General features: G+C 36.7%; 10 protein-coding genes and 1 long non-coding RNA gene across 15 annotated transcripts; 8 read left to right on the top strand and 3 right to left on the bottom strand.

The window, feature by feature from the left end:
• Positions 1 to 2228: 2228 nt before the first annotated feature.
• Positions 2229 to 23713, bottom strand: LOC127804209 (RNA demethylase ALKBH9B). 2 transcript variants are annotated; one of them, XM_052341021.1, is made up of 6 exons: positions 23321 to 23713; positions 22586 to 23140; positions 3964 to 4049; positions 3490 to 3800; positions 3245 to 3316; positions 2229 to 3119 (listed from the first exon to the last, which is right to left on the bottom strand). In XM_052341021.1, the coding sequence occupies exons 1-6, from the start codon at positions 23490 to 23492 to the stop codon at positions 2825 to 2827; spliced, it is 1491 nt and encodes a 496-aa protein (XP_052196981.1). In that variant the 5' UTR covers positions 23493 to 23713; the 3' UTR covers positions 2229 to 2824. The 2 variants fall into 2 exon arrangements, with proteins under 2 accessions (XP_052196981.1, XP_052196980.1); XM_052341020.1 differs by having other exon boundaries at positions 22586 to 23143; positions 23321 to 23711.
• Positions 23714 to 25235: 1522 nt separating this feature from the next.
• LOC127804211 (uncharacterized) lies at positions 25236 to 25945 on the top strand. Its single transcript, XM_052341023.1, has one exon. The coding sequence runs from the start codon at positions 25295 to 25297 to the stop codon at positions 25793 to 25795; it is 501 nt and encodes a 166-aa protein (XP_052196983.1). The 5' UTR covers positions 25236 to 25294; the 3' UTR covers positions 25796 to 25945.
• A 146-nt stretch (positions 25946 to 26091) lies between these two features.
• LOC127804208 (endoglucanase 10-like) lies at positions 26092 to 44611 on the top strand. The gene is made up of 7 exons (XM_052341019.1): positions 26092 to 27495; positions 27830 to 28113; positions 28611 to 29048; positions 29142 to 29289; positions 29508 to 29674; positions 29781 to 30024; positions 44473 to 44611. The coding sequence occupies exons 1-7, from the start codon at positions 27282 to 27284 to the stop codon at positions 44484 to 44486; spliced, it is 1509 nt and encodes a 502-aa protein (XP_052196979.1). The 5' UTR covers positions 26092 to 27281; the 3' UTR covers positions 44487 to 44611.
• On the top strand, positions 44476 to 48008 carry LOC127804210 (uncharacterized). The gene is made up of 2 exons (XM_052341022.1): positions 44476 to 45335; positions 47545 to 48008. Exons 1-2 carry the CDS (start codon positions 44476 to 44478, stop codon positions 47717 to 47719), a joined length of 1035 nt encoding a protein of 344 aa, XP_052196982.1. The 3' UTR covers positions 47720 to 48008.
• A 2101-nt stretch (positions 48009 to 50109) lies between these two features.
• On the top strand, positions 50110 to 58124 carry LOC127804838 (transcription initiation factor TFIID subunit 14b). Its single transcript, XM_052341875.1, has 6 exons — positions 50110 to 50360; positions 54696 to 54784; positions 54876 to 55097; positions 55177 to 55361; positions 55439 to 55560; positions 57876 to 58124. Exons 1-6 carry the CDS (start codon positions 50241 to 50243, stop codon positions 57945 to 57947), a joined length of 810 nt encoding a protein of 269 aa, XP_052197835.1. The 5' UTR covers positions 50110 to 50240; the 3' UTR covers positions 57948 to 58124.
• Positions 58125 to 67395: 9271 nt separating this feature from the next.
• LOC127803284 (auxin-responsive protein SAUR50-like) lies at positions 67396 to 68323 on the top strand. Its single transcript, XM_052339397.1, has one exon. It carries the CDS (start codon positions 67684 to 67686, stop codon positions 67969 to 67971), a length of 288 nt encoding a protein of 95 aa, XP_052195357.1. The 5' UTR covers positions 67396 to 67683; the 3' UTR covers positions 67972 to 68323.
• Positions 68324 to 76903: 8580 nt separating this feature from the next.
• Positions 76904 to 84528, bottom strand: LOC127804259 (filament-like plant protein 4). Its single transcript, XM_052341085.1, is given in 5 exon segments — positions 76904 to 77476; positions 77478 to 77725; positions 77727 to 79432; positions 80805 to 81024; positions 83237 to 84528. Coding segments are annotated over 5 exon segments (2610 nt in total). The 5' UTR covers positions 83243 to 84528; the 3' UTR covers positions 76904 to 77046.
• A 5887-nt stretch (positions 84529 to 90415) lies between these two features.
• Positions 90416 to 99143, top strand: LOC127803086 (peptide methionine sulfoxide reductase A5). Of its 2 annotated transcripts, XM_052339110.1 has the most exons (5): positions 90416 to 90893; positions 97515 to 97627; positions 97697 to 97841; positions 98256 to 98311; positions 98401 to 98588. In XM_052339110.1, the coding sequence occupies exons 1-5, from the start codon at positions 90594 to 90596 to the stop codon at positions 98438 to 98440; spliced, it is 654 nt and encodes a 217-aa protein (XP_052195070.1). In that variant the 5' UTR covers positions 90416 to 90593; the 3' UTR covers positions 98441 to 98588. The 2 variants fall into 2 exon arrangements, with proteins under 2 accessions (XP_052195070.1, XP_052195069.1); XM_052339109.1 differs by lacking the exon at positions 98256 to 98311 and having other exon boundaries at positions 98401 to 99143.
• Positions 99144 to 99705: 562 nt separating this feature from the next.
• Positions 99706 to 110053, top strand: LOC127803836 (peptidyl-prolyl cis-trans isomerase Pin1). Its single transcript, XM_052340391.1, has 2 exons — positions 99706 to 100120; positions 109759 to 110053. The coding sequence occupies exons 1-2, from the start codon at positions 99889 to 99891 to the stop codon at positions 109881 to 109883; spliced, it is 357 nt and encodes a 118-aa protein (XP_052196351.1). The 5' UTR covers positions 99706 to 99888; the 3' UTR covers positions 109884 to 110053.
• LOC127803837 (uncharacterized) lies at positions 100127 to 100739 on the top strand. Its single transcript, XR_008023581.1, has 2 exons — positions 100127 to 100319; positions 100477 to 100739. It is a non-coding gene; the product is annotated as an uncharacterized LOC127803837 (long non-coding RNA).
• Positions 110054 to 116373: 6320 nt separating the features above from the next.
• LOC127803985 (proteasome subunit alpha type-4-like) lies at positions 116374 to 125002 on the bottom strand. 3 transcript variants are annotated; one of them, XM_052340669.1, is made up of 3 exons: positions 124841 to 124991; positions 117416 to 117555; positions 116374 to 117297 (listed from the first exon to the last, which is right to left on the bottom strand). In XM_052340669.1, exon 3 carries the CDS (start codon positions 117295 to 117297, stop codon positions 116548 to 116550), a length of 750 nt encoding a protein of 249 aa, XP_052196629.1. In that variant the 5' UTR covers positions 117416 to 117555; positions 124841 to 124991; the 3' UTR covers positions 116374 to 116547. The 3 variants fall into 3 exon arrangements, with proteins under 3 accessions (XP_052196629.1, XP_052196630.1, XP_052196628.1); XM_052340670.1 differs by having other exon boundaries at positions 117416 to 117569; positions 124841 to 124971; XM_052340668.1 differs by lacking the exon at positions 117416 to 117555 and having other exon boundaries at positions 124841 to 125002.
• Positions 125003 to 127068: the final 2066 nt, after the last annotated feature.

The following is a 127068-nucleotide window of genomic DNA, read 5'->3' as shown; positions in this document are numbered from 1 at the left end:
TAATTGTGCATGTTAAGCATGATTTGAGATTTTTCTTAATCATTGAGGATTGACATGAAATGGGGATATGCATATGTGATGCATGATTATACTGATTTGCGCACCTATTATTTTGCGCGACGGCTAAGTCCGTGGATGAAAAAGGATATCCTATGAGCGCTTGACGCGGGTGAGGTGGCCATCAACCCAGAAGGCGTGGCTCAAATTGTTATCATTTGTTGATGTATTTTCATGATGCATATATATTCATGAATGGATATATATATATATATAGGCCGTGAGAGCCTTGAGAATTATGCAGAAAAATTCCCTACTATTGGTGCATATGCATGAGCATGGGAACGAGTGCATAATATATGTAATAATCACGGCATGGGAAATTAATGTAAACCAAGAACTTATGAGTCGCGTTATACTAATATCTCCTCATAGAGTTGTTTATTCTATCTTGATTATCCCTGCCTTTGATTCTATATCTCCATGCTTTATAAATACACTTGCTGAGCCTTGTGGCTCACCTTGTTTACTCTCATGTCATTCCAGGTACAAGTAAAGCAGTGGTTGAGGGCGAGCCCAGTGGGGCTAAAGCCCAGGGTTAGAAGTGTACAGAGACCTTCCAAATTAGATGGTCTATGTTAGCATTTGTGATGAGGGCAAGTGTGAGGAAATTTTATGTTGTAAAATTTGTTAGTGCCCTTGTATTTCATTTTGTTTAGACTATGGTCTAAGATGTTGTAAACTTTTATGTTAGCTTCCGCTGAGTTTATCTAAGGATAGTATTATGGTGTTGTATGTTATTGTTCTATATCACACTTGTGATGACCTCCTTTCGGATATCCTATGCTAGCGGGATTATCCGGTAGTGGGCCACTACATTATTACTCTAAAACCATGTCTTAGTTAGGTGAAGTTGTAGAGAAAAAAATGGATGACTAAGAGGCAGGAAGAAGAATTTTTTTTGCAAAAAGTGAGGTTAGAGTCAAGAGAATAAGGAGACTATTGAGTTTTGAACCGTTAAGTAATGAAATGGATTAATAGTGTAAAGATTAAGGAAAATGCTATTTCTACATAAGCATTCTTATAAAATGTTTTATAGAAATGATATATCGCGATATATTTTGTTCATCCCCTTCTTCTTCTCTCTCCTCCCTTCCCTCGCCCCCTGCAATTGATCACCTACCGCCGTTCTTCACCTTAGTCACCTCGTCTTCTCTCGACGCCGCCTTGCCTCGTCTCACCTCTCCCTGTCACTTCTGTCATCTTATCTCGTCGCCTTGACCGCCTTGCTATTAGGGCCGACGGTGTGAGAGGGAGAGTGAGAGCGAGACAGAGGGAGAGAGAGAGAGAGAGAGAGAGAGAGATGGTATTGAATTATTTATTGTAAGGATAAAATGGGTATTTTTATTGTCCTGTAAGTGTTTCTGTAACATATTTTTGGTATAAATAGCATGACTCAAAGTTTAAATTGTTCAACGAGTGATGATTTCAGACAAATTTAATGCAAAGATAAATATTTATGTTGATATATGAGTTGCACACGCATCACATGTCCCAACGTCTCAACTTGTAGTATACATGTAAGTAGTGTATTTTCATATTAATTAACAGATCATGAGCTAATGAGCTCAAGGATCATGGATATTCAAGGAATGTGTGCTTTAACTAATTAACTAGTCTATATTAATTCAAAACTGGAATGAATTTTAACAAGCTCAACATAGCTCAAGAGTCATGTAATTACTTAGTTATATTTTGAATTAGTTTAAACTGGCAAAATATTGCTCTTACTTTCGGGGCTTGTCCCTATAAACAACATTAATGTTGTTGACACAATCCGTAACTCCTAATTCTGAAGGGTTTAATTGCCATGCCATTGTTTCAGAATTTTAAATAGCCCTCTGAAGAATGCTGCAGGTGGCCATAAATTACATTTTGGGTTTGAAAAGTTAAATTTTGACATTTCTGCGGAGGAGACCTTCAAGCAATCCTATCCGAGAAGAGCAAGAGGCGGAGGGCGGTGCTTGAGCTTGACAAGGTCCTGTAACGGAAGGAAGACACTGTAAGCTGGTCGAAGCAGGGAAAGTGGGAACAAATGATTCCTTTTTAATAATAATAATAATAACACAAGCGTGTGCATTTCATACTGTTTCTGCACCACAAAGGAGTTACTGTTTCCGGTACAGAGAGGGAGACAGAATTTCCAGGGGCATTCATAAAGTACACCAAAATTGCTTACCAAAAGCTTGCAACTGGAAATTATGGGCTATAAATTACGCTCGACAAGTTAAAAGCCAAACCTTAGAGAATTACATCCAGCAGACGAGTTACACAAGTCCTTGTACAATAACCTATAGATAAAAAAGAAAAACAAACCCATAAAAAAAAAAAAAAAAACACCCTCGTAGTTGAACAATCACTCTTACCAGCACCATACAACATGAAACAAACTAGTTGATTCCCACCACACATCAGCCTGCCGCATGACTTCAAAGTTTCACCATGTCTGCCTAGCTGCATATTCTATTCGCCAATGCATTAAGAGTAATGAAATACCAGCCCACATAAGTTTGAAATTTACATCTTATAATCAGTGTCCTCGTCTCCATATCCCGAACGAATCCCCTTAAATCTTTCACATACAACTCAATAGAAAACCGAAGCTTGCAGCAGACTGCTTGATCTGCTAAATTTCAAACTCAATAGGAATAACGACAAACAATGATCCTCGTTGTAGATGGCCGATATCAACAACTCAACTTCTTCAGCTAGCCCAGACTATTGGCCGGCAGGCCGGCTTTCCCTGGATATCGACTCTGACATACCATCATTCATTCAAATTCACCCTCACTCTCCGCCTGTTGTCAGGCCCTCGCTCAATCTTAATTGAGACTTGAGGCACTGTAAAATTATTGCCTTTCCGTGCCAATCTCCTTGATTTCTCTCTGTTATCCTCTCGTCTGGCTGCAGGCCTGTTACCAGGAAGATTTGATTTTGAAGGAGCTGACCTTCCTGGTCTATCAGTTCCATAAGACAATGGCTGAAGACCTTGCAAATCAGGTTCGGGGGCATATCCAAAAGGCCGTTTTGATTCATCCATTCTCCTGAAAGTAATTGATATCCTACAGGAGCATTGGATGGGAAGAAACAGAAATCAAAATCGCCAGATAAGGCAAACATGAGAAAGTGATTAGTATGCCCTAACATGACTGAAGAAGAATGGCAGTATCATACAAAATTTCTGTACCTTTCAGAAGGAACTGCTGGCACACAATGCTTAGCCACATCAGCACCATTTCCATTTAAAACAAGGACAGATCTACATGAAAATGATAAAGATGAATCCACATCTGAAGAAAAATAATTTCATAGAAATAATTATCTACCAATAGCATGTGCCAGCATGCATGACCAACCATTAGCTGAAATTGACATACGCTGCTGAATTTAAGAAGAGGGAATGCATAAAAGTTAAAGCAAACACATACTTACCCAACAGGCAAGGGAACTGCAACAGGACCACTGAACTCGCCAGGACCCACAACTGTCAAATTTGATCCAAACACTATATTGCATTCACTAAGAAATGAAACAGTACAAAAAGGTCTAACAAAGTCATGGTTGTCAATATGAGGAGGTATGCAGTCCCCTTTTTCATAAATGTTGACTATGCAACTGTCAGGAACGCATGATGGAGGCAGAACGTGCCAGCTGACTAGCCTCCTAATGATCACCTTAAAAAGATGAGGAATTGGATCTACAATTTCATTCTGAAGAATGCCGGGTGGATTACCATCTTTATCCTGCAGCCATAATATCAAAGTTGCAAGCTGTTCCTCAAGCTATTTTTTTCTTGTCTAACACAGGAGCTGCCACCAAGGTATCACTAGAGTGGCTCCACTAGAAGATAACTATGAAAATATACAAATTAATATATGTGCGGGCTAAATAGAAAGCAGGACTCACCATTGCATAATTATAACAACAACCAAATTGAATAGTAACACGTCCCTTGCCCCTCATCCACTTCTGTGGTGCAGTGTAAGTTCGCTCTGCAAAACCAATACAAACAGGTTAAAAATGGCATTCAGCATTTATGCTTCCAACCAATTCTTGTAAATTTGACACCTGGGGAATCTAGGAACTGCTTGCTATTTGCAGAAAACAAGTGAAGAAATTTCAACTCAACACATTACTCAGTTGAAAAACAGGTTAATCTAAGATCTGGAAATACCATTCATATTCAAATGAAAGGAGACCTTCATTGAATGATATGTCTAGGGAACCACTACTCACATTTTTATGTTGAAAGTAACACAATCTTATAAAACTAATCAAAAAAGAAACCGACAACTGACTACATTATTCTAGGGGGGGAAGATAATAAATATCTTGCATGCTGAAAAGAGCTGACAATTGACAGTTTGAAGTTCAGTTGCATGAATCTTACTTTGTCATCAAGTCACCTGGTTCACCTCAAGTAATTTATAATGAACACAATCAGCTCATTCACAGCTATAAATAGCATAAAGTTGTTCCAAAGAGTTGTAACTTGGAAGACATAATTTGCTGTTATCTCCTATTGAAATAACAAGAAATGTAACAATGATGGATCAAATATTTGTAGAAATAGGAAATGTAAAACCACCACAAAGAAGAAAATCAGAGGCAAACTTCATCACTTTTAAAAGGTTTTGTCAATGAATTGCACAATTACAAACAGCTAGAGCTATTCTACATAGTCCTGTAACCATACATCACTGGCAACTAGATATCTCAACAATTACTTATCATTCTGATCAGCATATGGGCATAATTTTCAACTGCAAGTCTCCCAAGTTCATTTATTTGAACTTTGAACCACCATATACCACACACACTCATACCAGCAAAAAGTTTTCAAAATTTTGCCATTTATACACTTCCTGATTACAAGCATTTTCCAACAGAAAATCCAAGGTTTTCACAAATGCTGTGTTTCATTCATCAACTAAACAAATAATCTACTGAACCACACCTAGTTGAAGAGGCTTGGATGGGGCTGGACAGGGTATTCCTAAATGCTTATGTTTCTTTTCTTGACTAAATGGATAATCTGCCCAACCACACCTATTTGAATAGACTTGGATGGGGCTTCACTGGGTAAGGGAAGGTTTGGGGAGAAGAACAAACTAAACTTATACTTGTGAAAAGATTAATCCAAGGGACAGCACACCACAAACTGCAATTAGTTCATGTAATACTCCAAACTTATGTCACCATATATTACAAACAGTGACCAATCTACCCTCATACGTGCTTATGCCAAAGCCAACCTCATATCTCATTCGACACCTTGACAATGTCACTCTCTCCCTCCCTAATTCATCAAAGTTGGAATCCTTCAAGAAAGAGCTGATTGTTCAAATTGTTGGACTTGGCCAATTATAAAAATTGATTCCACGAATGGAAGGATTTCTAAATATTCAATATTTGAACCCTGATACCAAATAGCAAGCAAAAAAAGAACTCTTTTACCACATAGCAAGCAGAAAAGAACTCTGTTACCAGATATCCCCACTAATAGAATATTGATATCATTACATCTCTTCACTGCTTATTTTTCCTTTCCGTTTACTTCAATGGATATGGTATATAGTCCATTGCTGCTACAAGTTTCCATATATAGATCCTTAAATGTCCACAAATTAATATTTTTTTTCTTTAATTTGTAATTAATCTCTCAGCTCTCCAAGTCCAGCTCTATGTTTTTCCTACATAAATGATCATCTGGACTAAAACCCAAATCCACTCATATGGACTTCTGCCATAATAATTTCCCAAATAAATCAATAATAAATCTTGTATTTTGCACGAGAGACTCAATCACAAAAAACATTAAGAAATGTTAAAAACATAAATGTTGGAGAAGATAAAGAAGAAAATTTAAGCTATGACCGAGAGGATAAGAAAAGAAGATGATACAGATAAAGATGAAGAAGATATCCAGCTGGGAGGATAAGGATATTCCTTAAAATCGTATAAGGAAACCCTAGTTTAAGATTGATCCTAATCTAAAACATGTTGTAATCTATACCTAAATATTAGGAGTGGAATCTAGTCCTAAATATCAGAAAATTTCTTAGGAACCTTTGTATATATTTGCATACTGTGGATCAATAACATTAAGGAAGTTTATTCCTCTCATTGAGAACTTCCATCAACATATTTTTCATGGTATCAAATCCACGGTTCCGTGGCAGAATCTTCTACCTATTCTCCCTTTTCTACAGCTTGTAGATTTGTTTAAGCTCACGATATGGCTGAATCTCAGACAGCAAGTGAAGCTTCAACCGATTTACCTCCTCCAACAAGGAATGCTCAAGTTCCACCATCTCCAATCACCCTCGAAAATCATTCTCTCCAGATCACTCAACACAGGTTGAATGGAACCAACTTTAGAGAATAGTTTCGGTCAATCTTGCTGGTAATCCGAGGAAAGGGCAAGGTTGGATACCTAATTGGGACAGCCTCTAAGCCAAGCACAAACTTAGCAAACTATGGTGTGTGGGAAGCTGAAAACTCTATTGTGATGGCGTGGCTGGTCAATTATATGGAACAAAATATTGGAAGGACTTATCTATTCTACAAGACAACCCAAGAGATTTGGGAAGTTGTTCAAGAGATCCACTCAGACATGAAAAATACTGTCCAAAGTTCTCAGATCCAATCTACAATTCGAACAACTAGACAAGGTAATAGTTCAGTTACTGAATCTTATAATGCTTTAACAGAATGGTGACAGGAGATGGATATATTCCATGAGATTAAATGGGCATGCGTTAAAGATGAGAAGAAATATGAAAAGATGATAGAAAAAGAGAGAGTGTTTGATTTTTTGCATGGACTTAATGCTGATCTTGATGAAGTTAGAGGGAGATTACTTGGAACCAAACCCTTTCCATCAATAAGAGAAGTTTTTGCAAAAGTCAGGAGAGAAGAGAGCAGAAAACAGGTGATGTTGAATCCTTCAAGGATGTGCAATTCTGATTCAAGTTCACAAACATCAGCTTTGGTCTCCTCAAGGATAAAACCACTTAATCCACTCAAAGGAGAACCCCAGAAAGACAGACCATGGTGTGATCACTGCAACAAACTGTATCACACCAAGGAAACTTGTTGGAAAATACATGGAAAACTAGCAAATTGGAAGCCTAAAAATCAGAGGAAAGGAAATCAAACAGCCTATGGGGGAGAAGTGGAGACTAGAAAGACAACTAACTTGATTCTATCTACAGATCAGTTGGAGATCTAACAACAACTGTTGAACCAATGTTACCAAACCGGTGACAACAGAAGTTTCTAACTCAGTTGTATCTTTTGCTAGACAAGGTACACCTAGACACTCTTTAATCTCTTTCAAATACCCTATGGATTGATGGATAATTGACACAGGTGTTTCAGATCATATGATTGGATCTCTTGAGGTTTTAACAGCCTATGAACCTTGTTCTCAAGGTTTAACCATCCCAATGGCTGATGGTACTACAATCATTGCTTAAGGGAAAGGTATAGCTAGTGTGGCAAGTTTAAAGCTGAATTCAATCCTATATGTTCCCAATTTGAAGTGCAATCTATTGTCAGTAAGTAAAATAATCAAAGAAGAGAAGTGTTTGCTAACATTTTTTCATTCCTATTGTGAATTTCAAGACCTATCTTTGGGGAAGACGATTGGCAATGCCGAGGAAAAGGGAGGCCTTTATTATATATCAAAGCTTGGACAGCCCCTTGGATCTAGGTCACAAATCCAATCCTCGCTATCTATTGTTTCAGATTCTGAACTTATGTTATGGCACTAGCATTTAGGGCACCCTAGTTTCAATTATCTTAAAGCTTTGTATTCCTATCTTTTTATTAATAAAAACAGTCATTCGTTTCATTGTGAACACTGCATTCTTGCTAAACAAACTAGAAGTTCTCATCCTTCTCATAAATATAAACCTACAAAGCCTTTCTATTTGATTCATAGCGACATTTGGGGACCAACAAGGACTTCTAATTTGATTAACACTCGATGATTCATCACATTTATAGATGACCATACAAGGGTTAGTTGGGTGTTCCTAATGAAAGACAAATTTGAGGCCTATGTTGTGTTTAAAAGGTTTCATCAAATGGTAAACAATGTCTTTCAAGCCTCAATCTATGTTTTGAGATCAGATAATGGACAGGAATATTTTTCCAATAATTTCAACCATTATCTAGCTACACATGGCACTATTCATCAAAATTCATGCCCCTACATCCCCAGCAAAATGGGGTGGCAGAAAGAAAAAACCGCCACCTCCTTAAGACAACAAGGGCACTCATGTTCACAAGCTCGGTCCCTAACACATACTGGGGGGAAGCTATTTGGTAGATCACAAGTCTGACAAGAGAGTTCTTGAGGGATTGAGAATGAGAATTGGGAGAGAATGGAAAATATTTGGTAGGGAGGGAGAGAATCAGAGGGAAACTGATTTCCAATTTCATTCAACATGTGTAGTTTGGCGCTTGATCAGTTATTTATGCTGATCCGAGCTAAGTTCGGGAGCCAAAAACGGTTGGTCCCTTGCTCATGTGCACTTACAATGGCTAACAGCATGTTGTAACATTCTACCAACATGCTAAAACGGAAATTCAAATTCTAATAGCCTAACTACACATTTATTTAGATTACTCAACTAACTACCATAATGCTATTCTTACCTATTCCTACCTTATTAATCGCCTTCCCTCAAAAGTTCTTGCCTTTAGAACACCTTTCAATGTCTTCCTTGACTTTTATCCCCATCATACTGGGGTGCTCAACTCTCTATCACCAAAAGTGTTTGGATGTACTATGTTTGTGCATAAGTATCAACCTTTTCAATCTAAACTTGAACCTAAAGCCCTTAAATGCATTTTTTTGTTGGTATTCTCCTACCCAACAAGGCTAGAAGTGCTACCACCCTTCTACAAGACGTCTCATTGCATCATGTGATGTTTCCTTCCTTGAATATCAACCATTTTTCCATGCCAATCCTCTGCAGGAACAAATGCCTAGTGCAAAGGAATAGTGGGACTCTATTCTACCTCTACCCATGATCCAAGATCCTGAATCTCCTACTGCCACTAAATCAATCCTTGAGACACCTATTCCTAATCAAACTTCAGTGTCTAATTCAGGCATAGATCAAGAATACCAGATTCAAGAAAATCCAGCCTTGGATAAACCAACTTTGGTATATTCTAGAAGGCCTTGTGACCCTCAGCTAAACCCAATGTCTGATCCAAAGATAGGTCTAGAAACAGAGGGTAGTGGCAGCATGGAAAATGCTACATCTAACATGTTTGATGATCTTGATATCCTAATAGCACTAAGGAAAGGAGTGAGATCGTGTAAAAAGCACCATATTTCAAATTATGTGGGATATTCAAAACTATCTCCACAATTCAAGGCCTTCACAATCAACATTGATGATATAGTGATTCCTAAGGATATACATCATGCATTGCAGGATGATAAGTGGAAGGTAGTAGTAAGAGATGAGATGCAAGTCCTAGAAGCTAATGGCACTTAGGACATTGTCAATCTACCAAATGGAAAGAAAGTTGTTGGCAACAAATGAGTATTTACAGTCAAATACAAGTTAAATGGAAGCATTAACAGGTACAAGGCAAGATTAGTAGCCTAAGGGTTTACCCAAACCCAAAGACTCGATTATGAGGAGACTTTTGCTCCGGTGTGTCACGGTCCTAATATGTAGAAGTAGAATATACCATGTAAAAGGTGGGCCTAGCATACACGTGCGATAGTTAGGGAATGCAATTAGCTAACTCTAGAAGAGGGTACCTAGCTGGTTGGCGGGAATGTAATTGCGGGATCCTATATAAAGGACCCGAGCACATGAAAGGAGGCATCGAGAATATTGAATTGAATCATTTTATCATCTCTCTCTCTCTCTCTCTCTCTCTTGAATTCTCTCAACTCTTCATCAGTTCTCTTCTCCTTTCTCTCTTTGTTTCTACCATTCTCCAGAATTCTTCAACGAACTCTAGAGAATTCTCGTCAGATCTCTTAAGATTTGACAATTTGGTACTAGAGCAAATCCGAGCCAAGTGAATTCAATAAACAGCAATGGCGGAGGGGACTTGAATGAAGAACTTGGAGTTGCAAGTGCACCAATTTCATTTGACGATGATTGACTTGCAAGCTTGAGTAGAATTGCTGGAGATTGGATCCAATCGCAATCACGAAGCGATCGTGACGATGGATTGAAAGATGGACGCATCATTAGGGGGTTTGGAGAGAAGATTGGATGGAATCAGGGATGAAATTGGAGCTCAGTTTAGGGACCCACTGCAGAATTTCATGGTAATGTTTACACACCAAAATCAAGTAAGTTTATCACCTGATTTTCCCCCTAGAGAAAGGACCGAATCGATTCTAACCGGTCAAGGAGTGAGGAATGGGAATGTCGAGCCCTCTAAAATTGAGGTTGCTCCGAGAGAATAAAGGGATACGAGAATAGATCTAAGGCGAAAGGGACCGGTTACAGTTAATTAACTGGGGTTCCATATGCCCAAATTAGATATTCCCCTATTTAACGGGAGTAACCCTAGGTGGTGGGTAAGAAGATGCGAGCGGATGTTTGGCTAGCACAATGTTCCAGAGGAGCGTCGGGTAGCATTGGCGATTGCTTACCTTAATGATGCAAGGGACGCCTGGTACCAAGGATGGTCACAGGCTAGAGGAGAATGTCCATGGGAGGAGTTTGCTGAGAAATTGTGTGAAAGATTTGGAGATAGAAATAGAATGGACATGGTGGAGGAATTCAATGAACTCAGACAAGAAAGAGGAGTACAATCTTAACAAGCCCGATTTGAGGAGTTAAGATCAATAATGGTCACCCTAACCCCCCACCTATCTGAAGCTTACTTTGTCTCCAGCTTCATGAGTGGGTTAAGTGAGAATATCAGATCTATAATCAAGATGTTACGACTGAAGACGGTGGAACAAGCTACTGAGGATGCTAGGCTACAGGAGGTTTTGATAGAGGCCATCACGAAAAAGCAGAGTCAGCAAAGTAAGGGAGTCGGTATAGGACCGGCAGTACCTATGGTGAAGGGGTACAGTAAGGAGATGGTAAGGGTGAATCCGAGACAGAAGAGTATTGTCACGTAACTAATATGTAATAGGGGTAGTTAGGTCCATCCATACTTTGTAACACCTAATGGGTGAGCCTCGACAAAATAGGAACCTGAGTCAGGGGCTACCTTCTAGAAGGGCTCACTAACAACCTATATATACGGATTGTACTGGAGTCGTTGGGCATGATTAACAAGAATCTTATTTGGTTTTCTCTCTCCTTTCTATTCTCTCTCTCTCTCTCTCTCTCTCTGCTTTCTTCTCTGATTAGCCAGAATTCCTTTGAATTCCGCCCCCAATCTTGTCAGACCAATCGAAGCTAACAATTGGTATTAGAGCTGACAATCCATAACTGACGAGCTGCAACCGACGAACATAGCGGAGGGTACCTGCATGAAACAAGTGGAAACTTGCCTAGACGCCATAGAAGAGGGCGTGCGACAAGGCCATGAGCTAGTGGAGGAAAGGTTGAAAACTGTAGAAGCGGGTATTAGAAACACTCACGAAGACATAAGTAGGATGCGGTCGGATGTTATGAAAATGGAGCTAAATTTGAGAGATGACTTCGCTCATCTTCGAGTGGAATTTACAGGACTGAGCCAACAGCTGAACGCCATATTAACCATTTTTTCCCAACAACCGAACACGACACTACCAATGGATTTTCCACCAAGAATGACTACTGCTTCTATCCTTCAGGGAGCAAGAGGTCGTCAGGAGAGAGATGAAAGGATGGAGCCAACAATAGAGACCACCATGAAATGAGACTTAGGTGCTACAACTAACACTCCCGTCCCAAAGATGGAGATACCAGTGTTTAAAGGGGAGAAGCCTCGTTGGTGGATAAGAAGGTGTGAACATTTCTTCTATCACTACCGGGTGGTGGAAGAAAACAAAGTTAACATGGTTGTTGCATACTTGAATGATGTAGCAGACTCATGGTTTCAAAGTTGGAGTGCTAGGTGACATGAGTGGAGGCGGCCAGAGTTTGTAAAGGAATTTTGTGCCCGGTTCGATGAAAGTAGCTTGACTGATGTGGTGGAACAGTTTAATAAGCTAAGACAAGAAGGGACAGTGGAAGAGTACCAGGCCCGATTTGAGGAGTTGAAATCCAAGCTAGGACACGCCCACCCCATGCTAGATGAGCAGTATTTTGTGTCCAGCTTCCTTAGCGGACTAAATGATGAACTAAGACCGATGGTGAAGATGTTACAGCCAGCGATCGTCAGGCAAGCGGCAGAGAAGGCTCGCTTACATGAATTATCATTAGACGCCTTCGCTAAGAAGCACAAACTCTCACAAAAAGGGTCTGGAGTGGGTTGGCAAGGCTCAAGGGGGGGGGGGGGGGGGGGGGGGAGGGGTTAGAAGGCTGGCAATTCTCAAATGTATAAGGGGAGTTACCCACCAAAGGCACAGGTGGCAGCCAATCCCCAATAGTCTCTTACATTAGATCAGAAACGACAGATAGGATTGTGTTTCAAATGTGGGGAGAAATACACGGTGGGGCACCAATGCAAAAGGGCACTAATGCAAATGGAAGGGGAAGATAACGAAGATGAAGGAATACCTGACACGGAAATAGGGAATCAAGTGAAAGAGAAGGAGGAAGGAGGGTAAATTTCACTTCATGCCCTGAAAGGCCACCCTTTGGAAAAGATGATCAAGATCAGAGGTAACGTAGGGAAGAGGAAACTCTTGATACTGATAGATAGTGGGAACTCACATAGTTTTTTGGACGAAAGCACAGCCAAGGTACTATTGTGCGTACTCCAAACCACTATTCCCCTGTATGTCACGGTTGCTAATGGCCACAAAATGATTAGCTGGTACAAGCGCCACAGTTTTATATCTAGAATGCAAGGGCATGAGTTTTCTATCGATTTGAGGATTTTACAATTAGGTGGATGTCAAGTGGTGTTGGGCGTAGACTGGATGAGAACAGTCAACCCCCTCATTTTTTACTTCAACACCTTAGAGGTGACTTTTGATAAGGGGGGAAGAAGATTAACGTTGACAGGATATGGGGAGGGAGGAGAGTGCAAGGCAATCTCAAGGAGCCACCTGAAGAAACTCTTTTGAGTAGGAAGAGGGAACCATTACTCAACTTCATTCAGTCTATGCCATTAAAGTATGGGAAGGGAGAAAGGAAGCAGACATAGAGGAAACAGAAGATAATCAATGGTTCAAGTTACAGGCCTCAGTTAATTCCCCGAGCAAGGTACAATTTAATGACTTCTTACATTCTTTGTTGGTTGAATTTGAGGAATTATTCTTGAAACCTACTTCCTTGCCTCCAGACCATTTTCTAGAATATACCATCCACCTCAAACCAAATACCGAACCCATAAATGTTCGTTCCTATCACTACTCCCCATTTCAAAAGGCTGAAATTGAACGCCTAGTGAAAGAAATGCTGTCCAAAAATGTAATCAGACCTAGTCAAAGTCCGTTTGCCTCTCCTGTTCTCTTAGTCAAGAAAAAAGATGGGAGTTGGAAGTTTTGTGTCGATTATAGACAACTAAACACCCACACCATCAAAAATAAATTTCCCATTCCTGTTATAAATGACCTCCTAGACGAATTATCGGGGGCTACAGTTTTTTCTAAACTTGATCTCAGATCTAGTTACCACCAGATCCGAATGAGAGCCTCAAACATTCCCAAAACAGCTTTTCACACCCATCAAAGACTTTATGAATTCCTAGTAATGCCATTTGGCCTAACTAATGCACCTGCTACATTCCAAGCCCTCATGAATCACATTTTCTGCCCCTACTTGAGGAAATTTATCCTTGTTTTCTTCGATGATATCTTAGTTTACAACCCGAACATGGAGCAACACCTAACCCACCTCAAAACCACATTCCAAGTCCTCAAATCTAACCAATTGTATTCAAGAAGTCTAAATGTATCTTTGCAGAGGGAAAGGTGGAATATCTGGGCCATATCATCACTGGAGAAGGTGTGATCACTTACCCCAAAAAAATAAACAGCTATGGTGGAATGGCCTACTCTCTAAGACTGTCAAGGAACTGAGGGGTTCTCTTGGGCTAACCAACTACTACCGAGAATTCATTAAGGGGTATGGGATAATCAGCAAACCGTTGACTGAGTTGCTCAAAAAGAATGGATTTGAATGGGGGGAGGGAGCTGCAACAGCTATCAATTCTCTAAAAGAGGCTATGACCCAAGCTCCAATTTTGGCTTTGCCCAATTTTTCCAAACCTTTCACTTAGAGACAAATGCATGTGATTGGGGAAAACCCTCAACTTAGGACCCGAATCCTACAAGCCTTGCATGCATCACCCATTGGGGGGCATTCCGGCTTGAATGTTACTTACAACAAGATGAGACAACTGCTCTATTGGCTGGGGATGAAGAAGGAGGTGACAAAACACAAGCAGGTTCCGAACCCCGGTTTACTTCAGCCATTGGAGATACCAGACCAAGCTTGGCAAAGAATTTCTATGGATTTTGTGGAGGGATTACCTAAGTTCGAAGGGAAAAACACTATCCCAGTAGTAGTGGATAGGTTAACTAAATTCGGGTACTTCCTTAGCCTAGCACATCCATTTATAGCTTCGGATGTGGCTAGAGTGCTATTAGATTCGATGGTGAAGGTACATGGCTTGCCTTTATCTATTACTTCCGACAGGGAAAAGATATTTACCAGCAACTTTTGGAGGGAGTTGTTCAAGCAGTTGGGAGTTGACTTGCACATTATCACTCGGAGATGGATGGACAAACCAAAAGGGTGAACCAATGCTTAGAAGCTTATTTAAGGTGTGTTTGTTTTACTAAACCTAAAAGCTAGAATCAATGGTTGCCCCTAGCTCAGTGGTGCTACAATTCAAATTTCCACAGCTCACTTAAGAGATCACCTTTTGAAGCACTATTTGGCTACAAACTGCCACTCATCCCAACAGTGATGCACTACTCCAATGTGGAACAGGACGTGGATCAATACTTAAGGTAGAGACAAGAAGCCCTTCAGTTAATTAAAAAGGAATTGACGGTGGCGCAGAACCGCATGAAGCAAATGGCAGATAGGAGGAGAACTGAAAGGAATTTTGAAGACGGGGATTCGGTTTACTTGAAGGTGAGACGGTTTCAGCAACGAATGTTTACCAGTAAGCCTCCTTCTAAGCTAGGCCCTAAGTACTTCGGCCCCTTTCAACTAACAGCAAAAGTGGGGAGCTCCGCTTACAGACTACAAGTACCAAATGGAGTAGGCATCCATCCAGTCTTCCATGTGTCACTCCTCAAGAAGTCAGTAGGGCCACATGAAGTTGTAAGTGCAACACTGCCAACCCTGGAGGAGGATTTCCCAGGAGTATCTGAACCTCTAGCCATTATTGACAGAAGGGTCACCTATCAGGGCCCCTTACCCCAGATTCAAGTGCAGGTACAATGGACTAATCAGCCTCCAGATGACACAACTTGGGAGTCCCTCCCTGAGTTGCTCAAACAATTCCCTCGGGTAGCTGGACTTTTGTGATTTCTTGAGGACAAGAAATATCTTATGGAGGGGGGAATTGTCACGTAGCTAATATGTAATAGGGGTAGTTAAGTCCATCCGTATTTTGTAACACCTAATGGGTGAGCCTCGGTAGAATAGGAACCTGAGTCAAGGGCTACCTTCTAGAAGGCCCACTAACAACCTATATATACGGATTGTATTGGAGCCGTTGGGCATGATTAACAAGAATCTTATTTGGTTTTCTCTCTCCTTTCTGTTATTCTTCCTATCTATTCTCTCTCTGCTCTCTTCTCCAATTAGCCAAGATTGCCTTGAATTCTGCCCCCAACCTTGTCAGACCAATCAGTGCTGACAAGTATGACAATTGTTGCACCTGTTCATTCCTCAACATGACAAAATGGGAGATTAATAGATCAAAGAAGGAAAGCAGGACTCTATTTCAGATGTGATGACCGGTATTTCACAGGACACCAATGCAAGAGGCAATTGCTCTTACTGGAAGGAAAGGATGAAGAAGTAGAAGAAGAAGAAGGAGAGGGTGTAGAAGAAGTGATGGAAGTAGCAGGGGATGACAATGGAGAAATATCACTACACGCCCTTAAAGGGCTAGCCAACAATAAAATTATTAAAGTGGAAGGAAGGGTTCAAGAGGGGAGCCTGATGATTCTAAATGATAGTGGAGTACCCACAGTTTCTTGGACAAGGGTACTGCGAAGAGGCTCCACTGCAGGCTAACAGGGACCCAACCTTTGTCCATGACAGTTGCCAATGACAACAGAGTGCTAAGCAAATCAACTTACACTGGATTTTGCTAGGAAATGCAAGGGGAGTTGTTCAAGACTGACCTAAGGTTGCTTAAGCTAGGGGGCTGCGATGATGTAGTACTTGGGGTGAATTGGATGAAAAAAGTGAGCCTTGTTAGCTTTGATTTCAATCGGATGGAAGTGGCGTTTGAAAAGGAGGGAAGGAAGTTGACCCTTACAGGCAATCGGGAGAATGGTGCATGCAAGATGATCACATCGAGGAAATTTCAGAGATTGCTTAAGAGTAAATGGCTCAGGTAGCCCAATTATTTTCCATCCAAACAATAGAGGAGATGGAGGATGGGAAAGAACAAGAAAGGGAGTTGAAGATGGCCACCCACACTACAAACTCGAGCAAATCAGAGGTACAATTCTTACACCAACTTAATATGCTTTTGGCTAAGTATGAGGACCTATTTGTAGAACCTAACTCCCTACCTCCCAAAAGAGCCTTTGACCACTCAATAAACCTTAAACCCAACTCCGAACCTGTTAATGTGAGATCTTACAGATACCACCCACACCAGAAAACTGAGATTAAAAGAATGGTTAAGGACATGCTTCAACAGTCCTTAATCAAGCCTAGCCAAAGCCTTTACGCTTCCCCTATCCTCCTTGTGAAGAAAAAGGATGGAACGTAGCGTTTTTGTATAGACTATCGGCAACTTAATGCCCTAACCATAAAGGATAAATTTCTCATTCCTATAATCGAAGACCTACTTGATGAACTAAAGAATGCCACCTACTTTTCCATGTTAGACCTTCACTCCAAATATCATCAGATCCGCATGAATACTGATGATATCCACAAGACCAGCCTTTAGAATCCATCACGGCCATTATGAGTTCCTGGTGATGCCATTTGGGCTCACCAATGCCCCAGCCGCTTTTCAATCACTCATGAACCAAGTTTTTTAACCCTACCTATGCCATTTTATTCTGGTTTTCTTTGATGATATTTTAATATACAACCCAGCTTTCAGCCAACACTTGAAACACCTAAGGACTACATTTGAGGTTCTCATAAACAACCAATTGTATATTAAGAAATCTAAATGTGCCTTCGGTAAAAAACAAGTAGAATATCTAGGGCATATTATCTCAGGAGTAGGGGTGAGTACAAATTCGAGAAAAGTGGTTGCTATGGTGGCTTGGCCAAGGCCTAGTAACATTAAAGCCTTTAAGGGTTTTTTGGGCTTGACAGAGTACTATAGGCAGTTTGTAAAGAATTATGGCATCATCAGCCAACCTTTGACGGAACTGTTAAAAAATGAGGGATTTCATTGGGGTCCAGAGGCTAATAAGGCATTTGAGCAGTTGAAGGGTGCTATGAGTAAGACTTTAGTGCTCGAGCTACCAGACTTCAGTAAGCCATTCATACTGGAGATTGACGAATGTGGAATGGGGGTGGGAGTTGTGTTGATGCAAGAAGAAAGACCATTGGCTTATCTTAGTCAGGCTTTATCCCCTAGACATCTGGGACTAAGTATATATGAAAATGAGCTTTTGGCAGTAATAATGGCAGTTGAAAGGTGGCGGCATTATTTGGAAAGAGGTTAGTTCATAATTAGAACTAAGCACGAAAGCCTTAAGTTCCTACTACAACAAATGATTCATACCCACCTACAAAGGAAGGGAATGTCTAAGCTTATGGGCCTAGACTACAGCATACAGTATAAGAAGGGAAGAGAAAGCATAGTTGCTGATGCTTTGTCTAGATGCCTAGAAGAAGGAGAAGCAGCAACCCTTATTGTTATCACCCCTTATTGGTATCAAGAAGTTGACGCGAGCTATGAAGGAGATGACAAAATGAAGGAATTATTGGAGTAGTTGATCCTAAATCCCAATAGGAAGCCAGGGTATACATTGCATCAAGGGGTAATGAGGTACAAGGGCAGAGTCATAATTGGTGGAAGCAAGATATTGAGGAAGAAGATACTAAGTTCCCTGCACAAGTCTCCAATGGGAGGGCACTCGAGAATTCAGAACACATATCATAAGGTGAAGCAAATCTTTTATTGGCCTCACCTCAAACAATATGTGACCGAGTATGTAATGGCTTGTGACGTGTGCAACAGATGCAAGTAAGAAACCATGGCCCAACCAGGTTTGTTGCAGCCCTTACCCATACATGCACAAGCTTGGGAGAACATGAGTATGGATTTTATTGAGGGTCTACCTAAGTCAAAAGGGAGGGACTACATCTTAGTGGTGGTGGATCGGCTCACTAAGTTTACACATTTCATTGGCCTAACCCACTCCTACTCAGCCTAAGAAGTAGCTAGAGCTTTCTTAGATCACGTGATGAAGCTACATGGGATTCCCGGGTCGATAATTTCATATAGGGACAAGATCTTCACAAGTTTGTTATGGTAGGAGTTGATGAAATCCCTAGGGGTGAAGCTTAAAATGTCTACAGCTTATCATCCTCAAACAGATGGCCAAACAAAGAGGGTTAATCAATGTGTGGAAGGCTACTTGAGGTGTTTGTGTTTCTTACATCCTAAAGGATGGCATAAGTGGATTTCCCTAGCCCAATGGTGGTATAATACTAGCCACCACACATCTATTGTTCGGAGATCAACCTCCACTACTCCCAGCTGTGGGGGAGCACACCATAGTGGCCACTGTAGAGGCATACCTAGAAAAGAGGCAAAGAGTTTTGCAACAGCTCAAGGAAGAGCTAGCATTGGCTCAAAACCGTATGAAGCAATACACTGATAAGAGGAGGAGCGAAAGGGAGTTCAACGTGAGAGAAAAAGTATACCTAAAAGTCATGCAAGACCACTTTAAGGCAATTGCTAAGGGTCAGGTGAACAAACTAAGCCCCAGGTATTATGGACCTTATTTGATTGAAGCCAAGGTGGGAAAGGGGGCATATCAACTACAGCTACCTGAAGGATCCAGAATCCACCCGGTCTTCCATGTCTTCTTGCTCAAGAAATTAGTGGGAACATAACAAGCATCTTCCAATTTACCACAATTGTCTATAGATGCAGATTTCATAGCAATACCCAGCTCTATCCTAGACCAGAGAGTATTATACAAGCATGGGGCCCCTATCATTCAAGTGTTGGTGAAATGGTCGAATTTTTCCCATGACAACAGCACTTGGGAATACTTGTCTAACCTACTAAGGCAATTTCCCCAAGCAATCAGCCTGCTTAGTATTCTTGAGAACAAGAATTATCTCAATCCCGGGGAAACTTGTCACAGTCCTAATATGTAGAAGTAGAATATACCGTGTAAAGGGTGGGCCTAGCATACACGTGCGGTAGTTAGGAAAGGCAGTTAGCTAACTCTAGAAGAGGGTACCTATGTAAATAAGTTGGTTGGTGGGAATGTAATTGTGGGATCCTATATAAAGGACCCGAGCACATGTAAGGAGGCATCGAGAATATTGAATTGAATCATTCTATCATTTCCCTCTCATTTCTCTCTCTCTCTTTCTCTCGAATTCTCTCAACTTTTCCTCTGTTCTCTTCTCCTTTCTCTCTATGTTTCTACCATTCTCCATAATTCTTCAGCGAACTCTAGAGAATTCTCGTCAGATCTCTTAAGATCTGACATGATGGCCAAGCTTAATTCTATCCAAGTGTTACTTTCAGTGGCTGTTAATCTAGATTGGAAGCTGCATCAATTGGATATCAAGAATGCATTCTTGAATGAAAAGTTAGAAGAGGAAATTTATATGAGGATGCCCCCGAGTTTTTAGACAAAAAATACAAGGGGAAAGGTATACAAATTAAATAAGTCACTATATAACCTAAAACAGTCTCCAAGGGCCTGGTTCAAGCGATTTCGTGACACCATCATTCAGTTAAGGTACAAACAAGGGTAGGCAGACCATACCCTCTTTACAAAAATTACTATTATACATATAATATATAATTACTATTATATCATTGGGGTCATGACAAAAAAGTTTCATGAGATGACAGTAAATGAATATAATTGTTATGGTCATGTTCCATCACATAGTTGAAGATAATTGATATGATATAACATGTGAGAATATAAATAATATAATACGTGATTAATAATTTTTAACTTTTTGTTTCTTTATTCCTTTTTTTATTTTATTACTTGTGCCTACAATTGCAGGGATGAGCTGCATTTGATAGGGAGGTGGCTGCAGGTACAGGCAGTACCTACCACCAATAACATTTACCTGTCTAATACCACCAGTATAAGGAAAAATGGAACTAGGAAATTTTTGTCCCAGATGGTATGATACGAGATCAATAGCTATGATAAGTAACTCTTTCATCTATATCAATTATCCCAAACAAGTAAACCAATGGTTTGCTGACAAAGGGGGAATTCTTTTACCATACATACAAAAGTATTGATATGCAATTGAATTTTTCATTACCAAAGAATATTATAAATAGGATACTTTAGGTATTGCAAGCAATTTTTTCATCATGCCAACAGTCTCCATAATAATGAAATAAGTGTTAACCATTCAAATTGTGAAACAAGTTGCAATACCTTATTTTTTACATGTAACTAACATTAAATGCTAGTAATTAACCAACAAATGGAGTTTTTAAAAATAAGTTTAGTATATTATAGTAGGATTTTATTTATTGATGTTGTTCATTATTCATAATATTATGTGTGGTAAATTCTTAATTATTTCCGTTACGGTAATTTTGTCATCATTCTTATGGTTATAATATCCATTCAGCATTGTAAAGGTAGTTTGGGTATTATAAGCAGCTCTTTTATCCTTGTCAGTCAGGGTTGTTAATGAATGGGGGAATATATTACTGCAGTTACAAAAGCAAGGATACGCAATGAAGTTTTTCATTAACAAGGGTAATTACTCATGTTTAAATTAGGAATAGTTAGTATCTTCCAATTTTAGCCCATGTCTTTTCTTAACTGTGCCATTGGAAATATTGCTGGTTGCAGAAGTTTGAAATCATATGATGATTATTGAAGGGTATCAAAGAATAGAAATCAAATGCATATGCCTTGCATGCACTATCCCTTCATATAAAGCTAGTATCAGTTCAAGTAATGCAAAAGTCAAAAAAGAAAGGAAGATGATTTCAAGACCGTTGATAGTCTAGGGGGAAAATTTTCAATTATAGAATGCACATAAAGACCAAGAAAAAGAGGTATAGGCTTTTGTGAGGCAAGTGGATGGAATGGAACAAGCTTTTAGCAAAAGAGGTAAAAGAGGAATGCCAAGGAAAACATGGCAGGCAACTCTTAGGAATAATATGATTTGTATGGACTTACAGAAGACAAAACTATAGATAAAAATGATATTGTCAAACTTAGTTTAAGAATTCTATTTAACAAAGGATTGACTGTTCATCCCCTGGATTCTGATGTTACAAGTCATATTGTGATATAACACAGCATACCCTCCTTGAGGTACAACTAGGAAAGACCATGATCCATACCAAACAGATGACCTAAATTACACATTTTTTCTTCACGCTGCCTTTTGAGACAGATAGCCTAAGAGATGAGTTAAAACATAATGGAGAATTTCAACAAAAATCAAAGTAAGGAATTACTAGGAAAAAGAGCACGAAAGAGGAACAGTGACAAATCCTGATCGAGCAACTTAATAAATACTCAGATAGGTTGCTCTTCTTCTTCAGTAATGAATAACTTTGACTGAAATGTCCTTTAGATTCTTCCCACCATTTCAAGATATATGACAGTTTAAGGAAGGAAAATAATTTCTCAAGACAAACACAAATTCCCATGGCAGTAAAAAGCCTGCTTGTCATAACTCTGGCAGGATGGAATAAGAACATAGATCAAAATTAGTAAGTGGGGGAGGAAATGAATATTGGATCAAGATGAGCACCATATTAGTTCAAAGAGAAAGCATGTTACAACATCAACATACCAAGATATATTCCCTGATATTGTGGATGATTCATCCAACATATTTAAACTAACCTTTTTCTTGGTATGATTTGATCTTCCAGTTTGATCATGATATCATCCAAACTTAAATTTTTACTAAACTTGCATTCCATATATTTGGTTTTCATCCTGCTTAACTTAGAACCTTTAGATTCATACAGTAGATTAACAAATAAAGAACAAGAAATGGGAACCCCATTAACTTTGACCTGCATTACACCAAGTTCAGGATATCAGTAGCGTGCTGAATGGACTGACCTTTGAACTCGCCCCTCTGCCCAATCTCCTTAAGGGCGTACACATAATCAACAATTCTCTTCTGCTCTGCAGCACTGAAAACTCCGGCGTGAAGCTCCAGACCACCCAGGATATTAACAATCTTTCCCCCAATTCTCTCCAAACAGATAAAGTCCTTCTTCCTCTTCACGTTACTGAACCGTATGTACTCCCTCTGCTCCCTGGACAACTCTTGCTTCTGCCGAACCTTCCCCGCAGATGTCCCCTCTCCAGATGCTGGAGTCCTATTCAATTCATTCTCCTCATCACCCTCGAGTTCATCTTCCTGTGCCATGTCGGCCCACGACAAACGGGTCCTGGGGCTCTCCAAAGTCACCGATGACGGCCCAACCGTTTCGCTCGCGCTCGCCTCCGTAGCAGGTTCTGAACAATCCTGTGCCTCATCTTTCCAACTTCCTATTGAATGTGCATCGCAGTTGTTTCCGTCTTCACTGAAATCATTTAAATCCAAATTATGCAGGCCCTGAACTGTCAAGTCCTCTTCCCCTTTCGAATCTGTGTCCCCATCGCCATCAACTTCTAGCAAATTCATCCCAACAGAAGACGCCAAGAGTACAATAAATACTCAATTAACATAATAAAAGGCAAGAACGATGCATGCATGTGCGCAAATCACGATTTAATAAAAAGGAAAAACAGAACTTGGCCATCAATTCAGGTATGTGTGTTTGTAGAAATTCAAAAGGGCGACGATACCCGGATCGAGCGACCGGACTCGATCGGAGAGAGTTTGAGAGCAGTGATGGCAGAGTCCCTTTGAGAGGAAAGGAAGCCAATTGGAGAGGAACTCGGAAGCGATTCGGAGTTCGGTGGGGTTGTAGTTGAGTAAGAACGGATCGTCCTTTCGACCTCGGCGGTCGGAACTCATTGCTGTACCTGCTCCTGAGGCCGGTCACCGACAATCACTGGTTCGATGATTTCGAATCGAAGACGACGGAGAAGAAGCTGCAAAATTTTCAGAGAAATTTGGGCTTAGGTCGGGTGATTAGATTCGTCAGATTTCGTGAATTTGACGCTTGGGGCACGGATACTTAGTTATGAAGTTTGGGTGGGGGCATCACGACTATACCGGAGGAACAGTTCAAGAGATCATTGAAAAAGGGTAAGGTACCGTAAATATAACAAATTGCAATTAATAAAGTATGAATTGTTATTAAATTATAACATATATATATATATGAATTGATTAATATTAAGTTGAAAAAAATACTTCATTTACAAATGTATTTTGACTAGTAGATGAGAAAATGTAATTTAAGTACATTAAATGTATTTTAATTTAATACACCTTTCTTTCTTTTGATATATTAATTGAGTATATTAATTATGAAAATATTAGTTAAATATTTATAATTGGCCCTCGTAATAATTTTGTATTAATATATTATATACTTACGTTAATTAACTATATAATATAATGTATCAATATAAAAAAATTATTCCCAAGTATTCAAATAATATTTTTGTATTAACTATATCTTGTTACATGCGAATAAAAAAATTAAAATTTGTTAATTTTTTTATTATGTAACAATTATAATTTCAAAATAATTACTTTTGGAGTGTGTATTAGCTAAACTCACATCTATAATTAAAAGTTTACACGTATTAAATACACTACAAACTCATTTGTTATAATTTGTTGTTACATAAACTCTTAAGAATAAATTTATAACCACCAAGATAGTAATCTGAATGATTACATGAAGTCATTATTGTTTGAATAATATTACGAGTCATGACTAACGACATGTTATTAGTTATGTAGTATTTATTTATTAAAAAAAAATTAAAAAAATCATCTGTCATTGTCTTATTTATCTACTCATATGTGAGGATGCGACACATAAATAATCATGATTCTTAACATTTTTCTTATTGTTTTGTATTAGATTTAGTATATTTTTGCTTTTCTATTTTATGTCTCTACGTAGTATCGTGATGTATGCATATTTAAGTTTAAATGACGAAGATAATGATAAATTTAACACGTAAACTTATTGTATTATTATATATTTCATAAAAAAAAATACCATAAATAAAACTATTAAACCATATTGTATTTTATATTCCATAAAATATGCCCATTAGAAAGAGTAAATAAGGTTAAAGAGTAAAACAATAGAGTGCAACACACAGAGTAAAAAATATAAAAACAATAACTCTTTACTGCTTTAATTTAAGCTATGCGTAGATATTTAATAAATTTAATGAAATATTAAAATCACTAAAATAATTTTAAATAAATTTTAGGTTTGATGGTGACTTGAGATTTTTCAACTTCTTACAAAAACAAAACATCAATCCCATCTTGAGCTGGGCTAAACCCAATCATAATTTAATCTGTCATTTTGGAGGGCCCGGATCCAACCTAACAGAACCCACCCGATTTCCACAATCCATAGCGTCTTTGCCCACCACTACTTTTTTTTGTTTTGTTATTCGTACAAATATATTTTGATAAAATAAAATAAAATGCCCTTTGGTTTGGCACCTCGCTGATGCGGGCACCGAGTGACTGGCGGACCCACCATAGAGAAGTGGGTGTTCCCACACTTGATCTAAACTACACGACACGATATCGACTCGCGCAAAATAGATAAGAGCGGATAAGAAGATCCCAGCACCCAACGCGCCACTCACGGTGCTTATTATTTCTGGAACAAAGAAATGAACGGAGCCGCAATCCCGTCCCTGGCAAAACCGTTCGCCGCCGCCGCAGCCCAGCTTTTCCCAATTTCTCAACGTCCCCACCTCCGCCTCGCCCCGATCAAAAGCAGCACCAGCGGCGGAAACGACGGCGGGGGCGCGCCGCCCCCGGTGAAACCACCCATAGCGCCGCCGGCCACCGTGGAGATCCGGTTCCGGAGAGGGGCGAGAAGGAAGTTGAGGAAGAAAGAGGAACGAGATGAGGTTGCGAAAGGACCGTCGTCGAAGAAGGCGGAGGCGGAGGGAGCTAAGGACTGGGACTCCATGACCGTCACAGAGAAGGCCGTGGAGCTGTACATGGGGGAGAAGGGGCTTCTGTTTTGGCTGAACAAGTTTGCTTATGCTTCCATCTTCGTAATTATTGGGGCTTGGATTCTGTTCCGGTTTGTAGGGCCGGCGCTCAACCTCTACCAGCTTGATTCTCCGCCCCTTTCCCCGACGTCCGTGTTCAAGGGCTCGTAGTTCACATCGAATTAGTTCTGAGTGAGGGCTCTGAAATTCTGAATTGCTTCAGCCAGGTTCACCATCCTATCTTTTTTGAAGAACCGGCTGTGATCTACTGCCATTTGAGTTGTATAAGATAATAAAAAATAATTTATAGCACTCCATCCACACGCATCATCTTTTGATTTACTAACGTCCTGGTGTCTGCGATTCAAAGACAAGCCATATGGGTTGATAAAGCCTGCTCATTCAAAAGGTCCAGTAATTCCTGGAGTTGTTTAATAAGACAGTATAATGAAACTAACGATGATTAGAGATAAACCGGCTAAGACCCTCTTAAGTATTGTAGCACAAAGGCTTTGTTAGGTCTAATAATCATGAGATAAATAAGTGGGCTTGGGCAAATCATCAACATGTAAAAATAAAAGAAGTCATGCAGGCGACGCTATAGGTTTAAACACAAATAGCTAAAGTCTAGAGTAACCAATACATTAATGCAAAATATTTTTATGGGCAATTTTCAGAATCAAGAATAATAAAATATTTGAAAATATTATTACTTCTCATACAAAATGATTTTTTTAATGCTTATTTTCTATTATTAAGATGTTTTAAGATAATTTTTTAAATTAAGTATTTGAATTGGTTCGCTAAAAATATTAGCTTAATCTAATTTTGGATTTGGAGAACTACTTGTTAATTGTTTTGTCACAAAGCAAACTGAAACCTATCCATATTTTATGGAAAAAAAAAGTCTGAATAATATATATCTAATAAAATGTGTCGTTACAGTTAAGGTTTAAACCCCTCTCTCTTTCTCAAAAATGAAAAAAAAAAATGGAACTGAAAGAGAATAAATCAGCAACTTTCAATCAATCCTTTTCAGTATATCAAGAGAGGAAACTGAAAGAAAATAAATCAGGAACTTTCAATCAATCCTTTTCAGTATATTAAGAGAGGAAAAGTTTTTTACACAGCTAAATCTCATGGATTGGTCTGGCCCTTTTGCAAGTTCTGCCAAATACATATAATTTCAATTAGGAGAATCTATGGAGTTCATCGTAGAATGCCAGCTGCTATTATCATATTTGTATTCTAGTTGCTAATCATTACAAGGAAAAGCCAATCATCAAACCGTAGGAAGACAATAACCTCTGTGTTCATCCATCTGGGTTTCAAACAAACGACAGCCCCGTCCGCCCGTTTCACCTCTATCCTCTGCGATTTTGGAAGCTGCCAGCTTCCTCAAACGGCATCTTCACCGGCAAAACCTTCATCTTCCCCCTGTAAATGCCGTGTTCTCCATCAAAATCTAAATCACTGAGAAAAACCATAAAACTCTAAATATCAATCCCATGGAAGACAATTCAGGGATCGGCCCATCGCATGCCTCGGATGCATTAGAAATAGTCCAGGAGGGGTAACCGGATCCAAACTACAAACCACATAGTTTTTTTTTTTTTTTTGTAAATACCCACATTGATTTGGGTGGTCTTGCGGAAATATGAAACCTGAACCAAAGTCCAAGGGCCGGGGCTGGTGTTGGTGGCTGCTTGTATTAGTGTTTGCAGCTCTGGTTGTATCAGCATCCCTGTTGACTCTTTGGAGGAATTTACATCGCTCACGCTCAGGCTCAGGCTCGAGGGATAATCATGCCCCTGTTGACAAATATGCTGCAGCTCTTCGCATTGCTTTGCAGTTCTTGGAAGTCCAAAGATGTATTAACTCATTCCCAGTCTCTACTCTCTATTTTTGAAAATCAAACATTTAGGGGAGAAGTGTTAGATAACTCTTCCTATTCTGTTTTGATAGAGAATCAAAAGCCCAATTTGATAGTGAATAGGGGATGGAGATAGGGATAGAAGACCCAATCCCATTAGAGCTGTCACTTTATAAATAGGCATCCCCGTTGCAGTTAAGTGCGAAGGTGGATGAACAGTGAAAAAATGTGAAGAAGAAGGAAGGGAATTTGCATAAAGAATGCAACTTTGAATGTAGGCATTATGTTTGTTAAAATGTCCAAATGTTGAGATGTTAAATTTGTGGTTGCAGCTGGCAAGTTGGTGAATAACAGGATCCATTGGAGAGGCGATTCTGGCATGCAAGATGGAAGTGAAGCAAATTTAGATCTATCTAAAGGGCTGTATGATGCTGGGGATACAATTAAGTTTGGTTTTCCCATGGCTTTCACTGCCACAATTTTGTCTTGGTCCATCCTTGAGTACGGACACCATATGAAAACAATGAATGAGTTGGAGCACGCCCAAGACTCGCTTAAGTGGATCACTGATTATCTTATCAATGCCCACCCTTCTGATAATGTACTCTATATTCAGGTTCACAACTCTGTCTTTGAACTTGAATTATAATATTTTTTGCCTTTTGACATGTTCTAGGTATGTCATAGTTACTGGTTAATGCGATCCTTAAGAGGATTTAGCTTGACTTCTTGTTGATGGAGTTTGAGAAGATGAAGAAATAAACAAAGTTAGAAACGATGAGTCTTCATTCAAAATGATTGTATTCCCGTTAGAACCTCCTATTTTCATATGCTTCTAAGGTAACCTTGGTTGTATTCACGTTCAAATTGAAGCATAATCTTCATATAAAAAGAATTTCATTCTAGTTTCTGATATCAACAAATTTAGATTGCTTTTGAAACCTGAATCAATCTTGATATGAACTCCAGAAGAATTTTCCAGGCCTTGCTTAATAATTTTCCTTTTCCCTGAACAAGATTTTCATTAAGCCATACATAAATTTGTCAAAAGCCTAGGATTGAAGTTTGATCTTCTTAATCGTTATTTCTGCTGGTATGTGGATTATGAAAAAGGTGGGTGATCCGGAAATAGACCACAATTGTTGGGAAAGACCTGAATTCATGGCAGAAGAGAGGCCGCTTACACAGATAAACACAACACATCCTGGCACAGAAGTTGCAGCTGAAACTGCGGCAGCTATGGCATCTGCATCTCTGGTTTTCAAGAAAATCAACTCCACTTACTCAAAATCGCTCCTTAAGCATGCCCAGCAATTGTTTGTTTTTGCTGATACCTATAGAGCCTCTTACAGCATCAGCATCCCTCAAGTTCAGACATACTACAATTCTACAGGATATGGAGATGAACTCTTATGGGCAGCTTCATGGCTTTATCTTGCAACTGCAGATCAGTCCTATCTTAGATATGTTTCTGGTCAAAATGGGAATGCATTTGCTAATTGGGGAAGTCCGACCTGGTTTACTTGGGATAACAAACTAGCTGGCGCCCAGGTACGGGTTCGGCGATGCCAATGTTAATATCATGAAATTTGTATTACTTTCTTAAACAGCACCAAGAACAAATGAACTTTTTTTTCTTAGCAGGTTCTGTTATCAAGAATAGGTTTCTTCTGTGCAGAAGGGATCTCAACTGAAGAAAATGTCGGCCTCCAGATGTACAGGAGAACAGCCGAGGCAGTGATGTGCATGCTGCTGCCAGTTTCACCAACATCCTCATCCCGAAGAACAGATAGTAATACTCTTCTCTGATGTTATTTGATCATAACAATCAACTTCTCCTATCATGCCTTAAAACCAAAAGTGCCAGCTGAAGGTGGTGTCTTTGTGTCACTGAACCAAGAATATACCCACGACCTCTCCAGTAGATTAACGATCTTGAATTGCATCATGCCACGTATCTTGAAAAGTCTTCTTTACTCTTTAGTGAATTTACCTCCAATTCTGATGCAGGTGGACTGATATGGGTGAGCCCCTGGGACGCGTTGCAGTATCCCGTAGCCTCTGCATTTCTGGCAGTCCTCTTCGGTGATTATATGATCAAGTCTCAGATTTCAACTCTCTACTGCAATGGGGAACTATACAAGCCAGCTGACCTGCGGAATTTCGCCATTTCACAGGCATGCTCTTCTACCTCTACTATCTGAAGCTGCACAATCTTAGTCTCTGTCTTACTGATATCTCCAATGCCACTATACTTGGATGATTGCAAATTCATGTTTTCAGGCAGATTATGTGCTGGGAAACAATCCGATGGAGATGAGCTACTTGGTCGGGTTCGGCGAAAAATACCCTCAATTCGTGCATCACAGAGGGGCTTCAATTCCTGTCAACGCCACAACTGGGTGCGCTGATGGCTTCAAATGGCTTTACTCGGCCGATCCCAATCCAAATACAGCATTTGGAGCTCTTGTTGGAGGGCCAAACTTGAATGAAACTTATGTTGATTACAGGAACAACTCGATCCAAGGTGAAGCTACCACTTACAACTCTGCTCTCATTGTGGGTCTCCTCTCTGGACTGGTCACAACTTCTCCAGTATCCCTGTCTTTTGCATGATGCTCAAGTTCATGCCACATTTTTGTACAGTAAGATGATAATTGTATTGCTCGTAATGATCCTGGCAAATAGTTAATTTTGTTAAGAAAAAATCAACGTAGAAACATGAATCTTCAACATGATTGATTGCCTGGAGCACCATCTTACAGCACAAAGTATGGTTTATACAAGTTGCATGAGAGGCTTACCTTGGGTGTGCTCCCAAGCCACAAAATGATGTAACCGACGTTAAGAATGTTCATACTCACAAGAGTTTTAATTAATTACCCCATTGTTTGCTCATAATCCTTTATGGGATTACATTAATTTATATATGCTCTTTAAATAACAAATTTACCACTGGATATTATTTTATCTTAGACCAACCCAACCCTATCATGATATTGTTGCTGCTAAAATTAGAAAGACAACCTTGGTTTGCTATTTTGGCATAATGATCCACGGAACAACTATTTTGGCATAAAATTAGTAGGTATAGGGAGAAAATTGTAATAATTATTGTTGATGTTTAACGTAATTTTAATAATTATTTTTTATATAATTTAAAAAATAACAATAACATCTTATACTATTAAATTAATAGATAAAATGATCATTTAATTATTTTTTATATAATTTAAAAAATAAAAATAAAAAATAAGAAATAAATCTACCCAAATTTAATCTGTATTAATAAGGTTTTTCTTGATAGATATTTTGAACTTGAATTTGAATTCAAAATAAATAGCAAGTTTAAATATGAGTGTGATGATAAAAGAGATTGGATTGTATAGGCCCAATCTTAACCTTTTTTTTAAGGTCGAATATCGACTCTCTTTTTAGACTCAATCTTGGTCTTCCTTCTAAACTCAATCTTGACCCAGCGCCAGCCTACCACAGCATTATTATAGAATCTCCATTGGGTATCTGTGCGGCCACCTCAGATTCCATCCTTATTGATGACGGATCCCATCAATATTAATGAAAGTCTTGTTATCACCATGTTATCACCTATGAACCTTCACCAGTGTCAGATAATCAATCTCATCACCTGTAGACACACGACGCATACATGTAGGAGAATACCTCATCCTCCTCCTATATTAGCCAACTCTTCTCAAAGTTAAGGTATTTTTTGATCTCTGACTTATTGATATATGGTTTTTTCTCTACTTTCTTACTTACTTGAGTGTCGGAATATTTGTAGGTGTCAGTCGCCCCTCAGATAAATCCGTCATTAGAGGCTGCTCTTGTCGTTGTGACTCTATCTCCAATCATTCTCTGACCATCCCATATCAATCAACTTAGATTTGATTCGAAATTCATCTTGAAATAGAAAAAAAAGAGAAATGAGGAAAAAATATTGTAATATAAATATAATTTGATATTTTTTATGTTTAATAGAGTTAATTATATGATAAAAATAAATTGTAACATAATATTAAATATTAAGAGTAGTTGTTATATTTTTTAAATATTAAAAATATTTTCATAATTATCTTAAAATTTAAAAATATTGCATATAATTTTTTCTAATAAAAAACATTCCAAGGGGTACATTGCAATCCGATTGAAAAAAGAAGGTTGAGAGGGGAAAGCAACCAAAGGAATATTATTCCAGCGCCCCCCTCCCCCCCCCCCCCCCCCCCCTCTCTCGTTTCTTTATTCTTTGCAATAATTTCTTTGTGTTGGCAACTTTTGATTTCTCCGGATTCCGGAGCGCGTGTTAAAACACAATTATCATTCGCTGCTCCGTCTCTCTCTCTCTCCCCTCTCTCTCTCTTCGAGTCAAAGCCCGTCGGGAGCTCCCAAATTCTCCATAAATCAGAAGGTAACACGTCTTAGGATCAGAATTTGTTTTGGTTTCCACGAAAAGTTCATTTGTCTGTCTTCAATTGCCAATCTGACGCTGTTGATTCGTGCGTGCTTGTGTTTTTGGCTTGCATTTTTCCCCATTTTAGCATAATTATATGTTTTGTTTCCTTACTGCAATACGGGTTTCATGTAGTATTCATCTCTTCAAGATTTAGGGTTTGGTCGAGAACGCAGGATCAGGAGGATGGTTTTTGGTTTTGGATCACTGAAATCGAACCATTTCCACGACGTGGACAAAGTAGGGTTTTATCAATGTCCTATGTAGTTTGGGCTTTCCCGAGTTTGCGTGAGTGCTTTGAGCTTTTCTTTTCTTGTCTCTTTTTTCCTACTTCTTGTTTTTGGGTGGGATAGTTTCCTTCATTTTTTCGTGGCAGAAACATGGCCTTTTCTGAGCATCACTATTTTGCGATTGGGATTTCTTGCTGTTATTGAGAATTTGAGATATTGGCCTTCATATCTATGAATGTTAGAGCATCTGTTATGGGTGTGTATGGCACTGTGAACGCATGCTTCATGTCTATGTAGTGTGTAGTTTTATGCTGAAGGTCATGTGGGGTTGAGTTTAGGTTTTGTTCCGCTGCTGTCTCCCCTGTGTCATGCAGTTATTTGCAATTCTCAAGATCATTGACCTCGATCTGAATGTGAGTATATTATTCATGGGTATATGTGGCACTATGCATGCATGCTTCATATGGCATCTACCTCCAAATGTTCATGGATTTGTGCTACCACCCACTTGCATGGTATTACTTTTTGGGTTTGTTTTCCTTAATGCTTTTAGCTGTTAAAGTTTAGTTGCTTGATTATAGACTGTTAGAGTAGAACACAGCAATCCCCAAGTTTCTCACAACCGAATGACTCACAGAAAGAATACGCCACACTTACAAGAACCCAAACGATATAGCGAACAAACAAGAATAAAGAAAAACAGTATGAACAAGAGATTTATCCTGGTTCAGTCCTAAAATATGGTACCTACATCCAGACTGAGGCTGCCTCCTTCCAATCCACTATCTTGAGAAAAACATTAGGATTATTACAAAGGGTACCCGAATCCACACTCAGACCATATACCCTGAAAGTTAACTGGATCCCCTGAGATTACAAAGCTATCCCCAGCCTTACTCTCAACCTCTCAATTGATCCCAACCCACAAGATAGAAACATGAATTAATTATTTTTCCTTCACCTATATGTTATCAATTTTGCTTTGAAATACCAAAATATACTAAAATTGAGTATGTAATTTTGTATGGTTTTGTTTTATTATTATTGTTGTTAGTAACATGAAGATGTATTTTTAAGCAACAACTGTGCATGCTTATGTAGTATAATAGAACTCTTCCAATATAGATAATTCCTTTTTTCCAGTCCATCCTATGCAACAAACTATATTTCAAAATTTCATCCATGATTGACAGGGTTCAATTGTTGGTTACTTTGATTGCCTCTTTTCATGCTTGGGTTTCAACTGTACCCATTGTGAAGATTAAATAATGTCTCAGTGATTTCTAGGGAATCAATCTATTTTAGGGGGAATGTTATTAGTGTCTTGTTGGATGCCATGGCAGGAGGGAGATAAGGTTTTCTAATGTTGATGTTTGGCTGGAGATTATGGAGGAAAGATGTAATAACTATAACAGTGCATTTGGAGGAGGGGGATACAATGGAAATGGATGGAAGAAGTTCTCTTGTTTGGGAAAAACGATAGTAATAGAATGGAAATGGATGGAAAAAAACTCTAAAGCCCTACTCTTTTTTTCTCCCTCAATTTGGGGAGTATGGATGGAAAACTTGTGTGTTTTGATGAAATTAACCTTAATAGTTTTTCAAATATTCAAATTTGCCCTTGACTTAATCATACTCTCTTTTCATTAAAATGGCATAATGGTCATTTGTTGTTTAATATCTTTCAGTTCACCCATTTCCATTGCTTTCCCAAATAAGAAGCCTTTTCTATTACTTTCCATCCCCTACTCTCCCAAACAATAGGAAAATATTTTTCCATTCCATTCATTTCCATTTTCCCTTATTAAATCTCTCCCAAACAAGGGCCCAGAGGGAGCACTTGGGAAATCTTATTGGGTAAATGCCATTATTGGGCCACAAAAGAGCTACAACAACATATCAAGTCTTAATCCCACAAAAGAGCTACATTTGGGCAATTCCTAAAGTATTATCATCAAGCTTGTTTGCACCTCCAAAATGGGTTGCATGCCGCCAAGTCCTATGCAAATGAACTTGAACTCATTTGAATGACTTAATTAAATTATGGTATTCAAGCACTATTAAATTAGGCATTACACTTTACTGAAGGGAGACAGTTGTGCCTGTGCCTCAGCCTGGCTCTAAATCTAATAATCCAGTAGCAGGTTTAGGGTTTTCACCTGGTGGCATGTAGAAGTGTTTCTACAGTGATGTCTGCAAAATATCCTATGATTTTGCGGGAGATGCCTTCAAGATCAGTAACATCTATAATAGTTTTTATTACTTTGACATGCATTCACTAGAGTCTAGGGGTTTCCTGAAGAACCTGTGAACCTGCGAACTGGACCTGATTGACCTTATTTCAATCTAGATGGGTTGTCAGTCCCTATTTTAAGAACTGGCTGCTTTGGTTTGATTACTGGATTAGAAGCTCATTCTCAGTTCCGGACTAGAAACCAAGTGTCAAGCACCCGAGCTTGACTTGTGGTTATCTTGAAGATAGAATTGGGAGAATAGGAGAAATAGAGAGAAATGGAAGAATCAGACAGAATAAGGGAGAATAACAGAGAGAGATGGAGGATTAGACAGGAAAAGAAAGACGGAGAGAGAGAGAATCTCAGGTAGAAGGGAATAGCTTTTAATTCATACAAAAAACATAAAATCAGCCAAGAGGTTATAGCTTTATATAGGAAACTGACCAGCAATTATTTGTGGTAGCTACCACTCTCCCACTACCAATAACTGTTCCTAAACACTACAAAACTCTCTCTAATATGTAAATAACTAACTAATACAATTTTGTAGAAATAAAAATAAAATGTAACTAGCCTAAATCGTGACATTCCCTCCCCCTTAAAGATTTCTTGTCCCCAATAACTCATCGTCCAGCCCACTGCGTCAGCCAATCCCTGCAACATCTCTCCCTTCTTCACCTTCATCCAATCCTTCCATATTCGACATTTGCCTTTTGCATTGGTGGCCTGGACTGCATTGCTCTCCACACCTGTAGCACAACCCTTGTTGCCTCCTCTGATCCATGGCCAGGGATTTTGCTGAAGTATTAACCCTAGGATTCCATCCTGATGTTGCAGTCCCTAGATTTCCTTCTAACTGTTGATTTGTTGAAGGTTCAATTTCTGCTAGGATGTGGTGCCTTTTAAAGATTGCTTCCAAGGCCATTTCTTGTAATCTTGCCTTCTTGGCAACCTTTTTAACAGTTGTAGGCTGCATCATTTTAACTGTGGGCCTCAGTTCATCTTTTAAACTGCTCGTAAAGTTGGAAACAAAATATCAGTCAAGGTTGGTTGTGCGTGCATTCAACATTAAGGACCTCAACTCCTCAAAACATATTTGGCGGTCTAATACCGATCCTTCATGTTTCAACTTATTGAATCCTCAATTGTATCGGCCATAGATTTCTCCCCAAACCTATCACAGAGGTCTTCCACAAATTTGGTCCAGTTTGCCTCCACCCTCACCTTGCTCCCACCCTTGGAACTATGCATCAGCCATTTCATTGAAGTAAGCTACTGCAAGGTTAATCTTCTAAGTTTTGGCCACATTATAATATTGGGAAAACCTCTCACACCTCCTAACCCACCACCTGGGTCTAACATCTTCAAATATGGGAATTTCCAATCTAGGTAGAGGTGTGTGTTGGTGATTTGGGTGGGATCCCCTTGCCTGGAATGCTAGGTCTGTTACCGGTTGTTCCTCATCTTCTTGTGACGTGGAAGCATGAGGAAGAGTGCCTGCTCATGTAAAGATTGGTTCTGATATGACTCTTGGAGGAAAATCTTTCGATAGGCTGGCCTGGGGCAACTTGGAAAACATCCTCAGGATCTTATCCAATTTGTGGCCCATGTTAGCTACTTCCTTCTCCAGTTATTGCACAACCTCTCTGGTGGCAGCATTGGTGGTTGTGTTCTCCTCCCGGAAGCGACCCAACTCTTCCCGAGTCTGCCACAAACCCATCTCCATAGCCTCCAACCTTGTCTCTATCTTCTTCGTGCGGGTTCCCTCCGCCATTACCTCAATTGATTTCTTCCAACTTCAGCCTGAACAACCAACGTAACTGCCTCTAAATTTCGGTTACTGCCTTTGAACTGCTTCCAAGAACCAGCTTGTCTTGCTTGCCTGCAAATTATTGAGTGAAAATGCCTAGATCTAGCTAAGAATCGGTGCTCTAATACCAATTTGTCAATAACCCGGCTTGACTTGTAATTATCTTGAAGATAGAATCGGGAGAATAGGAGAAATAGAGAGAAATGGGGAAGAATCAGATAGAATAAGGGAGAATAACAGAGAGAGAGATGGAGGATTAGACTGGAAAAGAGAGAGAGAGAGAGAGAGAGAGAGAGAGAATCTCAGATAGAAGGGAATATCTTTTAATTCATACAAAAAACATAAAATCAACCAAGAGGTTACAGCTTTATATATGAAGCTGACCAACAGTTATTTGTGGTAGTTACCACTCCTCCACTACCAATAACTGCTCCTAAATACTACACAACTATTTTTAATCTGTAAATAACTAATTAATACAATTTTGTAGAAATAAAAATAAAATTTAACTAGCCTGAACCGTGACACCAAGCACAACACAGACCTAAAATTATACATATTTATTGCCTTGCTTCAGTCGTCAAGTGCTCCAGTTGTCATAGGTTATATATAGGTCAAATAAATGTATTTCTTCTTTGATGCTGGAATGAGGAAAACAAAAAGATACAAAATTGAGAGAAATGCCAAATAGCTAAGGGTACGAAGTTGATTTTCTCACCCATCATTTCTTGGCATTTTCCTCCATGATAAAAGGTTTATGGACAGCAGATGATTATATATAGGGCAAACAAATGCTTTTCTACTTTGATGTGGAAATCAGAAAAAAAGAGACAAAATTGTGAGACACACTAAACAGCTAAGATTACAAAATTTTGATCTTCCCCAGTCACCAATTCTTGGCTGCTTGATTCCACCATGATCACAAGGTTTATATACAGAACCTGTCTCTATTCTGTTCTGGGTCATTTATGGATCTGTTTTTGTGCTCTTGTATTTGAATTCATTTCTGACCATATGCATTTGTGCACAATTATTTTATCCCATACCATCAAAATTAATTCATACAGAAACTTGTATTTGGATCAAATAATGTTATACAAGGAGCTGGTTAATGTGTGCCCTTTTATCTACTGTTCTTTGCTTTTCTTGCTTGATTTATCATACTTACAGTTGCATTTGAGAAGGTTGATATGAAGGTGAAGAAATGAGACTTGTTCTATGTGTAAGTTGCAATTGTGAATTATCCCACATCAAAGACAGAGAGGTATTTTGTTTTTATAAGGATCCATGAAGGAGAGTGGTGCTTGTGTGTGGCTACTACAATAACCAAGATTTAGTAATGTGTGGTTGCCCCAAGCTGGGGACAGATTTGGAGCAACATTTTGAAAGCCTTAGGTGGTGTTATCTTCGTGTTTCAGTTTTGGCTTTTGAATTCATTTTCAATTTTGTGTTTTAAGTGTCTATTTTGAGATTGCTGAAAATATATTCTTTTTGTCATTCTGAAAAACTGTTTCTCAAAACAGAAAACTGAAAAACGCGTTTACTTTGGAATTTTGAAAAAAATTATTTTATGATATTTTATTTAATGAATTTGATTATTCAGTAAATTATAATAGTTTAATGCTAGTATATTATTAAATAATATATACATTTTGAAGTTAGTGAATCTTGCAATATTTTTTTTTTCATTACAAAAATAAAATGCAAAAAAAAAAAAAATTCCAACGGCTAGATTGAACAGAGAGAGCTGATCTGGATAGAAAGGGTAGAGAAGATGAAGAGGCACTGGCTGAAAATTGTAGAGAAGGCAAAGATGCAGTTGTTGTGGTGCTTCACAATGGTCTTTTTTAGTGGCGAAGGAGGCGGTGGTTGGGTCTCAATGGTGGTTATCGGGCGGCGATGGTGATGTAGATGTGATGATTGGAAAGTGTCAAGAATGACGTATAGAATGGTTATCAATCTTATTCTTCCCTTGAAGGGTTAGATGAAAATATATACATGATTTCCTACCATATTAGGAAGTTTCTAAGGAACATAAATACAACAGAAATAGGAAAGTTTCCAAAACTGATTAGGAAACTTAGGATACAACAAATATACATCAATCTATCTTCTAGAGAATATATTATTGATTTAGGAAACCAATATCAATCATTAACTGTCAATCACACACTGCCAATACACTGTCAATCAAACCCAATCACTGAGCCCAATTTTGTCCAAGAATAAGCTACTTCCTTGTTGACACTCCCCCTTAAGATTGGGAGTGGATATCATACATTCCAATCTTGCTCATTAATCTGTGAAAACCAACTGTAGGTAGTCCTTTAGTCAACCCATCTGCCAATTGATTACTCGAGGAGATATAAGGGGTACAAATTAAGTCATTGTCTAGTTTTTTTTTAATGAAATGCCTATCCACTTCAACATGTTTTGTTCTATCATGTCGATCTGGATTATAAGCAATGCTGATTGCTGATTTATTATCACAATAAAGTCTCATAGGTATTGTCCACTCAATCTTGAGATCTTCCAACAATATTTTCAGCCACAATAACTCACACATTCCTAGTGCCATAGACCTAAATTCAGCCTCTGCACTAGATCGGGCCGCAACACACTGCTTTTTGCTCCTCATGTCATCAAATTTCCTCCTAAAAAGATACAATAGCCTGATGTGGACCTCCTATCCACAAGAGATCCTACATAGTTGGTATCCGTGTAGGTTTCAAGTGACATAGCCTCTCTCTTTTTGAACAAAATACCCTTTCCAAGTGTCCGCTTTAAGTAATGTAGGATCCTATACATTGCCCTTAGGTGAACCTCCTTGGGGTTGTGCATGAATTGGCTTACAACTCCCACTGCATAAGCAATGTCTAGCTGAGTATGAGCTAGATAGATTAACTTCCCAACCAACCTTTGATAGGATTCTTTATCAATTATGTTGTCTTCTAGAGCTTCCCCCAACTTGTGATTTGGTTCAATGGGTGTGTCAATCGCCTTGCAACTAAGCATTCCAGTTTCGGTTAGGAGATCTACTATATACTTTTGCTAAGAAATAAATACTCCCTCTTTTGAATGTGCCACTTCTATGCCCAGAAAATATTTCAACCTCCCCGAATCTTAATTTCAAATTCACTTAGCAAGCACTTCTTTAACTTGCTCATGCCTTCTTTATCACTGCTAGTGACCACGATGTCATCCATGTATACTATAAGAACGATGACCCCCCCTGTGGCCGAGTGTCGAATAAAAAGAGTGTGATCTCCTTGGCTTTGCTTATATCCCATGCCAAGCATCTCATTTGTAAACCGACCAAACCAGGCCCTTGGGGATTGTTTCAATCTATAGAGGTCTTTTTTCAGTTTGCATGCCATCTTTTCCTTAGTTGTTGGACCATAACCTAGTGGTACTTCCATGTAAACTTCCTCTTCCAATTCTCCATGCAGAAATGCATTTTTGACATCATATTGTTGTAGTGGCCAACCTAGATTAGCTGCCAGAGATAGGAGAATCCTGATTGTGTTTAGCTTTGCAACCGGTGCAAAGCTATCGAGGTAGTCTACCCAATATACTTGTGTACACCCCTTAGCCACTAACTTGGTTTTGTATCTATCCAAGGACCCATCAAACTTATATTTCACCGTATACACCCATTTGTAGCCTATTGGATTCTTCCCTTTAGGTAATTGCACAAGCTCCCATGTTTGTTTTTTTTTAAGGGTTGCCATCTCAGCTTCCATAGCATTCTTCCAATTCTTATTCCCTACTGCCTCAGAAAAAGTTTTTGGGATAGGAATAACATGAAGATTGGTAAAAAAAGCTTTGTGTGGGGATGACAACTTGGAGTAGGATAAGAACAAATGTAAGGGATGTTTGGTACAGGTTCTAGTACCTTTTCTAAGTGCAGTAGGCTAATCGAGATCACTATTAGAGGTGTTTGTCTCAGTTGTAGATTCAGTAGGTTCAACAGGCTCATCGTCAGGTATTAAAGAATAATCAAAGGGATTACCTGGTGATTTATTTATAGGACTGTCTAATCTATCAGTGTTGTTCGGAGCAGGATTAGGGCTTGCTTTAGATGCTGAGACTTGCATAGGTGCAGGGTAGCCTTTTCCTTCTCGAGTACACCTGCAGTGGTTGAGGAGTTTTTGGTGAAGATTCTTCTAATGTCATACCTAGTGAGTCCATCAAAGTAGTTGAGGGAATTGTGGAGGAAGATAACTTAGGGTCAGTAAAAATAAAGGATTGATCCTTGACTGGAGCTGGGATCTGTTCCTAAGAATTGGAATGGCTAAAGGAAGGATTAGTTTATGCAAAAGTTATATCAGCTGACACAAAGAACTTCTTGGAGGGTGGATGATAGCACTGATAACCTTTTTGAGCAGGGGAATGTCCAATAAATATGCGCTTTATGGCTCGAGGATCCAATTTTCCTTTGTTAACAGTTGGGACATGAACATAGGACACACACTCGAATATCTTGGGTTTCTAGTGGCTGGATATATGAACATTGGGAAAGTATTTGGTTAACACTTGAATTGGACTATGGGATTCAAGAGTTTGTGAGGATAATTTGTTGATTGAAAAAGTAGTTGTTAGAGCTGCGTGTCCCCAATAATGTTTGTGAACATTATGGTGGAATAAGAGAGTTCTTATCACAACTAGTAGATGCTATTTTTTCTCTCGACCACTCCATTCTATTGAGGAGTGTAAGGGCAAGAAGACTCACATATAATGCCTTTTTGTTGAAAGAAAACAAATAGATTTTGATTGAAAAAATCCTTGGCATTATCGAACCTAAACCTTTTTATTTCTACCCCAAATTGGTTCTTAACCATATTGTAGAATATAGGGAATACTTTGCCTACCTCAGATTTTGTTTTCAACAGATATAACCATACCACCTTTGTGCAATCATCCACAAAAATAATAAACCATTGTGCCTCATAAATATTGGGAACACTTGATGGACCCCAAACATCGATGTGGATTAAGGAGAAAGGTAGAACAGATTTTTTATTAGATGGAGGAAAAGACACCTTCTTGTGTTTAGTAAACTCACATACAGAACAATGGAAATTCTTAGTACCTAAACCTTTAGATAAATCTGGAAACATCACCTTGAGAGTTTGAAAGGAAGGATGGCCAAGCCGGTAATGGTGTAGCCACAACTGGTCTTCGTTAGACTGAGCCATGCATGACATTAGAGGAAATTTCTCCATTTTTTCTTGTTCACTCGATGACTCTTCAAGGTAGTAAAGTCTAGCCCTGGCCCTAGCAAGCCCAATCATTCTCTTCATGCCCTGTTCCTGTATCTCACATAGATTTGAATGAAAAACAACACTGCAATTAGTGTCCAAAATGAGTTTTTGAATAGAGATGAGGTTGGTAAATAATTTAGGGACATGAAAGACATTCTTTAGGGTGAGATGTTCATTAAGGAGAACATCTCCTTGGCCAGCGACCGTGGTCAAAGAAGTGAAAGAACCATCTGCCATGGTGATCTTTTTGGAGCTAGAACAAGGGCTATGGTAATGAACAATTGGGAAAAATGAGTCATGTGATCAGAGGCTTTAGAGTCTAGGATCCAAGAGTTTTGGTGAACTATTTCTGAAGCATATAGGGAAAAAGAAGGGAAAGAAGTACCTGTGAGAGCAAGAGAGTAGGTACCTTTCTTAGCCTTCTTGTCAAGTGATCCCAAGAAATTCCTCAACCTTTCGATCTCAGCCTTGTTCAGTTCCAGTGCCTCTCCTGGTTCTGAATCCTTCTGTTCAGGGAGATGATGGCTGCTAGCCATGTACACCTAACCTTGCCCTTGGCTTCTTGATGGTCCTCCCTTGGGTGGTCTCCTGTGGAGCTTCCAGCGTTTCTCTATGGTGTGCCTAGGCTTCTTACGATAGGTTCACCATAAAGAGTCTCTATCCATGACTTTCTTTTCTTCTCTAGAACCTTCGCTCTAATTTTGTGTTTTCATGGACACCTAAGTAGAGCTGGGGAAGTTTCTAACATAACTCCCATTCTACTCTCTTCAGCACGCACTATGAAAATAACTTCATTTAAAGAAGGTAAATCCTCCTTACCGAGGATTTGTACCCTTACCGCATCAAAATTGATATTGAGACCAACTAGGAAGTCATCCGTCCTTTCCTTCTCCACAAATCTTTTATGCAAGGCAACATCCTCACTGCACTTCATCTTCAAGCATTGGTAATGATCTAACTTCTGCCATAGGGTCTGCAACAGATTAGCATATTCTGTAATGGTCCTTACACCTTGTTTTGTGCTTGCCACTTTGGTCCATATCTCGTAAATTTGTGCTACACCACGAACTTTGGAGTAGGTAAGCTTGATTGCCTCCCAAATGTCCTTGGTTGTTGTCAAGAACATTACCGTATCACTGATTTCTGGAACCATGGAGTTCCATAACCAGGATATTACCAAGGAATCCTCCTCATCCCATGCTGCAAACGCTGGATCTCCCTCCTGAGGACTCGTTCCTAATAAGTGGCTCAACCTCCCTTTTCCCTTTAGGAATGTGTGGATTAGTTGAGATCACTTCCAAGTAATTCTTACCATTCGACCAGTAAGCTGCTTGAAGATTTTGTCACTCTCTCCCTAATCCTCCACTATTGGTTCCAGCAAACGGTATTTCCGTTGTATTGCTGGAATCGGCCGAGTCTAGTATCGGGTTTAGAGTATTAGACATAAGGTCTAAAAAAAAAAAAAAAGAATTGATGAAGGCCACGAAGAAATTGGAAAAAACAGTGCCTATGATCTTAAGGGTTTGATACCATGTCAAGAATGACATAAAGAATGGCTATCAATCTTATTCTTCCCTTGAAGGGTTAGATGAAAATATATACAAGACGTCCTACCATATTAGGAAGTTTCTAAGGAACAGAAATAGGAAAGTTTCCAAAACTGATTAGGAAACTTAGGATACAACAAATATACAGCAATCTATCTTCTAGAGAATATATTCTTGATTTAGGAAACCAATATCAATCATTAACTGTCAATCACACACTGCCAATACATTGTCAATCAAACCCAATCACTGTCAGCCCAATCTTGTCCAAGAATAAGCTACTTCCTTGTTGACAGAAAGGCCTTGGCCGTTGATGGTGGTGGCTGGCTGCCTGGAGAATGGAGAGGACGAGGAGATGGTGGAGTAGGCAATGAGTGCAGAGAGAGAGAGAGGCTGTCCATTTTCTGCGTTTTGGGATTTTTCAGTATGTTTTGGTTGAAAACACTCAAAACAATTTTTTGTTGTTTTGAGTTTTCATTACAAAATTTTTCATTGTTTTCGAAAATGTACTTTTGAAAACATGAAAGTAAACACATTTTCACTATTTTGAGAAATTGAAAACTGAAAACAACTTGAAAATAACAAAGAGAACAGGCCCTTAAGGGCTGTGGTTCAGTCTTGGGTTGAAAATTTCAGAACAGATTAATAGCAGTTGGTAATGGTTTTAGCTTGAATCTGAACCGATTCAACCCATAATAATTCTACTAGAGTTGATATAATGTTTGTCTACTTTTTACCCTGATTCTGTTTAATACTCTTTTTTTTAGTCTTAACCAATGACTGTTACCCTGCCTTTGCCCTGTATACTTTTGATCTTGATTCTGTTGATGCTCTTTTTTAGACTTAAGCAACTACTTTTGTCCTAGTTTCTCCAGACATTTCCAATTTAGAGAATCCAATGTTCCCACTCCTAAAACAGTCTCCATGGTTTTGTGGAAAAAATGATGACAAGTTTATTCCTGTGATATTTTTTAGGAGATGTGGGCAAGTTTACTAGCACTTCCAGAAGGTTTTATTACCCTGCAATGCAGTTACTAGAGTTGGTATAATGTTTTGACCCTGATTACATTTGATGATGTTGCTTTGGTCTTGACCAACTACTTTTATTCTGATTTTCCCCTGTTTTTCCAACTTAGTGAATCCAAAGTTGCACAAATGTAAAAGCCATCCCAATAAATATCATTAAACATCATTAACAAGAATTATTTGCTTCTTTATTGATTGAATCTTCCTAGACAATACCTCGTGGAAATTAGGGAACTGTGGAGTTTCAAAATGTGTTCTTTCATGAAGACCATTTTCAAAACATTTGGCATGATTAATCCTTGTCTGCATCTTCATGCACTAGTCAACTGTTGATTACCAGTTTCTGCACATCGTAGGTTATTAAGTTCTGACAGACAGTTGTATACAATTTGGAAGGTGATGGCATCTGAGGAAGATATTGATTTATCAGCTTTGAAGTCTCAACTAAGCCAAACCCAAACAATTTGGAAGGAGGACATGGGAAAAAGCCAATCCCAGGTGGATTTTCTGCAAGCAAAACTGATGGAGGTAAAGACTTCAATACTGGAGTCTGAGGAAGGCACAAGAAAGGAGTTGGAAGTTCTTTGGCGAAGAGTCAAAACTACAGCAACACTCTTGACATATCTGAAATCAAAGGCAAGAATCATGTCTGTTCCTCATTTAGCTCATACATCATGTGGCATTAAGCAATTGGATGGAGTGGGGCTTGTTGACAGAAATGGTGTTCCAGTATCTGGTTGGTCTAGAAACATAGATCTTTCTTCCTTTGAAAGCTCAGATGAGGAGGAATGGATAAATATTATTATTCAGCGTGGCTCTCTTGATGAACAAGATGGAGTTTATATTGGTGAAGTACTAAAGAGTGTGCAAATGGTCACTGATGTGATGGAAACACTTGTCAAGAGGGTTATCATGGCAGAATCGGAAACTGCCATTGAGAAAGAGAAGGTGACATTAGGACTGGAGGAGATAAAAAAGAAGGCACTCCAAATAGAGAGCATGTCTGTGAAATTGGAGGAAATGGAAAGGTTTGCACTTGGCACAAATTGTATTTTAAATGAGATGCGACAAAGAGTTGAAGATTTGGTTGAAGAAACATCTAGGCAGAGGCAACGAGCAGCAGAAAATGAACAGGAGCTTAGTCGCGTGAAGCAAGATTTTGAATCCTTGAAATCTTACGTCAGTAGTCTTATCAGTGTTAGAGAAACACTTCTGTCATCAGAGAAGCAGTTTCAAACAATTGAGAGGCTCTTTGAGCGGTCAGTATGCATATTTTTTTACCATTTTATCAATGAAAATAATTTCTTAGGCCTTCTCTTTACTATCCCAATCACATATTGTTCAAAGGTTATAGTTGATTTCTATGCTGATATTATTTCCTATATACTCTGCATTTCCTTGCTTTATTGTTAAATCCATTGTTTCTTCTATCTGCTTCCTTCTGTGTATTTGTCTTTCAAGTAATTATCTAAAGGTGGGATGTATTACACACGCATCTTGTTCACATGGCAACCATGTTTTTCATCAGTTACTTTTATTAATTGTCATTGTTTCAAAGTGAAAAACTTAACTTCTTAGAGGTCTGACATAGAACCAAGTTATTTCTAAGAAATGGTGGAAAAAAATTACAAACATGAATTTATTTAACCATGCGTCAATCTCGAAAATTGGGATTAAGTGAGCTGGATGCTTAGATAATTGTGCCTAGTATAGCTTAGTTCATGTAACAATTTAGCTCATGTCTGTTCGTCCTTCCCTATCCTTGTCCTAATTGGTTTTATCCATATATGCGCCTCGTCTTTTTGCTTATGTTTCTTTTTCTGCATATTTACTTTTCTATTTGCTATCATTGCATTAATATCTTCCTATCTGATAGAAGAAAAGCCAATTCACTTCTTTCTTGTTTGTTGTTTCGATAGACATAAAGCATTTTTCATAATCTCAATTTTAGTATCACTGCTCCTTGTTTCTCCTGTGATTTAAATTCCCATAACTCCTTTCCATACATTTTATGAGCAAATGAGCTCCAATTGAAAGATATTGGGAAAGAAAAATACTTTGAAGATGCACCTGTTCACAGGCATGGACTACTGATATAGTTTCAAAGAAGCTGTTGCTGTTCTGATTAATGATTATGCAATTAATGAATTTATTAGGATTTCATTCAGATAGTAAGACAGGAAAATATTTTTCCTGTTCCCTTTCTCTGCATTTTGGACGTCTGAGAATCAGTGTAGGTATGAAAGTAAAATTATTTCTTTAAATACCTTGCCCTTTTTTTGTGTCAATAAGAACCTGCAGCCACTACCCTTTGGGTGTGCAGTTTAAAACTCACCAGGCACACAATAGCCCACAAACCACTCACACAGGGCTGGCACATTGAAATATGTAGAGAGATTTGTGTGTGTTTGTGTGTATTGGGGCATTTTGGGTAATCCATGAATTCTTTTGCTAATGTTGACATTTTTTTTTGCTTATCTTATTTACGGTTATCTAATGATAGAGAAATGTGATACAAATTATGGAAGGGGTAGTCAGTGTAATTTTTGAAACGTGAGGAGTACTCCCTGTTTTTGTAGCAAATTTCAAAGGTTTATTATGTATTTTATCCAAGAAAAAAAGAGTGCATTTTAAGTCTTAATCTTGAGCTGGTTTCTGTAACAAAATATAGTTTGAGCATGACTGGCTGGATTTGATTGCTTTTGTTTTAGGTGACATGCCCATGCAGTAAGTGACTTAATCTATTAAGCAACTAAGCTCGGATAATTTGCCTTAGATATACAACAACAATGAGGCGGACTGAAGCTGACATGGATTTGAAGAGAAAATTAAGTTTGAAAAGTAGTGTGAACTAGCAGTCACTTTTCTGTTACTGAATTTAAGGGTACTGTATTCTTCAGTTTGAATCACTTTAAAAGTATGAATTATTCAGTTTAGACAATTTAGGGGTGTTCTCAATTCATTAACTCGAGAATTGATAGTAATTGTCTTGCTAGTCATAATAAAGATCAGGATCTTGGTCCCACTTTCATTGTAGGTGTTGATGGAAAAATGGTGGGGGTGTGGGAAGGGTGTGTGTGATATCCCATTGAACGGCCATTGGGTGGGGCAATATATTCTTGATTTGGCCGTTGGTAAACTTAATTAGCTTCATGGGGAACCCATAATCAAGGAAAAACTTTTGCTTGAAGGGATTAGAGCAGGGCTTAAATCTTGTTCAAGCGGACTTAAGGCTACTCCAAACCAAGCCAAGCTTGACAAGAACAGCATTCAGATTAGGTTGGTCCATTTACAGCAGCAGTTAAAGGATGAACACGGGAGTTTTAGTTCTCCTATCTGTACTATTTATATCATGAGGAATAGATTAGCAATGAAATCGCCTGCCTCTTATTTCCTCTGCTATAATGTTGATACTATTCACACCAACTCCAGCTTTATGATCAACAATTTGCATTTGTTGGGAAACAGGTTAGTTGCAAAGACAACGCAATTAGAGAGTGAGAAAATGCAGAAAGAATCTGAAGTCCAGAAACTGATGGAAGAGAATGTGAGGTTGACTGCTCTACTGGACAAAAAAGAGGCCCAACTCTTGGCCATGAATGAACAGTGCAAGGTGATGGCCTTGAGTGCTTCAAATATCTAGTATCTCTCAAGGTCTTTGATTCCAGGCCACTTGGTTGTTCTGCCCGGCCCGCCTGCTGCTGCTGGCTTCATTCGGAGTTGGCTAGCAAATAATGTTGGGTCTGAAAATTTATTTGCGAATCTTTCTTGAAATGTACCATTCAGAGAAAGTCATCATCTTTAAGAATGCTATATATTGTGCTGTGTTTGGTGAGTTGTCCAAATTGCGTCTTGGCTGTAAATTCCACTATCTCAATTCCTTTTTAACCTCTCAACCAGTTTCTTCGTGTGCCTTGCATTGCACCGCCACATGACCAGTTATCTAATGATGTTCACCATTGGATCTCTGCCTTTCCCCAAAATGCTTGTCACCAACTGTTTCCATCATTTTACTAGTTGAACTGATTAGAGCAGCGTGAGAGATCATATCTGGATGCTCGTTAGCAGAGACAAATAAAAAATTAAACAGTTTAAGACAGCGATTTTATTCAACTGATTAGAATTTAATCCTCATCCCAGTTAGAATTTAGAATTCGTTCCAAGCATTTTACGCCTTCTTGATTGGGGATTTCTATTTTAATCATCTATACGTGTTCAATTATAAAAACAATTTAACTCTCTCTCTCTCTCTCTCTCTCTCTCTCTATATATATATATATATATGTTCTTAAATAAACTAAAAAATTTGTCAAAGGATATTAAAGATTACCATCCCTATTTAAGTTTCTATTTAGGTTTTAGTTATTTGTATTTTCAAGTAGAGCATATATGATGGACTTCTTGCAATGAGTGGTAAGGAGTTGAGTGTGTGCATTTGCGAGATCAAGTGAAATTTTCATCCATAAAAAAAATATGTTAAATATTGATATTTAAAAAATTACATTAATTCATAACCTTTAATTTGATGGGTATTTTGTTATAAAGCATAATATAAAACCTTTTAACATAAACATAGTATTGGATGATTTTATTTTAAAGGAATATTATTTTTTATTTGTGTTTTACGATTTGATCAATTTTGTAAGATAAGAGATAATCTCTCCTGTTTTTTCTTTTTCTTTTTATTTTTGGCTGTGATTTTTAAAAGACACTTTCATTTAAAGATATTATTTTAAAGGAATATTATATTATATGTTAATTTCTTAAGCAATGTCAAATTTCTTTCTTGCCATGGCTACTCCTTCCTACTACTCGTCTTGGCATTCGCTGTGCTTGGAAGAGAATAAATAATGATAGATAGTTGCTAATGAAAGAAGGGTTAATTACACTAATAATAATTAAATTTTATATTTTATTATTATTTGCTCACTGAACTTTGAAATATTACCTGTTAGTCATTGATATTTCAAAACTGTTACTGTTTAGTCACTGAACTTTAAAATGTTATCTATTAGTCACTGATATTTCAAAACTGTTACTGTTTAGTCACCGACCTTTAAAATATCACCTGATTAGTCACTAATATTTCAAAACTGTTTCTCATCTGTCACTTGTGAACTTAAAGTTCAATGACTAACTAGTGACGGATGAAAAACGATTTTGAAATATTAATGACTAATAAGTAATATTTTAAAGTTCAGTGACTAAGCAGTAATAGTTTTGAAATATCAGTGACTAATAGGTAACATTTTAAAGTTCAGTGATTAAGCAGTAATAATTTTAAAATATTAGTGACTAACAGGTAACATTTTAAAGTTCAGTAACCAAACAGTAATAGAATTCAAAATTTAGTTATTATTGGTGTAATTAACCCATTAAAAAAAGAAGGTCTTCAACAGCATCAGTATGACAGTAGGTAGTAGGCGTTGCGACCAACAATTTAATAAGAAAATACATTGTAAGTGTTTTAGCAATCTTACCGCAACCACTTCTACATAGCGTGACAATCATTTCATTTTTAAAATTTAACATTAACCTTTCATGTTGTGGGATAATAGTAAAAATTAATTGATAGGCCTTTCTTTTACTATAATCTGTGGTTGAAAATTGGATTTGTAAGTGATAAATTTAAAAACTGGGTTTAGATGTGAAAATAAAGTAGAGTTAAAAGAGTATTTTTTTCCTATTTAGTCCAAAATAAAAATTATACTACATAGATATATATTTATTCTATTACTAACCCACTAATAAGATGACTAATCAATTAAAATTTTGATTGAATAGAAAATTTAAGACAAACTAAATATTCTTAATCTCTCTTTTCACTTTAAGAACAAAATAAATGTTGTCTTAAATTAATTTATTGACAAATCTTAATTTATCACTTATGTAGTCCCGAATAGAAAGAGTATCGACAATTTAAGAAAAAAAATCAAAATTTTAATCATTTAACTCACGAGAATTTTGAGAATTCTAAATCACGTCCCTTTGCATCCTTCTGCTGGTGTCAATTACACTTAGGTCTAAAAAAAAAAAAAAAAAAAAACTAAAACCCTAATTTTCAATCGAATTTGGTAAAATCCCCAATCTCTCTCTCTCAATTTCTATTCTTTTGGCTTTCAGGCGAGGGTTATCTGCGCGAATTCTGAAGGATTGCTCAAAAGATGCTCGACGTATTGTCTGCGACAAAACAAAGCCAGGACGAGGCAGATGGAGCCGGTCGATCTTCCCCAGCTCCGAAGCGGATTAAAACTGCAAAAGCGTCTGAAGTTAGCGAGGAGAAGGTGCAATTCTTAAAACCTTTGCAAGTTTTATGTATTCCCCTAGGTTTTGTTTCATCAGAAATCTTTTGCAACACCTCGTCCACATATTTATTCCCTTTTCGGGTATAATATATACGTGGAGTTTGTGCAATTTTCAAGCACTCGAAAGCATATAAATTGGGCCACTATATGAACTTGAAGTATTCTATTTTTGCGTCTTCATTGTACACGTGTATGTTTATGTGATCTAAAATTTTTGCCCACACTATTGTTCCGTGATCACATTTTCTCTAATCCTAAGCCAAGGAATCTGATAAAAAAACACTCGAATTTGGATCCCTGTTGTACCAACCAATCAAATGCGGTTGCTGCTGAAAATTATACAACTACCTCAAAAGTTATTGTTTTATATGGACATTCGCAGCTAGGCCTCTGCATGAACAACCAATGAATTGTTTTGCTAGGCTTTTTGTGCTGTAATGCTGTGATTTTTTTCTTTTTCTTGAAATGATTTTCTGATCCAATCTTGGTTCTGTTCGAAAGATGTGGACTTTGAAGTTGTTCCAAGACTGCCCTTAGACTGGGCACTAAGACACCTTTGGTTTTTTTATTTTTCACATAAATAATATACCCTTTTTAGGAGGATGGGATTGAATTATATTCATGTGCCGTGTGTGAGAGAGAGAGGGAGAAAATTAGGCTTAGGGTTTTCTTTTTTTATTTTTCTTTCATTTCTACATGGCAATCCCTTTTCTTTTTGTGTGTGGCGGCCCCAAGGAAGTCCTCCTATACAATAGGTCACACCCCACATAACTGGATATCACACAACGAGAACAGTAAGATAGTCTTGGAGGTTATTGGAACTTCCAGAATTCTGTAAAGGCTCTAGGAGTTTGGATGGTTCTAGTTCCTCCTTAATTCTGGAGAAGTCCTATGAAATACTGTAAATATTGTGCGTACAATGTGCTAAAATTTAATTGTGACTGTTGTATGTAATAAACCTCCACCGTCCATTACAAGGTAGAGAGCCTATATATGGGGCCAGCCTCATTTAGCCAAGCCATCTTGGAAAACTTGAATGTGCTAAGAAATCCTAAAGTGTTTCTCTCATTAGAACTGTACTTCTCTCTCTAGTAATATAAGAGCTTCCTATTCACTCAAAGCTTCTCCTATCTTGTGTGCATTTCCTCTTAGAGGGTTGAAGGCTTATTTAACATTACCAGGGGGTGATTTTGGTTGAATGTCGATCAAGGAATGCTTGGAAGAGCCAAGGTCATGACAGGCTTGGCATCAAAGCTGATTTGCGAAGGACCTGAGCTGAGCACTATGTCAAACGTGACAAAGGAGCCACACATTGTGGAGAACATGAGGGGTAGGGACTCCACTCATGGAGGCAAGACACCCTGTGTCCACAACAAACCAAGGGGAGGTGAGTTGACTTCCTGCAAGTTGAGAATATCTATGATTGAGAATGCTTTAGGAAGACATGGGATGGACCCTTGAATGCCACACACTGGAGCAACTCTTTTAGTTGAAAAGAGTCCTCAAGTCTACCCTTGGTGTTAAGGAGGAAAGGGCGCATCACATGAAGTGCTTGGAGACAGGAGAGCAAGGTGATGGATGCCATTGATATGATGTAAGCCTAGGTCAACAACCTAAATGCTTTTCTTGAGGAGAACCTAGGTCAAATAATGCAATCTGTTTGCTAGTTGGAGATCTTGAGTGCAAATTTGCGAAAACCAAAGGAGTTTATAGGCATGAGGGATGAAGAAGAGATGTAGAACGTATTGTGATACATGAGGGCACATTTCAAGAGCTTAGGCTTGTAGGATTACACAACCAAGCCATGCACTTACTGACCTTGCTACTATATGGTGGCAAGGGAAGCATGCAAATATTGAAAGGGGCCTATGTGCCATCCAGACACGGGATGACTTCAAGAGGGAGTTAAAGAGGCAATTCTTCGCTAGAAATGTGGTCTATGAGGCAAGGAAGAAGCTAAGAGAGCTAAAATAAAGGATTGCCATCGACAACTATGTGAGGAAGTTTACGACTTATGCTGCAACTCTTAAACCTGGCCACTGAGGACCTCCTCTTCTACTTCATTGGTGGGATATACTATATAGACATGGGCAAAACAGGAGCTCCAAAGATGAGGGGTAAGAAACATGCTTGAATCCATTATGGTGATGAAGTCCATTCCAAAAGATCCATCACACTAAAAGTGGGAGATAGGGCACAGACACCCACAAGCAAGGTGCTTGGGCTAATGATGGGGTGTTACATGGTCCCACCAGATGAGGGGGTTCCTGAAGCTAGGCTCATTGACAACATAGGTAGAAAGGCAAGAAGCCCAAGAGCTAGAAGCAAAGCAGGTGGGCTCCCTATAGCTTTTCAACATCGTGAAGGCTAAACCTACAACACTAGAGACAAGAAACAAGAGACCTATGTATGTTGAGGCAACGTTGTATGGAGAGAGGATCTCTTTGCATGGCATTTATGCTCGCTAGGCCTAAGGCCACTTCTACCTTGTCAGGTAATGCAACTAAGGAGGATGAGTTGCCTAGCACCAATGTAATTGAGGAAGGAACCGCCTAGGTGCGAGGAGGAACCTAAGACTATGCCTAAAGCCAAGTCACCTGTCATTATCCCACACAAACTTTTTGCCATAAGCTTGGTGGAGGGAGATTCCATCAACCAGATCAATGAGGGGACACAGCATGACCCTATGGCCAAGCAGCTACTGGAGCTTGCTAAGGAGGTTTAGACCTAGCAATTTTGGGATGAAGATGACACTACACAAATGGGAGGATTTGTGTCCCTAAGTGAGATAACTTAAGGAGGAGACTCATATAGAAGTGTCGTGATTCTAAGTGGGTTGGTTGCCTAGGGCAGATGCGTACCTACCCCTTGAGTTAGCTTATTACTAGCTGGGAAAAAAAAATTGAAACAGAAAACAGAGAGAAAGACTTTGACACCACCCTGAGGTAACTCTTTGTGTAATGTAGATTGAACTAAGAGATTTTATTGGTTTCTTGAGATTTTGCATTATCTTAAGAGATTTTATAGTATTGATTGCTACACCCTAACACAAGAGTCTACAAATAATGCTCATGCATTGGGAAAGTTCTCTGAAGATTAAAGTTTGTGCTATTATTAGTACAAAAATGCTAGGGTAATAATTATTGTAAGGCTTACCGTTTAGTGAGTAATAAGCTCACTTCTCAACTTGTATAATTTCAGGGAAACAGGGGAGGATGTTAGCTAGTATGGACTCTAGCAGTGGTGACCTTTTGTCGTGGCCTGCTTAGGATCTAAATTTGGTGTAATTGTTGTTTAAAATAGCAGACTGAAAATGTGTTGTTTTACAAGATTTAAATTTAGGTAGACTTTTTAAAGAAAGATGCTAGGGTGTATGTATAGGAAGTTAAATTTGGTTTAAGCCTTGAGTTAGGCTTTCATATTCTTTGGGCAAGGCCTGAGATTGATGACCTGTTCCCCATAAAAGTTGATTTGGATTAGAAAATTTTAAGGGCGTTTGTCAGATCTCTGGATTCGGAAATTAGCGGAAATTGGGAGAAAATAGATTGAGAGAGAGAGAAAACAGTAAGAGAAGAAAGGAGAAGAGAAGGTTCCAGAGAGAGGAAATTAGAGGGATAAGATTCAGATCATTTAATTCATGAATCCCCATCCTCTAGCTGTGGCATAATTATAGCCTCACAGCCTGCACCCATTTGCAGTACAACCTGTAAGCATAACCACCTCTATAGCTAAGGACAAATATCTATAACAGAAAAGAAAAGAAAATTACAACTACTGCCCTTGGAATGTGACAGCATTTTGTCTTCTAATTTCTCTTACATGTGTCAACATTAGGTTTGCCTCAAGCATAGTAGAATCTTGTTAATACAAACTGTTTACTACCATATTCATTTGGCATAAATGTTAAAAGTAACATTCTTTAAACTTTTATCAACATAGTTTCTGTGTTTGGTTTCTTTTTAGGTGAAAGAACAATGTGACCAGATATTAGGCAAACCAAATAGGGCACTTAACCCTTGCTTAGAAGTGTCTGGAAGAGGAGCTTATTGTTGTACTTTCCTTTGCGAAAATTCACATTATGATTGTTTAAGTACTATTGATATAGCACACACTTCATGCGCATGCCACTAGTTCAATAAAAAGAACCAAAAGATCTTATATGGCAAGTGGTTAGTATACTCAAAAATCAAATTCTTTAGTTGTATTATTGGTTGGTCCAAGAATTTTGTTTCCTGTTGAACAATATAACATTTTGAGTTGACCCCTGTGTTTAGCATGTTTATCCAAGTTTTAACTTGTCACTTTATTGTATAGGGTTCATACAACGGACTGAAGGATGTTGAAATTTCTGTTCCAATAGTGTATGGAACAATGGCATTTTGGCTTGGTAGAAAGGCCAATGAGTACGTAAGACTTTATTTGATTTTTTAGATAAACTTGCTGATTTGTTTCCTTGTTTGAGATGAACTCCTCAAATCCTTTCCTACCAATTAGGTCTCAGTCACATAAGTGGACAGTCTATGTGCGTGGTGCAACAAATGAGGATCTTAGCATCGTGATTGAACGAGTTGTATTTCAATTGCATCCTAGTTTTAGTAATCCTATGAGAGTGGTTGAATCACCCCCATTTGAGTTATCAGAATGTGGTTGGGGTGAATTTGAAATTGCCATCTCCATTATTTTCCACTCTGATGTTTGTGATGAACAGCTGAACCTGTGAGTAAACAATTTTTTTAATTGAAATTGACTTGGTTTAGTTAGTAGCATAGAGTTAATGTGGCATAACAATTAACAGATACCACAATTTGAAGTTGTACTCTGAAGATGAATATGGCCCTGAGTCAACCAGGAAACCTTTAGCTGCTGAATCTTATGATGAGATTGTTTTCCCCAACCCCTCCGATCGGTTCCTTGCTCGTGTGCAGAATCATCCCGCTGTAAAAGTGCCAAAACTTTCTGCTACTCATGACTGGACTCCAGGTAAAAGTCCTTGCTGCGCCTTCCTGCATTCTTTTCATCAGTACGTTGAGGTTGACTTTGCTGCTGATTCCATGCAGTACCAGTTGAAGATGTCAATGAAAAGAAGATAGGTCATACCAAACGTCATTTGCTAAGTCGGTGGTTTATGAATTTCTCAGAAGCAGATGAACTATTAAAACTGGCAGCAGCTCGTCAGCAGGTTAGAGTCATTTGGTTGCTTTCCCCTTGATAATTTGTTATTTGAGATAGACACATCCAGCTTTCTTCTTGGTGCTTATATTTAGGCAATAAGTAGTTTTACACATCTTCTCAATTTCCTTTTCACAAAGGACAAAACTCAACATCAAATTGGCTACTTACATTTGCCTGCCACTTATATACCAATCTTTTCTAATCCATTTAAAATTTCTTATTTAGAAGGAAAATCAAGGGGTTTAGTTTTAAAGTTTATATGCTGTCTTTGATGGGAAAGGTAAATTAATTATTTAAGAAAAAGGATGTAGAAGGAAAATGTGACATGATTTCTAATTCCCACCCAAAGTGGCAATATTAGAACCAAAACTGTTTTTTGCTTTGATGCCTACTACTCTGTTAATTAAGGGCTTAAGCATCAATGGACACTGTTAAGTTCTTTTCTTTCGTCTTCTTTCAGCCTTTGAATATGTTTTTGCACTAAATCCTAGTTACAAGGTGCTGCTTTGTTTACCCTCCTTCTGTTGACTTGATTTTGGAACTTTGAAACTTTTGTTCATGAATCCTCGGAAAGTATTCAGTTTTACTAACCATTATGTAGTTCTCATGGAAACATGCACCTATCTCATTTTTAGCATTGATGGTGACGGGACAACCATGGAGATTGCACTTATCTCCTAAATGTGTATCTTGATCTAGTACTGCTCTCACGATCCTGAAACAATGCACTACCCCTAGTTTCATTCAGTTCACTCTTAAACCTTACCAACTTTTCAACTTCAATAATTTTGGACCTCCACTTGAGATAACCGCCCTTGCGTGGCCCCTGGTGTTTGTGCCATCGATTATGCCAGGAGAGGTAAATCGTAGGTGTGAGACTTCGTCTCATTGCGTAGGGCGAGGATCGAACTCATGACTTTTTGGACCTCCATTTAGTTTCATGCAAGCATCACCATAGTCACTGATAGATCACCTAGGTTTGGGTACCATAAGTAGTGAAATCGCCCTATCTGAGATGCAAACAATCTGACTTCATGATCCATCCTTTTGTCTTGTAAGAATTTTTGTAACTGGCTCATTTTCTTGTTGAAAAACAAATAGATCAGATGTTCGTTGGATTAGGGAAATTGAGGATGTCAGTGTAGTTACTCCAACATGTTGAAAATTGTACTTGATATTTCTTGTGTTTTTTTTATGACTTGTTTTCTGCATGGAAATTTGTTATGTAATCTTCCTTGGTACCTCCCCCTCCCACCCTGCCTCTCTCTCTCTCTCTTCCTCCCTCCTTCCCTCGCTCCCATTGCCAGATTAAAACACACGCAAAACTTAGGTTGCGTTATCTTTATTGTTTTCAAGTCATTTTTAGTTTTCAATTTTCTAAAATAATGAAAATCCGTTCTCTTTACTGTTTTTAAAAATGCATTTTTGAAACAAAAAAAAAAATTATGAAGAAAACTCAAAACAACAAAATGTTGTTTTGAGTGTTTTTAACCAAAACAAACTTAAAACTCAAAACATATTTATTTATTTATTCATATTTTATTATTATAATGGAAAAAATATTATAAAATTCATTAACTTTAAAATGTATATATATTTTTAATAATATATTAATATTAAATATTTTTAATTTATTGAATAATCAAATTTATTGAATAAAATATAATTAAAAACTTATTTTTAAAATTTCAAAGAGAACACGTTTTTTAATTTTCTGTTTTGAGGAATAGTTTTTTAAAATGACAAAGAGAACGCGTTTTCAATTTTCTAAAAATAGACTACCAAAATAGAAAACTGAAAATGAATTCAAAACTCAAAACTGAAAATTAAAAAACAAAGAGAACGCAACCTCATTTTTTAGCATGTTCTGTCAAAAAGACACTCCCCTTTCTTCTTGGTATTTATTTTTCCATTATAGGCTCCTGTTTATTTGCCATACAGTTCACACGAGTTATAAATTTTTGTATGTTTTTCACTAGTAACTGAGGAATGCATGGGGGGGCGTACTGTGGATTTTTTTCTTTTCTTTTTCTGGTAAATGTGATTTTTTGCTTGTGTAATTGCTATGATGAGTGACGCATTTATCTTCTGATCTCTCATAGGCAGGGTGTGTATTTCTTCGCTGGATGACTTGTTTGTATGTCTGTTAGCTGCAATCTTTTTATAAGCTTTTTGTTCACCTCCACTTGTGATCCATATTTATGAGATGATGTCCCTTTGTATGGTTTATTATGTATGCAACCTGTATTCCGGATTTAGTGGTCGGACTTTCTATTTTGGGGCCCATTGGACAGTTTTCTAACGAGATCTGCCGTCTTATAGGTGCAAGCTTGTATTGTAAAGCTGAGAAGACAGTTAAGTGTGATTAAGGGGCTGCCTCAGCCATTGAAATGATCACTTGGTTTGATAAATGTAAATAATCCTGCCTGGTTTCTAGGAATTTCCATGTCAGCCGAATTGTAAAGGACAAACCTATGTAGTGAACTATTGTCTCAGTTCAGCAAAAAGGAAAACAAAAGGAAATATTATCAGTTCTATGAATCATGGCCCATTTCCCCTCTTTTTCGTTCATCATGTTCATAGTAGACATTGGTTGTTGAACTATTTAACTTTTTTGTTGGTGGGTGGTGTTGGTTGGTTGGTTTGGCAATTTTAATTCACACTATTCCATTTGATTGACTAATGAACATTTCACTTGCAATTTCTCTCTCAATGTGGATTTTTTTTTTTTTTGGTGTGGTGGAGCCTTAAGTTATGGGTTGATTAGTATGTCTTGAATCCTGATTTACATTGATACTGAGATAGTGTTTGTTAACCAAGATAAGAATTGAAAAAAGTGAGATATGAAAAGCATTTCAGACAAAAGTGTTTTTCATTGTATTTGTTAAATTTATTTGATAATTTTTAAAAAAGAAGTCACGTAATTTCTTATTTAGAATTTTTTAAATAAATTTATTTTTCATCTCGATAAATTTATCTTAAATTTTACAAATAAGAAAAATTATCCATATGCCCTTTAATATATTTTAAAAAAATTAACAAATAGTTTGATAAAAATATTAGAATATTTTTTATTATTTTATATCTTAATTTAAAAAATATTTTAATTTTATTTTAATATAATTTTATTTTACCTATTTTAACAAATATTATGGGGAAATATGGCTTGTCACCAAGATTTAATTGGTGATACTTGTACCATGGAATCTAACTTAGCTATTTATTTGTAGCATGAAAAACAAGGCAGCACCACCCACATCCTTTGCTATGGTTGATAATTTGCTTGCTTTGTTTTTCGTTTTGCACTTCTAAGGTGATAATTACTATTCAGGACAACAAATATTTGTAATCTTAATTTATGAAAGATATCATATATTCATGCTCATCCTTTTCCTTTCAAAGGAAAACACCGTCACATTTGGTTCTAACATATTGGATTGGACCACGGTACCTTTTGTTTTTTTGGCCGACATCCATCATACATATGGCTTTTAAAGAGGGTGACTATTGAATTTATATGTAGTTTTTTTCTTTATTTATTACAAAAAATATTAATTTCACAACTAAAACTATGACTTTTTTAACATAAAATAGTGAGTGGCCTTAGCATAATAACTCACAAATTACATACTCAAATATACAAAAATTTACATGTAGTTTTATCATTCGGACACATTTTGTAGATTTGGCCGCTTCCCAAATCTGGCTTTGTGGAAGTTTTCTAATCACTAATCTAATCTGCCCTTAATGAAGAAATTAAGCTGACATATCTCATTCACATATATTTAGCGCGCTGCGAGTCAATTAAATGTTCCTAGCTAGCTAATTCCCCGGTCCCACATACTTGATTAATTTTTTCATTCTTGAACTCCTTATGAACTCAAGATTCCTAGGAACTACCAGACCGTACGTTCTTGAGATGTTTATAAGTTTGGTAAAGCCAAATGGCAATATATTAGGTGAGTGAGTCCTCAAAGCAGTGGGAATATTAATCTTGCAGGCTCTCTCTCTCTGCGCGAGGGGGTTTTGGAGTCAAGTAACATGGCCATCACATGCTTGTTTAAATGCATGTCAGCCCTCAGCTTAAAGAGAATGTCTTCTTCTGATTAGCAATCATGGTCTGTCCATCCCCTAATTTCCTGCCCTTTCTCGTCGACAGAACATGAGGGGAGCTGACTCTAGTTGCCAAAAGAAAGTGACCTATTCTTCTATTCTTCAACGTTATCCTCTTTTTGAGTTTTTGGTTTTTTTTTTTTCCTTTCTATTTGATCACAGTAATAACTCAATCAATTTCTTTTAAGTGTATATTAATCTAAAAACTATAAACATCAAGTAATTACACAAAAAATCTATGCAATGACTTATCTCTAAAGAGACTGAAACCTTAATTACAAGAAAAAAGAGAGTATTATAATCTCTTATTATCATGTCAAATTTTAAATTTAAGTTTTTTTTTTTTTACAGAAAAAACCTATTTCTAGATGGTTCAATTTATTTACCATTAACATATCCCTTGTGAACCATCCCTAGAAAATAGCGCAAAACCATGGTCAAACAAGTTTCTAAAGTTGTTTCAGACTTCTTGGTTTTTTTTAGTACTAGTTGGAGAACAGTACAGAGGTTGATCAGGAGAGCTATACTTAAAAAGTTTGTGGCTAGTGCCTCGAACTAAATAGCTGTTTTTTGGTGTGTGTGCGAGAGAGAGAGAGAAGGGGGGGGTTGTAGTGGTGCTCAGCTGCTTGTATTTTTCTGCCCTGGCATGGCCACAGGAAGTTGTTTGATTTCTGATACATTCATTCATATTCATAGAGACATGAGTTACGCAACTGTGACCGTGACCACCACTTTTGCTTCCCACCACCCAAAGAAATATTTGGAACAGATATATAAATTTCCTAGCTACCTCTCATTCTTCTAGATTGCTAAGTCAATGACAATTACTCAAATAGCAACTATTTCCACTGTCAGTGATACATCCTTTTGCGTGTGTTTCTTTGTTTACTTTCGTGTGGAACCATAGAGTGGACGAAGAAAGGTATCATTTGAAAACCGAATCACGATAGGCTTGAGCCAACTGGCAAACTCAATCAAGAATCAAAGTAGAACACCACACAACCCCCCCCCCACCCCAAAAGAAAAAAAAAAAAAAAAAAGCATTTTATACAATTAATTTTGTCACACAAAATCAATCATATCTAAATCATCTTTTGCAGGTGGCATATTAATTGCACTTTCATTTTAGCTAGCAACATAAATATATGTATGTATATCCCTTTGGAGTGAAGGAGTTTGAAGCTTTCGAGATTGAGAAAAGGACAATGTAAGTGGGTGGTATGTTGTTTTCAGAATCAAAGAGAGGATGGAGATAAGGATGAAGAATTAAGAAGCCGTAGCCGTCTTGGAAACCATCTTATGTGAACGGTGGCTTTAGTTTCCTGGCATTCATACAGTAACACTAGCGGAAGTCTCATGTTACTTGTGCTGTTGTGCATGCATGCATGCATATACATATATATATATATATGTCATTCAAGAAGGAAGACAAAATGGGAGGGAAGAGATCGATCGGGATCAACTTGAGAAGTAAAAAACACAAAGTAAAAATTTTCAAAACAGAGAGCAAAAATTGTTGACTTTTTGTCTCACATTTGAGTTTGAAAAATAAGATTACAAAATTTACGACAACAATGTAAATAAACTCTTCTTGTGAATTTTTTATTTACAATGAGTCTCAGACTTTCGATAAAGAAAAAGAATTGCATTAACCAGTCCATAATTAACATCAAACTCGTTAAGGCCAAATAATTTAAATTTTAGACTAAAAGAAAATATAAAAAGAAAACTTTTACATAAAGTGTGCATATATACACACACACACACACAATGACATGTTTGTGTTGAAGTACGTACCGTGAAATCTTTTCTTCTTAGATATCTTTTTATATTAGTTTTTGAATAAGTTTTTTGATTGTCCTATTCTTTATGAAGTACTCAGGATGTGGAATAGGTTTCCTTTTTTCTAGGTGCACATTATAGTTTTTTAGGATTTAGTTGCAATTTTTCATGATATTTTAGTTGGTGTATTTGCCTATTTAAAGGCAATATGGCATTAATTGTTGCAGATTTCATATTGAATTAGAAACGAGAGAATCACTTTGCTTTTAATTAATTTTATCTTTTCAAAATTCACTTATGCTATTTCTACAAATTAGTATCAGAACACTTTGTTCTCGAGGGATCTGTGACGCAAGCTTTGAGAGTTTTATAAAAGAGTGTAAACGCGAGTCTTTTTTTTTTAGTGAACTTGAAAAGTCAGCATAACCATGTCTACAAACACTTCAAGTTTAACAAGTAATCTCTCTACACTAGTCTTCAACAGTGAGAACTACGATTTTTGGGCCATCAAGGCAAAGGCATTTCTCATAGGTAATAACCTTTGGAATTATGTCGAAAATGGCCTCAATCCACCTCATTTGCCAAACAATCCCATGGTGGCACAATTGAAATGCCATGCAGACTATGTTGTTATTGTTTTGCCTTTATTATGGTTTTGTTGATAAAAAATAATATTATTTTCATGATGAAAATATTTTGTAAATGGTTCTACACTTGGTGTTCTTAAATCATTCTGTAAGTTCTATAAACACCAATCATGAAAATAAATTTCATCCTTTACCAAAAATCTTGTGTTCAATATTTTTGATGGCATTTGGTTTTGGAAAAATAAATTTTTATTGTCAAAAAGAATCTTTGATATATCAAAATTGGTCATATTGCATTTGAATCTCAAATCTATGTTTTAATTCTGAAGGCTAGCATGTCAACTATTTTTGAAAATGAGTCAACCACTGTTTTTGAAAAAACGGTCGACCATTTTTCAAAAGAAGTAGATCGTTTTCTTTTAAAATATCGATTGTTTTTTTAAACATGTCAACCATGTTTACGCAAGCTCTTGGCCATGCTCATTCGACAGCTTCTGTATAATATTTTATTGACCATTTTTGGATTAGTCGATTATTTCTTATATACTGTCGATTATTCGTTTTTGTCTCTAACCGCTAGTTTTGCAGGCTCTAATGATCACAAACAACTAGTTTTGCTTCAAGCTTTTGTGTAGCCTATAAATATAGCCAAATGAAGAACTTAAGAAGACTAATGAATGTAAATGAGTTGATTTAAGTTTACAAAATATATTCATTTTCTCAATAGTGCTTGTGCATCCATTTTTCTCTCAAAAGGCTTTGTTATTATTTGTATCATCATTCAAGCCTTGTGTTATTTTGTGTTTTGAAAGATTCTGTAATTAAGGGTTTGAACTCTTAGACACTTTTATTATAAACCATTTGTAATTCCTAATAAGTGTGTTAGAGGACCTACATCTATTGTATGAAGATTGTAATTCCTAGTCATAGGGATTAGAGGGCTTACTTGGAATCAAGTATGAGATATTAGTAGGAGCTAAGAGAGTGGATTAATTTGGGTTAACCAAACCACTATAAATCACTTGTCCCTCTTGCACTTTATTTTGGTCATGTTTCATTGTTTTCATATTTATCTTTTAAAACCCTCCTAAAAAATTCTTAAATTCTTAATCACCCAATTCACCCCCCTCTTAAATGTGTAATGCCATTCATTGTACTAAACCAAACCCAACAATTGTTACATCCTACAAAGCATTGTCTTTTATCCATAACTCAATAACATATGCCATTCCCCACTTGGTGTATGAGTTCGTTGTGTTTCTTGTGTTTACTGGGTTTGTTGAGTTGGTTGGGTTTTAGCTTGAGAAATCTTCACATAAGAAAGGTTAAGGCAGGAAAAGAGTTCGTTATGGCATGTGTTACTGTAGAGTACGAATCCCATATCGGTCCGCTTGGGGGAAGTCTTGGGCTTATATGTGTTAGCCAGGTAGTTACATTTTGAATGTGGTTGCCTAGGATGTTATAGTGGTATTAGAGCCGATTCTCGAATCCAACAATGGTGGGGTTGTGCAGTGGGGACACTGCACCCCCAAGGAAGGGGAGATGGCGTGTGAATCCCATATCGGTCCGCTTGGGGGGAGTCCTGGGTTTATATGATGCTCCCAAACACGAAGTATGGAGAACTACAATGTAGGAAGAGATTTATATGATTTAGAAGAATCAGACATGGTCTTTAACTCCTAGGCCATTAGAAAGAAACATGATAGGAGTCAAATGGGTTTTTTCAAAACCAAGTTGAACGTAGATAGGACTATTAACAAATATAAAAGCAAGATTGGTTGACGAAGGATATGTGTTTTGGAGACACCTTTCTCTAGTGGCCAGACTTGATACCATCAAACTTTTGTTGGCTTGGTAGCACAAAAAGGTGGAAAGTCCATCACATGGATGTGAAGTCAACATTCTTGAATGGTGTACTTGAAGAGTAGATCTATGTAGAACAATTTCAAGGTTTTCGAGTTGAAGGTTGTGAAGATCATGTCTACAAACTCCACAAGGCTTTTTATGGCCTCAAACAAGCTCCGAGAACCTAGTATAGCAAAATTAATTCTTATTTATTGCTGTAAGGATTCAAGAAAAGTGACAATGATGTGACATTATTTGTGAAAGGTATTTATCCTAAATCTCAATATTTATTGGTCTCCCTTTATATATGTTGATGACTTATTGATTATTGGCAGCAATACTCAAATGTTGAAGGAATTTAAGTCTTCTATGCTTAGTGAATTCGGAATGCTTTGACTTGGAAGAGATGACTTTTTTTCTTGGGATGGAGATCAGTCAATGCAGCAATGGCATTTTCTTGTCTCAACGGGAATATGCCAGTGATATGTTGAAGAAATTCAGGTTAGAAAGCTACAATCTAGTTGCAACACCTTTGGTGGTGAATGAAAAATTGTATAAAGAATATGAGAGTCCTAAGATTGATGCTTCAACTTATAGAAGCATGATTGGTAGCCTATTATATTTGACATCCAGCCATCATGTATGTAACTAGTTTATTATCAATGTTCATGAGTGCACCACGCCAAAGTCATTTTAGTGCTGCAAAAAGGGTGCTAAGGTATATTCAAGATACTTCAGACTATGGAATTTGGTTTTGCAAAGCAGAAGATGATCGTTTGCAAAGCTATGCAGACAGAAATTGGGTCGGCTATCGTTATGATATGCTTAAAGCACTTCAAGTTTTTAATTTTCTTTGTGTTCAAGTGTTTTCTTTTTTTTTTTTTTTTTTTCGGAATTCTAAGAAGCAAAATCCTGTAGCACAATCAACAGTGGAGGCAGAATATATAGCAACAGTAGAAGCTGCAAATCATGCCATTTGGATTAGGAAAATGCTTGCAGACCTTGGACAAGAGCAGCAATAGCCTTGTGTTATATATCAATTGTGACAACATGTCTGCCATTGCTATTGTAGATAACCTAGTGTAACATGGAAGAACCAAGCATATCAATGTCAAATATCATGTCCTTAGGGAGTATGTGAAGACTCGAGAAATTAAGATGGAACATTGCAGTTCTGAGTTTCAAATTGACAAAGGCTCTCCCTAAGCAAAGGAATGAAATGTTGAGAGGCATTTCAAGGAAGAGTAGTGTTGGAAGTACCGTGAAATCTTTTCTTCTTAGATATTTTTTCATATTAGTTTTTGAATAAGTCTTGTGATTGCCCTATTCTTTGAGGACTAATAAGGATGTGGAATTGGTTTTCTTTTTTTTTAGGTGCACATTCCAATTTTTTCAGATTTAGTTGCAGTTTTTCCTGATATTTTAGTTGGTGTGTTTGCCTATTTTAAGGCAATATTGCATTAATCTTGTATGTTGCAGATTTCATATTGAATTAATTAGAAATGAAAGAATCACTTTGCTCTCAATTTTGTCTTTACAAAATTCACTTCTGCTGTTTCTACAGTTTGTTTCTGAAAACAGTTGGTCAAAAAAACAAGAAGTAATTCCAAACAGATTGTTCCTCCATAACCAAATCCAAATGCGTGAGAAGTTGTTCTTCTCAAAGTTACAACTCATCCATAATCACTTTGCATGGCTATCCAAATATGACAGAAATTTGCTGGCACAAAATACAAGACATATATGGTTATCTTTGTGTCCAGCATCCATATATATTCTGCCAAGCGAAGTACTCAACACATATCCATTTGAGATGTGGACATGTGACTCAAAAGAATTAATGTTGCTATCATTCAGGAAGAACATACACTACGTACTAGTCCTAGTGGTATATATTGTGTTTCTCCTTTTATGAATGATTTAATTTGGCAACCACACATATATCAAATGGACAAACAGAAGGCGATGTGTTCAAATTTTGAGCCTTGAATGCTGTCTTGACTCTTGGTTCGTGTTGTTGTTTAATTATAAATAGAAGATCTAAGCTTCGCCAAATTTTCAATTAAAATTTGAAGCTTCTCTCGGCAGGATACCCATATGCCCACACATGGCATGCAAGTGCCAATTAGAAAGCTTCTTCTCTCTCCTCAACACTGGCTACGTGGGACTTGCCTCTTGGAGGAGAGGGATTCATTCGTTGTTATTTCTCAAGATGAGCATTAATTTAGAATAACGTTGTGTGAGTGTGTGTGTGTGTGTAATATATATTGAAATAACTATATATATATATATGGTTAATAATATTCTTGGATGAAGCGATAGATCTTGAATGTATGGTTGTTTCAGACTGGTATTGATCCTGAGATGTCATCATCTTCAAATACAGGTTTCTCATTAGAAATGAAGAGTATCGATCCATCTTGATATATTTGCCATTGAAGTAAACTACAATGCATGGTTATTAAGTAACCAGGAAGTATGGTAATTAAAACTCTTTTAGTCGCATTTAGTTGTAAATTCGGGCCTAACCTTTGCGCATATATATATATATATATATATAAAAGAAAATGAAGATTCCTCAAGAAGATTTGAACCTTAAATGAAGACAGTTAAAATATGTAAATATATATATATATATAGACACATAGATGAATCATCTAGTGAAAACAATGCCGGACAAAATAATCTAGTTAAAATCACAGCCTTTTAGTGCAAGATAATCCTTAAAATAAGAAATTATGAAAAATGACAAATTTCCTTTTACTAGGTGTATATCCAAAAGAAAGAAATTACTTGAAACTGTCATCATATGAGTGTTAAGTGTTAACTATTTTTGACAATTAATGTTAGTGTTAAATTAGTTTTACATATTACATATATATATGCCAAAATAACTATTTTAATTTTTCATTCTGGATCTGATCAATTAATTTGAAGACTGGATTGTCTATGTTTTGATCTTCTTTAATTACTTTTCTTAATTTTGGAATTAGAAAAAAAAAAGAAAAAGAAAATTCAAATATATATTGCCCCCACAAATAGATCTAGATCTTTATATATAGCAGGGAGTCAAGGAAAATATCAAAGATGGAAGGAAAAATCAAGATGAGGACAAAACCCCATACCGTTCCCAGTCAATTAATTAGATAAATGTCATACAAACAATTTAAAAAATAAATAAATAATAAAGATAATGTCTACTTGGATCATCCTATATACGTATACACTTCATTTACGCGGAAAGAAAGGTATGATTGTTATAACAGTGCTACTTGTTCATCTCCACTCATTAATTTGGTCCCTAATAGCATTAATTAATTAGCTAATTATGGTTCGAATTTTATATGAATATCCTCTTATTCTTGGTACTGTGGCCTAACATGACTGACGTAGTTACGCACCATCTGACGAGTGATGATGATGGCATTACGATCAAAGCAAGAGAGGAAGAATCTAGGTGCATGGAGACAAACTAAATGTCAAGAGACAGAGACTAGAAAACACATACGTACATATATGTATGTATATAATTTAGAGAAGAGAGAGAGAGAAGCATGATGTCTAGAGGAGAAAGAACAAGTTAGGATATGGTGAGTGGGTGTGTACCACCTAAATTAAACTATACTTTCTTCCTCAGCCCCACACTGCACATGCCTTTGTTTCTCTCTTTCTTCTCCATTTTCTTCCCATAAATACCTCTCCGCCTCCTCCAATCCTCCCCCACCACCATCTCTCTCTCTTTCTCTCTCTCTCTCTCTCTCTCTCTGCAACTGATCCATCCATTGATTGATAGAAAGATAGATATGGCGTTGAAGAAAACAAACAAGCATCCTCTGAAGCAGATACTGAAGAGATGCTCGAGCTTTGGGAAAGGGAATGGTCCGGCGGACGTGCCGAAGGGGCATTTTGCGGTGTACGTCGGAGAGAACAGAAGCAGATACATTGTTCCGATTTCATGGCTGGCTCACCCCGAGTTTCAGAGCCTGCTGCAAAGGGCCGAGGAGGAATTCGGCTTTAACCATGATATGGGTATTACAATTCCTTGCGAAGAACAAGTCTTTCGCTCTCTAACATCCCTCATCAGAACATGAAAATCCAATCCAATCCAATCCGATCCAGTCAATCATTCAGATAGCCGGAGGAACTAGCCGTCTAGCCGTTCTAATTCTTTCACGCTCGATCCTTTGAACTTATATCATTTGATTTGATGGGTTTTTCTGGCGCGCAATGGTAAGCGTGGCCAATTGTTGAGAGCTCTCTACGTAATCTCATCATCAAAATCAGTGGCAAATTTTCATGAGGAGGAGGGGGGATATACAATAGGTCCCCACTTTTGATCTTCTGTACATAGATCCTTGATTAATTAATTAATTAATTGTGATCATTTGGATTTTTCTTTCCGTACTGGCTTGGGTTGAATATATGGTCAACATTATGATTAAATATCTCTCTCTGTCTCTCTCCAAATATTTAACTTGTGTAAAATGTTAATAGCGTGTACCGATTTCTCCCACGCCATTGACACGTTGATGTATTCAACGTTGGGAGGAAGAAAACCACGCACATACACAATTTATTTTTTACAAAAATTTTATTGGCAATGAACGTTAATTGTTATTATATTAGGAGAAATGATTAAATATTAATAAATGTATCTTGTATATAGATGAGGTGTATTTATTATATCTTATTTTTAGTATTAATTAAATAATTTAAAATTCAATATATTTGTTGGTAAGAGTTTTGCCAGCAACATTCATTAAGATGCATTTAATACATTTTGTTTTCAACATTTAAATACTTTTATTAATTTGTAATAAATGTATTATATTTTGAAATATTTTACCAACTAATAAAAATGTCTGAATACTAAAAACAAAGTATATCATTAACAAAACTCTTAATAAAATTATTTAAATGTTCAAAAAATATATATATAATAAATATATTTTATTTAAAAATAAAGTGTATTTATTGATATTTAGAATACATTACTCACAATTTATATGTGTAGGATAATGTGACATGGAATTTAATTTTTAATTATAATTCATGTGAATATATATTTTAGTTTATGGATATTGATGGCATGTGTTCTATTATATATATATTTTGCAGTAACATTTTGTATAAACCTACAATATATATATATTTTTTCTCCTTTTGCTAATGGTCAAGAGACCAACTAATGAGACATAAAGCCACACAAGGCTAGGTCTCCAAGAAAGAGTAAATGTTGGCAGACATGCTCATGCCAACTCCTCCAAGAGTACATTAGATTAAGGGCTTGTTTGGTATAAATTTTTTATTTAATTGTTAAAAGTCTATAAAACTATTTAACTATTTGATTATAAAGTGAAAAACTTAGCCCAATTGGGCTTTTGGCTTAAAATGAGACTCTCTGTAATTTTTTCATAAACAAAATTTTCAAAAACATTCATAAATTTAATTTTAAGCTCCACCTTAATTAAACTTGAGCCCCTTCACACACCATAAGGATTATCTCTTCCTCCAATTTGGATTTTCTTGAACTCTTCTAGCTAGGAGTGTGCAATGATCGGTATGGTCAGTTTGAAAAATATTTTCCAAATCAAATCACTAATGACGATTTGATTATATCATTGAAACCATTTGTGCTTGAAATAAATCCTAGTTTGAAAAAACACAATTGTCGACGTTCGATTTCAATCGACTGCAATTCGTTTTGGACCGCGGTGAGTAAATCCAAAAATGTCAAGAAGAAGAAATGAACCCAAATTTCTAACGTGAGTCAACACAGAAATTTTTACGTGGTTCGATCAGAACGATACCTACTCCACGACCACACTCTGATTATTCCTTCAGAATGGCGGTGTCTGATTATTCTCCCTGTCCCTACCTTTCATGATATCTATCATTTTTATTTATACTGAGGGGCTTTTACAATTTAGATAACATAAAGAAATACAATGAGTGTATAATGAGGGACAAACAACCCTTATAGTCTTCACAAAATCGGGAATGAGATCCTCGTTACGAGGGACATGGGATGTTGCAGATAAAGTGAACGGACCCTACCTCTGACTTCTCAGCAGCTTTGCCACTCATGCGAGCTGGAGGTTTTAGACCAGCGACCTGAATGGTCCAACAATCTGAAAGATATTTTCGAGAGCTCGTTAGTTGATTGCTGAGAGCTCGTTGGGGGCTTATTGGAAGCTCGCCAGATACTCGTTTTACGAGTTCCAGATTTCGATGGTGGCTGGACTTTCCTTGGCGAGGTCGTCTGGGCCTTCTTGGCTTCGGGTGATTGGGCCAGTCCATCAAACCGAGTCTAACCCATACAGGGTGATATAGGAAATACATATAACAACAATATAATAATAACTAATATGTGTGTATGTCATAGATAAATGTAGAGATATAAGACAATTAATTGTCCATCTATATAAAGTAAAAAATAATTAAAATTTATTTAATCATGTGTGAGAAGTATGCTAAAATACAAAGGCACTTCAATTCTTAAAAATATGGATGAAATTTATTAACAACAGTTTGTACTTGTAGAAAATTATGTATATCTATAATTCTATATATATTGTGATTTTGTTACTTTACTTAATAATAAATTAAAATTCATGACTTTATAATTAAATAGAAAATCTAAACTATAAGAAACTTTGATTTATTGGAAAGGTCAGTGAGTGAGTTTCACGGTTTATGAAAACATAAAATTTAAACCAAATCTTTTGAGACAATTTTTAGTATTGTCAAACCATAAACGATACTAATTTTGATGATCTAAATTTTTTTTAATTTTTTCTTACTCACCCCTACTTTGGGCCTTCCCCCCTCCCTTCCTCTCCCTTTCCCCTTTTAACTCCATTACTATTTCTTCATTCCTCTCTTCCATTCTCAAGTTACCTATATTATTGCATTTAGACGCAATTTAGGATGCATTTCCTTATATCTCGTCTATTTTTTTGCTAAATTCATACTTGTTCCCTTCTCGAGATTACAGTCCTTACACCCTCAATTTCGACAAAAAAAATAAACCGCAAGTGGAGAACTTATCCCCTTTTCTCTCTTAACATTGGTTGTGCATGGTAAATCACCTCTACTATAGTCATGTTTAATTTATTGCAATATCTTAGCATTTTTGTTGAAGGCTTCTCTTGCAGTCTCACGACTCTTGGCATATTTCGAGTTTTAACTTTCTTATGGCACTTCAAAAGTTGACTTAGTCATGGGACCTTGGGAAACAAATTTAGGGCTAGCTTCTCTTCTTTGTATTTGTGGGCTAAGGCAATGGCAAGATTGTTTGATTATAGTCTCTATTATGAAGATGATTGAAGTTAATGCATGCTAGGTTGGTTCGTCTGTTTTTGCATAGTCTCAAGTGGGAAATAATTGAGCTCTCTCTCTCTCTCTCTCTCTCTCACACACACACACACACACACAAAAGTAATCTCTTATATATATACCTAGTATTTTGATATTACATGTTCTTTGTAATTTCCCAAATGTTTTAAGTTTGCCCACTCTCACATTGGACATTGAAAGTTCTGGGGATAATGGCAGGCTTGGTGCTGGTGCTCTCCTTTTTACCTGCCAACTGTGGCCATTTTGAGTCCTTTCTCTCTACCCTCCCTCAATGGGCTCCCGAATATATATATAATATTCATTTAGGCTCTTCAATTGCTGTTCGATCTTTGTCCTTGTGACAACCTTGTCTATCAATCACAGATTATATATATATATATATATGGTAGGTTGCTGCAGGTGTGTGCTCTTGAGATTTTTTTAGTTCCTTCTGTTAACCAATAATCTTGCTAGCTTGTTTGCCGCTCTAGCGATCTTTTAATTAAAATTAAAAAGATTTAATTTTATTTTAAAATTAAAATATTAAAACTAACTAAAATTAAAAATTTTATTCTAAATATTAAAACTAAATGTACAAATAACATTTTTAATTATAAAATTAATTAGCCTGCTAAACAAACTTAATTTGCAGCTTCTAATTAATTATTTTATGGTTAATTATATATATTTAGATAGGTGGAGGTGGTGGTCCATTGTTGGACACACCTGCTTAATTATGCTGCTCACCATACACTCTCCTCCCCGCACATGCAGGTGGGACTTCTGCTTGAAAGACCTGTAATGCTGACATTATGACTAAATATATTTTGGAAAATGTTAATTAGTAGCTAATATTAGACATGTTACTTATATTTCTTTATGAATTAATTACTTCTAAATATTAAAATAAATTTTACCTATTCTTTTTTTATACAAATAAATAATTAATAAAGCAATTCATTATTTTTTTTCAAAATAAAGGACACTAATAGACAAAATAATTAGTTAATCAATTGTTTAATAGTCAAAAAAATAGAAACTTATCAAAAGAAGCCTTCGTCACCAAAACTTCTGTTCTGTTGCCCGACACAAGCTAAAATGGGGAGTGGGGTCCACATTCGTGCTTTCATATTTATTTGTATCGAATAAATATTATATTATCTAAAACAGATAACATAATATTTTTTTTGTCACCAAAATTAGAATAAAAAAATCGAGGACAGAATGAAAGGAATAATAAAGATACAACTCACATGCTAACGCTTAATCAACAAATTAATGGTCTTAGCCTCTCACGTCGTTGTCCTTGATGGGATAATTATCTTGAAAGGGTTAGGTATAATGAGTCAGCTTGCGTACTTTTGGGTACTTCCAAGTGATTTGTTCTTTTATCTTATCAACTCTCCATAAATACTTCATCGGATCATATTATTTAGACATTAAGAATTATATTTTAAATTATATACATATTAATAAATAATTAAAATATTTCTCGTATCTTACATCGTCTCATCATATTAAGTAAGAAGTATTTTAGTCATGTGTCTCACGCTACCTCGTTATTTCACTTCACCGCTTTCAATAAAATGTATTTTTATTATTTTAATTATATTATATAATTCAAGATGTATTCCCAAAAATTCAAATAGCATTTTTCATAGTCTACCATGTTTTCCACTACTTTCCAGCATTAAAACTAACAGTGTGCATTTATGTTCTTAAAATTTGTACTGATTTCGAAAACAATATTTTTTTGGTGCATATTTCTTACAATAAATTTAAGAAAGGGTCTTATTATTCCATCCATTATTTCGTGTTTACTTAGATAGTGTTTGTTAAAATTAATAAAATAAGACTATTAAGATAACTTATTTGTAAAATTCAAAATAAATTATTCAAAAGGGAAGGGAATAAATTTATCTTGAAAGTTTAAGATAAAAAATTATATGAGTTCTTTATAGAAAATTTAACAAATATAATAAAAAATATTTTTATTTGAGATACTTTTTATATTCTATTTTTTTTTTTATCTATATCTTAGTTAACAAACATTACGTACCTTAATACATAACAGAAAGTGGCTTCTAAACTAATAAGAAATATAATCTTTACTTTCTTAATTAAAATTTTAATATATTTCCACTTTTAATTATTTTTTTCATTTCATTAAGTTTTTAATATTAGTTTCCATTAAAGAGTAAATTACAAGCATATGAATGGGACTTAAGTAACCAAAAAAAAAAAATGATTGAGAAAGAGAGAAAGAATATACTAAAATTTTAATTAAGAAATTAAAGGCATGATTTCTTAATAATTCATAGTCATGCTTGGTCTTACCATCTATCCTTTTACTTTAGAATTCCTTACTTAGATTTATGTACGTTATTATTACCCATAAAATAAAATTTCGCCATTAAAAAGCTTTCTCTTCATTTAAATAGAATAATGAATTTTTTATTTCAAAATTTCAATTCAATTTACAATAAGTTTTTTAATAAAAATGAACTTTTATTAAGCAAAATAAATAAATAAAAATGAGGTTTTAACTTTTCATCGCAAAGAAATAATACGATATTTTAATTCAACTTTGTAAGATAATTTTTTAATTGATCATTTTCTTGGAAAGACTTGATGCAATTGCATGGGTTGAATGATTATATATATATATATATATATTCTAAGTAAATATGAATAATTAAACTTTAACACAAGGAAGAATATTATGGTTGTTTCAAATTAAATAAGAAATATTAAATGAAAAATTATCACATAAAGCATTTACAAGATTGAGAGAATTAAGGACAATTAAAAAAACTCAAAAAAAAAATTAATTTAACTTAATACATAAAAGAGATCTCTAGACTATTAAGAAATGTAGTCTTTAGTCTATCAACTAAAATTTTAATATATTCCCTCCTTTAACTATTTTTTTGTCACCTTAAGTTCTTGATATTAATTTTCGTTAAAGTGTAAATTACATAAGTGTTACATGCATGTGAAGGGGACTTAATGGTTGAAGAGAGAAATAAAAAGTCTACTTTACCATCCAAAACAAAATAGATTGTAATAGATTTCAAAATCATTTATAATAGATTTTAAGATCTACTTTATTACCTTAAGAGGTCTGTGGTTTCTAATTTGTACTGTTTTTCAATTTATTTCTTTTACACTTGTATATCCTTCTTCTCATCCTCTGTCCATTAGCTTGTAAATTAAGGAGGAGTAAAAAATTTAATATGAATTAAATTACTCAAAAGGAAATATAGCTAAAAGAGATATTAATGTAATGGTACATAGATTTGGTTTTTAGACAACAGAATAAGCCTTTTTATTCTTCGGAAGGGAAGAAAAGCAAGGAAATTATTTTCATGCACAGAGGAAAATATAATATTTTATGAACTATATTGTTTTCTTCATTTTTTTTCACATTGGAACTACGTACTAGTTCCAACCATAACCTTAAAAGAGTATTGTTTGCTGATTTATTATTGCCTGGTCAAGTCACTTTCTCATTAAAGAAAATATACCTATGGTTTTTTTGTGAATAGAAACAGTTTCTCACCTTCCTTGACAGTTACTGGACATCATTTGAATCATCTCTGGGTCCCTTTCCCAGTCACCTAAACCCTGCTGTTCTAGATTACAGATAAGAACTGGAAGCAACCCCACATGCTTGAAATGAATCAGATTTCAGTTTCACAAAGCCTACATTCTTCGGCGTTAACAAATCCTTTGCCAATTGCTACTAGCTTTTCCCAAATATAAAAAACACATAAACAGCCATATATACAATAATATCTGCTGAAGAAAAGGGAGAGTCGCCAGCCATAAACAGGCATTGTTGTGGGGCGGACATGTTGGGCCCAAAGTCGCGGACAAACAGTGGTATTCTACCCAATAATGCCCAACGCTTCTTCCATTCATTTGCCTACCATTCAGGGACTTCCCTAAGCACACGCACTTAAAACCAAAAAAACCCAACTAATATCTTCGTAAGCTGACAAATGGAACCGGAGAAAAAGAAATATCAGAGATGTTCCCCAACCTTCAACTAATGCACAAGCTCATGCTTCTCAGCTTGTCTGATGATGTTGAAGACTCGGCCAGATTGATTTTTCTCACATGTTCCCACCAAAATGCGGATGAGTAATACAGGTGTCGACTTAAACTCCAGCATTTTCTAAGCAGTGCATTTTAATTTGTGCACATAGAGAGGACGAAACGAATAGGGTGAGCTGCCCAAGACCAACCAGTTATATTTTATAGAACCCCATCCATATGTCTGTTATGGACAAGGCACTGGTTGGTAGTCAATCCTTCTTGCGTATGGAAAAGATTGGCTAGAGCCATGTCCATGTGTCTCTAGCGCCAATGCTGAAGGAGAAGAATAAGATGACTTTTTTGCCCTCTGATTCAGGTCCTCGCTGTGGATGGACTAGCCCACCTCGCAAATCAAGACAAGAAAGCTCTATCCATCTCGAACTGGTGAAATTCATATGAGTGGCCTGTGACTTGGGGATCCCAAAACTATGAGTTTGCTGATCTGTATTTGAACTTTCGGCAATTTCAAGCTTTTCCATGCAATGAGATTCCCAGGTATCTGTCTGGGGGTTGTAAAACTTTCGATTGCCTGCCAAGAAGGAAGATAGTCTCTTGACGCTCTACAAGCTTTGCTGCTCTCCCTCTCTCCTGCACATTTCAAGAAAGTAAAACAATTTACAGAGATGATTTTTAAGTTCAATCCAACTCTAGCAGCAACTAGGTCGAACAAGAAGAAAAGATAAGATATAAAAGTTCTTTTGGACAACATTATCTGAAAAGGTAACATAATTGGATGAATATTTGAAGAAGTAACATAATTTGAGTCCATGCCGGTGTTGATGGCACCAGCAAGGTACTTTACGCTCTGCTGCTTCTGGGTGCTATTGCATTTGTTCCAAAATCAGGATATTTTACACATTCGATACAACCAAGTAAAATAGTGTATCCTCGTACACAAAAGCATACCTGTACATGTGATATCTATGCTGTTTATGCAACAAAAACAACTGAAAATGAGCAAGACAGTGTCAACTTGTGAATCCATATATTTGAAAAAATGAGAAAGAATTAGTGGGTGAAGCCGACTCTATTCAAAAGCAGGATATAACTAATACCTGTTTACTCTTGTCAAGATCTGTTGATGAAGAAGAAGCTAGGCAACTTTCCTACCTACATGAATGTGGAAAATAAGGGGCAAGTTAAAAACCAAATCAAACCACTGAAGTGAATTATCACAGTACAAAAACAAAGTAGGAGATGTAACTGACATCATTGCCACGAATGCATCTGAGAGTTTAAACATACCATCAAAATTTTCCAATGAAACTATAATTTAGATCGAGAAAGATAGCAGATGGAAATTGGTTACCTGCATTATTCACCAAGATGACGCTATCATGTCCAACTTTTGTAATAATCTGACAAAGGTCAACCAAGGATAAGAGAATGCCTCAATAAATTTGCCCAACAGTTGCTAAAACATTTCTTTTTCTTCCCTTTCAATCAAACATGTTCCTAAGCAGTTCCATACCATCTCAATTATTGGAGAACACGGAAAATGAAAATAAACAAAAGCTGCAGCATACAGCTGAAGGGTATACAACTGATATAGTTACCATTAGAGCAGATGATGGAAGCAAAACAAAAATACAACTGAGTTATCATAATTGTTTGTGATTCGGTCAATACAATATCAAACAAATTTTTAGGAGTTCAGAATTAAGATAGTATGAACAGGATAATGTACTGCATTTGTATTTGCAAAGATGTGTCACAAAAACACGTCACTAAAATTCTAGCCTGTGGATTTGATCTTCAAGTTCCTTGCATCTGGCTAAAGCATCTTGATGACTGCACTTTTCTTCCTGAAGCATGGTATTCAAACTCTCTTTTTCCTTTCGTAAACATTTCACATTTGCTTCTAACTCTTCAGCATGGGTTTCAAGAGACTTATAAGATTCTACCATGCATTTGAGCTGAGTCTCTGTCAAGATGTTCAATTTTTTAGAAGATGCGAGCTCTGATCTAACTTCTGACAGAAGCAATTCCATTTCCTCTAACTGCAATTTTGTAGACTCAAAATCCTTACTATATCTAGCAAGCTCTGCCTCGATGCTATCTTTCTCTAATTTCAGCTGTTCCAGTTCCAATGAACATTTACATGATGTCAAATTCAAGGCAAAGCTAGGGTTCATATTTGCCTCAGTTAGAGTCTTGAGGATTATTAGAGTGAGGAATATTGCCACATCCATCAGGAGAACTGTGTTGGTCAGAACTAGTGATTTCCCCCTCCTGCCCTTTACTGCCAATGACAGTGAACTTCAGGTCGCTGGCTTGTACCAAAATGCGTGAAAGGTCAACGACTAAGTCAACTAGACTTATTTTGTCCAAAAGAAATTTATCCACAGAGGCAGAGAAGTCCTCATAATCCTCAATATGCACATGCCCAATTGTAGAAGAATCATGAGCTTTCATTACACAACTGCACAGATATAACACATTGGTGAATATGATAAACAGCAAGCACCAAGTTTTTATTACTACTATCCTGTGTACCAATACACAGTTTACTGCATTTAGTCAACAAGATCTTGTTATTGATGGTGCCTTCATGAGGACAAGTCTGCAGATTGTTTGGAACATTATCAGGATGTCCCTTTTTAAAATACCTAAATGAGCAACAAGCAAGGGATTCTTTTATTTCCTGAATAGAAAATTTGGCATCCTCTAACAGCTTACTCATATCAGTGTCCATAGTCTTAGTCTCAAGGAAAATTGAAATTCTTGATAAGAGCTCCGGCAATAGAAACTGATCCACATTAATCTCTATCACTTTACTACCACCTTTCACATCTGGGACCTGGTCATATGATGGATTCCTGGCAGACTGTGATTCAGACTGAAGAAGTTTATCATTCTTAACAATATCAATAGAAGCATCACAGTTATCATTTTTATTTGTTATACAATTTGAACTCCATGAAATTGAGACCTTGTCAGAATTATTAGCAGAATGAGCCATTCTCTCCATCTCAAGAAAGTCGTCCATGAGATCTAGTGAATTTGCATTTGAAAGATGAATCCCTTTATCAATGTGCTTATATTCTTCTATACTAGATAAATCAGAGACAGAAGTCATCACCCAAGACCTGGAAAATACTCCATAACCATCTAAACCATCTTCAGACGAGGATACACTCTGAAGATTGCTTGCATTTTGGCTTGAACCTTCTGTACAAACCTCAATAATTGACCTTGGCGAGCTCCTCTGTTGCTTTAGGATCTGTAGTTGTACTTCTAAATCTTTTATCTTCCCAGACATTTTAGAACAAGTGTCCCTTGAAGACTGCAGGTCACTGTTCCGTGTAGCCAATGCTTCTTTCAGCATCTTCATTTCTTCCATGGCCAAGAATCTTTTAGTAATGATTTCGGTCTCCTTATGATCGGGTCTCATGTAATCAGTGGAAAATTCTGGCAATGAAGTTGGTTTACTGTTCTTACCCAAAGACCTCTGCAGTACTGATCGAGAATCACCAAGATTGTGTCCCCAACTCACAACTTCCTGCTTCATTTGTGCCATTGCAGCTGGACCAGGCAACTTTTTTCTTACAAGGCCACATAATCTTTGGCACTCTGCCTCTAATTTCGCAATTCTTTTGGCACTCTCTAAATTCTGCTTATTTGCAGCTTCAGCTGACTTTAGGCTCATATTCTTTTCTTCATTGCGGATATCAAGTTCCTTGGTAAGTACATGCAGTTCATACTTAAGTGAATTGATCTCCTTTTCATATGATTGAACTTTTTCTTTCAGAAGCTCATTCTCAATCGCAGCGTGGGATTTTTCCTCATTGATTTTCATCAGCTTACTATAATGTTCTTGCAATGACCTAGAAAGTGCAGCATTTTCAGCAGCTGATCTAAGAAGCCTTTGATCCAAGTCCACTATTTTTGCTTCGAGATCAAGCTTGATTTTGTCACACTGCTTGGTTTTGGTGAGAACTACTTCATGCAATTTCTTCTCATTTTCTTCCCTCACAGTTCGGATCTGCCTCATGCACTCTTTAAGAGCACCACCTAGATGAGATGCCTGATCTTGAGCAGTAAGCTTCAAAAGTGTGACAGATTCAAGTTGATGCTTCAATGCTGAAGCTTCAGCATCAGCCTTTTCCCATCCTTTAATACAGAAGAGGGGTTCAGTTAAAAAAAGGAAACTAAGATTGCAAAGGACCCTTATATGTGTGAAAAACAAAGAGTAGAGTACTTAGAGTAGATGGTTTTCATTAGCATCATAAAGATAAATAAATAAACAAACCTTGTCTGCTTTTTATTAGCATCACAAAGATGAAACATAAAAAATTAAAAATTAATAAGTTCTGGTTTCAAAGCCTCCCAGAATATGAAACAAGAGCTTCTATGAATTAAAAAAAAAAACCTGAAAAGAGAACTGAAATTGAGACTTGCTGAAAATGATTCTTGACATAAGAAACAGAAAATCAGTTAAGTATTTATAGACTGAACTGAACTGATTTTGTTAGGGATACAACTAACCTTGACAGTTGTACAAAGACAAGTGGAAAGACAAGTGGACAAGTCCTAACTAAAAAAACTTAACTAAACTATTACTACAATTAACAGAATTACAGCTAATATTCCTTTGTACAGGACAAATAGATCCTAATTGTTGTTGTAATTGAAAAGATTCGGCCACAATCAGCTGAGAATCAAAGTTCTGAAGAACATACAATAACTCTGCTAAGGATTCACAATGAATCACCTGAGCTAGAACTTCTTTGTCAATTGTAGAGAAAAGCAACCCTAAAGTAACTGATCTGATTTGAGCCAGGCTAGATATTCTTCATTTACTTTCTGTGCATTAGGATCATCAGAATCTAGATCTCGTAGATATTTGACTGGACATTTTTCTGATTTGTTGATGAAGGAGATCAAATAGAAAGCCCTAATTGTCGCCAAAATCTGAGCTTTCCAAAACAGATAGTTATTACTATCTAGTTTGATAGGACTATACTTGAAAGCTCTCACTATGGAGGAGAAATCATATTGCAAGGTAGAAGAACGGAGCAGGATCAACTTTGAGAAGAACAACGTGATTGTTCTTGATTTCCAGCCATAAAAACACAGGTCGTTGGCTCTAATACCATGAAGCAAGAGCTTCTATGAAGAAAAAGAAAGAAATTGAAAAGAGAACATAAATTGAGATTTGCTGAAAAATGATTCTTGACATTAGAAACAGAAAATCAATTGAGTATTTATAAACTACGAACTCAACTGATTATGTTAGGGATACAACTAACCTTGACAGCTGTACAAAGACAAGCGGATAAGTCCTAACTAACAAACTTAACTAAAATATAACTACACTTAGCAGAACTGCAGCTAATATTCCTTTGTACAGGATAAATGGAACTACTTCTCTCTACAGTATATATATGTGTGTGTGTGTTTCCTTCTCCCGCAGGACATAGAAGGCTATATTATGCTACAATAGAGATATTTGTAGTAGGGTAGCAACATATCAAGGCCATACCTGAAACAGCTTCTTCAGCAACTTTTGCATGTTGTTTCACCAGATTATTTTTGACATTTATCTCTGAATTAGCAGCAGATAGCTGTTCATTCAAATCCTGCACTTCTTCTTGCCACAATTTAACTTGGCCTTCTAAAGCATTAACTTGATCCTTGAGACCAATCAAATGCGAATATGCATCCAGGGATATTTGCAGATGGTTAACCTTTTTATGGTTTTCCTGACCATAGAAAAAAATAAATCAGAAGCTGGGAACATCTCCATCCTGAGGTCAACCATACCATCAGTGCACCATAAAATTTGTTTAAAGGTATTTATTAAAAAAATAAAGGGTTATTTACTAAAAAAAGTACCAAACTTTGGCAAGTGCATCAATTCTACAACAAACTTAAAAACTTATCAACTTTACATTAGAACTTCTAATTTTGTATCAATTCTACAACACCGTTAAAACTTAAATAATTAAATACCCTTTTGATGTATCAATTATTGATTTTTCTTCTTATTTTCCAATCTTAACCGTGTACATAAGACAAGCTCTAATTATGTGCATGGTTAAGTTTGAAAAATTGAAAGAAAAATCAATAATTAATATATGTAATTGATATATGGAATTAATACATGGTTAAGTTTTAACAGTGTTGTAGAATTGATACAAAATTGAAAGTTCAAAGGTAAATTGATAAGTTTTAAAGTTTGTTATGGAATTGATATGCTAGCTAAAATTTGATAACTTTTTGATAATTAACACCAAAAATAAAAGAAGACTTATTTGAAGGTTATCAAAGTCTTATTGGGATCCTCCCTTACTTATTCTGCAAATGCTTGCGGGTAACTCACATCAGAATGCTGAGAGTAATAGCCATCGCAACAGACAGATCAAGGTAAACTATGAGATAGAGAATGATGCAGACCTCATCCACAGGAAAGAAAATGCAGGTTTAAGGCCTATGGACACATCAAGAACAATCTGGACTATCTCATTACGTAGAAGAATAAGGACGTACAAGGTTGATACAAACTCCCATACACCTAACCTCCTCTAGGTTGAGTTCTCTGAGAAAACCTCTACACTGACCCTTAAATCTCAATGTCAAGACACAAAAGAAAATTCAGCCAGAATTCGAGCCTGAACACCTCTAGCACCTTCAGTTATCAGGTAGGCCCCATGGAATCTGAATTTAAGAAACCATTGTTAAGGGAAAAAGCTATAAGCTTAGCGAAGTTCTTATTGATGGTTTTCTAGATATGCCCTACAGACAACAAGCAAGTGGTAAATGTCCTTATCACCTAGATGTCCTACTGAACCCAAAGAGTCACCAACTGAATTTGCAGCATCCCCTGTCTTCTCAATAACAGTTTTATCAGATGATTTTTTCTTCCACAACCAGCTACGACGCTCCATTACAAAAATATATATATTCTGACATGAATTTTAAAAACAATCAAATGGGCGGAGTAATTAGTTTGACATCGAAAATATTCACTGCATGAAAATGAGCAGATCCTTCTAATGCAAAATGGGCACAACTAGGTCCAACACCAGGCCAAATTATATTTTGTAATTGTTGTAACATGACTCTATAGGCATGAAGCCACAATTTACAACCAGTATGGGAATATTATCTGATTATTAAAACTGACTGTTCCAGGTTTTACCCCACACCATGCACAATCATGAAAACGTCAGGGGTGAGTATGTGTATTAACATCAGATGCATCTGTTCTCATGCTCTACCTGACTAAATTTTATATTTCTCAAGTACTTTTTTCCAATTTTGGAGGGCAAATGGTTATAGACTAAGATAAAGCTTTTTAGCATAGAATGGGAGTCTTGGGCATGGTTTTGTACTACATTCTACAGCTTAAACACTTATATAAAAAAACCTACTACATAAACATAATTTCCTGACGCTTAGTCATGTCACACAGTACCTTACATCTACCACCAAGTGTCAAATATCCAAAAGTCGCATTACATAGTTTTACCTTGTTTAAAATGAACGACTTTCAATCATTATAAACAAGAACAAACTCCACTTGGTTGAGGAAATAGCAGCAATTATAACCAATATGACAAGATTCATATTTAAGTTACGTATTTAAGTTAATCACTTATAGAAGAGCATTAAGTTCCTCTTTGACACTCATCACATAAAAGCCACATAAAATTGTCGCGTGTTTTCCAATCCACATCTGATATGGTTAACGATTTGAGAATTGTACAATGTGTTAAACAGTTCTTAGTACCCCTCAAGGTAAAAATACAGTCCCATAGAGAAAAGAGTTTGTAACCACTCTTGCAGAAAATGTCTTGCAGCCTTAATAATTCAAGTGGGATGCTTGATGCCTGGTAAGGAAAATGAAAGACTGTCTTGAAGTGCTTAAAAGTTGACAAATTTAAAATGATAAGCGCATTAGCAGGAACTCACATTCATTGTCCATGTGAACAATCAGTATAGTCTATCTTGAACCAGTAAAGAAGAATAGCCCTTGATGTAGTTTCAGGACAAAAAGCTTCAGACTCATAATTCTTCACCAGGAACAATGATGCTTATGAATGAGAATGCGTACTGTCACACACAAACTCCAAATATTTTCAGACAAATCATCTTCACTCGGCAACAAAGAGTGATAAAATTGTAGGAATGTGAACCTCTAGATACCTAGGCAATCATATAGAGTGTCAATACACCAGATTGGCACTTCTACTATCGTTCTGTAGTCGAGAATTCATCATATGCATAAAAAAATAAAATATTTGTAGCCTAAGACAAAAGGATGCATGATGATATAGCTGAAAGTTACAAACTCTAAGCAGAAACTCGCCATTGAAACAATAAACAAGCAGACAACACTGAACTTATAAATAATAAAAAGAATATTGATAGATGTGCTTCTTCTTCTTTCTTTCTTTCTTTTTTTTTTGACAGTTTCTTCAGTTACCAGATTCATGATAAATTGACAATTAGTTTCTTAACAAATAAACGAGCACACATCAATCTTGACGGAATATAAACACATATAGGCAAAGAAAAAAAATGCAGTGATCAACACTGGAGCAACTTGATGGAGCAACTGAAAGAAAATCCATATTAAAAAGAAAAAGAATCACACGTATCTAAAGAGAAATAAAGTGATTACCGTTCGAATTGTTAGAAAAATATAATAAAAATTTTCTTCAACGTACTCATACTCTCTGCCCTTTATTCTTTGATTTAAGATTGTTAGCCAACCACAATAAAATAATTATATTGTTAGCCAAACAATAATTATATTTATAATATTGTAATTATTGCTCAAAAATATAATTATAATAATGATTATAATACTGTATTTAAACCAGTAGTACAAAAATATTGAAATAATACAATATTGTGCAAGAAAAAATAAAAGCATAACAACATATGAGAGGATGATAAAACCTAGGCCTGTATAACATACAGTTCCCTTAAAACAGATTCACAGCCTCACAGAAAGTGCTAGAGGCTAATTAGTGTATGTTTCCCAGAATACAATAGTTTACAGTTAGCACCAACTTCAGAATCTAGCAACGAACTAGAACACTAGTATTAAAACTGTAAGAGTATAATAATTCTGTTGTGAATTCTCTCATATTTTTTTAATGGCTGAACCCTCTATTTATAGAAGAGAAAGAAGAAGAACGGAAGAAGAAAATGAGAGAAGAGGGAGAAGACGTGGGAGGCTTTGCTGCCTCCCTCAATTATATATATATATATATATAATATTTTTATAATATATAATAAAATAGGCCTCTTTCATATATATTAATAATTGAAATAATAACTTGTATAGGACTCTACATTATTAATTTCAATCATTCGCCTAGTACAATGCACGCATAATGCACCCTCATAATTTAATGCATAGTGCACCTTTTGTATTTTTTTTCTTTTACTTTTACAGTAATATAAATTATATATTATATTAGACATACCTCACACAATTTTTCAATCAATTTTTCATTCACCCATTTATCAATTTGGACATGTGAATATACAAGTATTCCAAATTTCCCAACACAAACAACCTGAGATAAACAGATATATGAAACACATATGCGTTAAATTATAAGTTTCAAAAATCAATTATATGAAACACATCGCCAAATTAACTCTGAGAAAATAATAACCGCCGTTTAAGTCTCTCGAAAGCCCTTTGGCAATAACGTATCACAAGACAAAAGTACAGTACACAATCAAAAACGGACATATACGACTGTCCGCCGGAAAACTTACCCAAAAAAAAAACTAGATAAATAAAGCAAGCGTTCAACAATTCGTAGAAGAAACGCAGATGTGGCCTGCGACAAGTAGACGATCCTTCGAAAATCAAAACGGAGAGCTAGGGTTTGAGAGCTTTCACAAGACTATTAGACTGTTTTGTTGTTCTGTTTTCGGGCAGCAGAGACAAATAGAGTGAGTGTTGTGGAGAAAGAGAGGGAGGGGGAGAGAGAGAGAGAGAGGAGCGGGTAGTTAGAATATATTAAGTGATCGGTGTTTAAGTTGCATGAAACCAGAAACAAAAAATATTTTTGATATGAAACAAAAATAGAGAATTGGTATTTAAAAAAAAAATGAAAACACGAAATAAATTACAAATCAAAAAAATAAAAGATTTTTTTTTTGTAAATATAACAAATTATAAAAAATAGTTCAAACATAAATAATAAACACGAGTTCCATAATACATTCATACAAACATAAAACATAAAGTTCACAATGTATTCAAACAATCATCAGTAATATTTACAAAGTTATATCATTATTATCATGACTCATTAATTAAAAACAAATAATAAATTTAAAAAACAAAATCGACAACAAACCAAGCAACTGAGCAAAGCATTGACTACCGAGCTACCAAATCAACGATAGCACGAGCATCGAGCACTAAAAAATCAACAGCGATGGCGAAAGGGAACGACCACAAGATGACTGAGGCTTGATCGATGGCGACATGAGTATCGAGCAGCAAAAAGCAATAGGCAGCAAGTCCAAGAGGGAATGATGACCTTGAGATCGAGGCTCGATCAATTGCCACACACGCACTAAGTAACAAAAAGCAATTAGTAACTGTAATATCTCGCATCGAGCGATAGAAATAACTAGAACAACTTACTCTGATGGGCCTACACGAACTTCTCAGGGGGTCACCTATCCTTGAACTTCTCTACCTTAAGCACACTTAACCCCGGAGTTCCTTGTCTACATTCAACCCAAACGGTATCCAGCTGGTGTTGTTTTATTCCTTACACTATCCTCGATATATACTAATTTATCTGAGCTCTCGGGGTATTGCATTCTCCCCCCCTTGAGCATATGACGTCCTCATCATGCGACCTTACAACTGGTCACAGATTTCCCCCTTTGCATGGTCGATGTGGGATTCGCCTACGCACCCGTTTTGGGAACTCAACGTCCTCGCTGAGATTTACCCCACCACCGCACTCAGAGGCTTGAGGGTCGGCTATGATATTACCTGTAACATCCCGCATCGAGCGATAGGAAGGACCAGAATAACTTACCCTGATGGGTCTACGCAAACTTCTCAGGGGGTCACCCATCATTGAACTTTTCCACCTCAAGCACGCTTAACCTCGGAGTTCTTTGCCTACATTTAGCCCAAAAGGTATCCAGTTGATATTGTTTCATTCCTTACACTATCCTCGATATATATTAATTTTTTGGGGCTCTTTGGGTATTACAACAACGAGTGCAAGAGGGAATGATAACAAAAGATAATAATGACCACGAGGCTAAGGCTCGATTGACGATGACACGAGCACCAAGCAAGCAACAATCGTCGACAACAACGAGAAGGAATAATGGTGACCAAAGGTTTAAAACGAGGCGATATTTGAAAATGGATCTAGGGCTAAAGAAGGCGATATGAAAAGACTGAATAAGAGAATGATGTAATATATAGCTGCTGGTTAGAGACAAAAACAATTGTGTCTCTAACCACAATCAATTGACATGAACACATTTTTGATAAATTTTCTGTAATTTGACACATCCTTGAAATGTTTCACAAATTACAAAAACAACCCAAAAAAACGTTTAAGGCTGCCTTTGATGTTACCCAAAGAGAAAACATATCAAAAATGCGTCTCCCACTATTTTCCCTCATTAGAGTTTAATACAACCATGATAATATGTTAATATATTATTATTGGGGTTGCATGGTGACTTGGATGAAATTAACAATGCTATCACATTTTTTTAGAGATTAGATTTAGGGTCATCTAATTTCGAGGTTTCATTGGCTTTTCCCTTAAGATTAATTAATTAATTTTGATAATGTACAAAAATAACAGAAGAATTGAATGTACAGGTGATGTACCGACTTTTGAAGGGAATGGGTGTTCCCTTCTTCTCGCTAGGTGGAGGAGCGTTTGTTTTATTTATTATCACTTTTTTTATGGCTTTATTAACGCTGAATAGACTCTTTTATCCTGAATTTATAATTAATTTTTAATTTTATATAATTTTGACATTTACTTTAATTTGATCATTAAATTTTAATTTTAATTTTAATTTTAATTTTATTTTTTTTCAATTGAACAAACGTGTGCCTCAACTTATGTGGTGGCTAAATATTCAATAACAGACACATCAGCAAAAATGGTGTTGTTTTTGGCTAATGGGTGACAATGAACATATTTGAAACTAGGAATCTGAAATGGATCTGAAGTGAGCTAATGGATTAAACTAGATTTGGGTTGAGATCTGGATGAGCAAAAACTAAGAAGTTTGGATATTTCAATGGTTGACTGTTGATAGATGCTTGGAGGCTCGTCAATAGCGGTAACAACGGATGGCAAGGCAGCTAAGTGCATTAATGACAAGAGAAGAAGAAGAAGCCCAACGAAAGCAGATCAACGACAAGGTGGTGATCATCATTGGCAAAGGCAACTATTGTAATAGTGTCAATCGAAGAAGACAACCAAAGTAAGTCGACAATGGGCAATGTTTGATGAAGACGAATGGTCATAGTCATCATCGGGGAAGCTCACTTGATCAATGGAGATGGCAAGGTTACAACAATTAGCGACTATGAGTCAGTCACGAATAGAAAGAAGAAATGCAGACAAAAGTAAAAAATGGCCTCAGGTTGGCCAACAGAAACTTGTAGCAATGATGGTGGTGGCAGACATAGTCAATGATGGTGATTGTTGTGGCAGTTGAATGGCATCGTTTTGTTGTGCTCATTGTCCCCCATTACTCGGAAACGATATCGTTTTTGCTGATGTGTCCGTTATTGGATACATCAACCACCACGTAAGTTATGGCACACGCTTGCTTAATTAATAATAAAGTTAAAATAAAATTTAAAATTCAATGATTAAATTAAAATAAAAATATAAAATATAAAAAATACCATAAATTCAAATACAACAATCTATTTGGCCTTATTTTAAACATGAGATGGACTTGTGTTGTCCAATTTATCATCATAACGTGATTGGATTATTATTGAGGCTTACTTCCTCATACGGATCTTGTTATTTCTACATGCATTCAAATGTCGTATTCTCTACATTCAAGTGTCATATTTTTTTTCCTTTTTTTTAAAGAAATATATATGCTGCTGGTTTTTAAAGTTTTCTTTACTTATAAATTTTAGTTTAATTCAATAATTTAACGAGCAGTCACGTGAGAACATTTGATTAGTGAATCTTAACAAAATTTTGAAGAGAATGTAATAGTACAATAGATTTTAATATCATGCAGTGGGTAGGTATAATTATACATTCAAAATAATTTAAAATATGTAGAAAATTGGTATTATTTGAGTCATTTAGACATCTCACAAAACTTTAACTTCATTGTATTATTATGTAAAAAGTTATGTCCATATGTAACACATTAATATGTTGTGAGAAAGATAAAAATATTTAAACGAATTATATTATGCTTTTAAGTTTAGATTAGAGACACAAATTAGATTAAATATAACATGGGTTAGGTTGACTCACTTATCAAAAAAATCAACTCTATATTATAACAAATAAATTAGTAAGGGTGTTCAAATTTAAGTCTGAATCAAAAAAAATTGGTCTAATCTAAAATCAAATAAATTCAGTCTAATACGTATAAATACAATAACTCATATGTATTGTTATATATATACATATATATAACATGAATCATGTTAGGTGTATACTTATTTTGTACATCTTGAGCTACATAATGGGGTATTATGATCAAAATACCCTGCGCCTCACGCGCTTCTATGCACCTCATAAGGAGTATTTTTATCATAATACCCCCTTATGTAGCCCAAGATATACAAAATAGGTGTACCAATAACATTTTTCATATAACATTAGACATATACACTGTGCATACAACATACTGCTATGGTATATATATGTAATGTCGTGTTACGTGTAAGTGGTATGTATATGTGTGTGTGAATCGAATCAATATCAAATTGATTGAGCAAATTTTTTTTTGTAAATTTTAATTTTAATCTAGTCCAAATCAATTAAACACTCTTATATGTCACCTCAAAGGCAAAGTTCCGTAGTCCAAAGTTTGACTTGTCCCGATACGATTAAAATTAGAAAAATAAAATAAAAGTTTAAAAAGTTCACAAAATTATTTTTTAAAATAATTTTAATTAATATATTTGATGCATATTGTACATATTAATATAGTATATAGTTAATAACACCTAACCCATAAAAAAATAACACCTCAAATTTCAATTGCAATGATGCGTGCAACATTTCAAACTAATAATAACAAAAAAATATATATATAATGATTATATATTAGTTATATTATATTTTGCCTAATTTCCACTTGTAGGTGTACACTTTGTGTATAATATAATTAATTTAATTTTGAAAATGAGGAACAATGAAATATATATTATCTAAGCATAATGTATATTTATTACACCTAAGGACCATTATTAGCATTATCTTATATTTTGATCTAAATTATGTTTTGTGCATGATTATATTAAGTTTAAAAAAATTAAAAAATATTTGAAATTATTTTAAAAAATAAGCCATGGCCTCATTTCATGTATTTTTAATAAAAATAAATCACGTCACCAAATTAATACATATAACTAAACTTTTAACGACAAAGAAAATTGTTAATTTGATTATCTCAAATAGTAATTAATATACATCACGACACAAAAATTGTTAATTTGATTATCTCAAACAATAATTAATATAGATTACTATTTGATGATATGCATTAATTTGATAACGTGATTTGTTTTTATTTGAGTAACGTTTGTTAATCAAGATATAAAACAGAAAATATGAGATATAAAAAGTATTTCAAATAAAAGTATTTTTTTATTATATTTGTTAAATTTTCTTAAAAAAAATTACATAACATCTTATCTTATCTTTTTTTTCTCTTTCAAATAATTTATTTTAAACTTTTTAAATAAGTTATCTTGATAAAAAAATTCTTATTTATTTTAAAAAATATTACATTCAAAGACAGCTAAGAAGATAAGAATTGGAAATACAACTAAGGGGGAAAAAAATGGGAACAACATGTCTGAAATCATTCTTATAAGGTTGGGTTTCACTGTAGAATAAAAAAATAAAAAAAAAGAAAGGAAGAGGGAGAGTTTGGAATGAGAGCAGGAGACCGGGTTCGAAACCAGCGAAGAAGAAACACGAATTTTCTAAAACTAGAGCAGAAAACACGCGGCATTCGACGGACCGGCGATATCCTCTGTCTCTGACGAACTCCTCCGTCCCTCTCCTTGAGTTTGAGACGCAAGCCAATGAAGCTCTGGGCAAGCAATGTCCTCTTTTCTCGCATAACATGCTTTTGCATTGTAAGCATTTTGCTTGTGGACAGGGCGTCGAGCATCAGATTTCCTGATCGGATCTCCCAAGTCCCCACCAAGAATTCGCCCAATCAGCCTCTCAAAACTGCGGTTTTCGCCCTCGGCAGCTTTTGGAGATCCGAAGCCGTGTTTGGATGCTTGGACGGCGTCGTCCGGACGACTGCCGGCTACGCTGGCGGATCTAAAGCCAATCCCGAGTACCGAAGCCCGGGTGATCACGCCGAGTCCGTACAGGTACTCTCTCTGTCTCTATCCTCCTGTATATACTTAGTTGGACGAACACAAATTCACCAGTTATTTGAATTGGTGGTCTTGTTGCGGTTTAAGAAACTCGTTGTTTGAATTTGATTCAGGCTGTGTTTGGGAGAGATTTAGTAATGGAACGGAATAAAATGAACTACAAATGGGTGGAATGGAATGAAATGAAAGATTCTTTCTCTTTGTTTGGGAGAGGATATGATGAAAAGTAATGCAATTGAATTGAAATAATGGATAGATGAGTCTATTTCCATCCAATCTCCTCCAATTTGGAGGAGACAAAAATTGTTTATTTGGAGGAGATTGGATGGAAAAGGGTTCCATCCAATCTCTCTCCATTCCGTTGCTAATAGGCCTCCCAAACAAAGAAAATCCCTTTCCACCCAATTCCATTACTTTACATCCTCCCATCTTACCAATTGTCCAACACAGTGTGTTTGGGAGAAGGGTATGGAATGGAAATGGATGGAAGAGTGCTCTTCATTTGGAAGAGTCATTAGTGCGATCAATAAGAGATGAACAATACAAGGTGGAAAATGGAAATGGAAATTGATGAAAAATGAGTGCAATCAATACAAGATGTAGGTCAGTTGCTGTGCAAGCAAACATGGAATAAGAGATGAACAAATTGCCTTATTGTGATAGGTTGTGCCTATTGAAAGAGGGAACATGTACTAAAAATCAACCAAATATAGAGTAAGCAAGAACATTGTTTAAGATGGGGCAGCAATGGGCACAAAGCCCAGCAAATGTTTGACTAAATGTAGCGAGAGCCAAGAGGACATGAAATATGTCGAAAGTAAATATTGGTGGTGATGGTAAGACAAAAAGGCTTGCTAAGTGAAATGGCTCCAGCTTGAATTGAGATTTTGAGTAACTGTTTGTGACTACAGAGATGTCTTCTGATTGGCTCTCCCCACCCTGTATGTCTGATAACATGTGTTTAGTTCAAGTTCTTTTTGTTGTCAGCTGGTATATTTTTTCGGGGTGCCTTTTTCATTTTGTTCAACTTAACCAATATCTGAAGATTGCAAGTATGAGAGTAACTTCATTGGGGGAAAATGCTATTCTTTTGGCTTCTTGAAAAAACTTAAATATCAGTCCAACATGTTGAGAGTGGCTTGTTGGTCTAGGGCTACAGTATTTTGTCATCATATTGTGGCGTGTGTTATTAGAACATAAATCTAAAAAGGTGCATGCTGAGTGTCAGCCATGGTTTTGATTTAGAGTTATGTTGTGCATAGTCCATGTAATTGTTATTTACTTATCCATTGATTCTTCTCCCAAAAGATGTGATGGACAAGAACCACTTGTACTTTGACAACATTTATTTTGTGAGGTTGAGTAATATCAAGTGTCACTCTTACCATTAAGTTTAATATGCCTTTTCATAATGATACAGCATAAGTGGATTAGTAAGATCCTGAGAACCTTTGTTTGAATAATCCAATGAGATCTTACTACTTCAAAATTGCAATCCTTTGTAATTGCAAATAGAATTATATATGTACAAATGTTTTTTTTTCCCTCTAATTTTTAGTTGCCCTTTTTGAAAAGAAAAAAATTAAGAAAATAAGATATACTATCACCTTTGCTTTTCTAGTGGCTAGGAACTTTTTATTTTTTGATGAGGTGGTACTTCAATAGATTTTAGTGCTTACAAAGATGTGCTTTAGCTTTCCCTCTCCTTGCAATGCATAATAACCATATTTTGGCTGTACTTAGAAGTATATGCAGGGTAAGTACCCTTTTTGTTAAGGTTAATGATCTTGATAATTATGAGCCTGTCATTTTACTTGAAGAGAAGTAATTGCCAACTTAAGGCTTTAAATATTCTAATATCAGTAAGCAAATATACTATTCTCTAGAAATGCTTAATTCTAAATCCTACCTGCCTAATCAGGCAGTTATTGTTTTGTTAGAGAAATTATATCTACCATCCATACACAGCTTCAAGAAGTCTTTCTGGTCTAAAAAAGGAAATGTATCTAGTTTGTTCACAATCTAAATGTTAGTTTTGTTGTCAATTATCCAAAAAGACTGCTTTCTTGCGAGACAAGAGGACCAGACCGCGTATGTTTTACAGCTTATAAAGTCATACTTGAAGAATGCCTAACCACTCAACGTAAACGATAGTCATTGACAGCCATATCAAAAAATTGAGGAGGAAGAATGATATAGAACGAAGCCCAAAAATCAGATGGTGGGATTTAAAAGTTGAAAACAAGCTATTTTTTAGGGAAAAGTGTGTGGTAAAAGAGATTGGACCAGAGAGGGAGAGACTAACCAAATGTGGATTGAAATGATTATTGTGGTTCGAAATTCAGCAAAAATGATTCCAGGAGAGTCAAAGAAAGAAGTCACAAATCAAAAAGAGTCTTGGTGGTGGCCTAACCACTCAACGTAAACAATAGTCATTGACAGCCATATCAAAAAATTGAGGAGGAAGAATGATATAGAACGAAGCCCAAAAATCAGATGGTGGGATTTAAAAGGTGAAAAACAAGCTATTTTTGAGGGAAAAGTGTGTGGTAAAAGAGATTGGACCAGAGAGGGAGAGACTAACTAAATGTGGATTGAAATGACTATTGTGGTTCGAAATTCAGCAAAAATGATTCCAGGAGAGTCAAAGAAAGAAGTCACAATCAAAAAGAGTCTTGGTGGTGGAATGAGAAGGTACAAGAAAAAATCAAAACTAGGAGATCTTACTGTAAGAATTTATGTAAATGCCATAACGAAGAAAATTTAAAGGGGTATAATTTGGCCAAAAAATAATCAAAGAAGACACTTAGTGAAGCAACATTAAAAGCTTATGGAAATTTGTATCAAACTTGACACAAAAGATAGGGGAAGAGATTTATGAAAACTAGCTAAGGCAAAAGAAAGAAAAACAAGAGATTTAAGCCAAGTAAAATGCATAACAAATGAAAACCAAAAAATAATAGTAAATGAGGGGGCGATCAAGGAGAGATGGAAGGAATATTTCTTGAAGTTATTTAATAAAGGTGGAGAAACAAGTATTATGTTGGGACATCTTAGTATCTTTGAAAAATGTATGAAGTACATGTTCTATAGATGTATATGTCAAATAAAACAAAGTAAGTATTGAAAAAGATGAAGAATAGTAAAGCAATTGGACCAGATAATATCCGATAGATGTATGGAAATGTATAGGAGAAGAGGGCATTTTTTGGTTGACAAAATTATTCAATGTGATCCTTAAATAAGAAAAAGGATGTTGAACGAGTGGAGGAATAGCATTTAGTGCCTATTTATAAGAATAAATGAGATGTTCAAAGTTGTGGAAATTATAAAGGAATCAAGCTAATGAGCTACACTATAAAACTTTGGGGGACAGAAATTGATAAAGGTTAAGAAGAGAAACCAAGGTGTCTGAAAAGCAATTTGGTTTCATGTTTGGTAGGTCCAACAAGGCTAGTTGTATGCCTAATGGAAACATATAGAGAGATAAGCAAAAAGATTTACATATGGTGTTTTTAGATTTAGAAAAAGATTATGACAAAGTTTCTAGCGAAGTGGTCTAGAGAGTCTTAGAGAAGAAAGGAGTCAGAATTATTTTTTTTATAGGTTATTAAGTACATGCATCATGAGGCAGAAAGATGTGTTAAAACATGTATGAGAGATACTGAGGCTTTTTCATTACAATTGAACTATACCAAGGATCTGCATTAAGACCTTATCTATTTACCTTTGATGAACTCAATAAACATATTCAGGCAAAGATGCTTTAGTGTATGCTATTCACAATTGACATCATCTTGGTGGATGAGACAAAAGACTGCTTGAATACTAAGCTTAAGATGTGGAGGAACACTTCAGATTTTAGAGGTTTTAAGTTAACCGGATTGAAAATTGGACGTATGGAATATAAGTTTAGTAAATACAAGTGCGGATGATGGATGTTATGGTAAAACTTGAATATCAAGGCATTCCATGAAAGGATAGTTTAGATATCCTGGATCAGATCAATCATCCAAAAAGATGGGAGTTCAATGAGAATGTTGCTCGTAGAATTAAGGCAAGATACTTAAAATGGAAAAGTGTGTGTGATCCTTTGTGTGACAGTAAGATTTCTTTATAGCAAAACAGAAAATTTTATAAGACAACTATGGGCCCGTTTTGTGGGGCTTTTATTTTCAGTTTTTGTTTTCACTATTTTGACAATGAAAACATAACAAAAACGTTTGGTTACTTGTTTACTTTTTAAAAAAAAATTCAAAATTTTGTCAATAAAGAAAAAGGGGTTTTTAGTTTTCTGTTCTTATTTTCTTTTTCTTCTCCCTTCATCACCCTTCACTGTTGACAAGTTTGGTAGGGTTTTATTTTCAGTTTTTGTTTTCACTATTTTGACAACAAAAACATAACAAAATCATTTGGTTACTTGTTTACATTTTAAAAAAATTCAAAATTTTGTCAATAAAGAAAAGGGATTTTTCAGTTTTCTGTTCTCTGTTTTCATTTTCTTCTCCCTTCATCGCCCTTCACTGTTGATTGCCAATGCAGCCAGAAACCTACTATCAACTAACTCCAGGCGACCTACTGTTGAAGTCTTCGACAACACTCTCCAGCAACTCCCATGGGAGTTACTGGCGACTGGAGAGATGGTTGGAGGAATCACCGGCAACCTCCAGCATCTATCCTCCAATCATCAGCTATGTAAATGGTAGGAGAAGAAAAAAGTAAATACAAAGATGAAATACCTATTTATCTAAATTTTAGTTGACTTAATTTTATATTTTTTATTCATCAATCTATAAATTTTACCTATAGACTGTTCTAGAAACTATTGAAAGCACCATATTCCCATTAGGTAAATATAACTCATGGATACAAGTGTTGTGTCCTATATGTATCTAAAATCAATGATCATTTGTGTCCTAGATGTATCTAAAATCAATGGTAATAGAAAAAAAAGTAAGATAAACCATTTGGTGTGTTTTTTAATCTATCTAAATTGTATTTTGTGTCCAAATGGGTACAACACCCAATAAAGAGTGTTTTTTGGGTTTCATATACTGTTAGGTCTAGAACATTTGAAACAAGCATCCCCCCCCCCCCCCCCCCCCCCCATTCTAGAGTTATTCTCTTTCAATGTAGCCTATAGATATGGATGTGTCTTTAGTTTTTCATAAGTTAACTTTGCATGTGCCTTTTATTCTAAAGAATTTGTGATGGTGTTTTTTGTATTTTGCTTTAGACCTTAAGAGGGCTAGCCTTCTTCAACTTCTAAAGAAACTACAATTCTCTAGTTGTCCATTTCCCAAGATCAGTCCAGTTTTCGATTAGAAAATGAGAACCTAATCCTAGCACTTTACCTGATTCACACTGGAAATACTTGAAATTTCCATTGGCCAGGTAATTCCACCCTGGTTTCTATGAAAATCTAAAAAATTACCCATTTTTAACCTTTTCCTCTAAAAATGCCAGAAGTAAACCTTTAACCATTAGAAACCCAACTCCAGAAGTCAGCAAAAAACAGGAAACTTCAGGCATTTTATGATACCCCCCCCCTCCCCCCCCCTTCCCCCCCCCCCCCCCACCCCCAAAAAAAAAACCATTACAAACCCATTTTTAATTACATCAATCAAGTATGCTAACTTGTCTTGCATCATTGTATCAGTCCTAAAGATCTCTATGCTTAATATTTTCAAGCAAAAAATGTCGGTGCTTTATAGGAAAAAGATTTAGCATGTGAAGCCCTATAATGTAGTCCAACCTTTAGGATTATATTAGGTTTTTCATGTATAACAAAAGAATAAAAGTGTATCACATAACTATAAAGCTTCAACATCTGCGCATGAAATTTAGAAAATTGAAACACTTGCTAACTTGTGTTATGACTCTCTGATGCAATTGTTGCTGAGTAATACTTTTAGAGCTTGTCCATAACCCAAAGAAAAACCAGTTGTAGGCAGGTTTTGGTTATATTACACTCCTGTGCTACATAACTGCTATTAAGGCATTACTATTACTAGGGCCTGGAAGAAGGACGTTTCAAGGTTGCAACTCCATTTCTAGTTTGCTACTACTAATAATTTTACACTATTCCAACATCTAAGTCTGGGAAATGCTCTATCCTTGAAATTTTAAGAAGGGTGCCAGCTGTGGCTGGTATAGTTCTGACTGGATGCCACATGATTCTTGATGTGCTCATAATTCCGTTATCTAGTATTCTTTCATGATGACTGTAAATTAATTAAATCCAGAAATTAGATGCTGTTTCTAGTCTTATTTTGTCATTGTGTTGTCCCGATGGAGATTTTATGTTGTTTCTGAAATTAAGATGATTGTTTTATATCTTGACTTTGTGGTTTGTGTTTGGACATTATATATGCATTTAATTTTCCCACTCATGAGAGAAAAACTTGGACCCTTTGCGAAAGACAGTACTCTTGAACCTTGAAAAATGAGTTTTTGGTGTCAAGTCTATTTCTACCTGTTTTAAAAAATTTTAATCCTTTTTTGGGTTTCATCTGATAGCTTGATTTTCAATTCATACAGCTAAAATGGCATGTTTCTTCTTCACGGTAGCTTTACTGAAAATTTAACAAAAATCAATCTTTAAATGTGCTGCAGATTGAATATGATCCTAGGCTGATTAGTTATAGACAGCTTTTGCAAGTTTTCTGGTCCAGTCATGACTCAAGACAAGTATTTGGCCAAGGTCCTGATGTGGGAGACCAGTACAGGTAAAATCAGAAACATCACATTTCCTCATGTTAAACCCACACTCACCCAATACAGTACTCTGTCAACAGGTCTATAATATTCACTAATGGGACTGAAGAGTCCAGACTAGCAGCAATCAGCAAAGAAAGAGAACAAACTAAATCAAAGAGCGGTATCGTAACTACACAAATTCAGCAACTTAGAATATTCTACCCTGCAGAACCTGAACATCAGGTTTGGTATTCTTTAACATGATCGTGTTGGCTGATAGTAGCTCATTTGGTGCAGACTAGTTGGATAATAGATCTAACAGCTAGGACACCAAGAGTGGCCGAGCATTCTTGCTGAATTGCTAAATTGAGAATAAAATGTTTTGCTTAACTAAATTCTTTTTCATCTTAGTAATTGATCATTCTCTCATATGTTCATTTTGTCTTCAAACTGAAAAAAGAAAAAAGAAAAAAAAAGAAGAGTGAATCTTGCAAGTTTGATGGCATGAGCTTATTTTTCTCACTTTGTGAGACCAGATAGCCAAGTTGGGCTATAATCCTTCTGGCTGCTAATGCTCCCTACCATGTGTTAATAAAAATAAGAAAGCAAATATAGATAAAACCATCATTTACAATAGCCTTTCTCTATTCTGTCCAGGCTCCAGCAGCGTTCCAATCCCTTTTTGTTACTCTCATGGCAGTAAAAAACATGAGGTTCTGAAGTTTAGCTTTTCCTTTTAAAGATCGAGAATCTATTCTGTAGCTTCAATAATCAGCTGTGGAACTACATATGGTATGTGCAGAAATTTGAGCTCAAACGAAACACATTCCTTCTTCAGCTGATTGGGAATTTGCCAGAAGAGGAGCTTGAGAAGTCGACCCTGGCAGCGAAGCTAAACAGCTATTCAGCCGAGCTTTGTCCAACCAAGATTCAAAGGCAGATTGATTCCAAGATCAATGACATTATCAGAAGAGGTTGGCCCATTTTACGGGAGTTATAGTTAGAGAAGCCACTTTCTCAACATGACATGATTTAGACTGAGGTTAAACTGTAGAGACCAGTTACAATTTGCCTAGCCTAGGCTGGTGGATGGTTCGCTTATGTAGCTGTTGGTTTTCCTTGAATCTGGATTGCTGAGATTCATAAAGCTGTGGGATGGAGGAGCTGAAAATTGTTGATTTTAGTCGGTCCAATTAGTTTTGTGCTGTCCCAGTTATCTTGTTGAGGCGTTTTTTAGTGGCTGAGGTTCTTGAAGCGCTATAAAAATAAATTTTAGAATGCATTACTGTGTAATTCTTTTGTAGGATCAGAAGGAAGCTTTTTTTCCATTGAAGTAGTAGTGTGTTCCTTATACCGAAGCCATTTTATTAGTTGAACCTCTGGAAATGTGAGGTAAATTCAATGCCTAGTTCTGAGCTCAACTCTGGCGAGTTCAATGTGATTGATGTGTGGATCAGAATTTTGTTGTGGTTGTGAACAAATCTGTATAAATTGCTGAAAATGTCTTCAAATCAGTGTTTAAAGCTTAAACTATAATTATTATTATTGTTAAATTCTAATCAAAGGCTGATATTAATGTGACACGGCTTCTCATGTTACTAATTTCACTCATCGGACAACTGTTAAATCATTTTTTGTCTTTAAATCTTAATCCCAACAAAGAATGAAAATTTGCACGCGTGATAGTGGCAAGGGAGAGAAGCTGTAGTTAACGGGTCAAAAGATGAAAGCTCTTTATGCAATTGCCCTTTTCATTTTTCTCGCAGAAAAGGAGATGGAAGATAAAACTTAGATTTTTCTTTTATTTTTTTATTATTAAAAAATTCCAACCAAATTGATTGCAGCAACAAATGATATTTTATATTAACCATGTATAGAATAGGACCTCGTCAAAAAAAGAATAATACTATTCATCTAAATTGAGATGAATTTTTAATTTAGGTGATATTTTTTTTATTGAGTAATAAAAATATGTAAATATTAATATTTATTATATATTTTTTTATTATCTAATAAAAAAGTATCACTCAGTCTAATGGATAACAATACTCTAAAAAAAAATATGTATGGATTTTATTTTGGCGTCGACACACGCCACTAACGTTTTTCGCAATTGTATAATACAAGAAGCTCGGTTCTGCGCAAAAGCGCGGCTGAGTGTAGCTCTCGTCCATCTTGTTCTCTGTCTCCCCAGTTTGTAAAGATAGAGTCCGATCGGAAGAGGAAGAAGTCTTCTTCGATCTCGATCCCATCGTCGGCAGATCGAGTTGATAAGAAGAAGAAGTCGAAGATGTCGTCGGACAAAGTTAGGGCTTCGCACATCCTGATCAAGCATCAAGGCTCCCGACGCAAGGCTTCCTGGAAAGATCCAGAAGGTCGCGTTATCAACAGCACAACAAGAGACGCCGCCGTGTCCCAACTCAATGCTATCCGCGACGACATCATCTCCGGCAAGGCCAAGTTCGCTGACATCGCCGCTCGTTACTCCGACTGTAGCTCCGCTAAACGCGGCGGCGATCTCGGTTTGTCCTCCTATACTTATTTTTGTCCTCCGTTTTTCTGTTGTATACTTTGTGCCTTCTCTTTGTTTGCCGAAAAACTTCCGGAAAGGAGAAGGAAATTGAGTTTGAATTTTATGCATTCTGTTTGTTTGGCATGGACAAACTGGACAATTAAAGAAAAAAGTTGGAAATCCTGGATCAGTTCAATTAATATAACCAGGTGTCCTAAGATCTATCGGAGATTTTCTTTCTTTCTTTCTTTCTTCCGAGTACTTAAAATTTAGTAGTTGATAAAAGAAGTCTACTTATTAGGAACTTTAGCTGCTTGATATTCCTCCATTTCTTCGATTGACATTGATTTTCCATTGTTTTATTAGAATAGAATTCTGGATGGGATCTGTCATGTGGCTGTTGGCCTTGTTCTTGGAGCTTAAAGTGGACTGTTTAACATGTAAATTCGTGGATGCATAACAAAACTGGGCTCACAGGATATGAAAGTAACATCGACTTTATGTTGTCTCTATATACAGACTGAATATATTTGTGTCTGCAACAGTAGTTTTATACATAATTGTATTCTTGTTTCGCAGCAATTCTGGATAGCGCAGACATCTACTAAATTAAGCTCTATTGCACTGCACTCGCTACTTGTGCATTTTTTATGAAGTTGATTTTTAGCTTGTGCCAGTCACTGTCATGCATCAGTTAGGGAAGGCCCTGGAGGTTCTATTATACTTTCCAATCCATTGGCAAAATCCTCACAATATACTAACAAGACTTGTATGAAGGGGCTGATTTAACAGTGTATGTACATTTTTTTTTTCCCTCGCGTCCAGCATGCAGCTAACTCTTAACTATTTCAAGATCATGCTAAAGAAAATAAAAATTTTAGACTGTTCAGGACCCATTTGTCCATTATCTGGATACAGATGACATGAGGCATATTGTTATCATGTTTAGTTATCCCAATCCACTATCCCTGCGAGGGACTCATGATTGATGGGTATCCTGTGCAGATATTGTTTTCTTGCTAACAGCATCATCATCTAGTATTGTTGGACAATAACAAAAACCAGCATCACAAGCCTTAATCCCACTAGGTGTGTTCACTACATGAATTCTCTCTCTCCAATCATCTCTATATATACCTTTCCATAGCTATTGTTTGGCAATGGAGAAATATCTCTCTCTCTATATATATATTTATATACTTACAAACTTAATCTAGTCTGTATTAATGGTTTGAGTTAAGGACAGTTTGAGTTCAAGATGCATAAGAAACTTATGAGTCATTTCTCATTCTTAAGTTTTTGTCTTCTTTTGCACACTGGCAGCATCCCTGGTACCTTTCTTCTCTGTATTTGATACATTTTCTTAAAACAAAAGAATTTATGTAACTCTTTCTGGAGCCTTTTGTCAGACCTTTTAAACAGTTACCTTCCCTAGAACTTTTGGTTGTTGTTTTTGTGATTGAGGTAATATCCTCCCAAAAATACTGTTTCAGGTTTCTGTAGATCCTTGCTCTCTTTCACCAAGGAAAACGCTAAAGGAGTTAGCAGGAAGCAATTGAAATAATAATAATAAAAAAAAGAAAAAGTTACAGCTGTGTGGCAATTGTTATTTTGTTAACTTTATGTTGGTTTGTTCTACACAAATCTATTGCTTGGCTCACTCTTAGTTGGAGGAGGTAGATAGTTGCAAATTACTTCAAAGCTTCATCCAACTTTACTACTAGACCATCCACAAGTCAAACCCCTGATTTTCTGGTCACAAACATGCAACCTTACTGCTGTTCTCATCTTTTGAGATTTAAAAAATAATAAATAGATTTTAGTTTCCTTTCCATCTCTTCATTGAGAGGACTCATAGGAGATAAATTCTCCAGAGGGCAAAGGATGGAAAGGGAACTGAAATCTGAGACGAGGACCGTTTATGTTGCTAGGATTGTAAGTTATATTGGGAGAATGCCTGGCCGCTCAACATAGACTTTTGGTTATTGACATCCATATCAACAAATGGAAGAGAAAAAATGAAGCCTAAGTAATGATGGTGGGATTTAAGAGGTGAAAAACTGACTGTTTTCTAGAAACAAGTGTGACTTAAGAGATTGGACTGTAGAATGAGAGGCTAACCAAATGTGAAGTGCAATGGAACTACTATTTGAAATATGGCCAAAAAGGTTCCACAAGAACCAAAGGGAAAAGTCCCAAATCAAAAAGAATCTTGATGGCTAAGTGAAGAGAGAATCAAAACTAAGAGAGCTTGCTACAAGATTTTACATAAATGTTGTAATGAGGAAAAGCTAAAGAGGTATGCTATAGTTTTTCCAAAAAACAAGCAAGAAATAAAGTTAGTGAAGCAACATCAAAAGCTTATGAAAAAATATATAAATTTCCTAAAACAAGAGAAAAACAAGGGATTTAAGCCAAGTGATATGCATATAAATACGAAACCAAAAGTACTATGAAATGAGGAGGCATCAAGGAGAGATAGGAGTAGTTCTCTAGGTTATTTAATAAAGATGGAGAAACAAGTGTTATGTTGGGGTGTCTTATTCACTATGAAGAAGATAGATGTTACATGTTCTATAGACGTATATATCCATATGAAATAAAGTAAACATTATGTCATGTCCCAAGGGTAACTAGAAGGGCAATAATGTAATTAGTTATATTAGTTTGTTAAGAGATATTTGGGTGTTTGTTAGGAGCACATGGGTGTTGTTAGAAATTAGTTAAGGAGTTAGCTAAGGCCTATAAAAAGGCCCATTGTAAGAGGAGAGAACATGCTGAAATTGATATTGAATCTCTACTTTCTCTCTAAGTCTCTCTCTCCAATCTGCCTCACGTTCCTCTTGCTTCTTCCCCTTTCTCTCTCAATATCTCTCCCTTTTTTTTACTGATTTTTCCCCTCCTACAATTCTAATTTCATTCCCCAATTCCTTTTCTAACCTATCACGAACCCTAGGTCCATGACAAATGGTATCAGAGCCAATCTTTCCTCGGCTGTGATTCCAGCGAACTCATAGCAATTTGGTTGAATGATTGCATCCCGACGGTGGTCCAAACTGGGGGTTCTTAGCTCTTGATGGGTGAGTGCAAGCAGCGATTCCAATCAGATTCCGAGGAATCAAAGGACGAGTCATAACCGAGAGAACAAAACAACTCTCAGTACGAAATTGAGAAGCTAAGCGCAAGACGGTTTCAGAAGTCGGGCATCATTCCAGCGAATTCAAGTAGCACCAGAGGCGACGCGAACAAAGGAGCATTTGCGATTGGAGTGGGTCAATAGGTGAGCTAACCTGAGGCGACGCAAACAAACAACATTCGTGATTGGTGTGGGAGTCCGTTGAAGGTGGTGACACGGACAGCCAGGGGGTCGCGATTGGAGCGAAGAATTGAAGCAGTGAATTCCGCGGGTGGATTTGATCAGCAATTCAGTTGCAGATCAGAGACACTCTTATTCGAATTCTGAAGACGAAGACGACCATTGAATCTTGAAATTGATTCCGAGACATGAGGAGGTGAGATATGGCCACGATTCTTGGCAACCCAGGCGAATTCAAGGAGTTGCCATCTGCTAGTGGTCCTCGGCCCAGAAGGTCGCAACTGGAGTGGGTGACCAGAGGTGAAGCGGACGACCCAGAGGGGTGTGATTGTTCAAGGTGAGAGTGAGTCCGTCTGAGGTGAAGCGAACGGCCCAGCGAGTTGCGACCAGGTCGGAATACCATTCCGACCCAAACCAATAAGCTTCCTATAGGTGCGGCTATGGTGTTGCAGTTTTGATCGGCCATCCCGTTCGGAATTTTGTGGGTTCAATTCGATTGGGCGAGGATTGGAGGCATAAGTGGAGTTGATCTAAGTTAGGTCACTGTAATCTAGTGACCCACGCTTCCTGGTTGTGAATTCAGCAACTCCCAACAGCGAATTTGAGGCTAAGCGATTGTGAACGGGTAGGCGCAGCAGAGCTAGGTTATCTTCGTGGCTGTAAGGGACCAATGATCAGAATTTTCGTCTAATTTTTGGAGGAGAGTAGGCCAGTGCTTCCAACGGTAATTCCGTGTAATTTGAGGCAATTCAAATTAAGAACCGATTAGCTTGCAGAGGGGTTGGATCCAGAATGTATAGAACTCCTATTCCTTCACCGTCGAAGTATGTTGTTGGTGAAAATTTGGCCATGGGTGGCAATGCATATATGAGACCATTGGAGCCTCAATTGCCGCAGATGAATACTTCATTTTTAGCTGGAATGGAGCTGCAATGGCAGCCAAAGAAGGTTGCATTTTCAGTTGGTAGCAACAAGGAACATAAGAAGGGGATCAGCCAATTGAACAATGGAACCGACAGCGGGTTTGATGAAGAGTGCAAGGAATTCGGTCGAATGTTTCGCGAGAAGTTGTAAGAATTTGCAATGATACTATCTAAGAAGTATCATTATAATTTTTCAACATAATACTTCGATGATTATCATGGAAGTTTTAACAAGGAGAAATTTCTCAAACTGGACCAACCGAAGGAGAAGTCAAGATGGCAAGAAGGGGATTCAGTTGCAGTGATTGAGAAGTTAGGAGAAAAAATAATACCCCAAGAGTCATCTACTGAAAGGCTGTAAGGAAATAATAGGGAAGCAATTGAGGAAGTGATAGTGGAAGCCAAAGCCAACTCGTTACCCTGGGTGGCTAGTGCATGGGCGGAAGGATTTGGTAGTGTTCCAGATCAGAAGTTTGTGGGAAATGGAAAAACATTGGGTCAGGAAAATTTGATTGAAGGACCAGCAATTTATGCAGATATTGGAGCTGGAATTCTCCCTCCGATTCTGGACCTACCGGAAGCTAAGAGTGGGAATACCTGCAACATTTATCCTAGGCCAGGTCAAGATTGTGATGGACCACATGCAATTAAAGAAGGCCCCAAGTATATTGCTCTTTTGTCTTTGGATCCAAAGAAGGTTGAATCATCATTGGCTGGGGTTAAAATAGGTATCAGACAGCCCCTAGTGCGGGTTTTGGCAGGAAGGCTAAGGGAGATAGTTGAAGAAGTCGAAGATTTTGCCGAAGGAAACAAAACTTCTGTTGCTGTGTTGTTTTTTACTTCCACTAGCAAATCCAAGTTGCTGTCTACTGCATGGAGGGATGATTTGTTTGCTGAAATTGAAGTTACAGTAGCTCCTAAGGCTAATGCTCCCAAACAGCCTTGGTATGAGTGTCCAAGGCAAATCTGCAATCTTCCATTGTTGCATTTCGAGGATGCTGTTGATATCTTTCAATGTGCAACTGTGGTGCAGCATGGAGGTGTAGGAACAACTGCTGCTGGTATTGAACTTGAACTCTATCAAATTGCTCCTATTGAAGTTCTAGGCTGAATTACGACGGGGATTGATCTTGGATACTTAAGAACGAGGAAGAAGAAAAGGCCTAGAAGGACAAGAAAAGAAATAAAGAAAAATCAGATAGAGAAGGCAGGCATTGGATAAAGAAGCAACGGGTAGGTGGTAATAAGTTTCTTGGGGACAAGAAACATTTCAAGGGGGGGGGGGGGGGGGGGAATTGTCATGTCCCAAGGGTAATTAGAAGGGCAATAATGTAATTAGTTATATTAGTTTGTTAAGAGATATTTGGGTGTTTGTTAGGAACACATGGGTCCTGTTAGAAATTAGTTAAGGAGCTAGCTAAGGCCTATAAAAAGGCCCATTGTAAGAGGAGAGGGCATGCTGAAATTGATATTGAATCTCTATTTTATCTCTAAGTCTCTCTCTCCAATCTCCCTCACGTTCCTCTTGCTTCTTCCCCCTTCTCTCTCAATATCTCTCCCTTTTTCTACTGATTTTTCTCCTCCTACAATTCTGATTTCATTCCCCAATTCCTATTTTAACCTATCACGAACCCTAGGTCCGTGACACCTTAAAACATATGAAGAATAATAAACTTGTTATACCAAATGATATGTTGATAGAAGTATGGAAATGCATCGGAGAAGCAAACATTTTTTAGTTAACGAAATTATTTGTGATCCTTAAATCAAAAGGGATGTCAGACAAGTGAAGCAAGAACACTTTAGTCCCTATTTACAAGAATAAAGAATATGTTCAAAGTTGTGGAAATTATAGAGGATTCAAGCCACAGGGCCACACTATGAAACATTGGGAGAGTGATTGAACAAAGATTAATAAGAGAAATCAAGGTGTCAAAGAATCAATTTAGTTTTATGCCTAGTAGGTCAGCAATGCAAGTAACATATTTTCTAAGACACCTAATGGAAGGGTATGAAAAACAAAATGATTATACATATGGTGTGTATAGTTTTAGAAAAAGCTTATGGCAAAATCCTAAAGAAGTCTTCTAGAGGGTTTTAGAGAAGAAAGAAGTCCAAATTTATATACAAGTTATTAGAGACTTGTATCATGGAGTAAAAGCACGAGTCAAACCACATGGAGGAGAGGAGATACCAAGATTTTTCCAATTTAATGAGATTACATTAAAGATCCTCATTGAGCCTTTATCTAGTTCCCCTAGTAATAGACGAACTCATAAACATATCTAGTCAGAGGTGTTGTGATATATGCTATTTGTAGGTGAGATTGTGTTGGTGGATGAGACAAAAAAGGTGTGAATACTAAGCTGGAGATATGGGGGAACACTTTAGAATTCAAAGGGTTTTAACTTAAGTTGAATGAAAACTGAATACATGAACTACGTGTTTACTAAAAATATAAGCGTGGATGATGTTAAGGTAAAACTAGAAGATCAAACATACCAAGAAAAAATTAGTTTAGATATCTTGGATCAATCATCGAAAAAGATGGTTTATACTTGCAGAACTTATGATGCAGCGATTGTTATGCCATCTCAATGGAAGTGCCTGGTTGAGGAGCTTGATTCGGAAGTTGAACTACTTAATGTTAACAAGATGACCCTGATGGATTTGCAAAATGGAAGTGAATTCCTATATATTTGTATGGTTTTCTTTTTGTGTCTTTGTAAAAGGCTGAAACAGCCAACATAGTATAAGGCTTCAACTACTGTAAGGTGTAGGGGAGTCTGTTGTCTGCAGTTCTACTTCTGAGCATAGAGAGACTATTTTCATGAAGGAGGTTTTCTAACATTTGGGGAAACCACTTCCATGTTTCTTGACCTCTTTCCCATGTAATGTGACCTTTTTACCCAACATTCTTCTTAACTTTCTATTTACTAAGTTGTGTTATTCAAAAAAAAAAAAAAAAGAAGAAGAAGAAGAAGAAGAAGATGGAGAGATCAGTGAGGATGTTACCCATGAAATAAGGGCAGAATGGTTAAAATGAAGGAGTTCACATTCGATGTTTTATGTGATAGTAATATTCCATTAAAAGTAAAAGCAAAATTCTAGAAGACAACTATAAAACCAGTTATGTTGTATGGCATAGAATGTTGAAAAGTAAAGCACCAAAATGTGCAAAATTTGGGTGTTAATGGGATGACGATGCTAAGATAGATGTGTGGCCATATAAGAAAAAAAAAATAGATACAATGCTATATGTAATGAGGCTGGAGTGGCAAAAGATAAAATTTGAAAGGAGTTGATTTGTAATGAGATTGGGGTGGCTTTTATTGAAGAGGCAATGCGCAAGACACAATTAAGACAGTTTGGTTATGAGAAAAGATGACCAATAAAGGGCTCCTATAAGGAGAGTGGATGAAATTAAACAAATTTACAAAAAAAAAAAATAAAAAAAAAATTAAACAAGTATTTAATGAAAGAGGTAGAGGAAAATTAAGAAAAACTTGATGGGAGATTAGTTATGATATTAGCTATAAGGGTTTTTACAGAATATAAGGCCATAGATAGAAATGACTTGAGAGATCCAAATTCATGCTGTCAACCCCTGACAACAGAATAAATGATTGGTATGTTGTTGTACTCCCAGAAGATGAATGTAGCATTTTCTATACTAGAATATTGGAGGAAACTCTTTAGCTAATTTTCAACTATCTAACTATCCTCCAACTAGCTATGGGTGCAGCCAATCAATAGACTGTTTACAACAAACTAACAAACAATTAACAAACCAACAGTCCAACATTATAATTAACAGCATAACTATTTCAACAGCTAGCCTTCTCTGCAACTGTCAATTGCCACCCTGCTGCAACCCTTTTCTTTTGTATTTGTTTCAATTGCTTCTTGCTTACTCCTATCTTGCATTTGTATAAAAGTATTTTTACTGTTGAAAGCTTTTGTAATTTCTGTCATTGAAAGCATGCCGAACTTACTTTTTGTTTCGCACACTTTTTCTCTATTTCTCTGGTGTACTTGACAGCAGGCATTTCTTCCTTCCTTTCCCCACATGAAAACATGTCTGTGCTGAATGAACCATAATCCTTGTTAGTTGTATTGTGAGAGGCAGTGTACATGTTTGATGAAGGCTCAAACATGTTTGATGAACTGATGGTGTAACAAACTGTAGTTCTTCAAAGTCATGGCAGCACTATATTTGTTAATTATGTCTAAATTAGTTGCTTTAGATAATTACTTCGACGCCAGAAACCCATCATCCTCATTGAGCCGGTGGACTGTGGCACATCTAGGTACTCTTTCTTTGGCTTCTCAAGCTGCAGAGGCGTGTGCTATGATTTATGAAAAAATATTTTTTACAGTACTTTTTTTTTTATTTATGAAAGTTATGGTGAATGGGATTGTTTGTGATAACTCTGATCTCTTTTGGCATTGGAATTTGATGATTTGGGGCATTGCCGGAGTGTTTTATCATAGTACTCACAATCTGGCATTATTAAGTTTGGTCTATGGGATTAGAGAAAAAAGTTAAAAGATAAGGCATCTTTTTTGATCTGTTTACATTCGAATCATTCTTCCTTGGTGGCCTGTTCAAAATTTGCTTAAGGTGAATGCCAGAGGAGATGCATATATATGTATATGTATATGTACATTGTGTACATTTTACGTTTAAACTTTTTTTTTTTTGCCCCGCGGAGGGGGGGGTGTTCTACGTTTACACTTCTTCACGTATATGTTGTTCATGTATTTTATTTTATTTTAATTTGGGAAGGGGAAATTATAATGTTTCTGTAACATGAAAGCTATAAGTTTATGCACTTTGAAGTTATGTGCATATCGCATTTTTTCCAACTCCCACAGTAGTACAATGCTCTGTTCTTTCTCTGGCTGCCCTCACTGCCCTCTATCTTTCCTTTTCGTTTCTTATGGCCAAGTTTGGAACGCAAATTTGTCAACAGATACCTTCTTTTTTATTTTCTTCATGTAGTAGTGATAAAGAAGACGAATAGATGCCCGGACGAGGAAAGTGGATTAATTTGAAAAGTTTATAATAAAAAAACACAGAAAGATTTTAAAAAATATGGTGAAAAACTCTTAGGAGTATAACATGAGTTGTAATGGGTTTACAAAAAATATAAATATGGACATAAATAAAGATGATAGGCAAGTTAAAATTTGTATAGCTAATGCCATAGAACATGATTACAGCCTGGTATGGTGGTTTTGTGCCTTATCTTCCTTTTGGAAATGTTAGTTCCGTAAATAAAATTTGACCTCTATGGTCCTGAATTCAGATTAAGTTACCAAGGAGAAAAATCTGCGATTTACCATGAAGAAAATGATGTGGATTGTGACTGAAAAAGAAGCATGTGTATGTCCCATTCGTTGCAGGTTCATTTGGGAGGGGTCAAATGCAAAAACCTTTCGAAGAAGCAACTTACTCTCTGAAGGTTGGAGAAATAAGCGGAATCGTGGATACTGATAGTGGAGTGCACATCATCATGAGAACCGCATGATTTTGGTTAACCATCTCAGAATCTTGTGGGTGTTTTCTGATCCACAGAGATTCAAATATTCAAACTGCATCTATTTCTGTGTACCTCAAAACTTATTCGACTGGAACCTTCTCTTAATTGCTATAAAGTTGTGCGGATCTATGATTCGTTTAAGTTTTTTATTTTGCTAACTATTCCGTGGCTAAGATTGAATCATGATTTTTTTTTTTTTTTTTCTTATACCTGTTGTTAAATGAAGAGCAGTTTAGTTTATAGTTTATGCATCTCTGTTTTTCTTCGATTTTATTACTAGCTTTTTTGTTGTTGGTCAATTACAACAATGAATTTATAAATGGAAAATCGTCTTAAAATGACTCACATGTGGATTATCTAAATGATGGGTGACCATCGAGAGCGATGGATGACTTTCTCAGGGTGGAGCGATAATGATAGATGAGTCTCTTAGGGGGAGCGACGATGGATGACTCTTCCTGGGATAACAACAGTGATGGATGAGTCCCTTGGCTAGGTTGAGAGCGATGAATGAGTCCCTCGAGTATGTTGAGAGCGATGGATGACCTATTCAAAAAGAAGATTGGTTAGGGGTGTGAGTGAGGATCCCCACACAGGCTTTTTGATGTCTAAATTAGCGTCTTGAAAGTATAAGGTAGTCGAATGCAAGAAGAAAATGTGATTGAGAAATTGCTTACCGAATGGGGGGAGGGAGGATTTCTCTATTTATGGCGATGGAAGAGGCAACCAGGTGTTGGTTGACCCAATATCTTCGACGAGTAACTTGAAGGTGGTTTTGATCGGGTCTCGCGGGAGTGATGGTGTACGGATCATGGGTGTGCCCATGGCACCCCCAAGTGAGGGTTACTGAATGAGTGTCACTCAAGAGTGCAGGCTCGAGCACGCGCAGGGCAGCGCGAGTTGGGGGCACCCCCGGGTAGGGGTCACCCATGGATGTGGGGCACCTCTAATGATGTCACTCGGGGGTGCAAGTTGCGTGCACGCGCCAAGCTGGGTGGGTGCCCGTGTCGGGCCACGCGTGATTGTACGGGCTTGTGCGCTGGGCTAGGTGGTGTTATGACGAGGGCACGTGTGGGGTTGTGGTAGAGCTTGCGTGGCGGGTCGCGGCCATGCACGCGAGGGCTCTTTGCCTGGTTATGTGATGCTGTCTTTTTCCTCTAATTCTTTCGTTTATTTTCACTGATCCATTATGTCCACTTGTTTTGCAAGATAAATCAATTGCTTCCTACTCTTTTGTCTGGGAATCCAGGGCAGAAGAGTATCTAGTCCTGCAAATCTCGTAGATGCCTTCTTTTTTCTCATTTCTCTTGAAGTTCTTCTCCATGTAAGTGACTTTTGATATTTTTGAGTCTCTGTATTATTCGTAGCTTTGGCATTTTCATATTTTGACTTCTCATAAGCGTCAATGGCTTTGAGATGATGTGGCAGAGTCTTTGCATGACGTGCTGAAGTTCTTGCCCTTACAGTAGGGGTCCATGCATTCAGTTCTTCATCTTCTAGGAGTATTGACACGATTCCTTCATACGCTCCAAGCTTCCGAGGTGACGGGGGCTCTGAAATATTTTCAAATCAATTCAAGAGTGATTATGTCGTTATTGGCTCATACATGTATCTACATTTTGCCGAGGGATGAATTGACATATGAGGAATTTTCTTTGAATTCAAAGGTGTTCATGATGATTGGCGTTCCATTTTATGGTTTGTCAGATTACTTCCAAAATGATGAATATGACATCTTTTCTTGTAGGATAATGGCTATTGTGCCATTCGAACGCTAAACGAAACGGTGTAAGTCGCTTGCGAGGCCATTGATATTATATTTCCTCGATGTATGGCTAATCGCGAGACAACGGTATTATACCTTCTCACTGTTAGGCTACTTACAGGGTAATGGGATGTGTTTACCTCCTTGTTGTACTAATGTCTATGTTTGTAATATATTTTGTTCTTACGGTTCGACGTAATGCCTATGTTCGCGATTTAGAAAGAACAACCATACTTTGTTATTGCGGTTCGGTGTGGCGCCTACGTCCGCAATTAAATAGTATCAATATTTTATTTTTGCGGTTCGACATAATGCATACATCTGCGATTAGAAAGAATATCTATTGCCGGGTTACGTGCATGACAATGTCTTATTTTTTCCCTATTGTTAGGCTACGTGCGGGACAATGGGCTTGTTTTCTTCCTTGTTGCCAAGTTATGAGTAGGGTAATGGGCCTTTAGCTTTCACCTCCTCATTGTCGGGCTATGTGCGAGGCAACGAGCTTTTATTTTTTTTTTTCTTGTTACCAGGCTATGCACAGGGCAACGTGTTTGTTGTCTTACTCTTTGTCAGGTTGTTAACGGGACAACGAGTCTTTAGTTTCTACCTCATTGCTGAGCCATGTGTAGGGCAACATGATTTTTGAAGAGAATTTTTTATTAATCTTTCCTTTCATCTGAAAAATGAAGACATATTATAATGGTCGTAATAACGATAATGTATTACACGAGAGAGTACAAGCATTTCTTTTTTGACGTGGTTTAGCCAAATGTGCTTACATTCATGGTCCTGTCTTGAGCTCATATTATTAACAATTGCCGAGCATGCAATTCATACAAGGGGGACAATACAACTTGGGGTATCACCACTCAAAATGACGTGTATAGCTTGGTGTGTCGGTTCGTCATTTAGAGGGGAATTTTGTCTATAGTTGCTCTCTCTCTCTCTCTCTTGTTGTATCTGATTATGTCTCTTTTGTCCTTCAAGTCTCTCTTGCCTTCTTTGTGGCTTCGTGTTGTTCTTCCTTTCTTTTTGTGTGTATCTTCGTAGGTGTCGTTCCCGAATAAGCATCTTAATTTGATTTTTCAATTTCCAACATCGATCAATGGAATGACCACAAGTTATATGGTATCGACAATATTCATCATGATTCTTCTCTATAGGCCGATCCATTCTTTTCGAAAGTTTGATGAGGCCCGATTCTTCTATGGCTGCTAGTATAGCAAACCGAGGTTGGACGAGCCAAGTATAGTGATTGAATTGGGGCCTGACATCTTCCAGCCTTCGGGTTCTCTCTTGTCGCCGATTATAGTCTTCTTAAACATCTCACTCTTTTCTTTTTCGCTCCCTATCCTTATCAATTGTCACAATCCTTATTATTTATGTATGGTATATGTATTTATTTTGTAACATCTTGCATCGAGTAATGGGAAGGACTGGAACAACTTACCATGATGGGCCTATGCTAACTTCACCGATCCTTGAACTTCCTCAGCTCAAGCACGCTTAACTCGAGAGTTCTTTACTTGCATTCAACCCAAAATGTATTCAGCTGGTGTTGTTTCCTTACTTACTTATTCTCGATATATATTACCCTTCTCTGGGCTCTTGGGGTATTATATTCTCCCCCCTTAGCACATGACGTCCTCGTCATGCGACCTTACAACTAGTCCTAGATTTTCTCTCCTTTTGGAGGATGTCATCCTAAAAGCCTGTCAGAAGTCGCTTCTTGTATAGACCCTCGAGTCCCGGCGCCATTTCCCGCCCTCATCGGACCGCCTTTACCAAGGGTTGGCTCTGATACTACCTGTAACATCCCACATCGAGCGATAGGAAGGGCCATAACAACTTACCCTAATGAGCCTACGCGAACTTCTTAGGGGGTCACCAATCCTTGAGTTTTCTCAGTTCAAGCATGCTTAACCCGGGAGTTCTTTGCCTGCATTCAGCCCAAAAGGTATCTAGCTGATGTTGTTTCTTTCCTTACTTATCCTCGATATATACTACATTTTCTTTGGGCTCTTAGGGTATTACATATTTGCTTTAACAAACAAGTCTGCTAGGGATTTGGGGGGGTCTAGAGACGGGGATTCTTGGAAGGAAGTTAGTCGCGTCTCTTGGAACATAGTAGACATTGTCATTTCAATCGATCGATTACCAATCTCAAGCATGGCATTTTAGAACCTGTACACATAATGGCGCATAGTCTCTTTCCTCCCCAGTTAAATGCTAAGCAGATATGTTGTGTCTTTCTTTCTCTAGCTGTTAATAAGGAACGCTTTAATGAATTATGCCTTTAGCTGCCCAAATGAGGAAATGGACGCTTCGGATAAACTATTAAACCAAGCATGAGTATGTCCAACCAGGGTTAATGGGAAGACCCTACACATTATCTCATTGTCTCATCCATTGAGCATCATCAAAGACTCATAATTTTGAATATGATTATAATGATCATCATTGTCTGAGTAAGGGGTTATTTGAGGCATCTTGAACTTCCTAAGCAAGGGTTTTTCCATTACATCAGCCACAAATGGCAGTTTCCCTCGGGATTGCTCCCTTAGAATTGGTAATAACTTATTTTGTTACAGCACACGCTTAATCATTTTCTTCATGTCTGCTGCCTCCCGAGCGCTAAAGGTAATAGGGTTGTCGTCAGGCTCATCGTTTCACCTTGTTACAGGTTTAGGAGAATGCTGACCTTCTTCTGTGGGGGTGTTGGCCACTGTTTCAGAGTGTCTCCTCCTTCGAGGGCTTTTCCTATCTACCCTTCAACGATTAGTCCTTCTTTGGTTTTCCCGATGGGGAGATACTTGGGTATGAGCCCCTTTCATATAAGACATTGGTTGATTGTTTTGAGAAGGGGTGGATTAAGCATGATTCTCGAGGGTGGCCTCCTAATGAGAGCTATTTCTTAGTACCTCCTGACCAACCCTATTGGGTAGCTATTTCTGGTATAAACTTTTTCAAGGTGGCTGTGATTGATCCATAAGGAACCAAGCCTTACAAAATTACAGCCATTTTACGAAGAGCTTGCACCTCCTCAGCGTGTTGTTGCCGTAATGCTTCATACTCAGCCCAAAGAACCATAGATGGGGCATGTATACTTGAGCTAATGTGACATGAAAAATAGGGTTCTGGAATGGCATGTGAGGTGTTAAGGGGCGTCGCTTGAAGTTGAATCTCTAATGGGTGAGGAGGTCTCGGACAAGGCGGTTGTTGATGAGTGAGGGATGGATGACCCTTACGAGGGGAGTGATGGAAGAAGGGGAGCTGACCCTCATGGGTGAGGGGTGGCTGACCCTGATAGATGAGGGGTGGTTGGCCCTCATGGATGAACTGATGTTGATTTTCTACATGAGAGAGGGTTTCTCATCGAGGTGATTGAGCACCACGAGAAAGGGTCTGACGATTGCTTCGAGTTTGTGCCATGTCGAGTGAGTTGTTTCATGGTTTTTTGTTAGTTTCTCACAGACGATGCCAATTGTTGTTACTCAATTACAACAATGAATTTATAAATGAAAAATCGTCTTAAGATGACTCACGTGTGGATTATCCAAACAATGGATGACCATCGGGAGTGATGGATAACTCTCTCGGGATGGAGCGATAGCGATAGATGAGTCTCTTGGGAGGAGTGATGGATGACTATCCCAGAGGTAGTAACAATGATGGATAAGTCCCTCAAGTATGTTGAGAGCGATGGATGACCTATCCAAAAAGAAGATCGATTAAGGGTGCGAGTGTGAGTCGTCGCACAAACCTTTCAATGTCTTAACTTAAAATTTATGCTGATTCACTCTGTCCATTTGTTTTGCAGAACACATCAATTTTTAGTTCGAGTATTTTGGGATTAGTCCATTTTTATACTTTTCGTTCTCCCATCCCAAACTTCTAAAGGAAAAGTGATCAAACTTTTAAGGTTTCTTTCTTTCAAATTCAAAAATCTTTTACACTGAAAGATAATTTTCACGTTAACAGTTTATATGGAAAATTATTTTTACTTTATTTTTCAGCATTTGATTTATATCTAAAAAGTTCAATTTTTCTCAAATGTGTAGATATGTTGATATACAGTCCAGAACACTTATCTTTATACATGTTTACAAATTATTTTTTTCTTATCTTTAAAATAAATAAAAATATTTAAATAAAACTTTTTATCTTAATAAAATAGTAAGATTTGACAACATTTTGTGTGCACATGCAAGTCAAGCTTGAATTTCACTATATACGCTTTACTTAATTCAATAAATAGTAAATAAATTTTATGTTCGATGTTGATAAACCCTCTTTAATGTAAATCTGAAAGTAACTTTAAATATAAATCCATCAACCATACGCGGATGATCTATCATCCCATCCCACCTTTTAAAATAATTTACACCCTCTTATCAAGAATATTTTATGTAATATAAATATAATAATAGAAGATAAAATAGCCATTCATCCGGTACAATTTTTGAATGATAGAATATGGAATACTGAAACTCCAATGATGTACAATATCTTTTTAGATTTTCTACATTTAGAAGTAAAATGTTTTTGCTTAAAAATTTGTCTCGCATTTTTGCTATTCAAATATCAAAAAGTAAGCCAGCCATTTTGTAAAAACATTACAAGTTTAATGTCAACAAAACAAACCGAGCCCTTCAGCCAAAAAACTTGCAACTCGAGGCCGAGAGAAAGTGTTGTTAGCGTCTAATTACCATGTTGTTAACGATTATCCGGAAATTCTATAAAGTTCAGCTCAAAAGGTGGAGGTCCCAACACAAACAGAAATTGTAGAAGTTTTGGTCAAAAATAATAACAGGCCGCTGATACGCCCCCAAGTCCATAAGTAGCCCAAGGAGGAGCTAGGTAGTGATAAATCAAGATACAGGTGATTTAAGAGGCATCAGCAGCAGGCTGGGTCAACCCAAAGCTTAACAGCAACTTACGAAGCGACTCAGGTGAGCTCACCTGGTACTTCACTTTCCCAGAAGACATGAATACCTCGGCCAACTCGAGTTTATCCGCAGTGAGGCTGGTGCTGTCCATAGTCTTGCTAAGCACCTTGAGTGCGAGCTGCACTGCCTCTTCCCTTGTGATATCATCCTTGTAATCCTGCTTCAGCATTGACTGCGCCGCCTGGTTGTTTGCGCCGATAGCTGCAGCCTTCCAGCCAGCGTAGTTTCCACTCGGGTCACTCATATAGAGCTGGAAGCCGTAGTTCTTGTCCCAGCCTGCAAAGAGAAAAGAAACACCAAAGGGTCGAAGCCCACCAAACTGTGTGTATCCTTGCTTGGTGTCACACAGAGACTGAACCAGCTGTTCAACTGGCATTGGCTCCTGATATGCATAAGTATAGCGCTGTGCTTGGACCCTGGCCGTGTTGATAAGGATGTTGGCGTCAGACATGATTCCAGCCACTGCGCATGCAACATGGTCGTCAATCTTGTACATCTTCTCAGTGGATGTCGAGGTCTGCAGGAGTTTGGAAGTGACTTTCTTTTCCCCGACTAGCACAACCCCATCTTTTGATAGTATCCCAATGGCAGTTCCAGCATTTCCAATTGCTTCCATTGCATACTCGACCTGGTACAAACGACCTTCGGGGGAGAAAATTGTTGTACGGCTGTCGTACCTCCGAGACATCTAATGCATGATGCACATCTTAATAGTTTAATCCAGAGAAAAGAATGCTACCGACATGCATAATGGTAGATACAGGTTTCCATATGCCAAATTTAACAGCAAAAAATGCAGAAATTACGTTTGGGATGAACAATCACTTAAAAGATCCATCTGATGGATTGAACTGAGTATTCTTTTTATTTGAGATAAACAAAACTGCCATCCTCCGAGGTTTCTAACAAATAAAGGTACAATCTCTCCCTTCGACGCTGCTGCCACCTGTTAAGTGTGTTCTACAGAAGGTATCAGAAAAGAAGTATTTGGTTTTAAGGTTATTAACATATGCAGAGACATAATAAAATATACTGACAAGTCAATTCGATCTTTTTATTTTTCTTGTTTTTTTTTTTAATTGTCAGTTTGATCTTTTAGTTAGAAGTACATATTTAGGGACCAAAAGTCATAACACAAAGCATTGGTAACTGATATCCAGAGACGGTACCTTTAGTCCCTATTGTTAGTTTAGAGTCAAAAGAACTCTTGAGGTTAGCCTTCATGAATTCCTAGCAGTGTGGTGTCACTTTCCATGGGATGGAATTAAATGGAAGATTATATACAAGATACCGAGCTTTATCCCACCATGTGGTGTTGGCTAAAGGGAAGATTATATACTCAGCCCCCCCAAAAAAAGGAAAATATATAGTACAGTTTCCTGTGTGGATGTTTTGCTCAAATAATTGCAATTATGTCCTACAACTTTTTCTGAATCACAAAGTTTGCTGCTGTAATGCTTACACCAAAATTGCATGGCAAACTGACCCATTAGAACATTACAGTGAATTTTAATACTCAGAAAACCACTATTTGCAAGTGATGTAGAATTTCGACTGCAATGCCAAATAATTCTAGTAACAACTCCCTGGAGATGTAATTTCACAAGCCCAGTAGCCACAAATACAATCATCCCCACCCAAAATTCTATGACAGAATTTACAAAGTTTGCACAAGCTTCATAAACCGTAACATAGAAACAAAATTGCAAAAAAAAAATGAAAATTAATAGGAAAATGTCCATTTGCAAAGTTTGGTAACAAAATAAGTATCTACTTGTTAATTAGTTCAAAACTTCTTCAGCCACAACAGCATAAAACTATCTCTGTTCTAGGAAGAAACAAACTACAATTCAACCTCAGCATGTTATAAAGCAACAAAACAGCATGCATCCATATATATGTATATAATCAAGTTGATATTAAGTCTCAGAACACCTCATTTTACCAAGTAACTGAAACATGCATTTGTGTGTTCCAAAATTGCTATCATACAAAGATAAGAATTAAATAAAAGAATGGTTTAAGCGTTCATTCAAAAAATAATGCAAGCATAGGAAATGGAAACAGAAACACCATAACCAAAGGTACATTGTAATTGTTATACACTTGTACTACGACTGAAATAAGCAATAAACAGTAATTATATGAATATTGATTAACAATTTCCTACGAAGATCCATGATTCCCACCATCTCATTCATTTATAGAGAAATATGTGCATTTTTTATGCTGCGGTGAGTCATTTCTTGCTCCTAAAGGCATCACTATAGTTTCCTAATTCTTTTGGCTTAGAGAACCCCTTTTTGTTTGTCCTCCTATATTAAATTTTTGGGGATTTGCATATTCTAGTAGACATTTAGGGCCTGTTTTGTTTGAGAGAACATTTTCTAATTTTTCAACTCCAATTTTCTATTGAATGGTTGAATCTCCAACGAGAAAATAGAAATCTCAATTTTCTAATTTTTTAACTTTATACTATGAATTGGAGAACACAAAAATAGATATTCTCTAAATTTTGTATAAACGAATACTATTGCTTTTTGAAACAAAAAATTTAGAGCATGTCTATTTGTAAAATTGGAGTTGAAAATTAAAAAATGTTTTCCACATCTGAACGGGCCTTTTAGGTTTTGCCTTCCATATATTACCTACATATGGATGGAACCCTTTCCTTTAATGATACTTTTTTATTACATGCCACGCGAAGACATGATTTTGTAGACACCTTTTTTTTATGCCAAGCAGCCCTCTCCATGGCTGTCATAATGGGAGGGCAAAGAAATGGAAACCAATAAGTTCTAATGTACCATGGAGCTAAATAGCTAGGGTCAGGATGTAAAAGATTGAAAATTTTAGGAAACAATGGGAGCAAATGAAGTAGAATTAGAACGAGGCAAGTAAGATACTTCTTCTCCAATCTTCCTCATCTCTACTCTGGGATTACAAATATTACAGAAGGCAGAAAAACCAGATTTTGGATAGTTTCCTTAAAACAGGAAGAGAGAAATTTTCTTAAGATGTAAAAAGAAAAAAAAAAAAAAACAGAAAGAAAGAGGCTGAGACATTGATGACATAGGGAGTTACGCATTTACAGTTGGCATAGAAGGAAAAGCAGGGGTTATTATTTACTTGAAAATTAGTTTCTTTCTTTCTCTTTTGGTTTTTTTGGTCTTAACATTTGAACATTAGTTTCATTAGTATTGAAGTTATATTTTTCCTTTTCGAACCTGATATCTTCTCACAGTTGAAAATGCTTACGACATACAAATTTAAATTTGTGGATTTAAGTAAAAGAAAATTCAGGTTATTGATTTTCACAGAGTATGAAGAGTTATTTTGCTAGAGGGTTGTGTCAAGAAGGGAATATGGCAAAAAAATCTTGCCACATTGTTCTTTTGGCATAGATTTGCATTGTCAATGTGACTTTAAAAAGCCAATTGATATTATGAATGTTGTGCCACTAATCCTAACTTAGGATAGGGTGCAATCAATGATGATTATGAGTTTTTACTCATCTGTATTCCTCATCATCTCCTTTCTCTCCTTTTTTTTGGTTTGTCTAGGACTGACTCAAAAGACCAATAAAGAAAATAGAAACCCCCCAAAATTACCAATCTGTAGAGATGTAAATGGGTCCCCAATTAACCCAATTTACATACTTGTTTTAATCATTTTTCAAATAAACCTTATATCTAATTCCTCATTTTCATACTTGTTTTCATTTTAAATGGGGTTAATTGGGACTTATTGGGGACCCATTTGTGTCCCTATAACAATCATGCTCCTCAAAAAGAATACTTAATACTTCAACTGAAGCTAATGGACACCATAACCTATATTTGTAAAGACGTTTGGATAGTTGGTCTGGATGACCAAACACTATAGGATAAAACCAGATGGGATAAAATCATTGACAGTGGGTCATGATATATTGAAACTCAGTGCTTGAATGAACAACTCAAGGCCAAGACGTGATATGTTCCCAAACTATCCAAATCCTGAAATGGGTACAGATTGCTTAGATTGGATACAATTTTGAATTTTCGATTTTTGGATCTATATACATCTATATTGCTTTTCATTTTTTTTTTTTTTTGGTACAAATTAAGTAATCCACCCATCGACAAATCTTTAAGAAATTACATGTTTGCCTAGTGATCCTTTACCCAGCCCTGCACCCCACCAAGGAGCAAATTTTCTGTTTCCATCAAAACAACCAGGCCTGTATTGACCTTTTTCTCATAATCAAATCATCTTAATTATATCTTACAAACCTTATTTTCAGTTGGACCCATCCCAACACTATTATGAATAGCCTTATTTCAAATTTTATCCTTTCTCATATAACTGCACATCCATCATAACATCTTTATATCCGTTATCATACTTTGCCCATGTTGGCACTATACTACCCAACATTGTAGTACCATACAACAAAGTTAGTCTTATTGCCATCTTATAGAATTTTGGATAAATTCCACAATCATCCCCTGTGATTTGAGCCATTTTCAATGAGACTCCATGTGGTTTACTTTTGGCATTTAACATCCCTTGTATTTTACTAATCCAACCATAAAAGATCAGTTATATGAATTTTAACTAGCCAATAATTTCTATCCATACCCTTAACTTTTATAAGGCCCTTACGAGCCATTTGGTTCATGGATAAAACGGAATAAAGTTAAAGAATGGGATAAAAATAGTGATGGGACTATATAATACTGTCCCATTTTGGTATTTTGAGGTATTACCTTAGATAATAACTATTCTATATTTGGTGTCTGAAAATGTGAATGAGGTATTACTTGACTTTAAATGACAAATGACCAATTTGCCCATTGATTTGAAGATAAGTTTAAAAAAGCTAATTTCAAACCAAAACATATAGCTAATTACAAAAATTATATTTTTTAAATCACAAAAGATATGTTTTATTCTTAAAATATGTTTTCAAGCATTTACATATTAATTAAAAATACATATCTAAATGTATGTATATATATATTTGGGTTCATATATATGGGACAGTATATATATATATAGGCATATTACACTTATATCAAATTTTAAAAACTAAGAAAAAAAAAGGAAATTGACAAAACGAAGATGGGTTGCATTAATTGGAAAAAAAAAAGAAAATGTGAAAATGGGCTGCATTAAGCAGGAGAGAGAAGAGTACAAAGTTTATGTTACTAAGGGGCATTTTTGTCCAAGAAAATTTGAAGCTTGCTTGGATTAATTTATCCCAAGGGGGTGGGTGGGATAGTTTTATCCCATGCTCATGGGATAAGTTAGTCCCAGGCTTAGCTAATCCCTGCCTTCTTCTATGAACCAAACATGGTTGTACATGCAAGGCAAGTAGTATCCTCATTTTATACTTGAACTGAATGGGCTGTTATAATTCATATCTTGCCTAGAGTCTCCCACCAAGTTTTTCTTGGTCTTCCTCCACCTCTTTGGTTAAATACTTGTTCCATTCTATTCATTCTCCTCACAGGAGCTTCTACTGGTCTCCTTCAAAAATAAATATGTATGCAAAATGACCTCTTTGTTGAGCATAATAAATAGTTGGCACTTATAACTAGCTTTTTTTTTGGCTAGATATAACTAGCTTTTAAATGAAAACAATAATAAATGCAAATTTCATTTTGGGTGAATTGCCCTTAGACCTCTCTATGCTTTGGGCTATTTGCACAGAGATACCCTGTGGTTTAAAAATGTCTCCAAAGGTTCCTATGGTTTAATTTTTTTTGCTGAGGCACCTCTTTTACTAATGACATTGATTAACCACTAATTAAACTTCAACAAAGATAAAATACAAAAATAAATTAAAAACCCCAATTGTCACTAGCGATTGGGATTCCAACAACTAGAACCCCAATTTTTGCTAGTGATGGGTTTTAATAGCTAGAATCCCAATCACCAAGTCTTCTTTGCCACTGCCCGAGCTCCTTTCTACTTTGAGATCTCTCTGTCGTGCTACCATCATTCACCTCTAAAGCCACCATTAACCACCTTTTTCTTCTTATGTTTCTTCACCAACATCTCTCCTCCTCCCTCACTCTCATTCAATCGCTCCCTTTTTGTAAATCTCTTGATTGATTGTGCATTGTTGCAGCCATCTTACACTTGTGACCACCAACGTCTTCTTCCACCATTATGATTTGACACCATTGCCACCGTAGTTTACCCCTACCCCCCCCCCCCCTTTTTTTTTTCTCTATAAGAACCCTGTTGCGGATGCTCTGAATTTTTTCCCCATCTTGCAATCCTCCTCTCACCAACATTCTTTGTTTTTCTCTTTCCCTCTTTATCTCTCACCTCTCTATCATACTTTGGCCATTGTCGAGCTTGCCCCTCTTGCGTAGATCTCTCTCTCCTTCAATCTCCTATCCTCTCCCAATGAAACCCCAAGCAACATTCAACCATCACCCTCTTTACCATAAACAAACACCTTCCCCACTACCTAGTTCTCCTTCATTTTCTTGTTTGTCTTCAAGCTCCTTTAATGGTTGTTGTGGTTGGGTCTTTACTCCTCAATGGATGTTGGTGTCTCATTGCGACAGTGAGTTCTGGCCATTGAAACCTGTTCTCAATAGAAATTGGGGTTCCAGCAGCTGGAACTTGTCATGGGCAATGCGTTCCAATTGCTATAACCTATCACCAACAGCAATTAAGTTTCTCAATCTATTTTTTGAACTTTATTTTTATTTGGCTAAATTTAATTTAATATAATTTAAATAGGCTTAGTTAACTTAATTTTTTACTTAAACCTTTAGTAACATGGGAGCATTTGAGCAAAAAGATTAAACCCACAAGAACATTCAACAATATTTTTAAACCATATGAGGTCTCCATGCAAATGGAGCAAACCATAGGGGTCTGAGGAGAATTTACCCAGTGACCAAGGAATAAAGTGTATTGTGTTCTAACTTGACTGAGGTTAGCACATTGGCCATCCAAGACATCCAAACAAACTCTTGTTCGGAGCCATTTGAAATAACATCAGCAGCTCCCCTGTCTTTAAACCCATGGAGCATATAGAAGACTACCACCTAAGCGTTCCTTTTGAGTGGTAAAGTAAACACACATTCAAGCGAAGACATTATAAGTAAACTAAAGTAATAACTATACAATAGAGGACTATTACTTTCAAAAGATTCAAGTGAAGGTTTATAGACCTTGGTACCAGAGTTATCTATTTATTTATTTATCGTGCTTCAGTGGGGAGGTCAAAATCAACTAGTCAACACACACACAACAACTGGAGCAATCCTCATAATTAGGGATGGCAATGGGTTGCCCATTTACTCATTTACATACTTGTTTTAACAAATTTTCAAATAAGCCTTATGCCTATATCTCAATTTTTATACTTGTTTTAATTTTAAATGGGTAATTGGGACCCATTAGGCTGATATATCAATACACAACAAATGGTATAAATGAGCAAAACAACATGAAACAGGAAAATTTACCAAAAAAAGAACACAAGTGATATAGCAGTCAGCAAACTTCAATAAGGCTTTGTTAGGGGGAGATTTAGTAATGGAATGTCAAATATTTTCTCCTTATTTCAGAGAGCAATGGAAATGGATGGAATGGAAGGTATTAGGTAACAAATGACCATTATACCCTTTTAATGAAAAAGATAGCGTGTTATTGTCTCTCCTAGACGAGGATAATGCTCTTTCATCCACTTCCATTCCACCCCCTCCCAAACGCATCGTAAGAACGGTGGAGTACAGCAAATCTTAATACAAACATACAGCAAACTGGGAAAAGAAAAGAAAAACTTCATGAAGAAAAAATAACTTCGCATAACAACAAATTTACATGAAAAAACTAAAACAACTTAAGAACACAGGAATATAAGCTGCATAAAATGTAGCATTTCAAAACCAAAATTCAGCAAACAACCGAATAATAAGCTACATAAAAATTTAAACATGTTGCACTACAGAAATTAATTAGACCAGGTTCAAAATCAGGTTTCTAAATTGCAGAGTAGTACCACGGATGATGGCAGTAGGGCGAGTAGCCGAAAAGAAAGAAGAAGCAGATGCCATCAGTGATGAAGTCCAGATGAAGAAATACAGAGATATCAGAAAGAAAAATAGAGGCCAAAATAGAAACGACCAGTCGGACGCCGAAAGATACAGATGAGCGAGACAAATGGAAATGAATGATAAGAGAGCCGATCACATAAGAGGGAGAGAGGCGTAGCTTACCTTTCACTTGTGGTCGTCGACCGGACTGAGATTTCACAGGCTGGAGACGTCAACGGAGAAAAGAAAGGCAGACGGGGAAGAAGGGTTTGTGGCGAGTGAGGGCTTAAACGGGAAAGATTTTTGGGTCTTTATTTCAGGGAGATAGGGAAATTCTATCCCTAGCCGGTGGAGTTATTATTCAAAGTTAGGGATTGCAATTGCAATCGAAATTTTAGAGAATCGAATCGAAATTAAATTGGTCAACGTGATTAAAAATTGTTTGATTTGAAAAAAAATCGAACACTATTTCAATCGGTATGATTTGGTTATGATTTTTTATAAAATCAAACCAAAACTCGAATTGAAACCAAACTGAATGTTAGGTAACCAAACCAAACTGAATATATATATATATAATATATTATATACACCCTAGCCCACCCGAGCCCACTCAAGCCTAGCCCACCTCAGCCCAATTGCCTTACTTACAAACCCTTTTCCTCTCATCTTCTTTTTCCTCTCTCAACCTCGCTCTCTCTCACCCTCGCTGCCTCTCGCTTTCTGTCTCTCGCTCGTCCACGAGCCCTCGCACTCGCTCTTTGCATCTCTTTTGCTCTCGCTCGCCCTCACTTGATCTCTCTTGCTCTCGCTAGACATCTCTCTCTCCCTCGCTGCCTCCTTTCTCTTGCTCGTCCGTGCGCGCTCGCCCTCGTTCTCTGCATCTCTCTTGCTCTTGCTTGCCCTCGCTTGATCTTTCTTGCTCTTGCTAGGGCTCAGTTACTCTTGCTAGGGCTCAGCCCCTCTTGCCCTTACTCGCCCTCGATCTCTCTTACTCGTCCACTAGCGCTTGCCCTCGCTCTCTGCCTCTTTTTTGCTCGTCCGCTCACTCGACCAGTCGGCTTTGCCCCCTCTTGCTTGGTATGGTCTATCCTCTTTTAGTTCTTTGATTCTCTCGATTGACAGCTAAAAAACTACTAGGAGAATCATAATCATATAATTTAATTTTGTTATTATGCAACTCTTTTCGTTTCAAATGACAAACTTTGAGTTCAATTCCCAAATTTGCAGGGAATACCCATACTCTTATGGTAATGAGACCCAAATTATTTACTACAGTAGAGCTTTTGTATGAGATTATGCTAGGAATTTGGGACGATTCATTAAATCACCAACTGCACTTTGCCCATACTTTCTCATATTACCGAAAGAGTGTGCTTCGTGAATGTGCATTTGATGAGAACCAAAAGATAAACAATCCCTTTGCAATTAATTTACGAATAAGATATTAATGTTGTTGATGAAGGTATTAATTTTTGTAACTAAATTTTTTTAACTTAAATTACAATTTAATTATGCAAATATTAATTTATTGATCTTAACAATTATAGATTTGGAGATGTGATTTTCTATCTTCTTTATTAGAATTTATCTTTGTTTGTTGTGAAATTATAAAAAAAAATTATGAATGCTATTTGTTTCTGTTTATTGGTATGGATTAAACTAAAAAAACCATAGTTAAACCAAAATCGAATGGTTTGGTTATAGTTTTAAATTTTAAAACCAAATGGGTAATGGTTTGGTTTTGATTTTACTGGTTTAAGTTTGGTTATGGTTTTGACAAAAACCAAAACCAAATCGAACCATTGCCAACCTTATTCACAGTCCATATCTTATTAAATTTTTTAATAATTTTAAAATATCTATTTTACTCCTACACCCAACCCTCTCATCCGATCATCCCTAATTGTTAGTAGTCGCTCTCGCACCATATACACACACAAACACATACATATATATATAGTAAGACACAATACACATATATATATACACGCTTGTTGGGTTGGGTTGGCCATGGCCGACCCACACATACAAATATATATATATATACATATACAAACACACCTATATATATATAGACACTCACACACCTATATAAATATATATATACACACATAGCATGATCGTGGTCATGGAATCCAACCCAACACACACCTATATATATATATATATACACTCACACACACGAAAGCATGCCCCACAATCGAGAAACCCAACGTTCCCCGACTCGGGGCAATGGTGGCAGCATCGCGGTCGCGACCATTGCGACTGACAAAAGCAGTGATGCTGCCATTATCATCAGAGTAGGGAGGGGTCAGGATATAAAGATTTTAGCAATATTTTTTTTTTTCTCATTTATCTTATGAGTTAAAAAAAAAATAACAACAGTGATTATCAATGGTCGACTGGTC

Source organism: Diospyros lotus, chromosome 6 (genome assembly GCF_014633365.1).
Source record: "Diospyros lotus cultivar Yz01 chromosome 6, ASM1463336v1, whole genome shotgun sequence".
NCBI classification, from domain to species: domain Eukaryota; kingdom Viridiplantae; phylum Streptophyta; class Magnoliopsida; order Ericales; family Ebenaceae; genus Diospyros; species Diospyros lotus.
Note: the sequence above shows the minus strand (reverse complement) of the source record. Positions and strands in the feature narration are given on the sequence as shown.

Bases quoted from the DNA above. Each gene is read 5' to 3' on its own strand.
- LOC127804210 (XM_052341022.1), top strand. From the start codon at position 44,476: ATGGCATCTGAGGAAGATATTGATTTATCAGCTTTGAAGTCTCAACTA. The intron at 45,336-47,544 runs GTCAGTATGCAT...GTTGGGAAACAG, and splicing joins ATTGAGAGGCTCTTTGAGCG to GTTAGTTGCAAAGACAACGC.
- LOC127804209 (XM_052341020.1), bottom strand. From the start codon at position 23,492: ATGAGTTCCGACCGCCGAGGTCGAAAGGACGATCCGTTCTTACTCAAC. The intron at 4,050-22,585 runs GTCAGTCCATTC...TTGGTTTTGCAG, and splicing joins GCAGAGGGGCGAGTTCAAAG to AGCGAACTTACACTGCACCA. The intron at 3,801-3,963 runs GTGAGTCCTGCT...TTATGGCTGCAG, and splicing joins GTTGTTATAATTATGCAATG to GATAAAGATGGTAATCCACC.
- LOC127803086 (XM_052339109.1), top strand. From the start codon at position 90,594: ATGAAGCTCTGGGCAAGCAATGTCCTCTTTTCTCGCATAACATGCTTT. The intron at 97,628-97,696 runs GTAAAATCAGAA...CTCTGTCAACAG, and splicing joins GATGTGGGAGACCAGTACAG to GTCTATAATATTCACTAATG. The intron at 97,842-98,400 runs GTTTGGTATTCT...TGGTATGTGCAG, and splicing joins CTGCAGAACCTGAACATCAG to AAATTTGAGCTCAAACGAAA.
- LOC127803836 (XM_052340391.1), top strand. From the start codon at position 99,889: ATGTCGTCGGACAAAGTTAGGGCTTCGCACATCCTGATCAAGCATCAA. The intron at 100,121-109,758 runs GTTTGTCCTCCT...CATTCGTTGCAG, and splicing joins TAAACGCGGCGGCGATCTCG to GTTCATTTGGGAGGGGTCAA.
- LOC127803284 (XM_052339397.1), top strand. From the start codon at position 67,684: ATGGCGTTGAAGAAAACAAACAAGCATCCTCTGAAGCAGATACTGAAG.
- LOC127804211 (XM_052341023.1), top strand. From the start codon at position 25,295: ATGAACGGAGCCGCAATCCCGTCCCTGGCAAAACCGTTCGCCGCCGCC.
- LOC127804838 (XM_052341875.1), top strand. From the start codon at position 50,241: ATGCTCGACGTATTGTCTGCGACAAAACAAAGCCAGGACGAGGCAGAT. The intron at 50,361-54,695 runs GTGCAATTCTTA...TTTATTGTATAG, and splicing joins CTGAAGTTAGCGAGGAGAAG to GGTTCATACAACGGACTGAA. The intron at 55,098-55,176 runs GTGAGTAAACAA...AACAATTAACAG, and splicing joins TGTGATGAACAGCTGAACCT to ATACCACAATTTGAAGTTGT.
- LOC127804208 (XM_052341019.1), top strand. From the start codon at position 27,282: ATGAAACCTGAACCAAAGTCCAAGGGCCGGGGCTGGTGTTGGTGGCTG. The intron at 28,114-28,610 runs GTTCACAACTCT...ATTATGAAAAAG, and splicing joins ATAATGTACTCTATATTCAG to GTGGGTGATCCGGAAATAGA. The intron at 29,049-29,141 runs GTACGGGTTCGG...TTTTCTTAGCAG, and splicing joins ACAAACTAGCTGGCGCCCAG to GTTCTGTTATCAAGAATAGG.
- LOC127803985 (XM_052340668.1), bottom strand. From the start codon at position 117,297: ATGTCTCGGAGGTACGACAGCCGTACAACAATTTTCTCCCCCGAAGGT.